The sequence below is a fragment of the Pristis pectinata genome, chromosome 4, assembly GCF_009764475.1.
Source record: "Pristis pectinata isolate sPriPec2 chromosome 4, sPriPec2.1.pri, whole genome shotgun sequence".
NCBI lineage: Eukaryota > Metazoa > Chordata > Chondrichthyes > Rhinopristiformes > Pristidae > Pristis > Pristis pectinata.
Genome location: NC_067408.1, coordinates 117,204,841 through 117,349,019, shown reverse-complemented (window position 1 = coordinate 117,349,019; position 144,179 = coordinate 117,204,841). Strand labels below are relative to the sequence as shown.

General features: G+C 47.8%; 3 protein-coding genes across 3 annotated transcripts; 1 reads left to right on the top strand and 2 right to left on the bottom strand.

Annotated features, from left to right (window-relative positions):
* Positions 1-11,697: 11,697 nt before the first annotated feature.
* Positions 11,698-61,573, bottom strand: LOC127570054 (lysozyme C-1-like). The gene is made up of 4 exons (XM_052015288.1): positions 61,444-61,573; positions 15,995-16,159; positions 15,204-15,282; positions 11,698-12,680 (listed from the first exon to the last, which is right to left on the bottom strand). Exons 1-4 carry the CDS (start codon positions 61,571-61,573, stop codon positions 12,617-12,619), a joined length of 438 nt encoding a protein of 145 aa, XP_051871248.1. The 3' UTR covers positions 11,698-12,616.
* A 14,308-nt stretch (positions 61,574-75,881) lies between these two features.
* Positions 75,882-99,620, bottom strand: LOC127570050 (splicing regulator RBM11-like). The gene is made up of 5 exons (XM_052015285.1): positions 99,427-99,620; positions 87,166-87,328; positions 85,748-85,829; positions 84,865-84,970; positions 75,882-76,911 (listed from the first exon to the last, which is right to left on the bottom strand). Exons 1-5 carry the CDS (start codon positions 99,517-99,519, stop codon positions 76,585-76,587), a joined length of 771 nt encoding a protein of 256 aa, XP_051871245.1. The 5' UTR covers positions 99,520-99,620; the 3' UTR covers positions 75,882-76,584.
* Positions 99,621-114,879: 15,259 nt separating this feature from the next.
* On the top strand, positions 114,880-137,229 carry zgc:112408 (uncharacterized protein LOC550260 homolog). Its single transcript, XM_052014497.1, has 7 exons — positions 114,880-114,952; positions 115,054-115,142; positions 119,612-119,684; positions 124,352-124,434; positions 127,385-127,588; positions 129,457-129,591; positions 135,458-137,229. Exons 1-7 carry the CDS (start codon positions 114,880-114,882, stop codon positions 135,644-135,646), a joined length of 846 nt encoding a protein of 281 aa, XP_051870457.1. The 3' UTR covers positions 135,647-137,229.
* The last annotated feature ends 6,950 nt before the right edge of the window (positions 137,230-144,179 follow it).

Genomic DNA, 144,179 nt, shown 5'->3' with positions numbered 1-144,179 from the left:
TATCGCCACACTCATGTCCGAGTATGTATCAAAAGCAGACAGTGTTCCCAGCACTGCCTCTTAATAAGAATCTGATAAATGGGGTATGAGGAACTTGGTGTAAGTGTAATGGTAAATATAATCCTGTTGACCTGCAAGGACTGACTCACAAACAGACATCCTGGTGAACAGTCACCCCCAGACCCAAAGCTTCAATGTCAGATTCCTCGAGAGTAGGTTATGAAGGTTTCACTGGAATTATAGAAGAAGCCCTCATTTCTAATGCAATCGCACTGCCTTCATTTCTGACATTTTATTAACAGTTTTCACAAATTTCAACAAACGTTTAAAATATACCAACCACTTCAGATCAATAATGTGCAAATACTTCAATGGAAAATTTTCAAAACATTGAGATATTAAGTTAAGCAGCGACAGTGGGCTAGCAAACAAACTGCAACAAATCCTGACCTGCAGATTTGAGCTCAGTTATAACAAGTGCAGAGGAACCATTGACAGCAGTGTGCCCAGCCAGGGTTATCAGCGGGATTCACCAGCCTGAGTGATCTCAGCTACACAAGCCATGCTGATGCTCTCTGCCAACACCAAGAAGGTGCCACATTACTTCAAAAGAAAAGTCACAAAACCAGAATATTGGTATAAAGAGAGCACAGATTTTGTTTCTGAAAAAAAGAAAATGTAGTTCTTCCAGTGCCCTGGTCAACATTCCTTCATCTATAAATGGATTCAATTTCCTGCCACGTCCTGCTTTGTGAAGGATGCTGGGTTCACTCAACAGAGGACAAGATCTTTGGGAGCAAGACAGGTTACAAGGCGCTGTGCAAATATAAGGTGCACGTTGTGCCTCCACACTTACTCAGTGTCTGTTCCTGCAGCTGTCCCGATAGTTCTGATCACCTGCCACAAGCTGAGCACAGTTTATCCACCCCTGTGACTGCCGGCATTGGGAACAGTAAGAAGGCAGATGCTTCCCAGTTTCAGCTGAGGCACAAGTTGGCATTGAGGCTTGCAGCTGCACTGAGAAACCTTTCATTCCTAAAATTCCAATCTGACCCCAAGCTTCCATGCGAACTGGCTTGTGTGATGCCTCATTGCCACCAAGAGGATCACCCCACACTCTCCTACCATCTTCACTTGAGGTTTACCTGCTCGCAAGTGCCTAACACTACAAGTAATTCACAGGCATGGAGAGTCACCAGCTGAACACTGACATTTCTGCATACCGTCAGGGTCAGTTCCCAGAGACTCTGGATGAGGCAGAAAGTCTTGGTCCCCACATTACAGTGCCATCCCTCATTCCCCCACATCACAGTGCCACCTCTCACTCCCCCACACAGTGCCAGCTCTCGCTTCTTTTCATGACAGCACCAGCTCTGGGCTCATTTCCACTTTGCTGTGTAGTTGCAGTGGCACTGTCAGCTCACGCAGCTATCTGGACCTGTGCTCGCTCCCACACCCAAACCCACCCATCCTGTCGTCTCTGACTCGTGACTTTTGACAGAATTGCACCTCTGCCATCACAGGCTTGGTCCTTGAGAAGGGTGAAAGGTTACCCGTGGTCGGCAGGAGTGCAGAGGTGAGGTTACAATCGGCCGGGACCTTACTGAATGACAGGGTCGACTCCCGGGACCAAGGGACCTACTCGTGCTCTTAGCCAATGTGCTCCTTTTTCATTCCGTCAGCCAAGGGCAGACACCTGCTGCAACAATCTTCAAAAAGGACAAGCACCACGCACATTGGCACGATGGATCGACGTGCTGGCTGGATGACTCAGTGACACAGGATCTAACCTACTCGTCAACTTCAGCTGCCAAGAATTCAAAGCTTGCAGTTTAACTCCAAACACTGAAGTTGGTTGAAGATGGTGGAGGCTGATACCTTGGGCAAGTTCAAGAGATTGTCAGATAGGCATATGGAGGAATTTTAGATAGAAGGGCAAGTGGGAGGAAGAGTTTAGATAGTCTTCAGAGTGGTTTGAAGGTCGGCACGACACGGTGGGCCGAAGGGCCTGTATTCTGCTGTATTGTTCTGTGGTTCTATCTGCAAAACAGCAGATCATTAACATTCATCGTGGTAGCAAGCCCTGCAGACAACCTTCACAACTTAGAAGCAAGAGAACAAACTGCTGGAGGAACTCAGCGGGTCGGGCAGCATCTGAGGAGGGAAATGGACAGTCGACATTTCAGATCAAGACCCTGAATGTGCAAATAGTTTTATTTTCCCAGTACACATAAAGAGTCTTCGCTTACCCACGTCACTGTGACATCCCCTCCAAGCCCATGACCTGAACCACCAAGGAGCATTTGAGCAGTAGGGTGCATGGGAACACCGTCCCCGTCAAATTCCCCTCCCTGTCACATCCTGACCTGGAAATGTGTCCCTTCATCGTTGCCACATTACGTCCTGGAACTCCCTCCCTGAAATACTGTGGGAGCCACTTCACCAGAAGGACTGCAGCAGTTCAGGAAAGCAGCTTAACCCCACACCCTCAGGGGCAATTAGAACATAGAACACTACAGCACAGTGCAGGCCTTTTGCTCCACAACGTTGTGCCGACATTTTATCCTGCTCTAAGATCTATCTAATCCTTCCCTCCCACATACTGCCCTCCCCCGCCATTTTTCTATCATTCATGAGTCTCTTAAACGTCCCTAATGTATGTGAACCCACAACCCCTGCCGGCTGTCGTCAGGGCAGGAATGGATATTGAATATTCCTAGTTTTCAGTGTTTGAAGAGGGATAGGGAAGTGGGGAGAAGAGGAGGAGGGGTGGCAATACTGCTCAGGGACACTGTTACACCTGCAGAAAGGATAGATGTTGTCGAAGGATCATCTCTGGAGTCCGTACGGGTGGAGTTAAGGAAGAAGAAAGGAGCAGTTACTCTACTAGGAGTATCTGTAGGCCCCCCGGTAGCAGTAGAGATATAGAGGAGCAGATTGGCAGGCACTGTTTGGAGAAAATCAAAAATAACAGACTTGTTATAATGGGAGACTTCAACTTCCCAAATATAGACTGGAACCTGCTTCGTGCCAAAGGTTGAGATGGGATGGAATTTGTTAAGTGTGCCCAGGAGGGATTCCTGACGCAGTATGTCGATGGGCCGACTGGAGGGAATGCCATGCTAGATCTAGTTTTAGGAAATGAACTGGGTCAGGTGAAGGATCGATTAGCGGGAGAGCCATTAGGGGACAGTGACCATTGCTCCATAACCTTTAAAATTGTCATGGACAGGGACAGGTGCAAAGAGGACAAGAAGATATTTAATTGGGGGAGGGCGAACTATGAGGCTACAAGGAGAGAACTTGGGAGTGTAAATTGGGATGTCCTATTTGAAGGGAAATATACTATGGAGATGTGGTCGATGTTCAGGGATCTTATGCCGGATGTTAGGGATAAATATGTCCCGGTGAGGCAGAGAAGGAATGGCAGGGTGAAGGAACGGTGGGTGACGAGAGAGGTGGAACGTCTAGTTAGGGAGAAGAAGGTAGCGTACATCAGGTATAAGCAGCAAGGTTCAGACAAGGCCGATGAGGAATATAGAGTAGTGAGGAAGGAACTTAAGAAAGGGCTGAGGAGAGCTAGAAGGGGACATGAAAAGGCGTTGGCTAGTAGGGTTAAGGAAAATCCCAAGGCCTTTTTCACGTAGGTGAAGGGTAGGAGGATGGCTGGGGTAAAGGTAGGTCCGATTAAAGGCAATGGTGGGAGAATGTGCCTGGAGGCGGCGGAATGGGAGAAGTTCTCAATGACTATTTCTCTTCGGTGTTCACGAAGGAGAGGGGTCTGGATGACGCAGAAGGGAGTGCTGGTAACGGTAATGTTCTCGAGGTTGTCGATCTCAAGACAGAGGATGTGTTGAAGTTGTTAAATAATATCAAGACGGAATACTCCCCAGGCTGCTTCGAGAGGCGAGGGAGGAGACTGTTGAACTGCTGGTAAGGATCTTTGAGTCCTCGTTATCCTTGTGGATGGTGCTGGAGGATTGGAGGGTGGCGAATGTTGTCCCCTTGTTCAAAAAAGATAGTAGGAATAGTCCAGGGAATTACAGACCAGTGAGTGTCATGTCTGTGGTGGGTAAGCTGTTAGAAAGGATTCTATGGGATAGGATCTATGAACACCTAGAGAATCATGGACTGATTAGGGACAGCCAGCGTGGCTTTGTGAAGGGAAGATCTTGCCTCACAAGCCTGATAGAGTTCTTTGAGGAGGTGACCAGGAAGATTGATGAGGGTAGTGTGGCGGATGTGTTCTTTATGGATTTTAGTAAGGCTTTTGATAAGGTTCCTCATGGTAGGCTTCTTCAGAAGTTCAGAAGCCAAGGGATCCAGGGAAGCTTGGCTGTGTGGATTAGGCTTTGGCTTGCCTGTAGAAAGCAGAAGGTTGTGTTGGAGGGAGTGCCCTCGGATTGGAGAGCAGTGATTTGTGGTGACCCGCAGGGATCGGTTCTGCAACCTCTAATTTTTGTGATATCTATAGATGACTTAGATGAGGTGGTGGAAAGCTGGGTTAGTAAGTTTGCGGACGACACTAAGATCGGCGGTGTTGTGGATAGTGTGGAGGGCTGTCGAAGCTTGCAGAGGGATATTGATAGGATTCAGAGCTGGGCTGACAAGTGGCAGATGGAGTTCAATCCGGAGAAGTGTGAGGTGGTACACTTAGAAGGACAAACTCCAGGGCAGAGTACAAGGTAAATGGCAAGGTACTTGACATTGTAGAGGAGCAGAGGGATTTGGGGGTTGATATTCACAGTTCACTGAAAGTAGCCTCACAGGTGGATAGAGCAGTTAAGAAGGCCTATGGGATGTTAGCATTCATAAATCGTGGGATCGAGTTTAAGAGCCGCGAAGTGATGATGCAGTTTTACAAATCTCTAGTTAGACCACACTTAGAGGACTGTGTTCAGTTCTGGTCGCCGCATTATAGGAAGGATGTGGAGGCATTGGAGAGAGTGCAGAAGGTAATTTACCAGGATGCTGCCTGGATTAGAGCGTATGGAATATGATGAGAGACTTAAGGTGCTAGGGCTTTATTCACTGGAAAGGAAGAGGATGAGAGAAGACATGATAGACCTATCTAAATATTGAGAGGAATAGATAGAGTAGACAGTCCAGCGCCTCCTTTACTAGGGCACAAGTGCTCAGGACAAGAGGACATGGCTTAAGGTTATGGGTGGGAGGTTCAGGGGAGATGTCAGGGGGAGGTTTTTCACCCAGAGAGTGGTTGGTGCTTCAGCCTTTTGTCATTTCCACCTTATCACCTCCCAGCTTCTTACAACATTCCCACTCACCCCACTTCTGCCTATGAACCCCCTCACCCGCACCCACCCATCACCTGCCAGCTCTTGCTCCACCCCTTCCCCCCACCTCTGTATACCGGCTATCTCCCCTCTTTCTTTCCAGTCCGAATAAGAGTCCCGACCCGAGACGTCGACTGTCCATTTCCCTCCACAGATGCTGCCTGACCCGCTGAGATCCTCCAGCTCCTCTGTGTGTTGCTCCAGTACCTACCCTGACTCCTCTACAGTTGCTGAACACCCACACTTTCTCTCTCCAACCTCCCTTAACATCTCAAATATGTCATCTCCCTGAATGTCATCGAACAATAAGAGTCTGTGAAACAGGCCCTTTGGCCCAACCTGTCCATGCCGAGCAAGATGCCCATCTAAGCTAATATCATTTGCCTGTGTTTGTCCCACATCTCTCTTAACCTTTCCTATCCATGTACCTATATGTAGTATGAAAGGCCAGGGGTCAGGTGATGGTGACAACACTACTGACCCCAATGCTCCGATGATAGCATTGCCTATTGGGTCGGAAGCTACACCACAGTCAATCAAGGTTTGGCTCCACCTTTGTCTTGCTGGACCACTCAGACTGGTCTCTGTGAGCATCTTTGTACCTGGCCACTTCTACTATTGGCCCGTTTAAAACACCTTTGTCCTTGCTGGGCTACCCAGCCCCCCAGCAGCATACAAGTGCTGCATGTTTGTTTTCTATCTCTTTTTCTGTCTCCGAGGATGTTGAGGTGAGCTGTGCACTACTTCAGGGCAGTTAGTTAAGGACTCCCGAGACCAAAGAGCCAATGTTTGTCCAGAATCAGGGTGTCCATACATTGTACTGTCTATTCCTTGATCATTTGTACCCAGTTATTGTGTGTGTGTGTATGTGTGTGTGTGTGCGTGCGTGCGTGCGTGCGTGCGTGTGTGTGTGTGTGTGTGTGTTTCCCTCCACATTCGTGATCTCCTGCTTGAGAGTGTGTGATGTGCATCTGTTCCCATTCATTCGGACCCGCGTTTGTCTTTGTTAATAAACCATTTTTAAACGACAAAGACGGTGTGTCCAGACCTTTATCTTTAAGATACCAAAAGAACCTTCCTCTCAACACTATCCAAGTATCTCCCTCTTACTGTCCCAGTACCACAAGGAGCAGGAACTGCAGACTTCACCGTGATGGTCCATTATCAGCTCAGGTGAAGAAATTAAAGTGGTAAATTCTTTTATTTTTGTCACTTGTACCGAGATACAGTGAAAACCTTGCCTTACATACCGATCGTACAGGTCAATTCATTACACAGTGCATTGAGGTAGTCCAAGGGAAAAGAATAACATTTGCAGAATAAGGTGTAACAGCTGCCATTAACCTTGTACTCTGCCTTGGAGTTTGTCCTTCCAAAGTGTACCACCTCATACTTCTCCGCATTGAACTCCATTTGCCGCTTCTCAGCCCAGCTCTGCATCCTATCAATATCTCTCTGCAATCTTCGACAGTCATCCACACTATCCACAACACCACCAACCTATGCGTCATCTGCAAACTTGCCAACCCACCTTTCTACCCACTAATCAAAGTCATTAATAAAAATCACGAAAAGGACAGGTCCCAGAACCGATCCTTGTGGGACACCGCTAGTCACAGCCCTCCAATCTGAATGCACTCCCTCCACCACAAACCTCAGCTTTCTACAGGCAAGCCAATTCTGAATCCACACGGCTAAGCTTTGCTGGATCCCATGCTCTCTGACCTCCTGAAGAAGCCTACCATGTGGAAACTTCTCAAACGCTTTACTAAAATCCATGTAGACCACACCTACTGAACTGCCCTCATCCATCTTGCTGGTCACCTCCTCAAAGAACCCTATCAGGCTTGTGAGACATGATCTTCCCTTCACAAAGCCACACTGGCTGGCTCTAATCAGTCCATCATTCTCTAAATGCTCATAGATCCTATCTCTAAGAATCCTCTCCAACAGCTGGCTCACCACAGACATAAGGCTCTCAGGTCTGTAATTCCCTGGACTGTGCCTACTACCTTTTTTGAATAAGGGGACAACATTTGCCACCCTCCAATCATCCAGTACCATTCCCGTGGACAACGAGAACTCAAAGGTTCTAGCCAACGGTTCAGCAATCTCCTCCCTCGCCTCACGTAGCCGCCCGGGGAAAATTCCGTCACATCCCGGGGGACTTTTCTGCCCTAATATTTTCTCACAGCTGCAACACATCCTCTCTCTTGATATCTACATGCTCCAGAACATGACCCTTAACAACACTGTCCTCAGCGTCATCTCGTCCCCTCTCCTTGGTGAATCCTGAAGAGAAGTATTCATTGAGAACCTCACCCACTTCCACAGCTTCTAGCGACATCTTCCCACCTTTGTCTCTAATCGGTCCGACCTTTACTCTTGTCATCCTTCTGCTCTTCACATAAGTGATAAAAGCCTGGGGATTCTCCTTAACCCTACTCGCCAAGGCCTTTTCATGTGCCCTTCTTGCTCTCTTCAGCCACTTCTTAAGTTCCATCCTTGCTACCCTACATTCCTCAAGAGACATACCTGATCCTTGCTTCCTAAAGCTTCTGTATGCTGCCTTCTTCCTCCTAACCAGATGTTCCACCTCTCTTGTCACCCATGGTTCCTTCACCCTGCCATTCTTTCTCTGCCTCACCGGGACAAATTTATCCCAAACATCCTGCAAGAGATCCCTGAAGAATGGCCACATCCCCATAGTACATGTCCCTTCAAAAATGTCATCCCAGTTTACTCTCGCAAGTTGTAGCCTTGTAACCTCATAATTTGCCCTTCCCCAATTAAATACCTTCCCGTCCTCTCTGCTCCTATCCCTGTCCATGACAATGCTAAAGGTTATGGAGCGGCGGGTCACTGTCCCCAAATGCTCACCCACTGAGAGATCTGTCACCTGACCCGGTTCATAGATCTAATATGGCATTCCCTCTCGTCGGCCTGTCAACATACTGTGACAGGAATCCGTCCTGGACACACTTAATAAACTCTGCCCCGTCTAAACAAGTACTAAACAGGTGCCAATCAATATTTGGGAAGTTGAAGTCTCCCATGATAACAACCTTGTTATTTTTGCACCTTTCCAAAATCTGCCTCCCGATCTGCTCCTCAGTATCCTTGCTGTTACCAGGGGGCTATAGAATTCTCCCAGTAGAGTAACTGCTCCTTTCTTGTTCCTAACTTCCACCCATACTGACTCGAGAGAGAATCCTGCCACATTATCCACCCTTTCTGCAGCTGTAATAGTATCCCTGACTAGTAATGTCTCTCTTCCTCCTCTTCTCCCCAGCACCCACCAATCTCTTTTAAAACTTTGAAATCCGGGATAATTCAGTATCCACTCCTGCCCTGGTGACAGCTAAGTCTCTGCAAGAGCCACAATATCGTAGTTCCATGTATTTCTCCACTTCTCAGTCCATCACCCTTATTCCTAATGCTGCTTGCATTTAAGTAAATGCACTTTAGGCCATCCACCTCACTACTTTTATACCCTTTACTCTGCTTCTCCCTCCTAAAAGCCTCTCTATATGTTAGATCTGACTTTACTCTGTGCACTTCTTACTCTGACATATCCCTCCGGTTCCATCCCCCTTGCAAACTAGTTTAAACCCTCCTGAACCATGTTAGCAAACCTGCCTGCAAGGATATTGCTTCCCCTCGAGTTCAGGTGTAACCCATCCAATCTGTACAGGTCCCACCTTCCCCACAAGAGATCCCAATGATCCAAAAATCTGAAACCTTGTCCCCTGCACCAACTGCCTCAGCCACGCATGAATCTGCCATCTCCTCCTATTCTTACCTTCACTGTCACGTGGCACTGGCAGCAATCCTGGGATTGCTACCCTTGAGGTCCTGTTCTTCAGCCTTCTGTCTAGCTCCCTAAACTCACTTTTCAGGACCACATCCCTCTTTCGACCTATGTTGTTGGTACCAACATGTACCACGACTTCTGGCTGCTTTCCCTCCCGCACAAGAATGTTGTGGACCTGATCAGAGACATCCCAGACCCTGGCACCAGGAAGGCAACATACCATCCGGGATTCTCCCTCATGTCCAGAGAACCTCCTGTCTGTTCCCCTGACTATCGAGTCCCCTATCACTATTGCCCTCCTCTTCTTCTCCCTTCCCTTCTGAGCAGCAGGACTAGTCCCAGTGCCAGAGACCTGGCAACTGCCACTTGATCCCTGTAGGTCAAACCCCTCAACAGCATCCAAAGCGGAATACATGTTTTTGAGGGGAACAGCCTCCGGGGTCCTCGGTTCTGTCCGACTGTTGCCTTTCCCTTTCTCTCCCCTGACACTCACCCATCTATCTGCCTCCTGGACCCTAAGGGTGTCTAAGGGGGGTGACTGCCTCCTGATGCACAGCATCTACATAACCCTCTCCCTCCCTGATGCTTCGCAGTGTTTGAAGCTGTGACTCCAGCTCACCAATTCTGAGTCGAAGTTCCTCCAACTTCAAGCAATTACTGCAGAAGTGGTCACTCTGCACCCCAGCAGGGTCCACGAGCTCCCACATCATGCAGCTGCAGCACATCGCCTTGCCCTCCATCTGAACTATTTTTTCTTACCTAGCTGTAGTTTACTTAAAAGTTATAACAATAACAGTAAACCTTACCCTTACTTACCAGCCACTCACCAGTGTTGTTGCAGATGGCCTCCGCCTCTAGATGCCGAAGCCTGTTGTGCCAAAGCCACTCACTCTGACTCTGTCCACTCCAAAATGATCGCTCCGACTGAACCCTAGAACCATAGAACCATAGAACCATACAGCACAAAACAGGCCCTTCGGCCCACCTAGTTGTGCCGTCCATCAGACCACCCTCACACTACCTAACCCCTTCCTCCCCCATATCCCTCTATCTCACATTCCTCCATATGCCTATCCAACAAGTTCTTGAACCTGTTCAATGTATCTGCCTCCACCACCACCCCAGGGAGTGCATTCCATGCACCAACCACTCTTTGGGTGAAAAACCTCCCTCTGACATCTCCCCTGAACCTCCCACCAATAACCTTAAAGCCATGACCTCTCGTCTTGAGCATCGGTGCCCTGGGAAGGAGGCGCTGACTGTCTGTTCTATCTGTTCCTCTCAATATTTTATATAACTCTATCGTGTCTCCTCTCATCCTCCTCCTTTCCAGTGAATAAAGCCTGAGCACCTTAAACCTCTCCTCATATTCAATACTCTCCAATCCAGGCAACATCCTGGTAAATCTCCTCTGCACCCTCGACAATGCCTCCACATCCTTCCTAAAATGAGGCGACCAGAACTGAACACAGTACTCTAAGTGTGGCCTAAGGAGAGTTTTGTAAAGCTGCATCATCACCTCGCAGCTCTTAAACTCAGTCCCGCAAACTTATGAAAGCCAACATCCCATTGGCCTTCTCCCACTTCGGCCGCCGCCAGGCAAATTCTCCCACCTTTGTCCTTAATCGGACCTACCTTCACCCGAGCCATCCTCCGACCCTTCACGTACTTGAAAAAGGCCTTGGGATTTTCCTTCACCCAACCAGCCAAAGCCTTTTCACGTCCCCTTCGAGCTCTCCTCAGCCCTTTCTTAAGTTCCTTCCTCGCTACCATATATTCCTGACACGACTTCCTTTTTATTGGCCTTCTAAATTAGCACGGACCTGTGAGAGACCCACTGCTCCTTGTTCTGTCAGATCCTGATTCACTCCTAATAGAGGGGAATCTGCAGGCGGTGGTGTTCCCCAGAACCTTCGATCCTTCTCCGTCCTGGATGTCGAGGTCGGAGATTTGGTGGGTGCTGGAGGAGCAGCCGGGGAAGTAACTGCAGTGCATTTTGTGGATGTCACCCTATGTCATTGAACAACAAGGATCGATGGTCGGTTTCTCTCTTGTTGGAAATGGCCATTGCCTGGCAGTTTTGTGGAGCAAATTTCAGCACAACACAAAGAACCGAGGAGCCCGTTCCAGTGCTGTTCTGTGCTAAATCTTACTTGCCACTCATCAGCCCATGGCTGGGGCTTGCTGCAAGCTGGCAAGGCCTGCTTCATTTGCTGAGAAGTTGCAAATAGGATCAAACACATCAGTGAAGGCCCCACATCTGACCTTCTGGTGCAAGGAAGTTCATCGACGAAGCAGCTGAAGACGGTTGGACCCAGGACACTGGCCCGAGGAACTCCCGTCTCCAACCAATCACAGGACCACCTTCACTCCAAGTGCTTTACGACAGTGGTTGACCACCTACGTTCCCAGGGACAATGAATGAATGACTCGATACAGAGAGAGGTTGGATTTGTGCCATCTGTTTATTTACTGCTCACAGCTGAAACTTAACAATCACAGATAGAACGGTCACAGAGCAGAAGTTACTGTTGGACATAATCATCTCCAAAGGGCAGTGAAGGGGTTAATCTAAGGGTGGGCAGGTTAATAGTCACTTATACAGTGTCTCTCCAGTCCAGAGCTCACCATCTGGAAGCGGGTGTGTACCAGAGAGAGTCACACTGTGACACTGATCTCTCACCGTTACTCAACCCTGGGCAACCAGCTGAGCAAGAACCGGTCAGCAGCATCGAGTCATTGTCGAATGGGAAAACATTGCAGGTGGTGGGAGTGATGACCTTGGCTCACTGGGGACCACAGCACTGATCACTGGCTGGTGATCAGGGTTGGGAAATGTGGCCAATTGGCTGGGTTCTCTAACCCAGTGAGCCTGGAACACTGGGATTCCCTAGTTGTCCTATACACCCACACTGCCTGACCAGAACAGTACACGGGACTGGACTGAGAGACTGGACCCCGGCATCACATCACCACACCGATGCTCACGTGCAGAAATTTCTTTTCACAGAGGGGTGCGGAGAAACTTCTTCCTGTTTTACAGCAGTTGGTGGATCTCTAGAACTTTCTGCCCCAGACGGTTGAGGAGGTTAGATCATTAGCTGTAGTTAAGGTGGAGGGGGATACACTTCTGAAAGACTGGGGGATGGAGAGCTATGGGGTTGCGGGACAGGGGAGGAGATGAGGCCAGGGGTAGCTCAGCCGTGATCATATTGAATGGACAGGGCAGGTTTGAGGGGCGGGTGGCCTCCTCCTGCTCCTATTTTGTTGCGTCGACATGGCTGTTGCTGGCATGACATCAGTATACAACAGTAAGTCCCAATCAGTGGACAACAGTAAGTTCCAATCATCTCCCCAATCAAATGCACAGAAAATTGTTACATAACACCCAAGGAACATTTGTGGAAAATCAAGAATCGTTTGGCCCCTTTGTACCAATGCAGGTTAATTAGCAGAAGCGATGACTTGATTGCAGGAAGCAGTTGCAGTGAGTGGGCTCCGTGCCCTGTTACAGACCGCACTCCCTCAGCAGGGAGCTCGATTCTCTCCGGCAATAATTCACCCAGGCATACCTGCAAAAGGGGGAATGTGTCAGAGCACAGAGGGTTACAGCAAACGGAGCCACCCACAGAGGGGTGTCAGGGACTGGTGACAACGCCCTGCCCACATTCCGATCCCCCCTCCTGGTTCGTCACAGGGTGGTGACTCCGGCAGAAACAGTTGTCCGTGAGTGGAACAAGACGTTGAAGAGTTAATCAGCATCAGATGGTTTCTGCTTCCGCCGGGGGCAGCGGTTTAGTGTTGACCACTGGGGTGGGAAGTCGGCAACATGCAGCTGACATTGAGCTCCAGAACCAACCGGGGAAAGTGAAGTGTGTCCTCTCACACCCCGGGACCCGAGCTCCCACACCCCCTCTCACACACCGAGACCCCAGTCCCCACACCCCCTCTCACACACCGAGACCCCAGTCCCCACACCCGCTCTCACACACCGAGACCCCAGTCCCCACACCCCCTCTCACACACCGAGACCCCAGTCCCCACACCCGCTCTCACACACCTAGACCCCAGTCCCCACACCCCCTCTCACACACCGAGACCCCAGTCCCCACACCCCCTCTCACACACCGGGACCCCAGTCCCCACACTCCCTCACACACACCAGGTCCCCAGTCGCAACAACCCCTTTCACAAGCCAAGACCCCAGTTCCCACGCCCCCTCCCACACAGCGGGACACCAGTTTCCACACCCCTTCTCACACAACGTGACCCCAGATCCCATACCCCCTCTCACACACCGGGACTCCAGTTCCCACACTCCCTCTCACACACCGGGACTCCAGTTCCCACACTCCCTTGAACTCACTTGAACAGTGCTGGACTCCATCTTGGTGCCTTATTATATTTTAACCTGAATTTGATGCTCACTCAAAACCCACCTGTGTGTGGCAAAGCATGATGTTTCGACAGAGAACCATAGAACACTGCAGCACAGAAAGCAAGTCATTCGGCCCTTCTAGTCTGTGCCGAAACGTTATTCCGCTAATCCCATTTAACTACACCCAATCCATAACCCTCCAGACCTCTCCCATCCATGTATCTATCCAATTTATTCTTAATTCTTAAGAGTGAGCCCGCATTAACTACATCAGATGGCAGCCCGTTCCATGCTCCCTCCACACTCTGAGTGAAGACATTCCCCCTAATGTTCCCCCTAAAGCTTTACCCTTTCACCCTAAAACCAAGTCCTCTAGTCATTATTTCTCCTAATCTAGGTGGAAAGAGCTTACTTGCATTTACTCTGTCTATGCCCATCATAATTTTGTAAACCTCTATCAACTCTCCCCTCATTCTTCTGCGCTCCAAGGAATAAAGTCCTAACCTGTTCAATCTTTCCCTGTAACTCAACTCCTGAAGACCCGGCAACATGCTAGTAAATCTCCTCTGCACTCGTGCAATCTTACTGATATCCTTCCAATAGTCAGGTGACCAGAACTGCACAAAACACTCCAAATTTGGCATCACCAATGTCTTATACAACCTCACCATAACATTCCAACTCCGATACTCAATACTTTGATTTATGAATGCCAGGATGCCAAAAGCCCTTTTTGCAACCCTGTCTACCTGTGATGCCACTTTCAGGGAATTCTGCTGCATTAAAATGTGCTGAGGACGGCTTTCTTCTCTCAGACCCTGTAATATTTGGACTTCCCACAGACAGCTGCGGAGATGTAGTCACATAGGACGTGACTTTAAGGTTGGAGGGAGGATGCTTAAGGTAGAAGTGAGTGGCAAGTATTTTCCCCACAGAGAGTGGTAGGTGTGTGGAGTGGGTTACCAGGGGTAGCAGTGGGAGCAGGCCGTTTGGTGGAGTTTGAGACTTTCGAGATAGACACATGAATATGAAGGGAATGGAGGGATGTGGATGAGAAGAGGAGAGGAGAGACTGAGGGAGCTCGGGCTTTACTCTTTGGAGAGAAGGAAGGTGAGAGGAGACATGATAGAGGTGTACAAAATATTAAGAGGAATAGATAGGAGTGGACAGCCAGCTCCTCTTTCCCAGGGCACCGATGCTCAATACAAGAGGGCGTGGCTTTAAAGTAATGGGTGGGAAGTTCAAGGGAGATATCAGAGGAAGGTTTTTTACCCAGAGAGTGGTTGGGGCATGGATGTGCTGCCTGGGGAGGTGATGGAGGCAGGTACATTGGTCAGATTCAAGAGATTCCTGGATAAGCATATGGACGAATTTAAAATAAAGGGATATGTGGGAGGGAGTGGATAGGTAGTCTTAGGTGAGGTTTTAAGGTCGGCACAACATTGAGGGACGAAGGGCCTGTATTATGCTGCACTGTTCTATGATTCTATGAATCTATGATACACAGGAGGAGGAAATTTAGTATAAACTGGCATCAAGATGGGCACAGCCTCACGGGCCGAATGGCCTGTCAGGTGCTGTATTGGTCTATGTTCTATGACTATGTTCAAGGATGGGATATGTAGAGTTTTAGAACACAGGGGATTATCAAAAGCTTCCATATTTCTTGCATTTAAACACAAAACCAGAGATTACACAGTAAGCACGTAAAACCTACCAGGCTCGCATTCCTTGGGGATCACTCACCACTCGTTTTGCACACTGAACATCATCTGAGATGTCATCATCGAGAAAATCTACAATGAGAAAGTACCAGGACTGAAATAATCATTCCAATGCTGACAGCTCCACCTTGCTGCATTCCGTTCTTACCTGAAGCCCTGAGCACCCGACTACCTGGCAGCCTTCCACACCTGGCCAAAGATGGGTCACTTCACTCTGGAGTCAGGCTGGTACCCGACCTCGCTGCTCGCGGTTCCACTCTGCCGACACCAATCTGTCCCTGACGGCATCAACATCGATTGCTCCAACTTCCAGAAACCACTCCCCACCCTCCCTTTTCCCCCTTATCCCACCGGCCCCCTCACCCCACCTCTTTCCCCTCCCCCACCCTCTCGATCTGCCCATCACCCACACACTCCTCCCACTGGTTCCCCTCCCCACCTCCCTCCCTTTATTCCATGGTCCACTGTCCTCTCCTATTAGATTCCAGCTTCTTCAGCCCTTTGTCATTTCCACCTATCACCTCCCAGCTTCTTACAACATCCCCACTCACCCCCCCATCTGCCTATGAACCCCCTCACCCGCACCCACCCTTCACCTGCCAGCTCTTGCTCCACCCCTTCCCCCCACCTCTGTATACCGGCTATCTCCCCTCTTTCTTTCCCGTCCGAATAAGAGTCCCGACCCGAGAGAATGTCCAGGGTGCAGCCTAAAACAAGTAATAACTGGCATCCTCGGAGTGAAGGCCAACAGACCCCTGATTAAATGACCCGTTAGATCACTTACCAGCACAGTTTTTCCGACAACCATTGCGTGAATTTGAAGTCATTCCATCGTCACACCACCACTTGCTGTTGATCTGGAAAAGTCCGTAGTCCGTGGAATGAGTTCTCCTGTCGTGATTAACTGCGTCGGTGCGATAACTGCTTTCACGTTGCACAAAGCACACCCCTAAAATAAAGGCAACGAAAGGTGACGTCACAGGCGTATTTCAAACACCCCCAAGTCTGAGAAATATCCTTTCATTAGTGCTTGTGAACAAAGTCAAAGTCAAGTTTCTTGTCAGATGCATAAGTCCATGTATTGGTATTGGTTTATTATTGTCACTTGTACCGAGGCACAGTGAAAAACTTCTCTTGCAAACCGATCATACAGGTCAATTCATTACACAGTGCAGTTACATTGAGTGAGTACAGAGTGCATTGATGTTGTCCAGGTAAAAGCAGTAACATTACAGTGTAAAGTGTCACAGCTACAGTGAAAGTGCAGTGCAATAAGGGGCAAGGTCACAACAAGGTAGATCGTGAGGTCAGAGTCCATCTCGTTGTATAGTGGAACCGTTCAATCGTCTTATCACAGTAGTGTAGAAACTGTCCTTCAGTCTGGTGCTACGTGCCCTCAGGCTCCTGTATCTTGCACCCAATGGAAAAGGAGAGAAGAGAGAATGACCAGGTGGGTGGGGTCTTTGATTATGCTGCTGCTGCAACAAGACAACAAGAGGTAAAGACCGAGTCCAAGGAGGAGAGGCTGGTGTCCGTGATGCACTGGGCTGTGTCCACAAACATATTTGCAGCAACATCACAGGCACATAGCATCAGATGAGAAGCATTCACAAGCAAAACATAAATTATACACAATTTTTACAAGAAAGAACACAATTAGAATTAAAAACACCAAGTCCATTATAGTGCAAAGTGGTCAAAGTGGTCATCGGGTTACAAGGGTTGTGATTGGGGTTGTGCCGGTTGGTTCAAGAACCAAATGGTTGAAGGGAAGTAGCTGTTCCTGAACCTGCTGGTGTGGGACTTCAGACTTCTGTTCCTCCTGCCCGATGGGAGCTGTGAGAAGATGGCATGGCCCGCATGGTGGGGATCTTTGGTGAATGATGGTGATAGATGTTTGAAGACAAGGAGTTGAATTTGCGAGTGTGGGACCTCCTGTCCACAGAGTAATTCTCCTTGTCCATGAATCTACTGGGGCTGAGCCAATGGAGCTTAAACAGACCACACAGAGAGAAACAAGAGATTCTGCAGATGCCGGAATCTAGAGCAACACACACGTAATGCTGGAGGAACTCAGCAGGTCAGGCAGCGTCCATGGAGGGAAATAAACAGTCGAGGTTTCAGGTCCAGACACTTCATCAGGACTGCAAAGGAAGAGGGCAGAAGCCGGAATGGGGACCATTCATGATTTCATTGTTAATTAAAACAGATAATGCTAAAAACACTCAGAAAATCAGACGGCATCACAGAACATAGAACAGTACAGCACGGGAGCAGGCCCTTCGGCCCAACATGTCTGTACTGACCATAATGCCAATCTCACTGCTCCCATCTGCCTGCACATGGTCTGCAAACCACCATTGTCTGCATATTCATGTGTCTTTCTAAAAGTCTCTTGAACACCACTGTTATATCTGCATCCACCACCTCCCCGGCAGCCCGTTCCAGGCACCTAAAGCTCTCTGTGTAAAAAATTTGCCCCTCACACCTCCTTTAAACTTTTCCCCCTCTCACCTTAAAGCCATGCCCTCTGGTGTTGGACATTTCCAACCTGGGAAAAAGACACTCACTATCTATCCCATCTATGCCTCTCATCATTTTACATACATCTATCAGGTCACCCATCAGCCTCCAACGTTCCAGAGAAAACAATCCAAGTTTGTCCAGCCTATCCGTGTAATTAAAACTGTCTAATCCAGGCAGTATCCTGCTGAAGCTCTTCTGCACTCTCTCCAATGCCTCCTCATCCTGCCTGTAATGGGGTGACCAGAACTGCACACAACACTCCAAATGAAGCCGCACAACTTTGCTCTTGCATTTGACCTCCCACAGTGCAACACCTCACACTTGTCCGGATTAAACTCCATCTGCCAATTCTCTGCCCACATTTCCAGCTGGTCCATATCCTGCTGAATCCTTTGACAACCTTCCTCATTATCCACAACTCCCCCAGTTTTTTGTATCGTCTGCAAACTTACTAATCAGACGCCTACATTTTCATCCAAATCATTTCTATACAACACAAACGTGAGAGGTCCCAGCACATATTCATATGGAACTCCACTGGTCACTGCCCTCCAGTCTGAGAGACATGCCCTCCACCACTAACCCTCTGTCTTCTATCACCAGGCTAATTTATACCTATAATTTCCTGGTTTGTCCCCTGTGCCCCTCTTAAACAAATGAACAACTGTAGCTATTCTTCTGTCCTCTGTGACCCCGCCTGGGGCTAAAGAGGATACAAAGATCTTGGTCAAAGCCCCAGTAATCTCCTCCCGTGCCTCCCTCAATATCCTGAGATAGATCCCATCAGTGTTTTGACCTGAAACATCGACAATTCATTTTCCCCCACAGATGCTGCTCGACCTGCTGAGTTCCTCCAGCAGATTGCTTGCTGCTCCAGGTTCCAGCATCTTCAGTCTCTTGTGTCTCTAGGATCATGAAATAATTGTAACATACAAGGAATCCATTCAGCCCTCTAAGTCTATACGAGCTGCCAGTAGACCAGTCTCATCAGTTCCATTCACCTGATCTTTTCCACAAGGACCCATCAATTCCCCCCTGATTGAACTCTGCTTCCACCACCCCTGGAGGCAGTGAATTTGCACACCTTCACCACTCTCTGCACAAGAAACTCTTTTCCCTGGAAAGCCCCTTGTATGTTTGCCAGACTTTATAAACCTGTGGCCCCTGGTCCATGATCTCATGGGAAAGGCTTCCACTTCTCTCCCCCTTCTGAAGCAGCCACGATCTTGTATACTTCCAGCAATTCTGCTCTGCTTTCCGACCCCACAGCTGGAATGACACCATTCCCAGAACCGTTCCACATGCTCTCTGCCCAACCTTCCTACGCTGTGGCAAACAGAACTTTATGCAATTCTACTGCTGTAGCCTCATCAAGGTTTTGTAGAGGAACAACACAGAACCTAACAGCACAGTTCAGGCTCTTCGGCCCAAAATGATGTGTCAACATTTTATCCTGCTCTAAGATCTATCCAGCTCTTCCCTCCCACACAGCCCCCCATTTTTCTCTCATTCATGTGTCTGTCTAAAAGTCTCTTAAATGTTCCCAATGTATCTGCCCCCACAGCCTCTGCCGGCAGTGTGTTCCACGCACCCACCACTCTCTGTGTTAAAAACTTACCCCTGACATCCCCTTTATATCTTCCTCCAATCACCTTAAAATTATGTCCCCTCGTGTTAGCCATTGTCACCTTGGGAAAAAGTCTCTGACTGTCCACTCAATCTATGCCTCTTATCATCTTGTACACTCTATCAAGTCACCTCTCATCCTCCTTGTCTCCAAAGAGAAAAGCACCAGCTCACTCAACCTATCCTCATGAGTCATGCTCTCCAATCCACGCAACATCCTGGTAAATGTCCTCTGCACCCTCTCTAAAGCATTCACACCCTGTCTCTAATGAGGCGACCAGAACTGAACACAATACTCCAAGTGTGGTCTAACCAGGGTTCTATAGAGCTGCAACATCACCTCGCAGCTCTTGAACTCAATAGCCCGACTGATGAACGCCAACACACCGTACGCCTTCTCAAGAACCCTATCCACCTGCATGGCAACCTTGAGGGATCTATGCACGTGGACCCCAAGATTCCTCTCTTTCTCCATGATTCCCTTTTGTACTCCAGACTTCTTTCTATGAACTGTAGGATTCCACTCCAAGTTTTTCCTCATTTAGAATGGACTCACTTGACCACAAACTCCCTACTTGCCAACTAATCTTACTGAGAAACACAGCGCTGCGGACTCACTGCAATGCAAAGGGATTGCTACAAACCAGTGGCAAGGTTAAAGACCACGTTACAAACACTCAGCTGCGACCCAGCAGTAAGGGAAGGCAATACTCAGAGGCTGCCAGAGAGTAGCCTCGATATCCATGCAAGCCATAATCTCTTAAGGTACGGGCCAGCTCACATTTTGTATTGGGAATATTTGCCCATGTTTTGCAATTTTGCTGTTGTGCAATGCAGTTGCAGTGATCCAAAAGCGCTGTGTTGGGCAGAATTTTAGCTCAGTGGAGGGGCTCCCTCGTAGTTGCTTCGGCCTGACGACCAGCAGTGATTGAACTTGAACAGGTCAGTGAGTGTGTGATCTTCCCGAATTTATTGTGATGGTTTATTTCTTGGAGCTGTTGAGTTATCGAGCACGCAGACAGGTACTTTGGCCCAACTTGTCACTGACGACTGAGCTGCCGATCTGAGCTTGACTCGGATTATGAGAGGCATAGATAAGGTGGACGGTAACAGTCTTTTCCCCAGGGTAGGGGAGGCTAAGACTAGGGAGCACAGGTTTAAGTTGGGAGGGGAAAGATTTAAAAGGGACCCAAGGGGCAATTTTTTCACGCAGAGGGTGGTGAGTATATGCAACGAGCTGCCAGAGAAAGTGGGCGAGGCAGGTACGACAGTGTCATTTAAGAAGCACTTGGATAGTTTGTCCCGTATCCCTCTAAACCTTTCCTATCCATGAACCTGTCCTAGTGTCTACTGAACATTATAAGTTGTAACCCCTCTTACCATCCGTTGACCTCTTTGCCCTTTGCACTGATCCCAGTTACCCACATTAGGACCGTGTCCTTCTCTGCCTTGCCTCATTAAGTGTCTCTCTCAGTGTCTTTTCAAGGAGGGGATTGTATCTGATTCCACCCCTTCCTCTGGCAACGAGTTCCAGATATCAACCATACCATGTGTGTTAAAAAAAAGAAATTTTTCCCTCAGATTCCCTTTAAAACTCCTTCCTCTCAATATAATCCTGTGCCCTCTTGTTTTTGAAACTCCTATCAAGGCAAAAAGATTCTGATTATCGACCCTATCTGTGCCTCTTGCTGGAAATACCTCTGTCAGGTCAGTGTACCTCAACCTCCTCCACTCCAGGGACAACAGTCCGAGCCCGTCCAGTCTCTCCGCATAACTGAAGTCCTCCAATCCAAGCCACACCCTGGTGAATCTCCTCTGCACTCTCTCCAGTGCAGCCACATCCTTCCTATAGTGTGCTAACCAGAATTGCACACAGTGCTTCAAGTGTTTTGTAAAATTGCAACTTAGAATCGTAGAACAGTGCAGCATAATACAGGATCTTTGGCCCTCAATGTTGTGCCTAACTTTAAACCTCGCTTAAGACTATCTAACCTCTACCTCCCCAACATACCCATATTTTAATTTCCTCCATATGCTTATCTAGCAATCCCTTGAATTTGACCGATGCACCTGCCTCCACCACCGTCCCAGGCAGCGCATTCCATGCCCCAACCACTCTCTGGGTGAAAAACCTTCCTCTGATATCTCCCTTGAACTTCCCACCCATTACTTTAAAGCCACGCCCTTTTGCATTGAGCACTGGTGCCCTGGGAAAGAGGCGCTAGCTGTCCACTCTATCTATTCCTCTTAATATTTTGTACACCTCTATCATGTCTCCTCTCATCATCCTCCTCTCCAAAGAGTAAAGCCCTAGCTCCCTTAGTCTCTCCTCATAATTCATGCTCTCCAAACCAGGCAGCATCCTGGTAAATCTCCTCTGCACCCTTTCCAATGCCTCCACATCCTTACTATAATGAGGCGACCAGAACTGGGCACAGTACTCCAAGTATGGTCGAACTAGAGTTTTGTAGAGCTGCATCATTACCTCGTGGCTCCTAAACTGGATCCCATGACTTATGAAAGCTAACATCCCATAAGCTTTGTTAACTCTCCTGTCTTTATATTCCATACCCAGACCAATGAATGCAGCATGACATACGCCTTCTTCAGCACCCTGTCTGTCTGTTGCCACTTTCAGGGAACTATGCACATACGTATATCAGTATATTCATAGTCCAACAAAGGTTGGGACAATGTTAGACACAATGCAAGGGAATGAAGACGAGCAAGTGGATGGAGTGACTGTAGGCAAGTGTTTTGGAGATGGTGACATAACTCGAAGGTCCTAAGTACTTATAGAAAGGGGCAAGGATGGTCTAGAAATGAAGGCTCTGAACCGGAGAAAGGCTGATTTCAACATCATTACACAGAAACTGACAGACATGGATTGGGAGCAGCTACTTGTGGCCTGGTGTACATCTGACAAGTGGGAGTCTTTTCAAAGTGAAACACAGAGAATCTGGGCCAACGTGTTCCCATAAGGGTGAAAGGCAAGAACGGCAAGTCCAGGGAACCCTGGATGTCAAGGGACATTGAGTGTTTGATGAAGAAACAGAGGGAAGTGTACGTTAGGTGGGGAGCACTGAACGCAAGGGAGGACTTGTCCCAGTGCAGCGGAGACGGAAGAACTGCGAGGAAGGGTTAGCATCCTTACAGGAGATGGTGGGAGCAGGTGTGGTTGAGGTAACTGTGGGAGTCCGTGTTTATGGTCGATATCAGTGGTTAGTTTGCCTTCTGACATGGAGACAGAAAGGCCTCATCTGTCCTCGAGGTGAGGCTTCCCGCTCCAGGACCACAGAATGTCCTCCTTCAGGAAACGTGGCTTCCCCACTGCTATGGTTGCTGGAGCCCACACAAGCACACCCTCCATTTCCCGTGCTTACACTCTCACCCACACCCCTCCCCCCAGACAGAACAGAGACCGAGTTCCCTTGGTCCTCACCTTTTACCCCACTCGACTCAACATCCTGAATATCGCCCTCCGCCACTTCCGCCAACTCCAACGGGATCTCACCACCAGTCATACCTTCCCCTCTCCCCAACTTTCTGCCTTCTGCAGGGACCACTCCCTCCGTGATTCCCTGGTCCACTCATCCCTTCCTACCCATTCGTCCCTGACTCCTGGCACTTTCCTGTGCAACTGTAGGTGGTACAACCCCTGACCCAACAACTCCTCCCTCACCATCATCCAGGGACCTAACAGCCCTTCCGAGTGAGTCAGACATTCACTTGCATCTCCAACCTCATCTACTGCATCCAGGTGCTTGCGATGTGACCGCCTCTGTGTTGGCAAGACCAAGCGTGGACTTGCCGACCATTTTGCAGAGAGCCTACCCACCGTCCACAGCAGCCATCTTGAGTTCCTGGTTGCACCTCATTTCAACTCCCCCTCCCCATTCCCACAGCGACCTGTCTGTCCTCAGCCTTCTGCACTGCCACGTTAACACCACTTCCTGTCCTACCTGGGTTGTCTACAGATCAATGGTATGGACGTCGAGTTCGATGGCAGGCACGGTAGTGTAGTGGTTAGTGTAACGCTATTACAGCGCCAGCGACCCAGGTTCAATTCCAGCCGCTGTCTATAGGGAGTTTGTACGTTCTCCCCGTGTCTGCGTGGGTTTCCTCCGGGTTCTCCGGTTTCCTCCCACATTCCAAAGATGTACGAGTTAGGAAGTTGTGAGCATGCTATGTTGGTGCCGGAAACATGGCGACACTTGCTGGCTGCGCCCAGAACACTCTGTGCAAAAGATGTATTTCACTGTGTGTTTCGATGTACATGTCACTAATAAAGAAATCTCATCTTTTCCAATTCCAGGGGAGCCACTCCCCTCGTGTTCCTTTACCTCTTCCAACCATCCACTGAGGCTGTGTCTCCCTTTGTTCCCCTTTGCTGTCTCTCTCCCCTTGTCTCTCAAACTCATCGCCCTCCCCCACCTGGCTCCATCTGTCCACCACACCCCCTCACCTGCTCCCAACTCGCACCCCTCTCCCTCCCCTCTTTATACTGGCTCCCTCCCCTCCACACTCTCAGTCCTGATGCAGGGTCTCGACCTGAAATGTCGACCACCCCTTTGCACCCAGAGAGGCTGCCTGACCCGCTGAGTTCCTCCAGTAGTTTCATCATGACCTTGTCACCTCTCAAGCCCTCCTTTGTTCCAGGGAGAATGACCCCAGTTCTCCAGATTCCTAGAGAAATCACTCTGAAGTGAGGTTTGCTAAACTTAGTTCAATCCTACTAAATTGCTTTCTATGTTTCTTTGTTCCAGAATTGATTTTGGATCGAAGGTAAAACAGGAGGTATTTCTACAATAGAGTCAACTACACTCTGGTGTATTTATCGACAAGATGAAGACTCTGATCCTTCTCTGTGCCTTGCTGACAGTCGCAAGTCTTCGAACCTATACAAAATGTGACATGGCCCGTACCTTAAGAGATTATGGCTTGCATGGATATCGAGGCAGATCTCTGGCAGACTGTGAGTATTGCCTTCCCTTACTGCTGGGTCGCAGCTGAGTGTTTGTAAGATGGTCTTTATCCTTGCCACTGGTTTGTAGCAATCCCTTTGCATTGCAGTGAGTCCGCAGCGCTGTGTTTCTCGATAAATTCAGTTGGCAAGTAGGGAGTTTGTGGTCAAGTGAGTCCATTCTAAATGAGGGAAAACTTGAAGGAGTGGAATCCTACAGTTCATAGAAAGAAGTCTGGAGTACAAAAGGGAATCATGGAGTAACAGAGGAATCTTGGGTCCACGTGCATAGATCCCTCAAGGTTGCCACGCAGGTCGATAGGGTTGTTAAGAAGGCGTACGGTGTGTTGGTGTTCATCAGTCAGGGTATTGAGTTCAAGAGCCGTGAGGTGATGTTGCAGGTCTATAGAACCCTTGAGTATTATGTTCAGTTCTGATCGCCTCATTATAGGAAGGATGTGGAAGCTTTAGAGAGGGTGCAGAGGAGGTTTACCAGGATGTTGCGTGGATTGGAGAGCATGTCTCATGAGGATAGGTTGAGTGAGCTAGAGCTTTTCTCTTTGGAGAGAAGGTGGATGAGAGGTGACTTGATAGAGGTGTACAAGATGATAAGAGGCATAGATTGAGTAGACAGTCAGAGACTTTTTCCCAGGGCGACAACGGCTAACATGAGGGGACATAATTTTAAGGTGATTGGAGGAAGGTATAAGGGGGATGTCAGGGGTAAGGTTTTTACACAGACAGTGGTGGGTGCGTGGAACACACTGCTGGCAGAGGTTGTGGGGGCAGATAAATTAGGGACATTTAAGAGACTCTTAGATAGGCACATGAATGATAGAGAAATGGGGAGCTTTGTGGGAGGGAAAGGTTAGAAAGATCTTCGAGCAGGATGAAATGTCGTCACAACATTGGGGGCCGAAGGGCCTGTACTATGCTGTTATGTTCTATGTTGATCGTCTACAAAACCCTGATGAGGCTACAGCAGTAGAATTGCATAAAGTTCTGTTTGCCACAGCGTGGGAGGGTTGGGCAGAGAGCATATGCAAAGACGGTTGACTGGAATGGTTCTGGGAATGGTGTCATTCCAGCTGTGGGGTCGGAAAGCAGAGCAGAATTGTTGGAAGTGTACAAGATCGTGGCTGCTTCAGAAGGGGGAGAGAAGTGGAAGCCTTTCCCATGAGATCATGGACCAGGGGCCACAGGTTTATAAGGTCTGGCAAAACATACAAGGGGCTTCCCAGGGAAAGAGTTTCTTGTGCAGAGAGTGGTGAAGGTGTGACATTCACTGCCTGTAGGGGTGGTGGAAGCAGAGTTCAATCAGGGGGGAATTGATGGGTCTTTGTGGAAAAGATCAGGTGAATGGAACTGATGAGACTGGTCTACTGGCAGCTCGTATAGACTTAGAGGGTTGAATGGATTCCTTGTATGTTACAACTATTTCATGATCCTAGAGACACAAGAGACTGCAGATGCGGGAATCTGGAGCAGCAAGCGATCTGCTGGAGGAACTCAGCAGGTCGAGCAGCATCTGTGAGGGGAAATGAATTGTCGATGTTTCAGGTGAAAACACTGATGGGATCTATCTCAGGATATTGAGGGAGGCACGGGAGGAGGTTACTGGGGCTTTGACCAAGATCTTTGTTTCCTCTTTAGCCACAGGCGGGGTCACAGAGGACAGGAGAGTAGCTACAGTTGTTCATTCGTTTAAGAAGGGCAAAGGGGACAAACCAGGAAATTATAGATTGATGAGTCTTACATCAGTGGTTGGGAAATTATTGGAGAAGAATCTTTGGGTGAGGAGTTACTCACATCTGGAAGAACATCACCAACAGCCTGTCCTGGTCAAATCACGTAGATGCCACGGCCAAGAAAGCTCACCAGTGCCTCTACTTCCTCAGGAAGCTAGAGAAATTTGGTTTGTCCCCTTTGACTCTCACCAACTTTTATCGATGCACCATAGAAAGCATCCTATCAGGATGTATCACGGCTTGGTACGGCAATGGTTCTGCCCAGGACCGCAAGAAACTGCAGAGAGTTGTGGACACAGCTCAGCACATCACAGACACCAGCCTCCCCTCCTTGAACTCTGTCTTTACCTCTCGCTGTCTTGGTGTAGCAGCAGCATAATTAAAGACCCCACCCACCTGGATCATTCTTTCTTCTCTCCTCTTCCATCGGGTAGAAGATACAGGAGCCTGAGGGCACGTACCACCAGACTTAATGACAGCTTCTACCCCACTGTGATAAGACTATTGAACGATTCCCTTATACAATGAGATGGACTATGACTTCAGGATCTACCTTGTTGTGACCTTGCACCTTATTGCACTGCACTTTCTCTGTAGCTGTGACACTTTACTCTGTACTGTTATTGTTTTTACCTGTACTACATCAATGCACTCTGTTGTAACTCAATGTCAGTGCACTGTATAATGAATTGACCTGTACGACTGGTTTGCAAGACAAGCTTTTCACTGTACCTTGGTACAAGTGACAATGATAATAAATCAACCAACCAACCAATTAGTCAGCATGGCTTTGTACAGGGATGTCCTGTCTAACAACTGGACTGAGTTTTTTGAGGAAGTGATGGAGTTGATTGATGAGGGTAGAGCAGTGGATATTGGATGTTGTCCACATGGACTTCAATAAAGCATCTGACAAGGCTCCTTGTGGTAGTCTGGTTGCATAGGGTCCACGGTGAGTTGGCAAGTTAGATATAAAATTAGCTTGGTGATAGAAGACAGAGGGTAGTGGTGGAGGGGCGTCTCTCTGACTGGAGGGCAGTGACCAGTGGAGGTCCATATGAATATGTGCTGGGACCACTCACGTTTGTGTTGTATAGAAATGATTTGGATGAAAACGTAGGCGTCTGATTAGTTTGTTTGCAGACGATACAAAAAACTGGCGGAGTTGTGGATAATGAGGAAGGTTGTCAACGGATTCAGCAGGATATGGACCAGCTGGAAATGTGGGCAGAGAATTGGCAGATGGAGTTTAATCCGGACAAGTGTGAGGTGTTGCACTGTGGGAGGTCAAATGCAAGAGGAAAGTAGTGCGGCTTCATTTGGAGTGTTGTGTGCAGTTCTGGTCGCCCCATTACAGGCAGGATGAGGATGCTTTGGAGAGAGTGCAGAAGAGCTTCAGCAGGATACTGCCTGGATTAGACAGTATTAATTATACGGATAGGCTGGACAAACTTGGATCGTTTTCTCTGGAACGTTGGAGGCTGATGGGTGACCTGATAGATGTATGTAAAATGATGAGAGGCATAGATGGGATAGATAGTCAGTGTCTTTTTCCCAGTGTGGAAATGTCCAACACCAGAGGGCATGGCTTTAAGATGAGAGGGGGAAAGTTTAAAGGAGATGGGCTTTTATTGTAAGGTTTAGTTTTATAAGGTTCTTTTTTGTAAGTTTTTATCTAAGTTTTAATCGGGAATAGTGGGGACTGGACTGCGCAGGCCCGTGACTTCAGCAGGTAAGGCGCGGGCAGTTTTAAAAGCAAACCGCCATACCCAGCGGGCACCGTTGGAGTGGGCAGTGGAGTGAGAGGGAGCAGAGTGTTCTGGGCTTTGGCTCAAGGGGTGAGGAAAGGTAGGTGACTTGAGTTAAGGAAGGGGTATGAGTGCGGTTTCCTGTACTCAGTGTCAGATGTGGGAGTTCCCGGAGTCTCCCTGCCTCCAAGAGGGCTACATCTACACCCGGTGTGTCGAGCTGCAGCTCCTGAGGGACCGTGTCAGGGAAATGGAGATGCAGCTTGATGACCTTCGTCTGGTCAGGGAGAATGAGAAGGTGATAGAAAGGAGCTATAGGCAGGTGGTCACACCAGGACCATGGGAGTCGGGCAAGTGGGTCACAGTCAGGAGGGGGAAGGGGAAGAATCAGGTACTAGAGAGTACCCCTCTGACTGTACCCCCTGACAATAAGTACACCTGCTTGAGTACTGTTGGAGGAGACAGCCTACCGGAGGAAGCAACAGTGGCAGTGTCTCTGGCACAGAGTCTGACCCTGCGGCTCAGAAGTGTAGGGAAGGAGAGAGGAGGACACTAGTGATCGAGGACTCTATAGTTAGGTGGGCAGACAAGCGATTCTGTGGACGCAGGAAAGAAACTCGGAAGGTAGTTTGCCTCCCTGGTGCCAGGGTCTGGGATGTTTCAGATCGCGTCCAAAATATCTTGAAAGGGGAGGAAGAACAGCCAGAGGTCATGGTACATATTGGTACCAACGACATAGGTAGGGAAAGGAATGAGGTCCTGAAAAAGGACTATAGAGAATTAGGAAGGAAGTTGAGAAGCAGGACTTCAAAGGTAGTAATTTCTGGATTACTGCCTGTACTAAGTGACAGTGGGTATAGGAACAGAATGAGGAGGAGGTTAAGTGCGTGGCTGAGGGATTGGAGTAAGGGGCAGGGATTCAGATTTCTGGATCACTGGGGCCTCTTTTAGGGCAGGTATGACCTGTTCAAAGAGGACGGGTTCCCAGGGGGACCAACATACTGGCCGGGAGGTTTGCTGAGGCTACTGGGGAGAGTTTAAACCAGAATTGTTGGGGGCTGGGATCCAAACTGGAGAAACTGGGGAAGAGGTGTTTGGCTCTCAAATAGAGAAAGCTAGTAGTAGGTACGATAGGCGGGTGATAGAGAAGGGACGTGCTCAGACAGGCTTGAGATGTGTCTATTTTAACGCAAGGAGTATTGTGAACAAGGCGGATGAGCTTAGAGCTTGGATCGATACTTGGAGTTACGATGTGGTGGCCATTACAGAGACTTGGATGGCTCATAGACTGGAATGGTTTCTTCAAGTGCCGGGTTTTAGGTGTTTCAGGAAGCACAGGGAGGGAGGCAAGAGAGGTGGGGGAGTGGCACTGTTGATCAGAGATAGTGTCACGGCTGAGGAAAAGGTGGTCGTCGTGGAGGGATTGTCTACGGAGTCTCTGTGGGTGGAGGTTAGGAACAGGAAGGGGTCAATAAATTTACTGGGTGTTTTTTATAGGCCACCCAATAGTAACAGGGATATCGAGGAGTAGATAGGGAAGCAGATCCTCGAAAGGTGTGAGAATAACAAAATTGTTGTGATGGGGGATTTTAATTTCCCAAACATCGATTGGCATCTCCAGACAATGAGGGGTTTAGATGGGGTGGAGTTTGTTAATTGTGTTCGGGAAGGATTCTTGACACAGTATGTAGATAGACCTACAAGAGGAGAGGCTGTGCTTGATTTGGTATTGGGAAGTGAAACTGGTCAGGTGTCAGATCTCTCAGTGGGTGAACATCTTGGTGATAGTGAACATAATTCTATCTCCTTTACGTTAGCACTGGAGAGAGATAGGAACAGACAGACTAGAAAGGCATTTACTTGGAGTAAAGGTAATTATGAGGCTCTCAGGCAGGAAATTGGAAGATTAAATTGGGAACAGATGTTCTCAGGGAAAAGTACGGAAGAAATGTGGCAAATATTCAGGGGATATTTGTGTGGAGTTCTGCATAGGCATGTTCCAATGAGACAGGGGAGTCACGAGAAGATACAGGAACCATGGTGTACAAAGGCTATAATAAATCTAGTGAAAAGGAAAAGCAAAGCTTACAAAAGGCACAGAGAGCTAGGTAATATTAGAGATCTGGAAGTGTATAAGGCTAATAGGAAGGAGCTTAAGAAGGAGATTAGGAGAGCCAAAAGGGGGCATGAGAGGCCTTGGCGGGCAAGATTAAGGAAAACCCCAAGGCATTTTACAAGTATGTGAAGAGTAAGAAGATGAGATGCGAAAGGATAGGGTCTATCAAGTGCAGCAGTGGGAAAGCGTGTATGGATCCGGAAGAAATAGCGGAGGTACTTAATGAATACTTTAAGTCAGTATTCACTACAGTAAAAGATCTGGGGGATTGTAGTGGGGAGTTGCAGCGGCCTGAAAAGCTTGAGCATGTAGATATTAGGAAAGAGGAGGTGCTGAAACTTTTGGAAAGCATCAAGTTGGATAAGTCACCGTGACCATTCCTCTAAGATCCACAAGGATGCTGCCTGGAATGCGGAGCATACCTAATGAAAGCAGGTTGAAGGAACTCGGCCTTTTCTCCTTGGAGCGACGGAGGATGAGGGGGGACCTGATAGAGGTGTATAAGATGATGAGAGGTATTGATCGGGTAGATATTCAGAGACTTTTCCCCAGGGCTGAAATGGTGGCCACAAGAGGACATAGGTTTAAGGTGCTGGGGAGCAGGTATAGAGGAGATGTCAGGGGTAAGTTTTTTAATCAGAGAGTGGTGACTGTGTGGAATGGGCTGCCGGCAACGGTGGTGGAGGCGGATACGATAGGGTCTTTTAGGAGACTGTCGGATAGGTACATGGAGCTTAGAAAAATAGAGAGCTATGGGTAAGCCTAGTAATTTCTAGGGTAGGGACATGTTCGGCACAGCTTTGTGCGCTGAGGGCCTGAATTGTGCTGTAGTTTTTCTATGTTTCTATGTGCAGGGCAAATGTTTTACACAGAGAGTGTTGGGTGCCTGGAACGAGCTGCCAGGGGAGGTGGTGGATGCAGATAAAACAGTGGTGTTCAAGAGGCTTTTAGAAAGACACATGAATATGCAGAGAATGGGGGTTTGCAGACCATGTGCAGGCAGATGGGAGCAGTGAGATTGGCATCATGGTCAGTACAGACATGTTGGGCCGAAGGGTCCTGTTCCTGTGCTGTACTGTTCTATGTTCTATGATGCTGTCTGATTTTCTGAGTGTTTTTAGCATTTTCTGTTTTTGTTAACAATGAAATCATGAATGGTCCCCATTCCGGCTTCTGCCCCCTTCCTTTCCAGTCCTGATGAAGAGTCTCGACCTGAAACCTCAACTGTTTATTTCCCTCCATGGATGCTGCCTGACCTGCTGAGTTCCTCCAGCATTGCATGTGTGTTGCTCTAGATTCTGGCATCTGCAAAATCTCTTCTGTCTCTCTGCGTGGTCTGTTTCAGCTCCATTGGCTCAGCCCCAGTAGATTCATGGACAAGGAGAATTACTCTGTGGACAGGAGGTCCCACACTCGCAAATTCAACTCCTTGTCATCAAAGATCTATCATCATCAATCCTCAAAGATCCCCACCATCCAGGCCATGCCATCTTCTCACAGCTCCCATCGGGCAGGAGGTACAGAAGCCTGAAGTCCCACACCAACAGGTTCAGGAACAGCTACTTCCCTTCAACCATTTGGTTCTTGAACCAACCGGCACAACCCCAATCACAACCCTTGTAACCCGATGACCACTTTGATCACTTTGCACTATAATGGACTTTGTGTTTTTAATTCTAATTGTGTTCTTTCTTGTAAAAAATAGTGTATAATTTGGGTTTTTCTTGTGAATTCTTCTTATCCGATGCTCTGTGCCTGTGATGCTGCTGCAAGTAAGTTTTTCATTGTACCTGTGCACACATGGACATATAGAGATGACAATAAACTTGACTTTGACTGTGCACGAGCCCTAATGAAAGGTAATTTCACAGACTTGGGGGTGTTTGAAATACGCCTGTGATGTCACCTTACATTGACTTTATTTTAGGGGTGTGCTTGGTCCAACATGAAAGCAGTTATCACACCGACATAGTATCTGACAACATCAGACATGGGGTGATTGTTTCCTCGGACTACGGACTTTTCCAGATCAACAGCAAATGGTGCTGTGACGATGGAAAGACACGAAATTCACAGAATGGCTGTGGGAAAAACTGTACTGGTAAGTGATCTAATGGGTCATTTAATCAATGGTCTGTTGGCCTTCACTCCTGGGATGCCAGTTATTATTTGTTTTCGGCTGTACCCCAGACATTCTCTCTTCTCCCCTCTCACCAGACAGAAGATAAAAAATCCTGAAAGCACGTACCACCAGGCTCAAGGACAGCTTCTATCCCCCTGTTATACTGAACAGTCCCCAGGTACGATAAGATGGATTCTTGACCTCCCAATCTACCTTGTTATGACCTTGCACCTTATTGCCTGCCTGCACTGCACTTTCTCTGTAGCTGTAACATGTTATTCTGCATTCTGTTATTGTTTTTCCTTGTACTACCTCAATACACTGTGTAATGAATTGACCTGTAAGATCGGTATGCAAGACAAGTTTTTCACCATACCTCAGTACAAGTGACAATAAAAAAACAATTTACCACTTTAATTTCTTGACCTGAGCTGATAATGGACCATCACAGTGAAGTCTGCAGTTCCTGCTCCTTGTGGTACTGGGACAGTAAGAGGGAGATACTTGGACAGGTCCATGGATAGGAAAGGTTTAAAGGGATACAGGCAAAACACAGGCAAATGAGACTAGCTTAGATGAACATCTTGTTCGGCATGGACGGGTTGGACTGAAGAGCCTGTTTCATGGATTCTTATGATTCTATGACATTCAGGGAGACGAAAAATTTGAGAGGTTTAGGGAGGTTGGAGAGAGAACGTGTGGGTGTTCAGCAAGTGTAGAGGAGTCAGGGTAGGTACTGGAGCAACACACAGAGGAGCTGGAGGATCTCAGCGGGTCAGGCAGCATCTGTGGAGGGAAATGGACAGTCAACGTCTCGGGTCGGGACTCTTATTCGGACTGGAAAGAAAGAGGGGAGATAGCCGGTATACAGAGGTGGGGGGAAGGGGTGGAGCAAGAGCTGGCAGGTGAAGGGTGGGTGCGGGTGAGGGGGTTCATAGGCAGATGGGGGGGTGAGTGGGAATGTTGTAAGAAGCTGGGAGGTGATAGGTGGAAATGACAAAAGCTTGATCAAGATGGAATCTAATAGGAGAGGACAGTGGACCATGGAATAAAGGGAGGGAGGTGGGGAGGGGAACCAGTGGGAGGAGTGTGTGGGTGACGGGCAGATCGAGAGGGTGGGGGAGGGGAAAGAGGTGGGGTGAGGGGGCCGGTGGGATAAGGGGGAAAAAGGAGGGTGGGGAGTAGTTTCTGGAAGTTGGAGCAATCGATGTTGATGCCGTCAGGGACAGATTGGTGTCGGCAGAGTGGAACCGCGAGCAGCGAGGTCGGGTACCAGCCTGACTCCAGAGTGAAGTGACCCATCTTTGGCCAGGTGTGGAAGGCTGCCAGGTAGTCGGGTGCTCAGGGCTTCAGGTAAGAACAGAATGCAGCAAGGTGGAGCTGTCAGCATTGGAATGATTATTTCAGTCCTGGTACTTTCTCATTGTAGATTTTCTCGATGATGACATCTCAGATGACATTGAGTGTGCAAAACAGGTGGTGAGGGATCCCCAAGGCACGCAAGCCTGGTAGGTTTAACGTGCTTACTGTGTAGTCTCTGGTTTTATGTTCAAATGCGAGAAGTATGGAAGCTTTTGATAATCCTCTGTGGTCTAAAACTCTACCTATCTCATCCTTGAACATATTCATAGAACATAGACCACTACAGCACCGGACAGGCCATTTGGCCCACGAGGCTGTGCCGCTCTTGATGCCAGTTTATGCTAAATATCCTCCTCCTGTGTATCATCCACATCCCTCCATTCCCTTCATATTCATGTGTCTATCTAAAAGCCTCAAACTCCACCAAACGGCCTGCTCCCACTGCTACCCCTGGTAACCCATTCCACACACCTACCGCTCTCTGTGGGAAAAAACTTGCCCCTCACGTCATCTTTAAGCATTCTCCCTCCAACCTTAAAGGCATGTCCTATGCGACTACATCTCCGCAGCTCTCTGTGGGAAGTCCAAATATTAACATGCTCTGAGAGGAGAAAGCCTTCCTCAGCACATGTTGAAGCAGCAGAGCCCCATCCTGTGGTGTCTACAAACACACTGCCCTGTCTTTAGGGCTGTCCACCAGAGCCACATCCACACTGCACGAGGACAGTCTCCAAATGGCCATTGCTCAACGCTGTGGGAAAGAAGCCGAGTTTAGTGGTTCATTGTTCAGTGAAGAAACATCATGCTTTGCCACACTTAGGTGGTTTTTCAGTGAGCATCAAATTCAGGTTAAAATAAAATAAGGCACCAAGATGGAGACCAGCACTGTTCAAGTGTGTTCGAGGGGGTGTGGGAACTGGGGTCCCGGTTTGTGAGAGGGGTTGTGGAAACTAGGTACCAGTGTGCGAGAGGGGGTGTGGGAACTGGGGTCCCAGTGTGTTCAAGGGAGTGTGAGAACTAGGTACCGGTGTGTGAGAGGGAGTGTGGGAACTGGGGTCCCGGTGAGTGAGAGGGGTGTGGGAAATGGGATCCCGGGGTATGGGAGGGGGGTTGTGGGAACTGGGGTCCCAGGGTGTTGGGGTGGTGGGTGATGTGGGAACTGGGGTCCCCGTGTGTGAGAGGAAGTGTGGGCATTGTGACTCCGGTGTGTGAGAGTGGGTGTGGGAACAGGTCCCCTGGAGAACCAGCTACTGCACCATCAGGATTTCCGAACAATCAGAATGCGGATGATTGGATTTTTCCGATCACTGCCGTAACCTCACTCCCCAACTTCACTTTCCCCGGTTGGTTCTGGAGCTCAATGTCAGCTGCCTGTTGATGACTTCCCACCCCAGTGGTCAACACTAAACCGCTGTCCCCGGCGGAAGCAGAAACCATCTGATGCTGATTAACTCTTCAACGTCTTGTTCCACTCACGGACAACTGTTTCTGCCGGAGTCACCACCCTGTGACGAACCAGGAGGGGGGATCGGAATGTGGGCAGGGTGTTGTCACCAGTCCCTGACACCCCTCTGTGGATGGCTCCGTTGGCTGCAACCCTCTGTGCTCTGACACATTCCCCCTTTTGCAGGTATGGCTGGCTGAATAAATGCCGGAGAGAATTCAGCTCTTTCCTGAGCGAGTGCGGTCTGTTACAAGACATGGAGCCCACTAACAGCAGCTTCTTTCTGTAATCAAGTCATCGCTTCTGCTAATTAACCTGCATTGGTACAAAGGGGCAAAACATTCTTGAATTTCCACAAATGTTCCTTGGGTGTTATGTAACAATTTTCTGTGCATTTGATTGGGGAGTGATTGGAACTTACTGTTGTCCACTGATTGGGACTTACTGCTGTATACTGATGTCATTCCCAGCAACAGCCATGTCGAGACAGCAAAATAGGAGCAGGAGGAGATATTCGCCCCCTCATCCCTGACCTGTCATTCAGTATCATCACGGCTGATCTACCACGGCCTCATCTCCTCCCCTGTACCACAACCCCATAGCTCTCCATCCCCCAGTCTTTCAGATGTGTATCCCCCTCCACCTTAACTACAGCTAATGATCTGACCTCCTCAACCCTCCGGGTCGGAACGTTCCAGAGAACCACCAACCACTGTAAAACAGGAAGAAATTTCTCCGCACCCCTCTGTGAAAAGAAATTTCTGCACATGAGGATCAGTGTGGTGACGTGATGCTGGGGTCCAGTCTCTCAGTCCAGTCCCGTGTACTGTTCTGGTCAGCCAGTGTGTGTGTGTAGGACAACTGGGAATCCCCGTGTTCCAGGCTCACTGGGTTAGAGAACCCAGCCATTGGTCACACTTCCCAACCCTGATCACCAGCCAGTGGTCAGTGCTGTGGTCCCCGGTGAGCCAAGGTCATCACTCCCGCCTCCTGCATGTTTTCCCATTCGACAATGACTCGATGCTGCTGACCAGTTCTTGCTCAGCTGGTTGCCCAGGGTTGAGTAACGGTGAGAGATCAGTATCACAGTGCGACTCTCTCTGGTACACACCCGCTTCCAGATGGTGAGCTCTAGACTGGAGAGACACTGTACTAGTGACTATGAACCTGCCCACCCTTAGATTAACCTCTTCACTGCCCTTCGGAAATGATTATGTCCAACAGTAACTTCTGCTCTGTGACCTTTCTATCTGTGATTGTTAATTTTCAGCTGTGTGCAGTAAATAAACAGATGCCACAAATCCAACCTCTCTCTGTATCGAGTTGTTCATTCATTGCCTCTGGGAAGGTAGGTGGGGAACTACTGTATTAAACCACCTGGAGGGAAGGTGGTCCTGTGATTGAGTGGAGACGCGAGTTCCTCGGGCCAGTGTCTTGGGTCCACCCATCTTCAGCTGCTTCGTCAATGACCTTCCTTGCACCAGAAGGTCAAACGTGGGGCCTGTACTGATGTGTTTGATCCTATTTGCAACTCCTCAGCAAATGAAGCAGGCCTTGCTGGCTTGCAGCAAGACCCAGCCATGGGCTGGTGAGTGGCAAGTAAGATTTAACACAGAACAGCACACGAACGGGCCCCTCAGCGTCTGATGTTGTTCTGAAATTTGCTCCACAAAACTGCCAGGCAATGGCCGTTTCCAACAAGAGAGAAACCGACCATCGATCCTTGTTGTTCAATGACATAGGGTGACATCTACAAAATGCACTGCAGTTACTTCCCCGGCTGCTCCTCCAGCACCCACCAAATCTCCAACCTCGACATCCAGGAGGGAGAAGGATCGAAGGTTCAGGGGAACACCAGCACCTGCAGATTCCCCTCCATGTCAAACACTGTCCTGACTTGGAGATGTATCACCAATCCTTGGAGACACAGGAGACTGCAGGTGCTGGAATCTGGAGCAACACACAAGATGCTAGAGGATCTCAGCGGGTCAGGCAGCATCTGTGGAAGGAAATGGACAGTCGACGTTTCAGGTTGAGACCTTTTATCTGGACTGAAAGATAGAGGGGAGATAGAAAGGTCGTCGGGGGGGAAGGGGTGGAGCAAGAGCGGGCAAGTGATGTGTGGATCCAGGTGAGGGGGGGTGAGAGGCGGGTGGAGGAGGGGAGAGTGGGAATGGCGACAGAGGCCGGGAGGTGATGGGTGGAGGTGACAAGGGACTGCAGGCAGTAGAATCTGATTGGAGAGGAAAGTGAAGCATGGAACCAAGGGAGGGAGGTGGTCACCCCTTCTCAAGGTGCATTTAGGCTTGAGCAAGAAATGCTGGCCTTGCCAACAATGCCCAAATCCTGGGAAACCACAATAAAAACCTCCATTTTCCAAATTTTTGCAAACTCTTTGTGTCCACCTCACATCTTGGTTCTCAGCTACCTTTGTATTACCTATGAATTTGGCTCCAGAGCATTGGGCCTTTCTGCTAAACGTCATGGGTTGCACACGTATGTCCCAAGTTATGTTGGTGAAGGGGGAAATGGGTGTTGTGTGAACGGTAAACAACATTTGATGTGTTTCTGACACTGCAAACTCACCAGCCACACCAGTGTGAACAGCTCAGGGAAGTTTACGGTCTAACTTTGTGATAGGCTCCACTCGGAGTCCCCAGTGGGTTAAATTGGTAAACTGGCACTAATCAATCCACCTTCTAAGCTTCTTCCTTTTCCTTTCCCTGGTGGTAGTTTTCCGCATCCCCTCTATAAATGATCCACAAACACCTTCCCTTTCCCAAGCCTTAGCCCGGACATGAAAGGTTCAAGGTTGCTCCTTCCACATGTATGTCTTTCTGGAGTTCACATCACATGACTTCACTTCACTCAATCAGGCGGGCTCTTCCCCTCATTGTCTCCAAAATGTTGATGTAACTCGAGCTGGCTGCCTTATGTCAGAAATATGAAGTCCAGAGAGCCGGTGACATGTAGAATAGTTAATGTCAGTGGGAGTAGGTCAGGTACTAATGGGCCAAATGGTCTGTTTCTGTACATCTTCGGTCCAGAGTAATTCCATGTCATGGTCCAGTGGGATTAAAATGTGGGCACTTATCCTGAGGGGTAGAATTTTTCCACTTAAACTCTGGTGAATCTGCTCATGTCTGTATAGATACAGAGGTCCACAGTCTCCTGACAGCTGTGTACTGCCACCTCTGCACTGGTTTCGGATTCCTCTTGGAGCCCACTGTAGAGGTAAATGTTAGGGTCATTCACCAGGACTCACAAGAGATGGCTGCTGCTGGAATCTGGAGCAACACACAATCTGCTGGAGGAACTCAGGGGGTCGAGCGGTACCTTTGGACACCGTATCTAAGGAAAGGTGTGCTGAACCCCAGGTTCACAAGAATGATCCCAGGAATGAAAGGCTTAACATACGTTTGATGTCTCTGGGCCTGTACTCAGTGGAGTTCACAAGGATGAGGGGTAGGGGGGGTGGGGGGGGGATCTCATTGAAACCTACCGGTACTGAGAAGCCTGGATAGAGTTGATGTGGAGAGTGTAGGGTCCGAGGGCACAGGGATGTCCCTTTAGAACTGAGATGAGGAGGAATTTCTTCAACCAGAGGTTGGTGAATCTATGGAATTCGTAGCCACAGACGGCTGTGGAGGCCAAGTCATCAGGTGTGTTTAAGGCAGAGATTGTTAGGTTCTTGATTGGTAAAGGGGGTTAAGGGTTACGGGGAGCAGGCAGAAGAATGGGGTTAAAAAATAAACAACTATGATTGAATGGTAGTGCAGACTCGATGGGCCGAATGTCCTAATTTTGCTCCTATATCTTATGGTCTTATGCCAAGGAATTGTCCACCATCACCTATTGTGGCCAATCCACTCACACAACTTGTGCTGGATCAGGACTTGCCCAGGGGTCTCCTCCAGTTGAGGAGGTCAACAGGAGGAGGAAGGTGTTGGTATCGGATGTTCTGTAACTGAGTGGGTTATCTTTGTGCTTTTAAGTCTTTCAGTTCTTGCTTTTCCCTTCAGTTTGAATAATATTTTAGGATGTTCAAAGTTTGATTGATTTTGAATGGTCTTGGCGTGCTTTTGAAAGTGAGAAACGTTCATGGTGTTTCGGACGGGGCTGTGACTTGCCCAGCGATCAGGGGAGGGAGAGAGTGGAATTGGGCCATGTCTTGGCCAGCTGTCAGAGCTTTCAGCATGTTTGTGGGTGGGGCTTGCTGTGGAAAAGGCCCAGCAGTGATCGAGGTCATCAACGCTGTCTCCAGCTCTCCGCAGATGCTGCCTGACCCTCTGAGTATTTCCAGCATCTTCTCTTTTTATCTCAGATTTGTGGCACCTGCAGCTTGCTTGATGGTCACTTACACTCAGAAGCACCTTTATGCAGCTGGCTCTCGAGGGACCTGGGGACTGGTGTGACTGGGTAGTGTGACTTGTTTCTGACTGCAAGATCTGGACATTGTCTTTACTGGGAGAATCACTGACTGTGAGAACAGTGGTTCGGAATAAAACCCTTCTCCTGGTATTTGGAACCTAGTTACCTCACTGTCCACAGCTGAATACTAACTGCCACAAGATAGAAATGCCACAGTTTAATTCACACGTAGAACGGTTAGAAAATAAAGTTTATTGTGTTTACCATGGAGAGCACAAAAGAAACAAAGAGAGGCACCCCCAGGCCTGGGCAGGTTACAATGGAAGCCTCTCACTGTGCTATAAATGGGTTAGTATAGATGTATCCTTGATGGTGGGTATAGACATGATGGGCCAAAAGGCCTGTTTCTATGCTGTATGAAGTAATGACTCCAATATAACAAGCTTCTAATTGCCACTAGCTTGAAGGAGGCCTCACTACTGAGGAAACAAACTCTACAAACTCTGGTCAAACCACACTTGGAGTATTGCATTCAGTTCTGGTCACCACATTATAGGAAGGATGTGGAAGCTTTAGAGAGGGTGCAGAAGAGATTTACCAGGATGCTGCCTGGATTGGAGAGCATGTCTTATGAAGATAGGTTGAGCGAGCTAGGGCTTTTCTCTTTGGAGAGAAGTAGGAGGAGAGGTGACTTGATAGAGGTGTACAAGATGATAAAAGGCATAGATCGAGTGGACAGTCAGAGACTTTTTCCAAGGCGACAATGGCTAACACGAGGGGACATAAATTTTAAGGTGATTGGAGGAAGGTATAAGGGGGATGTCAGGGGTAAGTTTTTTACATAGAGAGTGGTGGGTGCGTGGAACGCACTGTCGGCAGAAGTTGTGGGGGCCAATACATTAGGGACATTTAAGAGACTCTTAGATAGCCACATGAATGATAGAGAAATAGGGGGGTTTGTGGGATGGAAGGGTTAGATAGATCTTAGAGCCAGATCAAATACTGGCACAACATTGTGGGCCAAAGGGCCTGTACTGTGCTGTGGTGTTTTATGTTCTATGTACACTGAACTGATAAGGATGGGTTTACACTTCACGCACACCTGGTTCCTCCTCCAGCAGGACAGAACATGAAGAAATAGCAGCTTGAGTCGACCATTTGTCCCCTCACGTCCACTCCACCATTCTATATGATCATGGCTGATCTCTCAGGGCCACTTTCCTGAACTGACCCCACATCCCCTGACTCCTCTAATACCCAAAAATCTATCAATCTGTTAGAGATTTTTGCATCTCGGTTAGCCATGGGTAGGTACCAGAAGATTGGAGGACAGCTAATGTTGTCTCTTCGTTCAAAAAGGGCAGTAGGGTTGAGGTACAGAAACTACAGGCCAGTGAGCCTTATGTCAGTGGTAGGTGACTAGAGAATATTCTGAGGGACAGGGTTTATATTCACTTGGAAAGGCACGGACTGATTAGGGGGAATCAGCATGGTTCTGTGCAGGGCAATCGTGTCTCATAAATCTAATTGTGTTGTTTCAGGCGGTAACTAAGAAGATTGAAGAAGGCAGAGAGGTAGACGAGGTTCACATGGACTTTAGTTAGGCTTTTGACAAGGTTCTGCATGGTAGGCTGGTCCAGGTTAAGGCACATGGATCTAAGACAAGCTGGCTAATTGGATCCAAAATTGACTCAGTGATAGGAGAAGGGGGAAGCAGTATAAGGATGTCTTACTGGGAGACTGTAACAAGTGGTGTACTGCAGGGATTGGTGCTGGGACCTATGTTGTTTGCAATATACATATAAATGACTTAAATGAGTATTAGGTGGACTGATGTGTAAATTTGCAGATGACACAAAAATTGGTGGAGTTGTAGATAGTGAAGAAGGTTGTCTTAGGATACAGCGGGACACAGATCAGCTGGACAGTTGGGCCGAGCGGTGGCAGATGGAATTTAATCCAGACAGGTGTGAGGTGATGCACTTTGGGAGGTCAAATTCTGGTAGGACACACAGAGTAAATGGCAGGGACCTTAAGAGCGTTCTTGTACAGAGAGACCTTGAGGTGCAAGTCCAGAGCTCCCTGACAGTGATGACACAGGTGGATAGGGCAGTGAAGAAGGTATTTGCAATGCTTGCCTTCATAGGCTGAGACATTATAAAAGTTGGGATGTCATGTTGCAACTGTACAAAGCAGTGGTCCGGCCACACCAGGAGTATTGTGCATAGTTCTAGTCGCCCAGCTACAGGCAGCGTGTAGGGGCAATGGAGAGAGGGCAAAGGAGTTTGAGCAGGATGTTGCCTGGAATGGAAGGCTGTAGTTACAAGGAAAAATTGGACAGGCTGTGTTTGCTCTCACTGGGACGTAGAAGATTGAGGGTAACCTTAGAGAGGTTTGTAAAATTATGAGAGGCATAGATGGGATAGATTGAATCTTTTTCCCAGGGCAGGGGAGTCTAGAACTAGAGGTATAAGGGGAGAGGAGAGAAATTGAAAGGAGACCTGAGGAGCAGGGTTTCCACTCAGAGGGCGGTGGTGATCTGGAACCAGCTATCAGAGGAGGTTGTGGTGGCAGATACAATTACAACGTATAAAAGGCATTTGGACAGGAAAGGATATGGGCCTAATGCAGGCAAATGGGATCAGCGTAAATAGGCATCACGGTCAGCATGTACAAGGTGGGCCGAAGGGCCTGTTTCTGTGTAGCACCGTGGGCAGGCAAGGTAGTGTAGCGGTTATCGTAAGGTTATTACAGCACCAGCGACCCAGGTTCAATTCCCACCACTGTCTGTAAGGAGTTTGTACGTTCTCCCCGTGTCTGCATGGGTTTCCTCCGGGTCCTCCTGTTTCCTCCCACATTCCAAAGACGTACGGGTTAGGAAGTTGTGGGCGTGCTATGTTGGCGCTGGAAGTGTGGCGACACTTGCGGGCTGCCCCCCAGAACTCTCTACACAAAAGATGCATTTCACTGTGTGTTTCGATGTACATGTGACTAATAAAGAAATCTTATCTATGATTGTATGACTGTCTGATTCTATGATCTTCTCATTTGCTGAGCTTTTAGCGATGCAAGCTAATTAGTAGAAGTTACAGGCTGATTGCAGGAAGCAGCACCAGTGTGTGGGGTTCATCCACTGCTACAAGTCACAATCTTTTAGAAAGTTGGCGAGGTTCCTTTGCTTGCATTTCTTCTTCCAGCTGTACCTGCAGAAATAAAACCTGTGGCTCAGGAACAAAATATGGAATTGGGTTGTCCGGCAACTACTCCCTTCTCTCCTGCCATTGGGGCTGAGGGTATTTTCTGGTCTCTCCTGAGTGCATCTGTCCAGTACAGACTTCTGGCACCTACAATCGGTCTCACAGCACCTGATGGGTGTGCTGGCAGTTAAAACCCTGACACCAAGCCACATGAACAGACATTAGGTGTCCTGAACTAGACCATCAAAAACCTGCAGATACTGGAAATCTGAAACAAAAACAGAAAATGCTGGGACCACTCAGTGGGGTGAAATGATGAAAGGCAGTTACGTCAGGTTAATTTCTTAGTGCAATGTGTTGATATAGTCTGTGTAACGTTGTGTAGTCTGGTGTGTCAATGAAGACAGGAAAGCGAATAGGGATAGCTGGCAAAATTAGCCAGTCCTCGTACCAATTGGAAGAAGGAGTGAGTATCTGACGTTGGAGAAGTGAGCTGGGACTTTAGTTATTGGAGCATAGGAGAATGAGGGGTGATCTTATAGAGGTGTATAAAATCATGAGGAGCATTCATAGGGTGAATGCACACAGTCTTTGTCCCAGGGTTGGGGAATCAAGAACTAGAGGGCACAGGCTTAAGGTGAGAGGGGAGGGATTTAATGGGAACTCGAGGGGCAACTTTTTCACTCAGAGGGTGCTATGTATGTGGAACGAGCTGCCAGAGGAAGTGGGTGAGGCAGGTACAATAACAACATTTAGAAGGTACTTGGACAGGTACATGGATGGGAAAGGTTTAAAGGGATATGGGCCAAACGTGGGCATCTTGGTCAGCATGGAATGGATGGGCCGAAGGGCCTGTTTCCGTGCTGTATGACTCTAAGTGGATATTAAGTTCCTGCAGGCTGCAATGTGTGCAGATGGAAGACAAGGTCTTGTTTCTTGAGCTTACGTTGGGCCTCATTATTCCAGTGCAGGGGACCACTGCCAGAGACGTTGGAGTGGGAGTGGGATGGGGAATTAAAGTGACAGGAGACCAGAAGATGAAGATCACACAGAGCATGAATCTTGACTGCACCATTGTTTCACCCTATTACAGACATCCCCACTGCTTCACCCATCACCCTCCCCCTCATCTTCATCTGCTAGCCACACTAACCTTCCCTCTTTCCCAGTTCTGATGAAGACTCCAGACCTGAAACATTCACCCTGTTTCTCTCTCCACAGATGCTGCCTGACCTGCTGAGCATTTCTTGCATTTTCTGTTTTTATTTCCAGAGCTCAGTCCCTTTTAATGGGGTATCTTACGGGGGAAAGAGGTGAGCTTTAAGGAGCAAATTCCAGAATTTAGGATATTGAAGGGAAGTCCAGATGAGAGGTACAGTCTGGGGGGAGCTGGTGAGAAGTGGGGAGAACAAAAATAGGATTCGTGTAGGATTTATGTAAATATGTGGTTGTAGATCAGCGTGAACTGAATGGGCTGAAGGTCCTGACTGGTTGCATCACGATCTGGGATGGCAATTCGAATGCGCAGGAACGCGAGAAGCTGCAGAGAGTAGTGGACTCAGCCCAATACATCGCGGGCACATCCCTCCCCACCATCGGGAGTATCTACAGGAGGCGCTGCCTCGAGAAGGCAACACCCATCATCAAAGATGTCTCACTGACCAACCCGTGGTCTCACTTGCTAAGAAGTGCTTCCTTGTTCCAAAAGCCACCTTTTCCCTAAGCTCTGTAGGATACTTTTTAAATTAAAGACGTAACCATGATGGCATCACAGTTCCTAGTGCAAGGCTGCAGTGTTTACAGACGTTGCTCCCAAGAATCTACTGATTCCCAATTCACATGGTATTCAAACACAGCTCCAGGCAAAAGATCAAGGTCTGACTTACCAGGCATTCATTCCTTGTGGCATAACCACTTTCTTTACACATTCAATGTCATCGGCAATATTATCATTGATAAAATCTATATGAAAAAAACAAAGTAGTGTTGAAGTGAGTGAGATCAATGTTCCTGTGTGAAGTCGGTGCTGATTTCTGTAGCTGCTTAGTTTGTAGTTCGGCTCCATGATTCCTGAAGAACACAGAATAATTTTTGACGTCACTGGTTTGTCCCAACCTATTTCATATCTGTGTTCTCTTGAGACTGCTGATACATAATGCACATGGTAATCGTTATCAAGGATCCCCACCACCTGGACCATCTCCACCTTGCTGATACCGTCAGGCAGGAGGTACAGAAGCCTGAAGTCCCACACCACCAGGTTCAGGAACAGCTACTTCCCTTCAACCATTCAGTTCTTGAACTGACCTGCACAACCCTAACCCTACCTCAGCAACGGAACACTACAGCCCACCTCTTGCACTGCCTATTGTGTTTTTTTTACACTAATGTCTTGTTTTGCACAGTCTTTTTCTTCACTGTGTTGTATAATTTATGTATAATTGATGTTCTGTGTGTTGTCTGTACCTACATGCCTGTGATGCTGCTGCAAGCAAGTTTTTCTTTGTAGCTGTGCCTCGACTTGTCTTGACCTGGCTAATTGTACCCGCATCTTAAGCTTTCTCTGACAGCTTGTTCCATATACCCACCACCCTCTGTGTGAAAAACTTGTCCATCAGTTCCCCCTTAAGTCTTTCCACTCTCTCAAACCTCTAGACTCCCCTACCTCGAGATAAAGACTGTGCACATCCACCGTATCTATGTCCCTCATGATTTTATAAACCATGGTTTCATAAAGGGTAGGGCAGTGGATGTTGTATATTTGGACTTTAACAAGGCCTTCGACAAAGTCTCACGCAGCAGGCTGGTCTGGAAGGTTAGGTCCCATGGAGTCCAGGGAGAGCTGGTTCGGTGGATACAAAATTGGCTCGGAGGGAGGAAGCAGAGGGTGGTGGCCGAAGGCTGTTTCTCGGAATGGAGGCCGTTGACTGGTGGCGTGACGCAGGGGTCGGGGTTGGGACTCTTGTTATTCATTATTTATGTAAATGATTTGGATGCGAATGCACAAGGCTTGATCAGTAAGTTTGCAGCTGACATGAAATTAGGAGGTGTTGTTGATCGTGAAGAAGGTTATCGTAGATCACAGGGGGATCTTGATCAGTTTAGGGAAGTGGGCTGAGGAGTGGCAAATGGATTTCAATACAGATAAGTGTGAGGTGATGCACTTTGGAAAGTCAAACCAGAGTAGGGCTTATACCGTGAATAATGTGGTAATGTGAGTACAATGGAGTGCAATGGAACAGAGGGACTTAGGAGTACAAGTGTATAGTTCATTGAAAGTGACGTCACAGATAGACAGGGTGCTAGAAAAGGCATTTAGCACACTGGCCTTCATCAGTCAGGGCACTGAGTAAAGTTGGGACATTACATTGCAGTTATATAAGTCGGTGGTGAGGCCGCACTAGGAGCACTGTGTACAGTTTTGGTCGCCCTGTTATAGGAAAGATGTGGTTAAACTGGAAAGAGTGCAGAAAGGATTTACGAGGATGTTGCCAGGACTCGAGGGCCTGAGTTATAGGGAGAGGTTGGCCAGGCTGGGTCTTTATTCCTTGGAACATAGGAGAATGAGGGGTGACCTTATAGAAGTATTTAAAATTATGAGGCATAGATAAGGTGGACGGTAACAATCTTTCCCCAAGGTAGGGGAATCCAAAACTAGGGGGCATAGGATTAGGGTGAGAGGGGAAAGATTTAAAAGGGACCTGAGGGGCAACTTTTACACTCAGAGGGTGGTGAGTATATGGAACGAGCTGCCAGAGGAAGTGGGTGAGGAAGGTACAATGGTATCATTTAAGAAGCACTTGGATAGGTACATGGAGAGGCGGGACTTGGAGGGAGATGGGCCAGGAAATTGGGACTAGCTAGGTGGGCACCGTGGTCAGCATGGACTGGTTGGGCCGAAGGGCCTGTACCCATGCTGTATTGCTCTGTGACTCTATGACTCTATAAGGTCACCCTTCAGCCTTCTTCACTCCAGGGAAAACAGTCCCAACCTGTCCAGTCTCTCCTTATAACTCAAGCCCTCCAGTCCCGGCAACATCCCCGTGAACCTTTTCTGAACCTCTTCCACCTTAGTGATGTAGTGAATGCATGTTGTACTTTACCTACCAAATTTTGCTCCATTTAATTCAATCCCTCTGTACTGCACATCTCATGACTCACAATGGAGTTGGACCCATCTCCTGCTGAGCCTGTTCCCAGCTCCTGGCGTGTTCCTGATCACTCTGCACATCACAGTGAGTAACTAATACATAAGGGGGGTGGGCTGCCCCTGTTCTCTACTGGCTATCCCACAGCTGAGCCGAGTATTAACAATATGGGCACCTCCAGAGAGAAGACATTGAGGATCATACCTATCCTCCTCACCAACAACACCTCACCAGCAAGGAGGAGGGTGGGGGGGGGCACAATATATGGGCAGGGGACAGACTATAATGGACAGTGAAGAGGATTACCTAAGATTACAACAGAATCCACTGGGGAAGTGGGCCAAACAATGGCAGATGGAATTTAATTCTGACATGTGCAAGATACACTTTGGTAAATTAAACCAGGGCAGGACATACACATTAAATGGAGGAGTGTTGTCGAACATAAGAGACCTAGGGGTACAAGTCCATAGTTCCCTGAAAGTGGCGACACAGGTAGACAGGGTGGTGAAGAAGACATTTGGCACGGTGGCCTTCATCAGTCAGGGCAGCGAGTAACAGAGTTGGGATGGCATATTACAACTGTATGTCATTGGTGAGACCACACTTGGAGTATTATGCACAGTTCTGGTTGCCCAGCTATAGAAAAGAAGTCATTAAACTGGAAAGGATGCTGGAAAAATTCACAAGGACGTCACCAGTACTGGAGGGCTTGAGTGACAAGGAGAGACTGAATGGGCTGAGACTCTTTTCCCTGGAGTGTAGGAGGCTGAGGGGTGACGTTATAGAGCTTTATAAAATCATGAGGGTTGTAGATCAGGTAGAGGGCATAGGTTTAAGGTGAGACAGGAAAGATTCAAACGGGACCTGAGGGGGACCTTTCTCACCCAGAGGGCTGTGGGTATATGGAACAAGCTGCCAGAGTAAGTGGTTGAGGCAGGTACAATAACAACATTTAAAAGACACTTGGACAGGTGCATGGATAGGAAAGGTTTAGAGGGATATGGGCCAAATGCAGACTAGCTCAGGAAGGCACCTTGGTCAGCATGGGCGAGTCGGGCAGAAGTGCCTGCTTGCGTGCTGTGTGACTCTATAACTCTACACTTTGGGGAAATTCAGGCAATCACAACAGTGAAACGTTTCAACGAGGAGTTGAGCCTCTTACCCAGGCAGCTCTTTCCACATGTGTTCTTTGAGTGCCTCCTGTTCTGGGTCAGTGGATCATTGCACCAGCCCATGCTGCTGATCTGGAAAAGCCCATAGTCCGAGGAGACTGTCTTCCCACCTCTCCGGTTGTGTCCAATCACTCTCGTGTTATAGTTGCTTTCGTGTTCAACCAAGCAAACCCCTGAAAAAGAGGCAAAAGGCTTTGAATGTGTTCCATATTTCCCATGCCTCCCCACCACACAAGCTCCCTCCAGATGCACTCCCATGACCCGCTGTGTACAATCTGGGTCTCCCACACTCAACGATTCAGGAACAGCTTCTTTCCCTCCACCATCAGATTTCTGAACGGTCCATGAACACTACCTCGTTATTCCTTTTTTTTGCACCAACAAAATTATTTTTGTAATTTATAGTAATTTTATGTCTTGCACTGTACTGCTGCTGCAAAACACACATTTCCCATCATATGTCAGGGATAATAATCTGATTCTGAACTCATCACACAAATTTAATCAGCTGGTACCTTTCCTACTGTCACTTGCCCTGATCATGTACAAGCTGAGATCGTTTGAGCAGTGCCCTGAGCTGAAGTCAGGTCTTCCTGACCAGTTCACCACTGCAAGCAATGAACAACCCATCCAGGCAAACAGTGCATTTAACACTGATGCAACCTATCAACATCAGTGGTGCTGAGGTGGAGATAGTTGAGAGCTTCAAGTTCCAAGACGTAACTATCACCAACAATCTACATTGATGCTACGGCCAAGAAAGCTCACCAACATTCTACTTCCTCAGAAGGCTAAGGAAGTTCGGCATGTTCCTGATGACACTCACCAATTTTTACAGATGCACCATAGAAAGCATCCTATCTGGATGCATCAGGGCTTGGTATGGTAACTGCTCTGCCCGGGACCACAAGAAACTGCAGAGAGTTGTGAACGCAGCCCAGTCCATCACACAAACCAGCCTCCCCTCCACTACCTTGGTAAAGCAGCCGGCATAATCAAGAACCCCCACCCACCCGGGACATTCTCTCTTCTCCCCTTTCTCATTGGGCAGAAGAAACAAAAGCCTGAAAGCACAAACCATCAGGCTCAAATACAGCTCCTATCCCCCTGTAATCAGACTCTTGAATGGACCTCTCCTATGCTAAAGCTTTTCTCTTTGCTTTTCCCTTGTGTTACCTCGATGTACTTATGTTTTGAAATGGTCTGTCTGGATGGCTTGCAAAACAAAGTTGGTATTGGTATTGGTTTATTATTGTCACTTGTACCAAGGTACAGTGAAAAGCCTGTCTTGCATACCGATCGTATAGGTCAATTCATTACACAGTGCAGTTACATTGAGTTAGTACAGTGTGCATTGATGTAGTACAGGTAAAAACAATAACAGTACAGAGTACAGTGTTACAGCTACAGAGAAAGTGCAGTGCAATAAGGTGCAAGGTCACAACGAGATAGAACGTGAAGTCATAGTCCATCTCATCGTTTTTCACTGTACCTCAGACAATAATAAACCAATTACCAATTAAAGATGAATTCTTGATCTCCCAATTGTCTTTACACTTTATTTGTCTACCAGCACTGCACTTTCTCTGTAACTGTAAACATTATTCTACATTCTGTTTTCTTGACTACCTCAATGTACTAATGTATGGCATGATGTACAAACAAAAAATCTTCACTGTATCTAGGTAAAGATGACAATAATAAACCAATACCAATTACCAATGAAGTCATCACAAGTGTGATCGGAGGCTGCAGAGGTGAGGATGTTTAATGAATGAGACTCACAGTTTGCCAGGCTATAGCCACGATGACCATCCAGTCCATTTTTGTGTAAAAGGTGGGCCAGTTCACATTTCTCAAAGACGTACGGGGCTGCACCAGTGACCAGGGCACTGAGGAGAACAAAGGCTTTCAACATCTCGGTCACTGCACCAGATCCCTGCTTTAGACTGGAAAATGAGTTCATCCCCTCTGCTACGAGGTCAGGAGGCTGGGCCCCACCCATCGGTCCCCGTCCTTATCACACGCAGGGGACAAAACCTCTGTTAAACAGAGACTGAACTCTGAATGTTATCTGGATTTTTTTTCCTCTCACTTGTCGAGAACATGAGATTTCCAGGAATGTTTGGTGTTTTTTGCCTCCATGTCCTGCTTTTCCTGGAACCAGTGTTTCATTATCAGAAACTGAGGAAGACCTTGAGCAGATAGAAACTTAAATCTTAAACTCCTCCGATGGTCATGGCCAAGTTCAAGATCAAGCAAATTGGAAACCAGCTGCTTTTCCTTGGACTCTTTCATGTAGAAAAAACACCCTGCTTCACAATAACAGGCATGGAGCCCTTGGAACCCTTGGGTGTCCAGGTGAGAGACATGGTGGACTCTTGGCTTCTCACCAGGGTACAGGGTTTAAACCCTACCAAGGAGGACTCTCTCTCTCTCTCTCTCTCTCTCTCTCTCTCTCTCTCTCTCTCTCTCTCTCTCTCTCTCTCTCTCTCTCTCTCCCTCCCTCCCTCCCTCCCTCCCTCCCTCCCTCCCTCCCTCCCTCCCTCCCCCCCCCCCCCCCCCAGGGTAACTTTTGGGATTAACATGGGACCCATAAATTCCACCCAGGTAGAGTGGGGGTGGAGGGATGGAGGATCTTGATGGCCAGAAAGGGGTGGGGGGCAGTTTGGGATGGGCTGTGCTCCTTTTGCCGTTTTTTGTGAGTGGACTAGGACGTTCTGAGTTCCAATCCCATAACTTCGGAGTGCCATGTGCCAGGAGTCAGTGGGCAATGTTATACATTTTGGAGGAGACTTTGAGGACATCCTGGAATCTGTCCCATTATCCACCTGTGACCTCTTACCAGGGTGGAGTTCAGAATAGCCCCCTTCAAAGCCTCAGCCCACCCCAGACGACGTCCCACTTACTGCCAAACAGGTAAAATGAAGGAAATGCCTCAACCGCTTTTCACACAGAAAGCTCCCACCAACAGCAAGCCAACGCGTGTCAGATAAACTCCTTCGGTGAAGAGGCCACAACACGTCTGGTCGTCACACAACGCCGTGAGCTATCTGCCCATTGGTGTGTCAGCTCATGGACCTCGTCCAGATGGCAACGCCAACAACCCGTCACTCCCTCAGTACCGCCCCTCCCACAGTGCCTCATCCTGATGCAAGGGCTCGACCTGAAATGTGATCTGTCCCTTTGCCTCCACAGATGCTGCTTGACCTGCTGACTTCCTCCAGCACATTGTTTGTTGCTCCAGATTCCAGCATCTGCCTCTTCTCCTATAGAATTGGGAACGATGTACTGCTGTGGATTGGGAAAAAACCAAAGGGTGGGGATAAACAGATTCTTAGGCTGGGGGGCTGTGACTGCAGGACTTGGTGCTTGGGACACAGTTATTCACCACCTGCATCAATGATTTGACAGAGGGAAACAAATGCCACACTTCCAAGTTTGATGATTACATGAAACTAAGAGGGAACGTGGATAGTGGTGAGGGTGTGAAAGAGCTTCAAGGAGACATAGTCAGAGCTATACAGCACCGAAAACAGGCCCTTCAGTTCAACACATCCAGGCCGACCGAGTTACCCAACTGAGTGAGTCCCACTTACAAAGTCAGGCTGAGCGAGGGAACAACCACATGGCAGATGTGAAACGTGCTCCCCACCAGCAGGAAATAAAGCAGAGATTCTGAGGGGCTTTTAAATGGAGAGAGACTAGGAAATAATGATGTTCAAATGTTGTGTCCTTGGACACAAATGACTGAAAACCAACAGGCAGATGCAGTGGGCAACAGGGCAATAAGGGTCTTCAGAGTGGCTTCCTGGGGCAGCATGTTCTGGGACCAAGGAGAGAGCAGGTTGTACTGGACGTCTTTACAACGAGATAGGTTTAATTAATGACCTCATAATGAAGGTGAACCCAGGTAGCAGCGATCACAATGTAATTGCACTCAGTTTGAGGGAGAGACTTGCATTTTAAACTTAAGTAAGGGCAAGTATGAGGGTATAAAACAGAGCCAGTTCAAGTGAGGTGGCAAAGGAGGTTAAGGGATCAGTCAATGACGATATTTAAAGGGATCTTTCAGAATGGACAGAGTAGACACATTCCAATGAGATGGAAAAATTCCAAGGGGAGGACATACTGTCCCTGGTTAGCTCATTTCCACCACCTCTAATGAGGTTGCGTCCCCTTGCACGCCTGCCCCTCCCCTCTCAGCATCCTGAAAACACTGCCCACTCCCTGGTCCACTTTTCCATCTCCACCAGCCTCTCCCCTTCCCACGACACTTTCTCACGCAGCTGCCAGAGGTGCAACACCTGCCCGTCCACCGCCTCAAGGAACACGAGAAGTAGACACTGGAGGTGGCCATTGGAACCTGCTCCCCTGTTCAGTAACGTCATGGCTGGTCCTGGTTCTCGTCCCTCTCAGTGGCCAATTCCCACGCCCTCTGGGCTCCTTAGTTTCTGATATCAGCACCAGGCACAGCATCTGTCCAGAAAAGTGTGCCAAGTCATCTTCTAGAGTCATATGTCATGACTCATCCATGCCGACCAAGATTCCTATCTAACCTTCTCCCATTTGCCTGTGTTTGATCTATATCCCTCTAAATCTCTCCCATCCATGTACCTGTCCAAGTGTCTTTTAAATGTTGTTAATGTACCTGCCTCACCCACTTCCTCTGGCAGCACGTTCCACATACTGACCACCCTCTTGGTGAAAAAGTTGCCCCTCAGGTTCCTATTAAGTCTCTCCCCTCTCACCTTCAACATATGCCCTCTAGTTCTTGATTCCCCAACCCTGGTAAAAAGACTCTGCGCATTCACCCTATCTATGCCCCTCATGATTTTATAAGATCACCCCTCATTCTCCTGCTTAGAACCCTGGACTACCCAACACCCTGGAAGTCCCACCCAACATCAGTCAGGAGTCCACAGCTGCAGGATGAGCTACAGAAACCTGAGGAGCCTTCTTTGACAGGGCCTCGTAAACTGGAAAAGATAATGGCAGTCAGTGTGGAGCACCACCTATCATCACACACCACCTCGACTTGGAAATAAATCGCCCGTCCTTGACTGGGTCGAACTCTGGAACTGCCTGCCCTGCGGGAGCACCTTCACAATCTAGTGGTCAAAGAAGGCAGACTATCAGCATCTTCTCAAGGGCAACTGGAGATGGGTAATTAATGTTAGTGAAACCTGTGAAGGACAGCTTCTATCCCGCTGTTATCCGACTTGAACAGACCTTTCATATGCTAAAAGAGGAATTGTTGATCTCCCAACCTACCTCCTCACAGCCCTTGCACTTCATTTGTCTCCCTGCACTGCACTTTCTCTGTAACTGCAACACTACATTCTGCAGACACAAGAGACAGCAGATGCTGGAAATCTGAAGCAACACCCAAAGTGTTGGAGGAACTCAGCGGGTCAGGCAGCATCTGTGGAGGGAAATGGACAGTCAATGTTTTGGGTGGAGACCCTTCACCTGGACTGGAAAGAAAGAGGGGAGATAGCCGGTATAAGGAGGTGGGGGGAAGGGGTGGAGGAGGCCGTGGACATGTCGGTGTGGGAATGGGAAGTGGAATTAAAATGGCTGGCCACCAGGAGATCCCAGCTGGTATGGCAGACAGAGTGAAGGTGCTCAATGAAGGCAGACATGTCTGTCCACGGCCTCCCCCACTGCCAGGTTGAGGCTAGACGCAGATTAGAGGAACAACACCTCATATTCCACCTTGGTCGTCTCCAACCTGACGGCATCAACATCGATTTCTCTAACTTCTTGTAACCACTCCCCACCCTCCCTTTTTCCCCCCTTATCCCACCGGCCCCCTCACCCCACCTCTTTCCCCTCCCCCACCCTCTCAATCTGCCCATCACCCACACACTCCTCCCACTGGTTCCCCTCCCCACCTCCCTCCCTTTATTCCATGGTCCACTGTCCTCTCCTATTAGATTCCAGCTTCTTCAGCCCTTTGTCATTTCCACCTATCACCTGCCAGCTTCTTACAACATCCCCACTCACCCCCCATCTGCCTATGAACCCCCTCACCCGCACCCACCCTTCACCTGCCAGCTCTTGCTCCACCCCTTCCCCCCACCTCTGTATACCGGCTATCTCCCCTCTTTCTTTCCAGTCTCGATGAAAGGTCTCGACCCGAAACGTCGACTGTCCATTTCCCTCCACAGATGCTGCCTGACCCGCTGAGATCCTCCAGCTCCTCTGTGTGTTGCAACACTATATTCTGCATTCTGTTTTGCTTTTGCACTACCTCGATGTACTTATGTACGGAATGATCTGTCTGGATGGACACAAACAAAAGCTTTTCCTTGTACCTTGGTACACAAACAATAACAAACTAATACCAATACCAAGTAAAATCAGAATGAAACACCCAAGACCTGATATTTTCTGAATTTATTTATTAACTAACTCTCACGTAAACTGGTGTCAAACAACCAGAACAAGGTGACAGTACCAAAGTTTAAACAGTAACTGTAAAATAATTGCAGGGGGTTATTTTTTGAATTTGTTCTACAATACAATAGTTGAAGATTACAAGCAAAGAAAAGGCACTGACGCAGTTTAATGGCTCCCATGGTAACGTCTCTCTCTCTCTCTCTGACACGTCAGGATCTGAGGGGATAGTGTAGACGCAGAGAGGAAGTTTCCCTTGATCTCAAATTTGGGGCCATAGTTTCAGAAGAAGAGGTCACCCATTTAAGGCAGAGATGAGGAGGAATCCTTCTCAAGGGTTGGTGCCCTGTACAGTTCTACAGTGTCAGACAGACTCTGTGGCAGGATTGCCACGGTCTGGCCCTTCTGCTAACTGCACAGAATGGGTTCCTGAACCTGCCTGGAGATCCCTCACTCCAAGTACTGGAGAGGTAAGGCCACACATCTCACAGTCACTCTCCCTCCTGCCAAAGGTGCCCAAGATGATGCCAAGAGGCTGAAAGCCAGTGTCTCTGGTTAAGTGCAGGTTAATGCGGTCTGTCACAATATTATGAGGTAACATCAGTGCAAAGCTAATTAGTAAAAACCACCATGTGGTGCAGAGATGAGCTGCTCCGATCAACAGTGCCATCGTTATAAGTTGCACCCTTCCACAAACTTATCAATGTTTTGTCCATTGCATCTGGTACTCCAGGCCACCCTGCAAAAGACAGAGGTGGGGTCAATGCGCGGAGATGTGAAGTGGCAACCTCATCCACACCACCCACCCTAATCACTCTTCTACTGACGGTTAGCAGCAGTTGTCACCCCCAGAGTTCACCACCTCCTCTCCCAATCCCTTGCTGAATCCACACATGCCCTTCAATAGAAGGGTGTCCTTCGCAATCCTTGTGACATACTGTCTCAAATTACTTGGGTTATTTTTCAAATTCAAACACATGCCTGAGCACATTCACACACTTATGCATGTGCACATTCATGCATACATGCACACAAACATACAATGCATGCATGTACACATACACATACCTGCATACACATGCATGTACAGACTCACAGATAAATGATCACAAACACACACATATGTGCACATTCACACATGCATGGACGCACACCTATGTGCATACATGTACAAACCTCCATGTACACATTCACACACATGCATGTATACATTTAGACACATGCACGTGCACATATACACATGCATATACGTGCACATGCATGCACATATTCACACATACATACACACATGGACACATATGCACTGCAGAACCTCGACACCTCCTCAGGTTTACCATTTCCTTAAGTGCTTTACCGTCATTCACCATGTCAGGGGTGTACCCTTAGCCACAGGGGTCAGGACAACTTCCTTTAATCAAAGGCTTTGGATCATTGCCACAGACACCTGTGGCTGCTCACTTGTTGAGTTCAATAGAGTTTGAGACACCCAAAGGATATGGGGATCAAAAACAGAAAAAGCCGGAAACACTCCAGGCAGTATCTGCGGAAAGAAAAACATTTAACGTTTCTGGTCTGAGATCATTCATCGGATCTGGGGTGGGGAACAGCCAGGGAAGTGGACAAGGCAGAGGGTCAGCTATGATCATATTGAATGGTGGAGCAGGCTTGAGGGACTGAATGACTAACTCCTGCTTCTTGTTCATATTCTTAACCCTTGTACTGCCCTCTCTCTCCCTTCACCCCGTCTCCTACATCCACTCTACATTGAGTCAAGAATGCGCGTCTCACCTAACAGGATCAAACTTGGTATCATGAAAACACTCATTACTAATTCATTATTACAAATTTCACTCTCGGTAAGGTCCTGAGCTTTGGTTTACACCTGATTTTTCATCATGTCAACTAAATGTACACGTAGTGGTAAAAGGAGTGTTTGCTGTACCAAGCTTTCATTCCAGGATGCAGAGTAACGATGGACTTCACACACTTGATATCATTGGTTAGGTCATCATCCAAAAAATCTGAAAAAATAGTTAAATATTACGTTAGAAGAAATGAAAGACTTTCTCTGCAGTCATATAGTCATACAGCACGGAAACAGGCCCTTCGGTCCACTTTGTCCTTGCTGACTAGTTGCCGACCTGAGCTAGTCCCAATGGCCTGCGTTTGGCCCATATCCCTGAATTGAATCAGAATCAGGTTTATTATCACTGACATATGTCGTGAAATTTGTTTTGCTGCAGCAGTACAGTGCAAGACATAAAAATTACCATAAGTTACAAAAAAATAACAAGTGCAAAAGAGGTAGTGTTCAAGGGTTCATGGACTGTTCAGAAATCTGATCTCTCTAAACCTTTCCTGTCCATGTAACTATCCAAATGCATCTTAAATGTAATTGTACCCGCCTCTACCACTTCCTCTGGCAGCTCATTCCATACACCCACCACCCTCTGGGTGAAGAAGTTGCCCCTCAGGTCCCCTTTAAATCTTTCCCCTCTCACCTTAAACCCATGCCCTCTAGTTTTGGACTCCCCTATCCTGGGGGAAAAGAAAACTGTGACCATCCACCTTATCCATGCCCCTCATGATTTTATAAACCTCTATAAGGTCACTCCTCAGCCTCTGCTCCAGGGGAAACAGCCCCAGCCTGTCCAATAACGGCCTCCAGTCCATGTGGTGCTGTGGAACCAGCATTCACGGATCAACTGGGGGAAGCATCAGCTCCTGAACCTCCTTCCATCGCTCGATGAGATCAGGGCTAATTGAAGTGTTAACCTGGTCTATCTCTGTCAATTCTTTGACTTTTAGAAGCCATGTCAGCTCTCCCAGTTAGCTGTTAAGTATTCCAATTGAGGAAGAGCAGAGGAGTTTAGGGTCTTTATTCATGGGAAAATAAAGCAGGTGACCTGGCCAGCGTCACATTGCAGTTTGTGGGGACTTGCTGTACTTGAATTAGCCACTGCAAGTCTCCTACCTGAGCTAGTCCCATTTGTCCGCGTTTCGCCCATATCCCTCTAAACCTTTCCTATCAGCTGCTTTTTAGAGTGTAGCCATTCCTGCAAAGTAGAAAGTGTGGTTGTCAAAATGGTGATGTTGGTTGCCCGAAAAATAACAGTGATGATGTCGGGAAGAACTGCACAATTCTGTACGGTTGTAGCAATTCCTTATACACTCCCCCAGTCTCCTACTTTTCTCTTGTCTTATCCCGCAACGGTTTGGAAAACTATCAGTGGGGCCTACCTCCACAGCTCATGCCACAGTTTCTCTTGGTAACCGGCGTCACCTCATCCAAACACCACCAGAAGCTGTTGATCTGAAAGAGGCCGCAGTCCATCGACAAGGCTTTGTTTTGGTTCCAGTTGATGTTTACCGCCTCGGTGTTGTACGTGCTTTCGTAGAACGCCGTGCACACCCCTTGTTCAAAACATAAAAGGAACAGTCCCCAATTAAACTGAGACGTGCAAGGCCATTCAGCCCCTTGAAGTGTTTCCAACATCTGAACAAGAGAGAGGTGACACATTATGTCAGGGCAAAGTGAGGACATACACCATAAATGGTAGGGCCCAATACACCTGGAGTATTGAGTTCATTTCTGGTTATCACTCTATAGGAGGGATGAGGTTGCACTGGAGAGAGTGCAGGCTGCACTACGTTGGACCTTGCTGTAATTATACAAGAGTCCAGTGGAACAACACTTGGGAGGAAAGATTTACTTGGAAGTGATGCGGTATTGCTCGATTCCTGAGCTGAGCAGCCCGTCCAATGAGAAGAGACTGAGGAAGGTGTAGATAGCGAGGAAGGTTGTCTAAGGCTACAGGCAGAGATATAGGTCAGCTGGAATGTTGGCCGGAGCTATGGCACATGGAAATTAATCCGGACAAGCGTGACATGACGCAAGGAAGGGTAGGGCGAACACAGTAAATGATAGGGCCCTAGGGTGTGCTGATAAACAGAGGGACTTTGGGGTACAAGTCTACAGATCCCTGGAAAAGAGTCAGCACAGGAGGATAAAGTGGTGAAGAAGAGACATGGCATGCTTGCCTTCATCAGCGGTGGTGCTGAATATTAGAGCAGGGTGCCCTGTTACAACACTGGTTAGGCCACACGGAGCATAGTGTGCAGTTTTGGTCACACACTATAGGAAGGATGTGATGTCACAATCAGGTATTTTCGGTTAACAATAAAACCTACTGGTTTCTGTCATAAATTGAACTAAATTGGTAACAAGAACATGGAACATAGAACAGCACAGGAACAGGCCCTTCGGCCCACAATGTCTGTGACGAACACGATGCCAATTGAACCTGCACACCTCCCTGCATGAGGTTGATATCCCTCCATTCCCTGCATGTTCATGCACCTGTCTAAATGCCTCTTAAACCTTGCTGTCGTATCTGCCTCCACCACCACCCCTGGCAGCTCGTTTCAGGCACCCACCGCTCTCTGTGTAAAAAACTTGCCATGTAAATCTTATTTAAACTTCCCTCCTCTCATCTTAAACCTGTACCCTCTAGTATTTGACATTTCCACCCTGGGAAAAAGACTCTGTCTACCCTATCTATGCCTCTCATCATTTTATAAACCTCCATCAGTTTGCTCTTCAGCCTCCGACGCTCCAGAGAAAACAATCCAAGTTTGTCCAACCTCTCCTGATAGCTAATACTCTCTAATCCAGGCAACATTCTGGAGAACCTTTTCTGAACCCTCTCCAGAGTCTCCACATCCTTCCTGTAATGGGGCAACCAGAACTGCACACAATACTCCAAATGTGGCCTAACCAATGTCTTATACAGCTGCACATGACTTTTATACTCAATGCCCTGACTGATGAAGGTATTTATACCAATACACCACCTTTCCCAACCTATCCACTTGTGTTGCTACTTTCAGGGAGCTATGGACCTGCATCCCAAGATCTCTCTGCACATCAATGCACCTAAGGGCCCTGCCATTTACAGTATACATTTGACCTCCTAAATGCATCACTTCACACTTGTCTGGATTAAACAATAAATAGTAATTGCATAGTCAAAGTCATTCATTGCCATGTTTTCAATGACCAAAGTTTACGGCAGTGTTGCCCAGTCACCTTAACAACAGGCAGATTCTACCACAAGCTTGCAGACAAATGTGATTGGTCAGTAATCTGCGCACAAGACCTGCCTTTCTGAAAGTTACTTTCTTACATGAAAATGCATGAATAAAATGTATTATCTATGCAATTATGAATAGGATTTCTGCGTGTTTTATTTTGGTTATTATTGTAAATCTCAGAAATTTAAGGTCTCAGCAGCTCTGGTTGCCCAGGAGAAGGTCTTCTTAACTCATTGTAGTCCGTGTGTGAAATTCAGGAAAGATGAGGTCCGCAGTTCCAGGACTTTGTCCCAATAACAATTATGGAATGGTTGCTACTTTACTGAAACAGAATGTGTGTCACCTTCAGTGCTAGGTCCCCGTACGTTTGCTATTCTTGTAGGTAGAGCTTATAGATCTGGGAGCTACTGTTAACATCAGCTCGGCAAGGTGCAGGGGGCAGGCAACTGCAACAGAAGTGAGGGGACAAAGGACTCTACAAAGGAATCCAGCCAGTTACTTCCGTACAAAGGAGGCCCTTGGAGTTACATTACATTCACTCACAGACTAGTGAGTGAAACATTTTCCAGATTTGATGCTTTAGATGTGCAGGAACAGCAATACTAAACTGTGTTCTGTTGGCTGGCTACAGATTAATTACTGCTCATTCCTATTTTACTTCTAATCCTAACCCTAATCCATCGGCATGGTGCGTTGCTTCAGGAAGGCTAACGGCATTGTCAAGGATGCCTGAAACCCCAGCCATTCCTTTTTCTGTCTCCTACCCTCTGGGAGAAGATACAGGAGCTTGAAAACCCAGACGTCCAGACGGAAGAACAGCTTCTTCCCCACTGCTGTCAGACTTCTGAACCCATCCCCTCTCTCACATCCCCTTCCCGGTGGGGCTGCCACGTTCTCCGACTCTTAACTCTACCTCTTCCGTTATTGTCACATTAGCATTTCTTTCTGCACCACCTCAGACTGCACTACAATCCCCGCATCATTCTGCTGTTTCGCTGAATTTATAGTTGTATTTACTATGACCATGTACTCTGAGAGCTTCATGTGAGCAAGGAATTTCGTTCCTTGGTGTAAGTGGGTATCATCATAGAGGCACAGTGCACAGGAACAATGGCCCAAAGAGTCCGTGCCAACCATCAGCCACACACTTACACCAATCCATTCTATTCTCCCCACAGTCCCCTCAACCCCACCCACCTACACACTGGGTTACAGCAGCCAATGAACCTACCCCGTCATCTTGAAATTCATTCATTATATTGATTTTAGAATTGAGAAAAAAACACCCTTATTTTTAAAAATAGTTACATTTTTTTTCAACATATAGTGAGTTATAACTTATTAACCAGAAGGAGTGTCATGCAAAGAATGGGGAGAGATGGCAGGCCTGATTGGGATTAAATTACGTATACCATGAAAGGTAGGGCACTAGGGAGGGCAATGGAGCAGAGGAGTACAAGTGCTCAGTTCATTGAAAGCGGCGTCACAGGTAGGCAGGGTGGTGAAAAAGGTGTTTAGCACACTGGCCTTCATCAGTCAGGGCACTGAGTACAGGAGTTGGGACATTATGTTGCAGTTGTATAAGTCGTTGGTGAGGCTGCACTTGGGGTACTGGGTACAGTTTTGGTCACCCTTTTATACGAAAGAGGTGGACACACTGGAAAGAGTGCAGAAAGGATTTACGAGGATGTTGCCAGGACTAGAGGGCCTGGGTTATAGGGAGAGGTTAGCCAGGCGAGGTCTTTATTCCTTGGAGCGTAGGAGAATGAGGGGCCACCTTATAGAAATGTTTAAAATTATGAGTGGCATTGATAAGGTGGACGGTAACAGTCTTTTCCCCAGGGTAGGGGAGTCCAAAACTAGGGGGCATAGGTTCAGGGTGAGAGGTGAAAGATTTAAAAGGGACCTGAGGGGCAACTTTTTCACGCAGAGGGTGGTGAGTATATGGAACGAGCTGCCAGAGGAAGTGGGTGAGGCAGGTACGACAGTGTCATTTAAAAAGCACTTGGATAGGTACATGGAGGGGCGGGGCTTGGAGGGATATGGGCAGAACGGAGGAAGTTGGGACTAGCTGGGTGGGCACCATGGTCAGCATGGATTGGTTGGGCCGAAGGGCCTGTATCCGTGCTGTACTGCTCTATGACTGTAAGTGGGCACTGTCACTTGGGTTTGCCCCAAAATGGAGACTCACAATCTTTCAGAGGGTATCCCATAAAACCATCTAATCCTCCATTCTTCAAAATACCAGCAAGCTCGCACTTCTCAAACACTTTGGCACTTGCGGTCACAAGAAAGATGCTCAGAGTTAGAACCGTTTTCATCCTGCTGTTCACCACCTGGTCGATGGTTCTCAGCAACTCTGCTGCTCCTCGGCGATTAGTTGTTGGTTGTCGAGATCTCCAAGGAAAGATAAAACAGGAACATGTTCTGTTATTGAGCAAAGGTACAATCTCATAGAACACTACAGCGCAGAAAACAGGCCATTCGGCCCTTCTAGTCTGTGCCAAAACTTTATTCTGCTAGCCCCATAACCCTCTAGACTTCTCCCGTCCATGTATCTATCCAATTTATTCCTAAAACGTAAGAGTGAGCCCGCATTTACCATGTCAGATGGCAGCCCGTTCCACACTCCCACCACTCTCTGAGTGAAGAAGTTCCCCCTAATGTTCCCCCTAAACCTTTCCCTTTTCACCCTAAAGCCATGTCCTCTCGTACTTATCTCTCCTAATCTTGGTGGAAAGAGCCTACTCGCATTAACTCTGTCTACACCCCTCATAATTTTGTAAACCTCTATCAAATCTCCGCTCATTCTTCTACGCTCCAAGGAATAAAGTCCAATGACCCCACACTGAAGCAAAATACTGCATCTGAAATAAGAACTCCAAATGTTGGAAGCACTCAGCAGCTCAGCCAGCATCTACAGAGAAAGAAACAGACTTGATGTTTGACGATGAGAGGTCATCATGCATTCCTCTCTCTGCCTGATCTGCTGAATATTTCCGGCACGCTCTGTCTTTGCTACACAGTGTTAATGCCCATTGGTGCTTAAACTAGCTCGTATCAGCCAATCAGTGCATTGTGTTTTAGTGAACGAAATAAACTGGTTGAGTGAAAAATGATCTCATCTTAATGTTTTGTTCCCTCCCTTCTTAAAAATGGAGTATCATTTGTAATTTTCTAAGCTTTTGGTAAAAATCCTTAGTCGAGTAAATTAAGAAAATTTTAACTTAATATATTTAATCTTTGATGAAGGCAACATCCATCATCAAAGACCCCCACCATCCGGGCCATGCCATCTTCTCACAGCTCCCATCGGGCAGGAGGTACAGAAGCCTGAAGTCCCACACCACCAGGTTCAAGAACAGCTACTTCCTTTCAACCATTCGGTTCTTGAACCAACCAGCAAAACTGTATTCACTACCTCAGTATAGCGATACTGACCACTTTGATCACTTTGCACTAAAATGGACTTTGTTTTTATTTGTTCTAATTGTGTTCTGTCTTGTAAAAACTGTTTAATTTATATTTAAGATGTTTTTCCTGTGAATGCTGCTTATCTGATGCTCTGTGCCTGTGATGCTGCTGCAAGTAAGTTTTTCATTGCACCTGTGCACACATGTGACAATAAGCTCGACTTTGATTTGCAGTTCTGTCACAAATGAGCTTCTATCTTGTCCAGCAGCCTTTCTCGTGGCATCTTGCCAAGTGCTTTCCAAAGACCACAGTAAGGTTTAGCTTCCAAATCTTCGAAATGTTAATTCTCTAACTTTGATAAAGACAGACTTTATGTACAGGCCCCACATTGATAATATGCAGGCTATTAATGTGCTGACAGGGGTTTGTGACATAGTGATGAAATTACTGCACCAGTCTCCACAGTGGCATGTTCAAATCCTACCACATCTGGGGTGACTGGTTACATCACCACCTGGTATGGAGGCTCCGATGCACAGGATCGCAGAGGATTGTAGACTCAGCCAGCTCCATCATGGGCACAACCCTCTCCACCATCGAGGACATCTTCAAGAGGTGGTGCGTCAAGAAGGCGGCATCTATCATTAGGGACCCTCACCACCCGGGACATGACTTCTGCTCATTACTACCGTCAGGGAAGAGGCACAGGAGCCTGAAGACCCACACTCAACAATTCTGGAATAGCTTCTTCCCCTCCGCCATCAGATTTCTGAATGGTCCATGAACCCAACCTTGTTATTCCTCTTTTGCACTATTTATTTATTTCTGTAATTTATGGTAATTTTATGTCTTTGCACTGGACTGCTACCGCAAAACAACACATTTCATATCATATAAGTCAGTGATAATAAATCTAATTCTGATTCTGCTGGGAAGTTAAATTCAAGTGAGTGATAAGTCTGGAACAGAAAGTTAGTAACAGTATTTGTGGCCATGAAACTATGGAATTCTCATCAGAAAACGATCTCAAGGAAGGATATTGCAGACAACATGAAAATTGGAGGGGTTGTAGATAGTGAAGAAAGTTGTCTAAGGATACAGCGGGACACAGATCAGCTGGACAGTTGGGCCGAGCAGTGGCAGATGGAATTTAATCCAGACAGGTGTGAGGTGATGCACTTTGGGAGGTCAAATTCTGGTAGGACACACAGAGTAAATGGCAGGGACCTTGGGAGTGCTGATGTACAGAGGGAACTTGGGGTGTAAATGAAGACACGCAATGATCAGGTAGTGAAGAAGACATTTGGCGCGCTTTCCTTCATAGGCTGGGCTACTGAGTTGGGACGTCATGTTGCAGCTATAGAAACCACTGGTTAGACCACATTTGGAGCATTGTGTATGGTTCTGGTCACTGCACTACAGGAAGGATGTGGTAGCAATGGAGAGAGTGTAGAAGTGATTAGAGTCATAGAGTCTTACAGCATGCAAATAGGCCATTTGGCCCAACTGGTCCATGCTGACTGTGTTGCCCAGTGAGCTAGTCCCATCTACCTGCGTTTGGGCCATAGGCCTCTAAACCTCCCCTCTCCATGATTCACCAGGATGTTGCTGGATCGGTGGGAGATGACAGGTGGATGTTGGGATGTTTTTGCCAGTGGGAGTCTCAAAGTAGGGGTCATAGCTTACAAGACAAGAGCCAATCATTTAAAACTGGGTAAAATCAGAATCAGGTTTATTATCACTGACATATGTCGTGAAATTTGTTGTTTTGCGGCAGCAGTACAGTGCAAGACATAAATTACTGTAAGTTACAAAATAAATCAATAGTGCAAAAGAGGAATAACGAGGTAATGTTCATGGGTTCATGGACCGTTCAGAAATCTGATAGTGGAGGGGAAGAAGCTGTTCCTGAATCATTGATTGTGGGTCTTCAGGCTCCTGTACCTCCTCCCCGACGATAGTAAAGAGAAGAGGGCGTGTCCCGGGTGGTGAGGGTCCTCAGTGATGTATGCTGCCTTCTTGAGACACCGCCTCTTGAAGATGTCCTCGATGGTGGGGAGGGTTGTGCCTGTGATGGAGCTGGCTGAGTCTACAGCCCTCTGCAGCCCCTTGCGATCCTGCTGAGATAGAAATTTCTTCTCACAGAGGGTGGTGAATCTCTGGAATTCTCTGCCCCAGTGGACGGTGGAAGCTCCATCATCAGAAGTATTTACAGTGGGGGTGGATAAATATTTGACAGATCGAGGAACAGAGGGGCATGGAGAGACGGCACAGAAGAGGAGTACAGGCCAGTGTAGATCAGCCATGATTGCATTAAATGAAGGGACAGGCTTAAAGGCCTGGTGGCCTACTCCTGCTCTTATTTTTTTGTGTGTTGTTTTGTGGAATACAAAACACTGCAGCTGTAGGAAAGCTGAAATGAAAGAGTATGCTGGGAATACTCAGCAGGTGTGGCAGCAGCTTTAGAAACAGAAAAGTTGAGTTACTGGTGAGGCTAAACGCAAACTGGAGGAACTGCACTTCACATTCCCCCTGGGAGGTCTACAACCCGTCGGCATCAACATTGAATTCCCCAATTTCTGGTAACCTGCTCCCCCTCTGTCCCTTTTCTCTCCTCCTGATCCATCCAGTACCTCCTGCACCCCCCCAGCCCCCGAGCACCATATTTCTTTCCCCTCCTCCACCCCTCAATCTATCCATCACCCACACACTCCTCCCACTGGGTCCCCTCCCCCCACTGTTTCCCTCTGTCCTCCCCACCTCCTTTTACAGGCTGCAGAGGGTTGTAGACTCAGCCAGCTCCATCACGGGCATATCCCTCCCCACCATCGAGGACATCTTCAAGAGGCGGTGCCTCAAGAAGGCGGCATCCATCACTAAGGACCCTCACCACCTGGGACATGCCCCCTTTTCGTTAATACCATCGGGGAGGAGGTACAGGAGCCTGAAGACCCATACTCAACGATTCAGGAACAGCTTCTTCCCCTCCGCTATCAGATTTCTGAACGGTCCATGAACCTGTGAACACTGCCTCATTATTCCTCTTTTGCACTATTTATTTATTTTTGTAACTTATAGTAATTTTTAAGTCCTACACTGTACTGCTGCAGCAAAACAACAAATTTCATGACATATGTCAGTGATAATAAAAAAAGCTCCCTCTACACTGTCCCGTCACACACTCCCAGGGCAGGGACGGTTAGATACAGAGTGAAGCTCCCTCTACACTGTCCCGTCACACACTCCCAGGGCAGGGACAGTTAGATACAGAGTGAAGCTCCCTCTACACTGTCCCATCACACACTCCCAGGGCAGGGACAGTTAGATACAGAGTGAAGCTCCCTCTACACTGTCCCATCACACACTCCCAGGGCAGGGACGGTTAGATACAGGGTGAAGCTCCCTCTACACTGTCCCGTCACACACTCCCAGGGCAGGGACAGTTAGATACAGAGTGAAGCTCCCTCTACACTGTCCCGTCACACACTCCCAGGGCAGGGACGGTTAGATACAGAGTGAAGCTCCCTCTACACTGTCCCGTCACACACTCCCAGGGCAGGGACAGTTAGATACAGAGTGAAGCTCCCTCTACACTGTCCCATCACACACTCCCAGGGCAGGGACAGTTAGATACAGAGTGAAGCTCCCTCTACACTGTCCCATCACACACTCCCAGGGCAGGGACGGTTAGATACAGGGTGAAGCTCCCTCTACACTGTCCCGTCACACACTCCCAGGGCAGGGACAGTTAGATACAGAGTGAAGCTCCCTCTACACTGTCCCGTCACACACTCCCAGGGCAGGGTCAGTTAGATACAGAGTGAAGCTCCCTCCACACTGTCTTCACCATCTCAACTCTCTGCACCAAAACTGACTCAATAACCCAGAAAACCCTCTGAATTAGCAGCCCTGTGGGTTCAGGCCTGATTATCAACCGGTTTAGCAGAAACCTCTCTCTCCGCTGGGACTCCCCTGCTCTTACCTCCTCCCCGTAGCTGCCGGCTCCTTGCTCCTGTCTCTGCAGTCTCTGGTCATTGAAGACTCCTGTAACCTGATCCCATGGGAATCTCTGCTCACAATGGACTGCTACTGTTGTTAAGTAGGAGCTGGGGGACGAGGGGAGGAGCCAGGACAGACAGTCAGGGGAGGAGCAACACACTGGATACTGGAGGAACTCAGCGGGTCGGGCAGCATCTGTGGGGGGAAATAGACAGTCGACGTTTTTGGTCGAGACCCTTCATCTGGACTGAAAGATAGAGGGGAGATAGCCGGTATAATCAATTGGGGGGTGGGCGGGTGCGGGGAAGAGGTGGAGCAAGAGCTGGCAGGTGACAGGTGGATCCAGATGAGGGGCAGATGGAGGAGGGGAGGGTGGAAATAGTGCCAAAAACTGGGAGGTGAGAGGTGGAGGTGACAAAGGGATTTACGAGGATGATTCCCAGAATGAAAGGGCTTACGTACGATGAGCAATTGTCGGTTCTTGGACTGTACTCATTGGAGTACAGAAGAATGAGAGGGGACCTCATAGAAACATTTTGAATGTTGAAAGGACTGGACAGAGTAGATGTGGCCAAGCTGTTTCCCTTGGTGGGTGAGTCCAGGACTAGAGTCTTAGAATTAGAGGGTACGCATTTAGAACAGAAATGAGGGGAAATTTCTTTAATCAGAGGGTCGTAGATTTATGGAATTCGTTGCCACATACAGCTGTGGGGGCCCGATCATTGGAAATGTTTAAGGAGGAGATTGATAGGTATCTAATTAGTCAGGGTATCAAGGGATATGGGGAAAAGGCCGGGAACTGGGGCCAGATGGGAAAATAGTTTAGCACATGGTGAGGTAGCGGAGCAGACTCGATGGGCCAAATGGCCTACTTCTGCTCCTTTGTCTTGTGATCTTGTGAAGGGCTGAAGAAGATAGAATCTGATAGGAGAGGAAGGTGGACCATGGAATAATGGGAGGGAGGTGGGGAGGGGAACCGGTGGGAGGAGTGTGTGGGTGACGGGCAGACGGAGTGGGTGGGGATGGGGAAAGGAACCAGGTGACGGGGGTTGGGTTGGGTGTAGGAGGGACTGGGTTGAGCAGGAGGAGAGAGGAAAGGGACAGAGGGGGAGCAGGTTACCGGAGGCTGGAGAAGTCAATGTTGGGTTGTAGACTCTTTTTGGTGGAAGGGGTAGTGCGTAGGACACGGTGGGAGAAACATAGGGAGAAGCAATGAATGGAGCGTAGATACCTGAGATCTTGGCTGGGAGAGCTGGGACAGAAGACTGGGAATGGGGCCACAGGGGAGGAGTGAGGATCAGGACTGTAAGGAGATGAGGTGTGTATGGAGGGAGAGGGGTCAATGGGAGGAGCTCTTCCCCACAAAAGGGAAAGGTGTTCCTACTGTCAAAACCTGGATGGTTGACATTTCAGTAAACCAGCTTTGTCATTGAAAGGCCTGGACAGAGTGGACGAGGAGAGGATGTTTCCAGTAGTGGAAGAGTCTAGGACCAGAGGCCAGAGCCCCAGAATAGAAGGGTGACCCTTTAGAACAGAGATGAGGAGAAATTTCTTTAGCCAGAGAGTGGTGAATCTGTGGAATTCATTGCCACAGACCAAGTCATTGGGTATATTTAAAGCAGAGGTTTAGTGCAAAGTGATCAAAGTGGTCACGTGTTACTAAACTGTGGTGATTGGGGTTGTGCCGGTTGGTTCAAGAACTGAATGGCTGAAGGGAAGTAGCTGTTCCTGAACCTGGTGGTGTGGGACTTCAGGCTTCTGTACCTACTGCCTGATGGTAGCAGCAAGAAGATGACATGACCAGGATGGTGGGGATCCTTGATGATAAATACCACCTTCTTGAGGCAGCACCTCCTGTAGATGCTGTCAGTGGTGGGGAGGGCTGTGCCCATGAGAGACCGGGCTGTGTCCACTGCTCTCTGCAGCCTCTTGTGCTCCTGTGCGTTGGAATTGCCATACCAGGCCGTGATGCAACCAGTCAGGATACTTTCAACAAAGCATCTGTCGAAGTTAGTTGGAGTATTTGTCAGTTTTCCAATAACATTGGAAACTGAAACACCAGTGGCCTCACCCCCCTGACATATGGTTACGGTGCCTCAACAATACCACAACCACAATGTCCTTCGAACCTGCCGTGTAACCACTGAAGACCACCCTCTGCCAATCAAAGTCCAGGGTTTGCATTGAGCCTGCTTGAATTACCTGGCATGCACAGCTTGTACAATGTGTAATTTATGCACAATTCATATTGTGGTGTGCAGTAAGGATTGGTGCTGGTAAACCTGAGCATTGTCACCAACAAGTACGTCACACACATGAAGATGTTACAAATAAAGTGCCATGTTTTGTACCTTGCCACCTGCTACCCGTACCCTGAAAGTGAAGCTTTGGACAAGGGCTGCTTTCCAATCAGTCATGTTACTTTGGACTCTGGTTCCCCACAGAGTCCTTCTGAAGATCCCATCCATCACACCAGCTGGTCAATTAGTCCTACAATGTAGCAGATTTATTAACCTCGTCCTCATGTACTGACCCTATGTGCTTCTGGAGTGTGAGAAGATATTTACTAGGTGGAAGACAATGTCAAAAACCTCTTCCTCCTATTCAACTAATCCTGTAGTGAAGGTGATCCCTGTGTTACAGAGGTGGGTGGTGGGGTGGTGGGGGGGGATTGTGGGGGAGGGTTGTGTTCCTAGACAACAGGCCATATTGCGATTTTCTGTAATGTGAAGCTGCATCATCTGTGCATGCATCAAGAACTGTGAGTTGAAAAAACACTGTCAAAGAGCAAGACAGCACGGATACAGGCCCTTCAGCCCAGCCAGTCCATGCCGACCACGGTGCCCACCCAGCTAGTCCCAGTTTCCTGCGTTCGGCCCATATCCCTCCAAGCCCCGCCCCTCCATGTACCTATCCGAGTGCTTCTTAAATGACACTGTCGTACCTGCCTCACCCACTCCCTCTGGCAGCTCGTTCCATATACTCACCACCCTCTGCGTGAAGAAGTTGCCCCTCAGGTCCCTTTTAAGTCTTTCCCCTCTCACCCTAAATCCATGCCCCCTAGTTTTGGACTCCCCTACCCTGGGGAAAAGACTGTTACCGTCCACCTGATCTATGTCTCTCATAATTTTAAACATTTTGGTCCTCATTCTCCTACATTCCAAGGAATAAAGACCTGGCAAACCCCTCCCTATAACTCAGGCTCTCTGGTCCTGGCAACGTCCTCATACTTTTCTGTGTTGATTTATTTACTTTTTTCCCCACGTAAATTCTGTGAGGGCTAATTTTATTCTGTATCTCAAAATTTTGGGTTGCAATTTGTGGATTCTGTAAGGGTGAATTTCCCTAACGCAAATGGTGGATCACCCGTACAATGGATTCTCTATGTACCAGTACCAACTGAAGTTAGTAGCGTGGTCTAGTTTGCAAAACCCAGACCAGACCTACCTCTGGCTCATGGAAGCCAAGTGCCAGGTTCTCTGCAGGCTCAGTTCTAAATGTACCAAAGGAGTCCGTACTCTTTTTCAGTTATTTACCGCCACTCAGCTCAGGCCCAAGAGGTGAAATGCAAAAATGTAGTGCAAAGACACTTGACCTATTCAATGAATGTTTCTGGAAACCGTTGGCTAATTGCAAAATAAAACTATTACAGAGGCTCTATTTTTCAGAGAACTGACACTGCTTGAGGTCTTGGAGGGAAATATGTCGGCAGTCACCAGAAGCAAACAATCGCTAGACTGGTAGTTGCTGGTTGGGTTCATCCCACCCATGGAAGTCAATGGCAGTGAAAGTACAGGGCTGAGTGGACCAGTACTTGAAGCTCATGAATGTGTTTACTACCAGCGCCACGCTGAGTGAATGGGCAAGAACACGGCAGATGGAATATAACGTGGAAAAATGTGAAGATATCTTGGTCCAGCCATGTGGACGCGATGGCCAAGAAAGCACACCAGAGCTTCTATTTCCTCAGAAGGCTAAGGAAATTTGGCATGTCCCCAATGACTCTCACCAATTTTTACAGATGCAAAATAGAAAGCATCCTACCTGGATGCATCACAGCTTGGTACAGCAACTGTTCTGCCCAGGACCGCAAGAAATTGCAGAGAGTTGTGGACACAGCCCAGCACATCACGGAAACCAGCCTCCCCTCCATGGAGTCTGTCTACACCTCGCTGCCTTGGGGAATCAGCCAACATAATCAAAGACCCCACCCACCCCAGACATTCTCTCTTCTCCCCCCTTCCATCGGGCAGAAGATACAAAACCTTGAGAACATGTACCACTAGGCTCAAGGACAGCTCCTATCTCGCGTTATAAGACTCTTGGATGGATGTCACATGATAAAGATGAACTCTCAATCTACCTTGTCATGGCCCTTACACTTTGTCTACCTGAACTGCACCTTCTCTGTAATCTTCTCTGGAACATAGGAGATTGAGGGGTGACCTGAGAGAGGTATAACAGATCATGAGGGCCATAGACGGTGAAAGCACATAGTCTTTATCACAGGGAAGGGGTGCTAAAGACAAGACGGCAGAGGTTTAAGATCAGAGGCAAGAGATTTAAAAGGGACATCTGGGGCAGCTTCTTCACACAAACGGTGGTGAGTACTTGGAATGAGCTGCCAGAAATAGTGGCTGAGGTGGGCACATCAGCAATGTTTAAAAGCTATCTAGATAAGTACATGGATAGGAGAGGTTTAGAGGGCTATGGGCCAAACACGGGCAGATGGGAATAGCTTGCTGGGCAACACAGCTGGCATGGACGGGTTGGGCTGAAGGGCCTGTTTCCGTGCTATGTGACTCTATGACTCCATGACTGTAACTCTACATCCTGCATTGTTTTTGTTTTCCTTTTGTACTAAGATTAAGATCTTTCTTTATTAGTCACATGTACATCGAAACACACAGTGAAATGAATCTTTTGCGTAGAGTGTTCTGGGGGGGTAGCCCGCAAGTGTCGCCACGCTTATGGCGCCAACATAGCACGCCCGCAACTTCCTAACCCGTACGTCTTTGGAATGTGGGAGGAAACTGGAGCACCCGGAGGAAACCCACGCAGACACGGGGAGAATGTACAAACTCCTTACAGACAGCGGCGGGAATTGAACCCAGGTCATTGGTGCTGTAATAGCGTTACGCTAACCACTACACTACCGTGCCTAACTCAATATGCTAATGTACAGAATGATCTGTCTGGATGGCATGCAGAGCTTTTCACTGTATCTCAGTACAAGTGACAATAATAAGCCAATTACCAGATACTGGTAGTTCTGCTATAATGCATGCTTCCAAAACATGAATTAGTTATAATGCCATCAATGGACGAGGAACACTATTTGCATTATATGGGCTTATTGGTTATAGCACAATTGCAACAACCTGCTTAAACCTGCTCTTCTATAATGCAAGATTTCTTAGGAACATAACTATCACATTATAGGGACCAAGTTACAGGGAGAGGTTGGACAGGCTAGGACTTTATTCCTTGGAGTGTAGGAGACTGAGAGGTGATCTTATAGAGGTGTATAACAACATGAGGCGTGTAGATAGGGTGAATGCACACAGTCTTTTTCCCCAGAGTTGGGGAATCAAGAACTAGAGGGCATAGGTTTAAGGTGAGGAGGAGAGATTTAATAGGAACTTAAGAGGCAATTTTTTTTTTACACACAAAGGTGGTATCTATGTAGAATGAGCTGCCAGAGGAAATAGTTGAGGCAGGTACAATAACAACTTTTAAAGACACTTGGACAGGTACATGGTTAGGAAAGGTTTGGAAGGTTATGGGCCAAACGTGGGCAAATGGGACTAGCTTGGTCGGCATGGACCAGTTGGGCTGAAGGGGCATGTTGTATAACTCTATGACCGAATTACCTGCATCCACTTTGGTGCACAAAATGTTCAGAAGGTATTGATGTTCAAAGGGACAAAGGTGTCCATGCAGGTGCCGCAAGCGATTAGGAAGACAAATGGAACGTTGGCCTTTATTACGAGAGGGTTTGAGTACAGTTTGATGTCTTATTGCAATTATGTAGGACCTTGGTGAGACAGCATCTGGAAAACTGTGGACAGTTTTGGCCTCACTTTAAAAGCAGATGTGCATGCCGTAGAGGGAGTGCAATGGAGATTATCCAGACTGGTTGCAGGGATTTGCTGTATGAGCTTTCTATGCTGTGTAACTTTATGACTTCATGACTTTATTACTTAAAAGTGATCGAGTCAACTGGAACTATATTCTCTGGAGTTTAGAAGAATGAGAAGAATGCTCACAGAGATTCACAAAATTCTAACGAGCCTTGACAGGCTGAACTCTGGGAGGACGTTTCTCCTGTCTGAGGAGCCTAGAAGCAGGAATCACAGTCTCAGAATAAGGGGTAGGATGTTTAGTACTGAGACAAGGAGATATTTCTTCACTCAGAGGGTGGTGAATCTCTGCAATCCTCTGCCCAGGAGAGCTGTGGAGGCTCAGTCATCAAGTACATTCAAAACTGAGCTGGATAGATTTCAGGATATTAAGGGAATCAAAGGATATGGGGATAGTGCTGGAAAGTGGTCCTGCGGTAAAGGATCTTGGTGGGAACAGGCACAAGAAGCCGAATAGCCCGCTCCTGCTTCTATTTCTTTACATGTTTCTGAGACGTTCTTGGACCATAGAGGCTCTGTTCTTTTCATCTGGGGCTTGTGTGGCCTCACATTGATGTGATGACAGGACAGGTCCACGGGTGAAGGCAGAAGATAACAACCATTGCAAGCTGACCTTCACACACACAATGAAACAAAGTGCAGCTTTGAAGGAACCTTCCCAGTGCAGTTACAAAATCTCCAGTACACTGTAGTTCTTGGAACGTTGCCCACTGCATTACAGTCTCCTGTACACTGTGACCCAGAGAAACTCTCCCACTGTGATAGCTTTGCTGTTGAGACAGTGAATGCAGGGAAACCTTCACACCATGGTTACAATGGCTAATAAATACTGCAGATGATAAGTGGTATGTTGACCTTTATTGCTGGAAAATTTGAGCATGAGTAAAGATATATTACTGTAATTACACAGGGCCCTGGTGAGACCACACCTGAAGCACTGAGTCCAGTTTTAGCCTCCTTACCTAAAAAAAGGATAAATTTACTATAGAGAGAGAGAGCAGCAAAGATTCATTCAACTGTTCCCAGGATAATCTCATATGAGGGGAGATTGTGTAAACAAGGCCTCTATTCTTTAGTTTAGATGAATGAGGAAACCTTACAACAATGTTATTGAGGGCTCAATAGTGTAAGTCATGAGTAGGATGTTTCTCCTGGTTGAGGATTCCAGAACAAGGGGTCACAGTAAGGGGTGGGGCTGAGATGAGGAGAGATTTCTTCATTAAAAGGGAAGTGAATCTGTGGAATTCTCCTGCTCGGAAGGCTTTGGAGGCACAATCTTTTATTGCAGGGATTGATAGATTTCTGGACATTAGAAGAATCAAAGGGGTATGAGGGAAGTGGAGGAAAATGGTGCTGAGGTCAGTCAGCCCTGACGTTGATGGCTAGCAGAAGAGACACAAGGGTCAAATGGCCTCACCTGCTCCTATACCTGCTTTGTGCAGCTAATTGGTGTCATTCACATTGATACAACTGCAGTGTTCCATTGCATTCCAAGTGGTGCACCATTTTGCTTCACCAGCTGATGCACAGTTAGTGCTGTAACAAAAGCCTGAAAGCACATACCACCAGGCTCAAGGACAGCTTCTATCCCGCTGTTATAAGACTCCTGAATAGTCCCCTAGTAGGATAAGATGGACTCTTGACCTCGCAATCTACCTCATCATGGCCTTGCACCTTATTGTCTGCCTGCACTGCACTTTCTCTGTAACTGTTACACTTTATTCTGCATTCTGTATTGTTTTCCCTTGTACTACCTCATTGCAATGTTGTAATGAAATGATCTCTATGGATGGCATGCAAAACAAAGTTTTTCCACTGTACCTCAGTACATGTGACAATAATAAACCAATTTACCTATTTACAGAGAATTAAAGGGGCAGGCAATTCAAAACCCAGAGTCACGCCTGTGGACTAAACAAAGATGTTCTGCAAGGTGGTCATCCTTCTGCATTTGGTTTCTCCAGTATGGAAGAGATTACCTCGTGAACACTAAATACCGTGGCCAACTCGGAAGAAATCACTACTTCACCTGGAAAGTATGCTTGGGGCTTTGAAGCAAGGGTGGTTGCATGGGAAGGTGCTGTGAGAATGGGAGTGAGCACTGATGGAGACAGAAGAGTGGATCAGGGCATTCTGGAGCAATGGCCCCTGCTGAACACTGAAAGTGAGGGGGAAGACCAGTGGTGACTTCACACAGTGCTGGAGGGATTACCCATTGAATGCAGAGACTAGTGGGGTGGAAGGTGAGGACAAGAGGAACCTTATCCTTGCACTAGGTCGAGGGAGAGAGGGTCAGAGTGGGAAATGGAACAGATATGGTCATGGGCTCTTTCAACTATGCTGGAAGGAAAACCATGGTTGAGGAAGCGAGCTGTACTGGTGCGGAAGGTGGTGTTATTAGAGCAGATGCAGCAAAGAATCTGGGCAAAGGAGTTGTGAAATCACTCCAGGTGACTCCACTGCAGGGAGTTGCAATCTTTCACCATATTGGCCAGCTGCCCTTACAGGTTCTATCTTTGGACCTTTAATTTGTAATGATGTGGTTGTGGACCGGTCTCTCGGACAACCACCGAGGATGTGCAGTAGTCTGCAGTCTCCACTATCTCCGTTCCTTGCACTGGTGATCACTGTTGTGGCCACAGGTTGGGTACAGCACTGTCATTGTCCACACCTGTTTGATGTGGTTAAACTGATTCGCCACAACCTAGGATTAGCACGACGCCCTCACTCTTCACTGGTGCACCTTACAAGAGACATCAAGAGTCCCTCTGGACTCAGTGCTGCTCCACTAAAGCTCAGCAAGCAGCAAGGCAATACAAATGCTGGAGAAACAAACAATCTGCTGGAGGAAACTCAGCGGGTCAGGCAGCATCTGTGGAGGGAAATGGACAGTCGACGTTTCAGGTTGAGACCCTTCAACTGGACTGAATACAAATGCTAAGTCTGTCATGCTTGAAATCAGAAAGATAACATTTTCCTGCTTCTGGTACCATTACCCAGCCGCCAAAGGACCCTTCCCACTGTGGTTACAATACCTCTAATATACAATGAAACTATACAAGGAATGTTAACATTTTTTTTAACATTAGGACTAAACTGAGAGCAATAGCATTTAATTTCTGAAAGTGACAAACAAATAGCCAGTTCAGATTTAATGAGTAAACTTGGCAATTTCAAGCTTGCAGCATGGCCTCCCCTTGAAGGCAGCGAGAACCAGAGTCAGACCAGGAACACTGTGCACGCCCCCTATCTTCAAATGCACCTGCCCACCAGTCACATAGAGCTGGTGAATTTACCCCTCTGCTTCCCCAAGCGCAAGGGTTAGTTACACTTCATTCAGTCACCACGGGAAGGAAATAACACTCCAAACCAATATAACAGAAAGATGCACAATGCATAGCTTGTGCAATGCTCTTAAATTCATTAATTCCAATTGCTCCCGTTAGTGGTAGTAGTAGTAATAGCAGCAGTCTACATCTCCAATACACATCTCTGGATGTGTCCCAAGTTTGGAGGGACGTCATTTCACAGTATAGGTGGCCTAGTCTTTCAGATGATTCCCACACTTCCCCGAAGCCAATGACAACACTGTGGTCATTTCGTGAAGGCCTATCCTCCACCAAATTAACATTGCACTTGTGCATCCCATCCAACCCAGCCTGACAATGTCAGAACGTTCGGCTTATGTCAGTTTCTGTGGGTGAGGTCTGATCATGCACACACCTCCGAGGGCGACGTCCTCTGCTGCTCCCTCCAGACCAGCCCCTCTCCCACTGTCAATATTTCTTCTTTTTGGATTTGTGCTTCTTGTAGGTGTGTTTGCTGAAGCCCTGGAACTTGTGGCTTCTGCCGTCACTGTCACTGTCCGACTCCACGCTCCTGCCTCCTCCACTGTCGCGACCGTTCCCCTGGTCTGGGTCCCACGACGGCCAGCTGTCCTGTGCAGGAGGGCAGGGCCTGGCCATAAAGTTCTGCAGCTGACTGAAGTGGGGTACCTGAGGCACCGGGGCTCCAATCTGTTGTGAAACTGCCTGGTAGTACTGCTGCTGCTGTTGAAGCATCTGGGAGTTCAAGTGGTACTGCTGCAGTGCGTAAGAGCTCATCTGAAAAGAAAAATGGACTGCCTTCAGAGCAATAAACCTGTTGATATCTCCCCATCCCACTCCCCATCCCTGCCCTTCCCTTCCTCCCAGAGGAACCGGGTCACGCTCGAGTGCTCGCATCTGTCCTGATCAGCTAGCCCTCCTCCACAAGCACGGTTGGCAACCATCAACCCGTTCTAAAACCATAGGGGACATCACACAGTCAGAGTCATAGAGTCAGAGTTATACAGCAAGGAAACAGTCCCTTCAGCCCAACTCGTCCATGCCAACCAAGCTGCCTAACTGACCAAGTCCCATTTGCCTTTGTTTGGCCCACATCCCTCTTAACCTTTTCTCTTCCTGCAGGCACGGTAGCATAGCAGCTAGCGTAACTCTTTCACAGCGCCAGCGACCCGGGTTCAATTCCAGCCGCTGTCTGTAAGGAGTTTGTACGTTCTCCCCGTGTCTGCATGGGTTTCCTCCGGGTGCTCCGGTTTCCTCCCACATTCCAAAGACGTATGGGTTAGGAAGTTGTGGACGTGCTATGTTAGCGCCAGAAGTGTGGTGACACTTGCGGGCTGCCCCCAGAACACTCTACACAAAAGATGCATTTCACTCTGTGTTTCAATGTACATGTGACTAATAAAGATATCGTATCGTATCAACATCTGACTGATGAAGGCAAGAGTGCCAAAAACCTTCTTTACCACCCTGTCTACTTGTGCTGCCATTTTCAGGGAAGTATATACTTGCACCCCCAGGTCTCTCTGTCCCACAACACTCCCCAGGGCCCTACCAATTACCATCCAAGTCCTGCCCTGGTTTGTCTTACCAAAAGTTCAACATCTCAAATTAAACTCCATCTGCCATTCCTCGGCCCACTGGCCCAGTTGATCAAGATCCTGTTGTAATCTTAGGTAGCCTTCTTCACTGTTGTTTCGGCAATGATAGAGAGTGATTAATAGGAAGGTGAGGTGTCAGCCATAGAGCCAAGGGACTGGTGCTCAGTGACTGCGGAATCTCTGCAAATGCAATGCCATGGCCAATCCTTAAGCACATTGCACGTATTAGAGCGTACCGTGCAGCCTGCAAGGACATGGAGTCAGACAGCAGAGAATAGGCCCTCTGACCCACCATGTCCATGCTGACCATTGTACTTGTCTATACCAGAGGACAGTCAAGTAAGCTGAATTATTACGGAGCCCTGAAGAATGACAAAGAAAAGCAGTTGCATTTATACAGTGCCTACCAGACATGCCAAAGCCGATGGTGTACTCTGGGATGAGAAAACAAGATGCTGGAAAAACTCTTATTTAAATCTAGATTCCAGCATCTGCAGTCCTTTGTTTCTCTGGTGTACTTTGGGAAATACGGCAGACAATTTGTGCCCACCAAGCTCCCACACACAGGAATACGACAATGTCTACCTGTGAGTTTCTGCAACTGGCTAACCCTGAGACAAGGCACACACTGTCTGACATTGGGTGGGTACAGCTGGCTCGGAGGTGTGGTGGGAAAGGGAGGGGTGAGGGAGAGGAGGTCCTTCCTCTTGTAGAACTGCAGAGCTCACTCCAAAGCACCCAGGGCCTCAACAATTTTCATCAATGACCGGAGAGTTTCCCAGCACAGAAGCAGCCCCTGAGGGCCTACCTGTTTATATTGAACAAGTTGGCCCAGCTCTGATTTTAAAGTTTTACCTCTTGCTCAAACCCATTCACCAGGGGTGGTAGCTTCTCTCCAGTTGCCCTTTCAAAGGGTTTCATTAAGCTTCCCCTTAACTTCCACTCAAATGAGTACAGCCCAGCCCGTTAGATGTCTTTAACTCTCTCAGCCCTCAGATCATCCTGGTGAATCCGAGCTAGACCACCGACTCACCCCTCCGTCTGAGCCTCAGGCCCAGAACTGAACAATATTACTCTAGACAGGGTCTTAACAGTGTCCCGTACAGTGGAAGCATCACTTCCAGCTCTTGGCACACCAGCACTCCCTCTCCCCACCATCCCAAACCTCACCCCTGAGGTAGCCAATAATTCCATAGTAGTTATAGATAGAGAGATACAGCATGGAAACGGGCCCTTCGACCCAACATGCCTATGCCAACCATCAAGTACTCATCTATATTAATCCCATTCACCAGCCTACTGTGCTCTGGCAATTCAAGTGCTTGTCCAGATGCTTTTCGAGAAGTCTCTTAAATATCACACAGAACAGTACAGCACAGGAACAGGCCCTTCGGCCCACCACGTCTGTGCCAACCATGATGCCAGCGCGCATCCGCCTGCATGTGGTTTGTATCAATTCCCTGCCTGTTCGTGTGTCTATCCAAATGTCTCTTAAAGGTCTCTTAAACGTTGCTATTGTATCTGCTTCGCCCACCTCCCCTGGCAGCCTGTACCAGGCACCCACCACTCTCAAGGTAAAAAAAAACTTGCCTCGTAAATCTCCTTTAAACTTTCCCCTTCTCACCTTAAACCTATGCCCTCTAGTATTTGACATTTCCACCCTGGGAAAAAGGCCCTGTCGATGCCTCTCATAATTTTATAAACTTCTATCAAGTCACCCCTCAACCTCCGACATTCCAGAGAAAACAATCCAAGTTTGTCCAACCTCTCTATATAACTAATACTCTCTGATCCAGGCAACACCCTGGTGAACTTCTGCACTCTCTCCAAAGTCTCCACATCCTTCCTGTGATGCAGTGACCAGAACTGTACACAATATTCCAAATGTGGCCTGACCGAAGTTTTATACAGCTGCAACATGACTTCCTGACTTTTATACTCATTACCCCAAACTGATGAAAGGAAGCATGCCGTACGCTTTCTTTACCACCCTATCTACTTGTGTTGCCACTTTCAGGGAGCTATGGCCTTACACCCCAAGATCCCTCTGTACATCAATGCTTCTAAGAGTCCTGCCATTTACTGTATACTTTCCCCTTACATTTGACCTCCCACAGTGCAACACCTCATACTTGTCTGGATTAAACTCCATCTGCCATTTTTCTGCCCACATTTCCAACTGATCTGTATCCTGCTGAATCCTTTGACAAATTTCCTCACTATCCACAATGTCACCAAGTTTTGTGTTGTCTGCAAACTTACTAATCAGCTCACCTATATTTTTGTCCATATCATCGAAATACATCACAAACAAAAGAGGTCCCAGCACTGATCCTTGTGACCACTGGTCACAGACCTATAATCAGAATATTGTAGGAGTTCCAAGTAAAAGCATAGCAGATTCTTGGAAGGTGTAGCTGAGTTTAATGTAACATTTAAAGTTATGGTCAGCAGATTGACAGGACCTTGTAAATATGCTTTAAACAAGATCTAGTTAACTTACTGAAAGGGCTGGTAATGGAGGCAGATACGATAGAGGTGTATAAGAGGCTCTTAGATAGGCACATGAATGTGCAGAGAATGGAGGGATATGGACATTGTGTAGGCAGAAGTAGGCTTTTAATTACTAGTTTAATTAGTTTGGCACAACATCGTGGGCTGAAGGGCCCGTTCCTGTGCTGTACTGTGTTCTGTGTCCCCCATGACCACTTTGATCACTTTGCACTAAAATGGACTTTGTTTTTGTTTTGTTCTATTTGTGTTCTTTCTTGTAAAAATTGTGTATACTTTATGTTTTTCTTGTGAATGCTGCTTATCTGATGCTCTGTGCCTGTGATGCTGCTACCAGTAAGTTTTTCATTGCACCGGTGCACACATGGACTTGTGCAGATGACAATAAACCCGACTGTGACACTATTCATTTCCACTCTTACTGCTTCTGTATTATTCCATTCTGATTGAAACCACCAGTCATGGTTTAATTTACTAACCTGCACCTCTACAGTCCTTTCCATCTAACTCAAACATTCACCACAACGAGACATATATGACCATCAGTTCTGCTCTCTGACTGTCCAACCCCAGAGCCTACCACACTGGATTTGGCATTTTGCCCTCCATGGATTTACACATCCTATCAGTTGTGTAAGCAGTCTACAATCCATGTCCGCCTCTGCCTCCTAAATCATCTTTAGATGTCGTGGTCTAATGCAAATCTGCTTCAATAAAAACAGATTCATTTATTGGGGGGGGGGGGGGGGCAGCGCGGGGCGGTGGTGGGAGTTTAAAGGCGATGTGAGGGGAAGGTCTTTGTTACACAGACAGTAGAAGGTACCTGGAATGGGTTACCAGGGGTAGCAGTGAAAGCAGGCAGTTTGCAGGAGTTTAACAGGCTTTTAGATAGACACCTGAATATGAAGGGAATGGAGGGATGTGGATGATACACAGGAGGAGGACATTTAGTATAAACTGGCATCAAGATCGGCACAACATCGTGGGCCAAATGGCCTGTCCAGTGCTGTACTGTCCTATGTTATATTTTTAAAAATAAAAGCAGTATTTAAATCTCATAAGCAACAAAATACTGCTGAACAGTACCTGCCACAGTCTAAACTACTGTGAGTCACCATTTTTCCTAAAGATTATTCGGCTTTATTGCTGTAAAAAGGAATGCACTTGAGTAACATATTGCATATACATGGTTTAATTTACTTTCAAAATAATGCCATCTCTGAGAAGAACTGTAGCCTAACTAAAATAGTGTATCCTCTGACTTACCAATAGGAGCATCACTTAGGTTCTTCTAGTATACACTATGTAAAAATGGTACAAGTCCATACATTTTGTCCATCACACTCCAGTCGTAACACTTTGTTATAGAGGCAAAACAAGCTTCAAAAGATAAAAGGTAAGTTAGCCAACTAACAATGATTGCTTCTGACCCAGAAGCTGAAACAGACCAGTATTTTCCAATCCTCACTTCCCTCACACGATGGAACTCACGTTTACCTTCCGGTGTATAGAACATAGACCAGTACAGCATGGGATTGTTGCCATTCAGCCCACGATGTTGTGCCGATCTTGATGCCAATTTATACCAAATGTCCTCCCTCCTGTGCATCATCCACATCCCTCCATTCCCTTCAGATTCATGTGTCTACCTGAAAGCCTCTGAAAGTCCACCAAGCTGCCTGCTTCCACTGCTACCCCTGGTAACCCACTCCAGGCACCTACCACTCTCTGCATAAAAAACTTGCCCCTCACGTCGCCTTTAAACTTCCCCCTCTAATCTTAAAAAGCTTGTCCTCAGATGTTTGACATTCCTACCCTGGGGAAAAGACTCTGTCTACCCTATCTATGCCTCTCATAATTTAAAAAACCTCTATCCGGTCCCCCCTCGGCCTCCGACACTCTAAGGAGAACAACCCAAGTTCGTCCAAACTCTCCTTACAGATCATACTCTCCAATCCAGGCAGCATCCTGGTGAAGTTCTTCTGCACCCTCTCCACAGTCTCCGCATCCTTCCTATAATGGGCTGACCAGAACTCCAAGTGTGGTCTGACTGAAGTTTTATACAGCTGCAGCATGACTTCCTTACTCTTGTACTCAACACCCCCTACCAATGAAGGCAAGCATGCCTTACGCCTTCCTTACCACCTTATCCACTTGCATAGCTACTTTCAGTGAACTGTGGACCTGGACCCCAAGATCCTTCTGTACTTCAATGCTATTAAGGGGCCTACCATTTACTGTACACTTTCTCCTTTTATTTGACCTCCCAAAGTGCAACACCTCACACTTGCCTCGATTAAACTCCATCTGCCACTTCTCTGCCCATATCTGTAACTGATCTATATCCCGCTGTATTCTTTGATTTATGTTTACTCAATGACTGGTAAATGTTGTGGTCTTGTCTGGTCCTCTCTACTACACAGAACAGTACAGCACAGGAACAGGCCCTTCGTTACACTATGTCTGTGCTGACCACGACGCCAATTTTAAACTACACGTCTGCCTGCATGTGGTCCATATCCCTCCATTCCCTGCCTTGTTCATGTGTCTGTCTAAATGCTTCTTAAGCATTGCTATCATAACTGCGTCCACCACCTCCCCGGGAGCATGTTCAGGGTTCGCTCTTGGTAAACTTCAGCTCATCCAAAAATCTCTGACTTTTGGTCTAACGTGCACTGCCCATTACCCCCACAGTCACTGACCAAACCAGCTCCCAAGCACACGTATGTTCCTTGTTCACCGAATGGAAATGTTGAAAGAACTGAGTTTATTGTTCAAAGTAAATTGACATTGGTTTTAAAATTCCCACCCTTGTTTGCAAGTTCCTTCGTGATTTCACCTCTTGAAAGAGAGTTGGGCAGGTACATGGATCAGAAAGGTTCAGAGGGATGTGGGCCAAACATAGATAAGTGGGACCAGTTTAGATGGGCATCTTCGTTGGCATGGACAAGTTGGGCTGAAGGGTCTGCTTCCATGCTGTATGACCCTTCTCATCTCCCTTCTTCCCACTAAGGCAGTCCTTAAAATAGAGCTGTATAGTACAGATCAGTACAACATCTACAGCTTTGACCAAGCCTCAAGTCATTAACTGCCACTTTTGATAAATAACTATTCCGAGATGTATCAGCATGTTTTACTATGCTGAAGTTATTAATGTCAGCTGCTGGAGATCGATAATTCCAAGCTCCTGCACAAGTTTGAGTCTCAGGAGTCCCTTCGCTATGATGTAAGTTATTGATGTCTGCTGCTATTGACAATGCTGGTCCACCTCGACATCAGAGTGAGGTAGTGTGCATCTCACTGGAAACACTCTGCATGTTGAATTGACAAATTCCCCCTTCCCAATTTGCAATTTCTTTTGATCTTAGCTTTGTGTTTCTTTCCTCCAGCACCCCCATCCCACCCTCAGACTCTGGCTGGGCCTTCTCTGCACTTTATTTTAAACCCAGGGGCTGAAGGCAAGTTAAATGAAGAAACAACAAACAAACTGCTGGAAGAACTCAGCAGGTCGAGCAGCACCTGTGGGGGGAAAAGGAACGGTCGACGTTTTGGGCATCAGGACCGCAACGAAGAAACCCGGTGCAAAGTGAAAGGAAGCCTGAGGGAGCAAAGGAAATGCTTAGGGAGGAATTGTAAAGAGAGGAGACTCTGTGCTGGGTCTTGGTTTCAAAACAGATGAATGGAGAAGGTATGTTCTGACATCTGGCAGTGCAGAAGGTCTCAGGTTCAAAACCCACTTCAGAGACTTGAGCAGAAAATTCTCAGCTAATACTCCAGAGTATGAGTGTCTCTCTGGTGAGGTTTTAAACAAAGGTCCCACTCATTCAAAGAGAAGAAAGTTCTTCCCAGTGTTTTGAATTCAAAGTTGTTCCCTCACTCATCATCACAGAATACCTAGCCACTATTCATAGCTGGTTGTGGGAGCATGTGTACACAAATGGTTGTCTACATTACAACAGCAAATAGATCAGTGATACTTTGCCAGCTGTAAAGCTTTGAAATGTCTGAAAGGCAGTATATAAATTCAACATCTTTCTTACAAGCCCAGATTACATGCTTGTTTCTCTTAGGTGGGACTGACAAAGAACGAACCCTATCACCAAGGAAACAAGGTTCTATGAATGAAAAATTAACCATTCACCATTTTTGCCCTTCTCTGAGGCTGAACAACCAGCTGTGCATGTTCTTGTGCCTGGCTTCTAACTCTCCCCAGTTCCTAATATAAAATTTTCATCCTTCACTCTCTCTCATCCCACTCTTTGCAGCCTTAGTCATCTCCAGAAACCTCCAATCCACTGGATCTGGGCTTATGCTTTTCCTTTGGTCTGGCAATGAGGGCGATTCAGCTTCAGACTGTGAAATCCTCTGAATCCTCTCCATCACATCCTCCATGTTTAAAGACTTTCTGTCCAACCTACTTCTCTGATCATCCCTCTCTGAAGGGCCTTGGCAAGTTTCTCCATTAAAGTTTGGATTATAAATGGAACATCGTGTAAGAAATATAGCCAGTGGAGCCGAAACTGGATGGCTGCCCACAAACTAAGGCTTCAGACCAGATAGCCTTCCGGTGTCCAAAGCAGAGAGCTTACTAACTTCGTGCCCACTTTGAAGGCGTACTCACTATAGCTTGCCAATAGTAGGGGTCAGGACTGCTGAAGCTGTTGTTCATAGAGTATGGTGGAGTTAGAAACAGCGAAGAACTTGGTCCATCTTGGAATTGAGGGCTCCTAAAGCAATACAGAGAACACATTATCAGGAGACATAACTAGGCCTGCATTCTTCCAAGATTTTAAAACTGTCATTTTACTTTTCAAATTCCTCCCTGATCTTCATGCCATCCACTCCCTTTCTCTGTAAACTCCGCAAGAAATTGCAGCGAGTTGTGAACGCAGCCCAGTCCATCACGCAGACCAACTTCCCCTCCATTGACTCCATCTACACTTTCCACTGCTTCGGGAAAGTAGCCAACATGATCAAGGACCCCTCCCACCCAGGTCATTCTCTCTTCTCCTCTTTACTGTCTGGCAGAAGATACAAAGCTTGAGAACACGCACCACCAGGCTCAAGGACAGCATCTATCCTGCTGTTATCAGACTCTTGAACGGACCTCTCATACACTAAAAGATGAACTCATGATCTCCCAACCTATCCTGTTGTAGCCCTTGCACCTTATTACCTCCCTGCACTTTCTCTGTAACCGTAACACTTCATTCTGCATTCTGTTTTCTTTTTACTACCACGATGTACTTATGTATGGAATGATCTGTCTGGATGGCATGCAAACAAAAGCTTTTCACTGTATCTTGGTACATGTGACAATAATAAACCAATACCCCCCAATATACTCCTCCTGCCCTTCGATCCCCCAAATCTGAATTTGCCGGTTCCTGTGTTTTCTCAGCCCAGACATTCAACCGTGTGAGACATCACACCGAAAATTGACAGCACGTGTGCACAGACCTGACTAACCTTCCATTCAATCAATCATGAAGGTTTCCACATACCTGGAGTTGTCTTGTGGTGCCCGACACAGAGTGCTGTCTGCTCCCAGGTATGGCACACTTGGGTCTGCTGTATGGGAGCTTCCTGAAATACATACACACACATACCTGTTCTGTTACCTTCTCATAACAGTACATTTTTCCTGAACCGATTAATGACGATGCTTCAAAATAGCTTTGGCCTTGAGGTTTTAATTCTGTACAATGCATTTCATGCTCCACATTCTTAATCCATCTCAAACTGCCCCACCTACCAATGCAGCCCCGTTGGGGTGTCTTTTCTCTAATGTGCAGATCAGCCTGTAATTTTATACTAAAGATAAGATTTCTTTGTTCCCTTTATGTAATAGCTTTTGAAGGAATTCAGAGACTTCAAAGACCTTCAGAATTGCAGTCAGCCTATGGGTGGACTCCTCAGATACATGCGGGAGGTGGATGCACAACACAGCACAGGAACAGAGTCTTTGGCCCACAATGTCTGCACCGAACATGATGCCAAATTAAACTTCTGCCTGCACATGATCCACATCCCTCCATTCCTTGCATGTTCACGTGCCTGTCTAAAAGCCTCTTAAACACCACTATCGTATCTGCCTCCACCACCGCCCCTGGCAGCCCGTCCCAGACACCCACCATTCTGTGTAAAAAAAAAACTTGCCTCACACACCTCCTTGAGACTTTCCCCCTCTCACCTTAAAGCTATGCCATCTAGAATTGGACATTTCTACCATTGGAAAAAGATTCTGACTGTCTACCATATATATGCCTCTCATCATTTTTATTAGTTCTATCAGGTCTCCCCTCAGCCTCGGCCGTTCCAGAGAAAACAACCCAAGTTTTTCCAACCTCTCCTTACAGCACATGCCCTCTAATCCAAGCAGTGTTGTGGTAAACCTCTTCTGCACCCTCTCCAAAGCCTCCACACCATTCCTGTAATGGGGCAACCAGAACCACACACAATACTCCAAGTACAGCCTGACCAAAGTTTTATACAGCTGCAAAATGACTTCCTGACTCTTATACTTAATGCCCTGACCAATGAAGGCAAGCATGCCGTATGCCTTCTTTATGACTCTATCAACTTGTGATGCCAGCAACTGTTCTTGAATGAAAACTGTTCCTCTGAAAAGGGAAACACCATGTTTTCTCTAAATACCACAATGGAGATTTTAGGGGTGGAGGTGGAGTCAAAAATCATTCTCTGTCTATGCATCAAACACAAAATGTCAAAGCGCACACACACCATCCTCCCTTCCAAAATTCAGACCCTCTACCTTCAAGAGAAAAAAAAATTGGAAGCAGATATCGTCACGTATTTAACATGACACAGAGGATAAATTTTTATCCAAAAACTCATTAAAAAGTCAGCAGCACAAACTCACTCCATGAACTGACAACAAGTTGTTCGTTAAGTGACGTACCAGAACGATACTGCAGATTCAATGGTCTACCGTATAATCGGATCCCATTTAGCAAGGTGATGGCATATGGCACCGACTCTGTGTGCTTGAAGCAAACGAACCCATAGGTCTTCTGTCTGCCATCCTTATCTTTGGCTATGTGCACCTTGGTTAACGGACCAGCCTGCAATCACACAAAAGCACCAGTCGTAAGCTTTACTCAACTTAATGCTGCTCCATACCAGAATTAGAATCATAGAAACCTGCAGCACAGAGAGCATCCAGTCCACTGAGCTCTCCACCTAGTCCCACACTTTCCCCCACATCCTGCAAGTATTTCCCTTCTGACTTTATTATGAGTTTGCTTCTGAAAGTTACTGTTGTTATTCAGTTTCAATACCCGCTTCCACTCAAGTAGTGGGAGGTAGAAACATGAATGGGTTTTACACAGCAAGTGCTCCTTAGAATGGCAGCTTTGTGATCAATAGTCACAGACTTGGCTAAAGAACTAGAAGCAATAGAAGGAAACAACTTTTTGTTTTCATTCCATAATCTGCAGCCCTTAGTTGTCTCCAGTTATTTCAGAAGGAAAGTATCCCACATTCTGCCTGGATACTCTATAACCCAACAGCATGAACAATGAATTCTCCAATTTCAGGTAGACTACTCCTCCTCCTCTGTTCCCTTTCCTTCTGATCTATCTTGGTACACACGCACACACCCTCTTTCCAAACCACAGCCTACCTCCCCTCCAGCTCCCTATTACCTGCTTTTTTTTCCTGTCCCTCCCACCTAACCCATCTGCCTATCATCAGTCTTACCACTGGGTCCCATACCCTGGCCCCCACTGTTCCTATCTTCCCACTTTTCCTCATTTGGTTCCATTCTTCATCTTACTTTCTTATCAGATTCCATCATTTGTTGTCTCCACCTATCACCTCCCAGTCTCTGTCACTATCTCCACCCTTACCCCTCCACCTGACTCCATCTGCCAATCAATGCCTCTTTACCTGGATCCACCTATCGCTTGCCAGCTCTTTCTCCACCTCTTCCCCCTCACCTCTCTATACCGGTTATCTCCTCTCTATCTATTAGTCCAGCTGAAGGGTCTGGACCCGAAATGTCGACTGTCCATCTCCCTCCACAGATGCTGCCTGACCCGCTGAGTTCATCCAGCTCCAGGCTCTAGCATCTGTAGTCTCGTGTCTCCTTTGTTTTACACAGTGAGTTATTGTGACCGGGAATGGTCGTGGAAGCAGGTTCAACATTTATTTGTTCGCAAATGTGGATATTTCTGACAATATCAGAGTATGCTGCCCATCCCGAACTGCCCCTGACCTGAGGAGACAATTAAGAGTCAACCACGAGCGGTAACTTTAAAAAAAGGGAATTTACAGGGCTAAGGTGAGCTGGAATATTTGAATAGTTCTGCCAAGAGAAGGTGGTAAGGCGCCCTTCTGTACTAAGAACACAAGAAACAGATTTAGAAGGTGACCCTCAAGCCTACACTTCCAACTGACCCTACAGGGTGTTTCTTTAGGCTGTGTAGATAATTCTTGCTCTTGAATCTTATATTCCTATATTTCAACAACAACCTCCATTTATAAAGTTCCTTTAACACTTCAAATCAATCCAAAGTGCTTCACCACAGCTTTACCAACATTTGAAGCTGAGCACATTAGGTCAGGTGAGAAAAAGCTTGGATAAAGGGGCAGTTTTAAGGATCATCTTAAGAAGAGATCAGCAAGAGCAGTCAGCTGGGAATTTCACAAGTCGGGGCTCTGGCAGCTAGAGGCTGCCAGTGGTGGAAGTGATAGAAATTGGGTCTGATCAAGAGGCCAGAATTGGAAGAGCACAGAGGGCTTGGAGGGTCATAGGGCTGGGGATATTACAGAGACAGAGCGGGGCTTTAAACAGGGGTGAATTTTCAAATCCAGGTGTTCTTAACTGAGATCCAACATAAGAAGTTGGAATTGGTTTATTATTGTCACTTGTACCAAGGTACAGTGAAAACCTTATCTTGCATACCATTCGTACAGATCAATTCATTACACAGTGCAACGAGGTAGTACAAGGGAAAACAATAACAGAATGCAGAATAAAGTGTTACAGTTACAGAGAAAGTGCAGTGCAGGCAGACAATAAGGTGCAAGGTCATAACGAGGTAGATTGTGAGGTCAGAGTCCATCTTATCGTACCAGGGAACTGTTCAATAGTCTTATAACAGCGGGATAGAAGCTGTCCTTGAGCCTGGTGGTAGGTGCTTTCAGACTTCTATATCTTCTGCCTGATGGGAGAGGGGAGAAGAGAGAATGTCCAGGGTGGGTGGGGTATTTGATTATGCTGGCTGCTTTACCGAGGCAGCAAGAAGTAGAGGTCAGTGGGACGGCAGTGTTTAATTGTTATCAAATAACGTTCAAGCTGCCTCACAGCACCAAAGACCCAGGTTCAATCCAGAGCTCCAGTGTTGACTGTGTGGAGTTTGCATTTACTCCCTGTGACTTTGTGGGTTTCCCCCCAGTGTTTGGGTTTCCACCCACATCACAAAGGTCTGTGGCTTGGTCGGTTAATTAGCCATTGAGCTGCCTCCACTGTGCAGGGGAGTGGTAGAATCCAAGCAGAGTTGACAAGGACATGGGGAGAATTTAATCCAGACAAGTGTGAGGTAATGCATTTTGGGATGTATACAGTAAACGGCAGGGAACTCAGGAGTGTTGATGTACAGAGGGACCTTGGGGTGCAAGTTCATAGTTTCCTGAAAATGGTGACACAGGAGGATAGGGTAGTGAAGACGGCATTCAGCATGCTTGACTTTGTAGGCTGAATCATTGAGTATAAGAGTTGGGACATCATGTTGCAACTTTACAAAACACTGGTCAGACTGCACTTGGAGTACTGTGTACAGTTCTGGTCACCACACTACAGGAAGGATGTGGTAGCTATAGAGTGCAGAAGAGATTCATCAGGATGTTGCCTGGAATGGAGGGCTTTACATACAAAGAGAGATTGGATAGGTTAGGTTTATTCTCACTGGAACATAGGAGGTTGAGAGATGACCTTATAGAGGTTTACAAAATTATGAGGGGCATAGACAGGGTAGATAGTTAGAGGCCTTTTCCCAGTGTGGGGGGGGGGGGTCTAAAACTAGAGGGCACAAATTTAAGGTGATAAGGAAGGAATTTAAAGGAGATCTGAGAGGCAGGTTTTTCCACAGAGGGTGGTGGGTACATGCAACAAGCTGCCAGAGGAAGTGGTACAGGAAGATACTTTTACAATGTTTAAAAGGCACATGGAGAGATACTTGGATGGGAGAGGAGAAGAGGGATATGGGTCTACTGTAGGCAAAGAGAATTAACGTCAATAGGCATCATGATGGCATGGACAAGATGGGCCGAAAGGCCCATTTCTGTCCTGTATGACTCTTTACCACTTTAATAAAAGATGGGATTAATGTAGGAATAGTATAAATGGGTGGTTGATGGTCCTCAAGGACACAGTGGGCTGAAGGGCCTGTTTCTGTGTTGTATCTCTCTGTAACTTATTCTGAGGGAATACCGTGGATAGGTCCGCACGGACTACAGATCCAATTTCCTGCGTTTGGCCCACATCCCTCCAAGCCTTGCCACTCTGTGTACCTATCCAAGTGCTTCTTAAATGCTACCATTGTACCTGCCTCACCCACTTCCTCTGGCAGCTCATTCCATGTACTCACCACCCGCTGCATGAGAAAGTTGCCCCTCAGATCCCTTTTAAATCTTTCCCCTCTTACCTTAAACCTATGACCCCTAGTTTTGGACTCCCCTACCCTGGGGAAAAGACTGTTACCATCCACTTTATCTATGCCTCTCATAATTTTAAACCTTCTATAAGGTCGTCTCTCATTCACTTACAGCACAGAAACAGGCCACTTGCCCTTCTAGTCCTGGCCCAATAAAAGGATTCCCTGCCTTCTTCACCTACTTAAACATCAGCATATTCTTCTATCCCTCTCACCCACATAGGTTTATTCCCCTTCAATCTCTGTTATTTGCTTTGTCTACACAGTGGGACAGAGCTTCACATTCATCTCACTCTCTGGGTAAAGATGCATCAATCAGTGACCATTTTGTGTTCCCCAAATTCTAGTTAAATCTTTGGCTAGCCCTTCTTATGAGCTGCTGTCCACAACAATGTCAACCATCTGGATTTCAGCTGGGCACTCTGGAATTAAAAAGTGAACTATGATGAAATTCCTAAAAAAGTTAACGGGACTCTGATGAAGATTGAACTTCATAACCTCAGAACATCCTAAGGCACTTTCCAGCCAGTGAAGTTACGTTTGAAGTAAAGCCACCTCTGTAACACAGAATAAACAATGGCCAATTTGGGGATAGCAAGCTCCTGCAAACAGCAATGGGAAAACGGACAAAATCTGTTCCTCGGTGATGTAGACTGCAGATAACTTTTGGATCCAGGAAATGGAAGAGAATTCCCCGGGACTTCTACAAAATAGTACCACATCCAACTAAGAATGCCGGAGAATGCATCAATTTGTCCTTACTTGCAGGACAAGTACAGGAGGCTATTTGGCCCTTTTGGACCCATGCAGGCTCCTAGCAGAGCAATCCCATTACCTGTAGTCTGGTAATTTATTCTCTCTTGCATTTCCAGCAACTCCCCTTTGATTCTTTAACCACTTACATTAAGGGATAATTTAACCTGCCAGTACACCTTTGGGAAGTTGAGAGGAAACCAGAGCACCCGGGACAAACCCAAACAATCACAGGAAGAACAATGCAAACTCCACACAGACAGCACCCGAGGTCAGCCTCAAACCCAGACTGCTGGAGCTGTGGGGAAGCAAGGAGGAGCACTGCTCCACTGAATGAGCACCGTCACATCTGAAGGATACCCATCTCTGACAATGCAGCACTCAACTCTCTGGAGTGGTACTCCAACCCAGAACCTTTGGATTCAGAAACAAGAGCATCTCATTTTGAGTCATAGCTGACTGCTACGTGGGCTCGCCAAACACCAGAACTGAAGTAGTAACCCCAAAATCAACTTTTGATTCCAGCCTAAATGTGATATTCAGCAGTCATTTGATAATCATTGTACTTTACTTGCTGATAGGATGCCACAGAGAGCAGGCAATAACTTATCATGGATGAAAACACAAAAGGAATTAATGGGTTGCCAGGATGCAAGCAATGGGAAGTATGACAGTTACTTCTGAGTGATCTGAGGGGTAAGTTTTTCACACAGAGAGAGGTTGATATCTGGAACTCGCTGCCAGAGAAGGGGGTGGAGTCAGATACAGTCACTGCGTGTAAGAGACTTTCAGACAGACACTTAAACAGGATATGGTCCTAATGTGGGCAAATGGGATCAGTGTTGATGGGTAAAAAGGTCAGCATGGGCATTGTGGGCCGAAGGGCCTGTTGTACCCTTCCGTGGCTCTAGGGTTGCTGATGATACAAAGCTAGGTGGGAAAGTGAGGATGCAGAGTCTACAAAGCAATATAAACAGGTTGAGTGAATAAGCAAGGTAACAGATGGAGTGCTTGAGGGAAAACATGACATGGTTTAATTTGGTGAGTATAGAAGAGTATTTTTAAAAGGAATGAGTGGGTGTCTAATGGGCAGAGGTTTAGTGTGAGGGACAAGAGGTTTTGAACGAGCACAGAGCTCATTCAGACTACGCCCCAGGGTTCTGAAGGAAATCACTGAAGAGATTGTGGAGGCATTGGTAGTGATCTTTCAAGAATCACTAGATTCAGGAATGGTTCCAGAGGACTGGAAAATTGCAAATGTCACTCCACTCTTTAAGAAGGGAGGGAGGCAAAAGACAGGAAATTATCGGCCAGTTAGCCTGACTTCAGTGGTTGGTAAGATGTTAGAGTCCATTATTAAGGATGAGGTTTCGGGGTACTCGGAAGCTCATGATAAAATAGGCTGAAGTCAGCATGGTTTCCTTAAGGGGAGATCTTGCCTGACAAATCTGCTGGAATTCTTTGAGGAAGTAACTGGCAGGATAGACAAAGGAGAGTCTGTGGATGCTGTCTACTTGGTTTTTCAGAAGGCCTTTGACAAGGTGCCGCACATGAGGCTGCTAAACAAGTTAGGAGCCCATGGTATTACAGCAAAGGTACCAGCATGGATAGAACTTTGGCTGACTGGCAGAAGGCAAAGAGTGGGAATAAAGGGGGCCTTTTCTGGTTGGCTGCCGGCGATTGGTAACGTTCCGCAGGAGTCGGTGTTGGGTCCGCTACTTTTCACGTTATATGTTAACGATCTGGATGACGGAATTGATGGCTTTGTGGCCAAGTTTGCAGATGATACAAAGACAGGTGGAGGGGCAGGTGGTGTTGAGGAAGCAGGGAGTCTGCAGAAGGACTTGGACAGGTTGGGAGAATGGGCAAAGAAGTGGCAGATGGAATACAGCGTAGGGAAGTGTACGGTCATGCACTTTGGCAGAAAGAATAAAGGCGTAGATTTATTTTCCAAATGGGGAGCGAATTCAGAAATCGGAGGTGCAAAGGGACCTGGGAGTCCTAGTGCAGGATTCCCTAAAGGTTCACTTGCAGGTTGAGTCAGTAGTAAGGAAGGCAAATGCAATGTTAGCATTCATTTCAAGAGGACTAGAATATAAAGGCAAGGATGTACTGCTGAGGCTTTATAAGGTGTTGGTCAGACCACATTTGGAATATTGTGAGCAGTTTTGGGCCCCATATCTAAGGAAGGATGTGCTGGCATTGGAGAGAATCCAGAGGAGGTTTACAAGAATGATCCCAGGAACGAAAGGGTTAATGTATGAGGAGCGTTTGATGTCTCTGGGCCTGTTCTTGCTGGAGTTTAGAAGGATGAGGGGGGTTCTCAGTGAAACCTACCAAATATTGAAAGGCCTGGATAGGGTGGACGTGGAGAGGATGTTTCCAGTAGTGGGAGAGTCTAGGACCAGAGGGCACTTTAGAATTCCGTTTAGAACAGATGAGGAGTTTCTTCAGCCTGGGGGTGGTGAATCTGTGGAATTCATGGCCACAGATGGCTGTGGAGGCCAAGTCATTGGGTGTATTTAAAGCGGAGGTTGATATGTTCTTGATTAGTAAGGGCGTCAAAGGTTACGGGGAGAAGGCAGGAGAATGGGGTTGAGAGGGAAGAATAAATCAGCCATGATCAAATGGCGGAGCAGACTCGATGGGCCGAATGGCCTAATTCTGCTCCTATGCCTTATGGTCCTTAGAGGGGATCCAAGGAAGAATTTCTTTGCACCCAGAGGGTGTTTGGAATCTGGAACGCACTGCTTGAGGGGGTGGTGGATGCAGAGACTCTCACACCATTTAAGTATTTGGACATGGACTTCAATAACCAAGTCATGGTGGACTAAGAACAAAGTGCTGGTAAATGGGACTGCAGGCTGAAGCTCCCTGGTCTGGCAGCTCCTGAAGTCCGGCGTGGTTTGAATCTGGCACCATTAGTTTACAGAGCGGCCACCAGGGTGGCTGCATTAGTGTTTTATATTAGCAACATTTTTCTGTATTAGCAAAATGCAAAACACAGAATAAAAATTTGCTCTTAAAGAATTTATGTGAAAAAAATAAAAACAAAATGTACACTGGCCGTCCCTAGTTAACAAACGGGTTCCACTTTTACAGACGTCCATAAGTCGATTTTGTCCAGAGGTCAGAAAATACACAAAGAGCTCCCCAGTACTGTGGTTCAATTGCAGGCAGGAGCAGCAGTAGGAATGTTTGAATGTGCTGTAGAGGAGAGCTGACCTTGCAGCTTTTAAGGCAGGAGGTGGAGTAAAGTGGTCTGACTGGCTAATTTCTGAAGACGACAGCCAATAAAAAGAAGGCAAGGTAAGGTGGAGCGGCCATTGTCAGGAGTGGCAGTGTTACTGTTGTAACAGGCATGGAAGGGGATGTTTCCACACTGTATGACTTTGACAGTATTGTAATAAATGGCATCAAACACAGACAAGTTCTCAGTTCTGGTCGCCTCACTACAGGAAGGATGTGGAAGCCATAGAAAGGGTGCAGAGGAGATTTACAAGGATGCTGCCTGGAATGCGGAGCATGCCTTATGAAAGCAGGTTAAGGGAACTCGGCCTTTTCTCCTTGGAGCGACGGAGGATTGGGGGGGGGGGGGGGACCTGATAGAGGTGTATAAGATGATGAGAGGTATTGATCGAGTAGATATTCAGAGGCTTTTCCCCAGGGCTGAAATGGTGGCCACAAGAGGACACAGGTTTAAGGTGCTGGGGAGTAGGTATAGAGGAGATGTCAGGGGTAAGTTTTTTACTCAGAGAGTGGTGAGTGTGTGGAATGGGCTGCCGGCAATGGTGGTGGAGGCTGATACGATAGGGTCTTTTAAGAGACCGTTAGATAGGTACATGGAGCTGAGAAAAATAGAGGGCTATGGGTAAGCCTAGTAATTTCTAGCATAGGGATATGTTCGGCACAGCTTTGTAGGCCGAAGGGCCTGAATTGTGCTGTAATTGTTCTATGTTTTCTAAGACGGATAAGGAAGAACAACTACTAAAAGCAGAGAGAGGGAACGAGTAATGCTGTTCATAGTAACAAACGTGCGTACATATGTCCGACTTTTGAATTTAATCATATTATGGGAGCTGGTTCATATGTAGGGGTGTCTACAAGTCAGGTGTTCTTAACCAGGGGGACAGCCTGTACAGAGAACTGAACTGGTTTACTGAGGTTTAGAGCGGGAGATCGCTTAAGGAATTTGCTTTGGAAGCTGACAAGGCAATCTCTTCTATTGATTCCTGCAGTTGCAGCAGTGGGAAGCCACTTAAGGGTTGTGCAGTGTGATCTGGCAAGGCTAGGAGTAAGACATATTTTGATGTAGGGGGTTCTCAGGGCAATTTTTGTGCTCTGGCACCGGTCAGGTCCCAAGGATGCTGGACGAGAGAGTTTCAACCTGTGGTACAGATGTGTACTCAATGGTCGACACGAACACGGTGAACTGAAGCGTCTGTTTCTGTCCTGCGCGATTCTATGACAAAAGTTAACATGTGGGTACAAGAAGAAATTAGGAAGACAAATGGATGTTATTCTTAATCACAAAGTGCTAGAATATAAAAATATCACTCCAATTGTACAGGGATTTGGCAAGTCCACACCTGGAACACTGTGACATAAGAGATTCTGCAGATGCTGGATTCTGGAGCAACACACACAAAATACTGGAGGAACTCAGCAGGTCAGGCAGCATCTGTGGAGGGAAATAAACAGCCGACGTTTCGAGTCGAGTACAGTTCTGGGCCTCCTTACTTAAGGCAGGTTCCTGGGACGTCCTGTAAAGAGATATCGATTACAATAGGCTTAGGAGCATAGACGAATGTGAGGTGATCTCATTGGGACATGTAACAATCTGATAAGCTGTATCCTCTTGCTGAACAATCGGCAACTGTCCTCAAGATAAATTATAGAATCACTCCAGCATGGGAGGAGGGCATTTGGTCCGTCCATTCTATGCTGACCGACAGTCAAGCAACCTCACCAGACCTGTGTCCTTGCTCCTTCTCCACAACCCTGCAAACTACTCACTTCCAAGTGGCCACCCAATTCCTCTTTGGAAGTCCCAATTGACCATTTCTATCACTTCAAAAGAACTACAGATGTCTGGACACAAGAGAATCCAATCACATAGATGCCATGGCCAGGAAAGCACCTCCTCTACTTCCTCAGGAGGCTATAGAAATTCGGCACATAAAAACCCATTTTCAATCAAAGCATCCTATCCGGATGCATCACAGCTTGGTATGGCAACTGCAGAGAGTTGTGGACACAGCTCAGCACATCACGGAAACCAGCCTCCCCTCCGTGGACTCTGTCTACACTTCTCGCTGCCTCGGTAAAGCAGCCGACATAATCAAAAACCCCTCCCACCCTGAATATTCTGCCTTTTCTCTCCTACCCCCCAAAAGCAAATACCACCAGGCTCAAGGACAGCTTTATACTCACCACACTCCATGTCAAAAAGTTGCCCCCCAACATCCCTTTTAAACCTTTCCCCTCTCACCCTAAATCTATGCCCCTTAATTTTGGACTCCCCTACCCTGGGGAAAAGACTATTACCTTATCCACCTTATCTCTGCCTCTCATTCTCCTGTGTCCCAAGGAATAAAGACCTCGCCTGGCCGACCTCTCCCTATAACTCAGCCCCTCGAGTCCTGACAACATCACCATAAATCCTCTCTTCACTCGTTCCAGTTTAACCACGTCTTTCGTATAACAGGGTGACCAAAACTGAACCCAGTACTCCAAGTGCGGCCTCACCGATAACATACAACTGCAACATAATGTCCCTACTCCAATACTAAATGCCCTGACTGATGAAGGCCAGCGTACTAAACACCTTTTTCAGCACCCTGTCGATCTGTGACGTCACTTTCAATGAACTATACACTTGTACTCTTAGGTTCCTCTGTTCCATTACACTCCCTAGTGCCCTGCCATTCACAGTACAAGTCCTACGCTGGTTTGACTTTCCAAAATGCATCACCTCACACTTATCTGTATTGGAATCCATTCAGCACTCCTGGGAACACCAGCACGTGCAGGTTCCTCGGAGGTGCACAGTGCTGAGGCTCATCACCACCTTCCCGGACAGTTAGGGATGGGAATACATGACGACCTTGTCTGGGATGCACAGACATTGTTAATACAAGGCCCCAAGCCCTGGGACTGATGGATAGAACTTTAACAACTTTGTCCGATGTGCCACCCTGCACCCAACAGCACTCACCAACAGCTTCACACAACTGAACACCTCCATGCAAAGGATTCTCCAAAGTAGAGACTTGCAGTGATTACAACTGCATCAGGAATCGCTTCCTCCACCTCGGCCACAGAAACTGGCCCTTCAACCCATCAGATCCGTGCCAACCATTTGCCCATCTACACTCCGCCTCTTTCCTTCTGTACCTGGCCTATCTGAGCATCCGTCAGTGTGCTCCAGATATCATAACTGTAGCACTTTATTCCACATTCTGTTATGCAAGGTGAGTGGCAGGGGGTGGGGGGTTGGGGGTGAGGGGGGGGGGTTGGGGGTGAGGGGGGGGGGTGGGGGGTGAGGGGGGGGTAGGGGGTGAGTGGGGTGGAGGGTAGAGGGTGAGTGGGGGGTAGGGGGTAAGCGGGGTGGGTGAGAGGGGTGTTGGGGGTGTTAGAGGGTGGGATGGAGGATTAGAGGGGGAGGGAAGAGAAGAGGTTAGAGAGGTGGAGGGGGTGAGGGAGCTGAGGTGGATGGGGAGGTTAGAGAGGTGGAGGGGGAGGGAGGGGATATGGGGAGAGGGGGAGAGGTAGGGGCGAGAGGTGGGGGAGGGGGGATAGGGGGAGGGGGGGAGGGGGGATAGGGGGAGGGGGGGAGAGGGGGGGAGGGGGGGAGAGGGGGGGAGGGGGGGAGAGGGGGAGGGGGGGAGAGGGGGAGAGGGGGGAGAGGGGGGGAGGGGGGGAGGGGGGAGAGGGGGGGAGGGGGGGAGGGGGGGAGGGGGGGGGGGGGGGGAGGGGGGGGAGGGGGGGAGAGGGGGGGGAGGGGGGGAGGGGGGGAGAGGGGGGGAGGGGGGGGGAGGGGGGGAGGGGGGGGGAGGGGGGGGAGGGGGGGGGAGGGGGGGAGGGGGGGGGAGGGGAGGAGGGGAGAGGAGGGGGGAGAGGAAGGGGAGGAGGGGGAGGGGGAGGGGGGGGAGGGGAGGGGGAGGGGGGGAGGGGGAGGGGAGGGGGAGGGGGGTAGGGGGAGGGGAGAGTCGGGGGGAGGGGGAGGGGAGGGGGAGGGGAGGGGGGGAGGGGGAGGGGGAGGGGAGGGGGGGAGGGGGAGGGGGAGGGGAGGGGGAGGGGGGGAGGGGGAGGGGGAGGGGAGGGGGAGGGGGGGAGGGGAGGGGGAGGGGAGAAGGGGGGTGGATGAGCGGAGGGAGGGATGAGGGGGGAGGAGCTGGGATGGGGAGGGGCTGTCCGTACCCCGGGGGAGGGGGAGCCCCCGCTGTCCGTACCCCGGGGGAGGGGGAGCCCCCGCTGTCCGTACCCCGGGGGAGGGGGAGCCCCCGCTGTCCGTACCCCGGGGGAGGGGGGGCCCCCGCTGTCCGTACCCCGGGGGAGGGGGGGCCCCCGCTGTCCGTACCCCGGGGGAGGGGGGGCCCCCGCTGTCCGTACCCCGGGGGAGGGGGGGCCCCCGCTGTCCGTACCCCGGGGGAGGGGGGGCCCCCGCTGTCCGTACCCCGGGGGAGGGGGAGCCCCCGCTGTCCGTACCCCGGGGGAGGGGGGGCCCCCGCCGTGTCCGACCCGCCCACCTGCAGAAAGAGCTCGAACAGGATCTCCTCCCGGGCGCCGCTGTCCAGGTTGCCCACAAATATCGTCCGGTCCGCCTCGTCCTGTTTACTCATCCCCGCGGCTGCGGCCCAGCCCGAGCCCGAGCCCGCCACTCCTCTTCAGGCCCAGTCGCGCCGCCTCACGCCGGGGGACTCCGCAGTCCGTCGGCGCTGGGCCCGGGGCCGCCGTCGGTGCGAGCGGACGACTGACGCTGACACCCTCCCGGCCCACAGGGGGCGGTGGGGATCCCTGCGGCGGTGACGCCCTCCCGGCCCACAGGGGGCGGTGGGGGTCCCTCTGGCACTGACGCCCTCCCGGCCCACAGGGGGCGGTGGGGATCCCTGCGGCGGTGACGCCCTCCCGGCCCACAGGGGGCGGTGGGGGTCCCTCTGGCACTGACGCCCTCCCGGCCCACAGGGGGCGGTGGGGGTCCCTCTGGCACTGACGCCCTCCCGGCCCACAGGGGGCGGTGGGGGTCCCTGCGGCGGTGACGCCCTCCCGGCCCACAGGGGGCGGTGGGGGTCCCTCTGGCACTGACGCCCTCCCGGCCCACAGGGGGCGGTGGGGGTCCCTCTGGCACTGACGCCCTCCCGGCCCACAGGGGGCGGTGGGGGTCCCTGCGGCGGTGACGCCCTCCCGGCCCACAGGGGGCGGTGGGGGTCCCTCTGGCACTGACGCCCTCCCGGCCCACAGGGGGCGGTGGGGGTCCCTCTGGCACTGACGCCCTCCCGGCCCACAGGGGGCGGTGGGGGTCCCTGCGGCGGTGACGCCCTCCGGGCCCACAGGGGGCGGTGGGGGTCCCTCTGGCACTGACGCCCTCCCGGCCCACAGGGGGCGGTGGGGGTCCCTGCGGCACTGACGCCCTCCCGGCCCACAGGGGGCGGTGGGGGTCCCTCTGGCACTGACGCCCTCCCGGCCCACAGGGGGCGGTGGGGGTCCCTCTGGCACTGACGCCCTCCGGGCCCACAGGGGGCGGTGGGGATCCCTGCGGCACTGACGCCCTCCCGGCCCACAGGGGGCGGTGGGGGTCCCTCTGGCACTGACGCCCTCCGGGCCCACAGGGAGCGGTGGGGGTCCCTGCGGCACTGACGCCCTCCCGGCCCACAGGGGGCGGTGGGGGTCCCTGCGGCGGTGACGCCCTCCCGGCCCACAGGGGCGCTGTGGACACACCCCGGTACAGAACCGCTCTTCGTTCTGCCCTCGGCCCCCTGCAGACACACAGCAGGGGATTAATGTTACGTGACGTGAGCCGTGTTGCTGCCCCAAGAGGAGGGGCGCCGTTGAGGTAAGCAGCGGTGATGGGCCGAAGGGCTCCTGTGCTGCAGCAGATGGGTGTGGGGGCAGGGAAGGGGAGGGGGTGGGGGTTCTTCCCTGACGCTGGACGACTGGGTTATTCACACTGACCTACGTTTGATGGTTTCTATGTACGGTACGTGTGTGTCTGTCTGTCTGTCTGTCCACCCATCCGTCTCCCCATCCATCTGTCTCTCCATTTATCCATCTCTCCACCCATCCATCCATCCATCCATCTCTCCACCCATCCATCCATCCATCCATCCACCCAACCATCTCTCCACCCATCCATCCAGCCATCCACCCATCCATCTCTCCACCCATCCATCCAGCCATCCACCCAACCATCTCTCCACCCATCCATCCATCCATCCACCCATCCATCTCTCCACCCATCCATCCATCCATCCACCCATCCATCTCTCCACCCATCCATCCACCCAACCATCTCTCCACCCATCCATCCATCCATCCATCCATCCACCCAACCATCTCTCCACCCATCCATCCATCCAGCCATCCACCCAACCATCTCTCCACCCATCCATCCAGCCATCCACCCATCCATCTCTCCACCCATCCATCCACCCATCCATCTCTCCACCCATCCATCCACCCATCCATCTCTCCACCCATCCATCCATCCATCCACCCAACCATCTCTCCACCCATCCATCCAGCCATCCACCCATCCATCTCTCCACCCATCCATCCATCCATCCACCCATCCATCTCTCCACCCATCCATCCACCCAACCATCTCTCCACCCATCCATCCATCCATCCATCCACCCATCCATCTCTCCACCCATCCATCCATCCATCCACCCAACCATCTCTCCACCCATCCATCCATCCATCCACCCATCCATCTCTCCACCCATCCATCCACCCATCCATCTCTCCACTCATCCATCCATCCATCTCTCCATCCATCCATCCATCCATCCATCTATCTCTCCACCCATCCATCCACCCATCCATCTCTCCACCCATCCATCCATCCATCCACCCATCCATCTCTCCACCCATCCATCCATCCATCCACCCATCCATCCATCCATCCATCCATCTCTCCATCCATCCATCCATCCATCCATCCATCCATCCATCTCTCCACCCATTCATCCATCCATCCATCCATCCATCCAGCCATCCATCTCTCCACCCATTCATCCATCCATTCATCCATCCATCTCTCCATCCATCCATCCATCCATCTCTCCATCCATCCATCCATCCATCTCTCCACCCATCCATCCACCCATCCATCCATCCATCCATCCATCCATCTCTCCACCCACCCATCCATCCATCTCTCCACCGATCCATCCATCCACCCATCTCTCCACCCATCCATCTCTCCATCTCTCCTTCCATCTCTCCACCCCTCCACACATCTATTCATTCTTCTGTCACGATCCAGCAGTTACTGGCAAGGCCAGCATTTAAATGGCCAAGATGAGGATGAGCCGCCCTCTGGAACTGCTGCAGTTCTTCTGGCGAAGGTGTCCCCACAGTACTGTTGGCGAGGGAGTTCCAGGATTTAGACCTAGTGCCAATGAAGGACCAGTGATAGATTTCCAACTCAGGATCGTGGATGCCTCGGGGAATCTGGAAGGCAGTGGTGTTCCCATGCTCCTGCTGCCCTTGTCCTTGGTAGAGGTTGCAGGTTTGGGAGGAACTGTCGGAGTAGCCTGGGTGAGTAACTGCAGTGCATTTTCTGAGCAAAAAACAGGGCACACACTATTTGGGAGTGTAACTTGGAAACAGATGCTCTCAGGGAAATGCACAGCAGAAATGTGGAGGCTGTTTAGGGAACATGGGGTTCTGGATAGGTTTGTCCCACTGAAACAGGGAGAGGATGGCAGGGTAACAGAACCATGGTTGACAAGAGAGGTGAAACATTTAGTCAAGAGGAAGAGGGAAGCATACTTAAGGTTTAGGAAGCAAAAATCAGGCAGGGCTCTTGAGAATTATAAGGTAGCCAGGAAGGAGCTTAAGAAGGGACTTAGGAGAGCTAGAAGGGAGCATGAGAAGGCCTTGATGACTGGAATTGAGGAAAGCCCCAAGGCGTTCTACACGTACGTGAGGAACAGGAGGATGACTAGAGCGAGGGTAGGACCGCTCAGGGGTAAAGGGGGAAACATGTGCCTGGAGGCAGATGAGGTAGGGGAGGTCCTTAACAAATGCTTTGCCTCGGTGTTCACTAGGAAGAGGGACCTTGACGAATGTGAGGTCAGTGTAGAACAGGCTAATGTGCTGGAGCATGCTGAGGTTAAGAAAGAGACAGTGTTGGAGCTTCTGAAAAACACTAGGATAGATAAGTCCCCGGGACCAGATGGGATATATCCCAGGTTCTATGGGAAGCATTGGAAGACATTACTGGGACTTTGACGATGATCTTTGTGTCCTGCCTGGCCACAGGAGTGGTACCAGAGGATTGGAGGATGGCTAATGTTGTTCCCTTGTTCAAGAAAGTGAATAGGGATAACACTGGGAATTATAGACCAGTGAGTCTTGTGCTGGGCAAACTATTGCGGAGGATTCTTACAAACAGGATTTACGATCATTTGAAGGAGCATAGTCTTATTAGGGACCATAGAACCATAGAACCATACAGCACAAAACAGGCCCTTCGGCCCACCATGTTGTGCCGTCCATAAAACCAGTTTCACACTATCTAAACCTTTCCTCCCGCATGTCCCTCTATCTCACATTCCTCCATGTGGCTATCCAACAAACTCTTGAACCTGTCCAATGTATCTGCCTCCACCACCACCTCAGGTAGTGCATTCCATGCACCAACCACTCTCTGGGTGAAAAACCTCCCCCTGACATCTCCCCTGAACCTCCCACCCATAACCTTAAGCCATGTCCTCTTGTCTTGAGCACTGGTGCCCTGGGAAGGAGGCGCTGGCTGTCTACTTTATCTATTCCTCTCAATATTTTATATACCTCTATCATGTCTCCTCTCATCCTCCTCCTTTCCAGTCAATAAAGCCCGAGCACCTTAAGTCTCTCCTCATATTCCATACGCTCTAATCCAGGCAGCATCCTGGTAAATCTCCTCTGCACCCTCTCCAACGCCTCCACATCCTTCCTATAATGCGGCCACCAGAACTGAACACAGTCCTCTAAGTGTGGTCTAACTCGAGTTTTGTAAAGCTGCTTCATCACTTTGTGGCTCTTTAACTACATCCCACGACTTATGAAAGCCAACATCCCATTGGCCTTCTTAACTGCTCTTTCCACCTCTCAGGCAACTTTCAATGAACTGTGAATATGAACCCCCAGATCCCTCTGCTCCTCCACACTGTCAAGTACCTTGCCATTTACCCTGTACTCTGCCCTGGAGTTTGTCCTTCCAAAGTGGACCACCTCACACTTCTCCGGATTGAACTCCATCTGCCACTTGTCAGCCCAGCTCTGCATCCTATCAATATCCATCTGTAAGCTCCGACAGCCCTCCACACTATCCACAACACCGCCGATCTTAGTGTCGTCCGCAAACTTACTGACCCAGCCTTCCACCCCCTCACCTAAGTCATCTATAGATATCAAAAAAGTAGAGTTCCCAGAACCGATGCCTGCGGGACACCACTAGTCACTGCCCTCCAATCCGAGGGCACTCCCTCCACCACAACCCTCTGCTTTCTTCAGTCAAGCCAATTCCTAATCCACACAGCCAAGCTTCCCTGGATCCCTTGGCCTCTGACCTTCTGAAGAAGACTATCATGAGGAACTTTATCAAACGCCTTACTAAAATCCATATAGACCACATCCACCGCACTACCCTCATCAATCTTCCTTGTCACCTCCTCAAGTAATGCTATCAGGCTTATGAGGCAAGATCTTCACTTCACAAAGCCATGCTGGCTGTCCCTAATCAGTCCATGATTCTGTAGGTGTTCAGAGATCCTATCTCTTAGAATCCTTTCGATCAGCTTACCCACCACCGACTTGACACTCACTGCTCTGTAAATCCTTGGACTATCCCTACTACCTTTTTTGAACAAGGGGACAACATTCGCCACCCTCCAATCCTCCAGCACCGTCCACATGGATAACGAGGACTCAAAGATCCTTAGCAGCGGTTCTCCTCCCTCGCCTCTCGAAGCAGCCTGGGGAATATTCCGTCAGGCCCTGGGGACTTATCTGTCTTGATATTATTTAACAACTTCAACACATTCTCTCTTTTGATATCTACAACCTGGAGAACATTACCCTTACCAGCACTCCCTTCCGCGTCATCAAGTCCCCTCTCCTCGGTGAATACCGAAGAGAAGTATTCATTCAGAACTTCTCCCACTTCCGCCGCCTCCAGGCACATTCTCCCACCATTGTCTTTAATCGAACCTACTCTTACCCTAGCCATCCTCCTACCCTTCACCTACGTGAGAAAGGCCTTGGGATTTTCCTTAACCCTACTAGCCAACGCCTTTTCATGTCCCCTTCTTGCTCTCCTCAGCCCTTTCTTAAGTTCCTTCCTCGATACTCTATATTCCTCACGGGCCCTGTCTGAACCTTGCCGCTTATACCTTATGTACGCTACCTTCTTCTACCTAACTAGACGTTCCACCTCTCTCGTCACCCACGGTTCCTTCACCCTGCCATTCCTTCTCTGCCTCACCGGGACATATTTATCCCTAACATCCTGCATAAATTCCCTGAATATTGACCACATCTTCATCGTACATTTCCCTTCAAAAAAGACATCCCAATTTACACTCCCAAGTTCTCTCCCTGTAGCCTCATAGTTCACCCTCCCCCAATTAAATATCTTCTTGTCCTCTTTGCACCCGTCCGTGTCCATGACAATTTTTAAGTATATGGAGCAATTGTCACTGTCACCCAATGGCTCACCCACCAATAAATCCTTCACCTGTCCCAGTTCATTTCCTAAAGCTATATCTAGCATGGCATTCCCTCTCGTTGGCCTGTCGACATACTGCGTCAGGAATCCCTCCTGGACACACTTAACAAATTCCGTCCAATCTAATCCTTTGGCACTAAGCAGGTTCCAGTCTATATCTGGGAAGTTGAAGTCTGCCATTTTAACAAGCCTGTTATTTTTGCTTCTCTCCAAACACTGCCTGCCAATCTGCTCCTCTATATCTCTACTGCTACCGGGGGGCCTATAGATACTCCTAGTAGAGTAACTGCTCCTTTCTTCTTCCTTACTTCCACCCGTACGGACTCCAGAGATGATCCTTCTACAACATCTATCCTTTCTGCAGGTGTAACAGTGTCCCTGACCAGTATCGCCACCCCTCCTCCTCTTCTCCCCACTTCCCTATCCCTCTTCAAACACCGAAAACCAGGAATATCCAATATCCATTCCTGCCCTGACGTCAGCCACGTCTCAGTAATAGCCACAATATCATAATCCCCCATACTCATCCAAGCGCTCAGTTCATCTCCCTTATTCCTGACGCTACTTGCATTTAAGTAAACACACTTCAGTCCATCTTCTTTACGACTTTTATAGCCTGTATTCTGCTTCTCCTTCCCCGAAACCTCTCTACCTGTTTGATCTAACTTTTCCCCATCCCCTTCTTCCTCTGACCTACTCCTCCGGTTCCCTTCCCCCTCACAAACTAGTTTAAACCCTCCCGAACCACCCTAGCAAACCTAGCTGCAAGGATATTGGCCCCCTTCTGGTTCGGGTGTAACCCGTCCTCTCTGTACAGGTCCTACCTTCCCGAGAAGAGATCCCAATGATCCAGAAATCTAAAACCCTCCCTCTTGCACCAACTTCTCAGCCACGCATTTATCTGCCACCTCCTCCTATTCCTACCTTCACTATCGCGTGGCACCGGCAGCAATCCCGAGATTGCTACCCTTGAGGTCCTGTTCCCCAGTCTTCTGCCTAGCTCCCTGAACTCGCTCTTCAGGACCTCATCCCCCTTCCTACCTATGTTGTTGGTGCCAACATGGACCACAACTTCTGGCTGCTCTCCCTCCCGCTCAAGAATCCTGTGGACCCGATCAGTGACATCCCAGACCCTGGCACCTGGGAGGCAACATACCATCCGGGATTCATGCTCACTGCCACATAACCTCCTGTCTGTTTCCCTGACTATTGAGTCCCCTATCACTACCGCATGTCTCTTTCCCACCCTTCCTTTCTGAGCAGCAGTACCAGTCCCAGTGCCAGAGACCTGGTAACTGCAGCTAAGCCCCTGCAGGTCATCCCCCTCAACAGCCTCCAAAGCGGAAAACCTGTTTCTGAGGGGAACAGCCTCCGGGGTTCTCTGCTCTGTCTGCCTACCTGACTTCTTCCTCTTCCCTCCCCTGACAGTCACCATTCTATCTGCATCCTGAACCTCAGATGTACCTGCTCTAAGGGGGGGTGACTGCCTCCTGATGGACTGCGTCTACATAACTCTCTCCCTCCCTTATGCTGTGCAGTGTTTGTAGCTGTGACTCCAGCTCATCAACTCTGAGCTGAAGTTCGTCCAGCCTCAAGCACTTACTGCAGTCAGCATGGTTTTGTGAGGGGCAGGTCATGCCTCACAAGCCTAATTGAGTTTTTCGAGGAGGTGACAAAACAAATTGTCGAAGGTAGAGCGGTGGATGTGGTGTATTTCAGTAAGGCGTTTGACAAGGTTCCCCATGATAGGCTCATCCAGAAAGTCATAAGGCATGGGATCCATGGAGACTTGGCTGCGTGGATTCAGAATTGGCTTGCTCACAGATGGCAGAGGGTGGTAGTAGATGGAGAATATTCTGCCTGGAGGTCGGTGACCAGTGGTGTTTCGCAGGGATCTGTTCTGGGACCCCTGCCCTTTGTGATTTTTATAAATGACTTGGATGAGGAAGCAGAGGGATAGGTTGGTAAGTCTGCAGATGACACGAAGGTTGGAGGTGTTGTGGATAGTATAGAAGGTTGTCGTAGGTTACAACAGGATATAGACAGGATACAGAGTTGGGCGGGGAAGTGGCAGATGAAGTTCAATCCAGACAGGCATGAAGTGATACACTTTGGAAGGACGAACTTGAAGGCAGAGTACAAGGTTACTGGTAGGATTCTGAGCAGTGTGGAGGAACAGAGGGATCTTGGGGTCCAAGTCCATAGATCCCTCAAGGTTGCTGTGCAAGTTGATAGGGTGGTTAAGAAGGCGTATGGTGTGCTGGCCTTCATTAATTGGGGATTTGAGTTCACGAGCCGCGAGGTAATGTTGCAGCTCTATAAAACTCTGGTTAGACCACACTTGGAGTATTGTGTTCAGTTCTCATTGTAGAAAGGATGTGGAAGCTTTAGAGATGGTGCAGAGGAGACTTACCAAGACACTGCCTGGATTAGAGAACATGTCTTTTGAAGAAAGGTTGAGCAAGCTAGGGCTTTACTCTTTCAAGCGATGCAGGGTGAGAGGCAACTTGATAGAGGTGTATAAGAATATGAGGGGCATAGATAGAGTGGACAGCTGGCACCTTTTACCAAGGGTGGCAATGGCCAATTCCAGAGGACACCAGTTTAAGGTCAGAGGAGGAAAGTTTAGGGGAGATGTTTTTTACACAGGGAGTGGTGGTTGCCTGGCACACACTGCCGGGGGTGGTTGTAAAGGCGGATACAATAGGACCTTTAAAAGACTCTTAGACACATGGATGTAAGAAAAATGGAGGGTTATGGGCTGTGTAGGAGGGAAGGGTTAGATTGATCATGGGGTAGGTTTATATAGGTCAGCACAACATCTTGGGCCAAAGGACCTGTACTGTGCTGTACTGTTCTATGTTCTAAAAACTTAGTGGGAAGCTAGAGAATTGGGAAGCTTTTAAAAAACAACTAAACAAACAATAAGGGGAGAAAAGGTGAAATAAGGTAAGCTAGCCAATAACATAAAAGAGGATTCCAAAAGTTTTTTCAGATATATAAAGAGTAAAAGGGAGACAAGAGTGGACATCGGACCACTGGAAAATGACGCTGGAGAGGAAAGAATGGGAAACAAAGAAAAGGCGGACAAATTGGTTAAGTACCTTGCGTCAGTCTTCATTGTGGAAGACACCAGCAACATTTGAGAGAGTCAGGGGGCAGAAGTGAGAGTAGTCGCTATTACTATAGAGAAGGTGAAAAAACAACAAGATGCTGGAGGAACTCAGAAGGCCAGGCAGCATCCGTGGAGAAAAGCAGGCGGTCAACCTCTAGGGTCAGGACCCTTCTTCAGGACTGAAGATAGGCAAAGGGGAAGCCCAGTATAAGGAGGGAAAAGCAGAGCAGTGATCGGTGGACAAAAGAGAGGAGACGGGGTGGGCACAGGGCGGTGATAGGTAGATGCAGGTAAGAGATAGTGATAGGCAGGTGTGGGGGAGGAGGGGAGAGCAGATCCACCGGGGGGTGGGTCACAGGTAAGGAGGCAGGTGCCCCATGGGGGAGGGGAGGAAAGGAAAAGGAGAGACAAAAAATTGACAGCATGAAAAAGAGAGATAGGCTGGGAAAGGGGAGAAAAGAAGAGGCACGGTGGGTGGGTGGGGGGGTTGGTTTACTTAAAGTGGGAGACTTCAATGTTCATGCCGTTAGGCTGCAAGGTCCCAAGACGGAAAATGAGGTGCTGTTCCTCCACTCTGCTCTTGGAATTCTCCCGGCAGTGGAGGAGGCCGAGGACTGACGTATCAGTGATAGTGTGGGAGAGGGAGTTGGTGACTGGCAGCGGGGAGATGCAGATCGCGGTTACAGATGGGGCGTAGATTTACCTGCACCTCTCCTAATATCATCTACTGCATTCAGTGCTCCAAGTGTGGCCTCCTCTACATCAGCGAGACCAAACACAGACTAGGTGACCGTTTCGTAGATCACCTGTGCTCCATCAGTAACCGCGATTTCTTTAGCCAGAGGGAGGAATTCATTGCCACAGATGGCTGTGGAGGCCAAGTTATTGGGTATATTTAAAGAGGAGGCTGATAGGTCCTTGAGTAATATGGGCGTCAAAGGTTACAGAGAGGAGGCAGGAGAATAGGGTTGAGAGGGGAAAAATAAATCAGCCATGATCGAATGGTGGAGCAGACTCGATGGGCCAAATGGCCTAATTCTGCTGCTATGTCTTAACATCTAAACATTGCAGCCCCTGTGCACCTGTGGTGGAGGGAGTGAATGTTAAGATGGAAGATGGGTTGTCAGTCAAGTGGGCTGCTTTGTCCTGGATGGTGCCAAGCTTCTTGACAGTTGTTGGAGATGCTCACATCAGGAAAGTAGAGAGTACTCCATCATACTTGCATGCTTTGTGGATAGAGGAAAGGCCTTTGGGTCAGGAGGTGAGTCACTCACTGCAGGATACCCAGCCGATGACCTGCTTTTGTAGCCAAGGTATTAATATGGCAGGTCCAGTCAGATTTCAGGTCAATGGTGATCCCCTCAGTAGGTGGCTCGGTGATGGTAACACCATTGAACATCAAGGTAGGTGTTTGACTCTCTTGTTGGGCAAGGTCATAGCCAGGCACTTTCGTCGGGTGAATATTACTTGCCACTATCAGCCTGTGTCTCAATGTTGTCCGGGTCTTGCTGTCTGCAGGCATGGGCTGCTTCATTTACTGAGGAGCTGTGAATGAAACAGACCATTGTAGCAATCAGGGAACATCTCCGCTTCTGACCTTGTGGTGGAAGGAAGGTCATTGATGAAGCAGTTGAGGATGGTTCGGTCCAGGACATTGCCCTGAGAACTCCTGCAGCGATATCTAGGGGCTGTGGGCACTCACACCCAGGACAACCACAACCATCGTACTTTGTGCGAGATATGCCTTTAACCATGGCAGTGTTTGATACCAGCTGGCTTCAGCTTTATCAAGGTGTCCTTATGTCACACATGGTCAATGGGGTCGGAAGCCACGGCCAAGAAAGCTCACCAGCGCCTCTACTTCCTCAGGAGACTAAAGAAATTTGGTTTGTCCCCTTTGACACTCACCAACTTTTACTGATGCACCATAGAAAGCATCCTATCAGGATGTATCACGGCTTGGTACGGCAACTGCTCTGCCCAAGATCGCAAGAAACTGCAGAGAGTTGTGGACACAGCCCGACACATCACGGACACCAGCCTCCCCTCCTTGGACTCTGTCTTTACCTCTCGTTGTCTTGGTGAAGCAGCCAGCATAATCAAAGACCCCACCCACCCGGGACATTCTCTCTTCTCTCCTCTTCAATTGGGTAGAAGATACAGGAGCCTGAGGGCACGGACCACCAGACATAAGGACAGCTTCTACCCCATTGTGATAAGACTATTGAACGGTTCCCTTATACAATAAGATGGACTCTGACCTCACGATCTACCTTGTTGTGACCTTGCACCTTATTGCACTGTACTTTCTCTGTAGCTGTGACACTTTACTCTGTACTGTTATTGTTTTTACCTGTACTACATCAATGCACTCTGTACTAACCCAATGTAATTGCACTGTGCGATGAATTGACCTGTACGATCAGTATGCAAGACAAGTTTTTTCACTGTACCTCAGTACAAGTCACAATAATAAACCAATACCAATTCCACGTGGCCCTGGCAACACCCAAACTGGGCATCAGTTAGTAGGCCTTTGGTGAGTAAGTGCCACTTGATAACACTATCGATGACACCTTCCATAACTCAGGTGAAGATGGAAGAATTAATTGACTGGATAATTAACTGGATTGGACTCGCCAAACTTTTTGTCAACAGAACTTACCTGGACAACTTTCTGCATTGTCAGGGAGATCCAGATGTGGGAATTGGAATTGGTTTATTTTGATTATTATTTACATGTTGTAACTACTGGTAAATTTGTTTATTATTGTCACGTGTACCGAGGTACAGTGAAAAACTTTGTTTTGCTTGTCATCCATACAGAACATTTCATCACATCAATACATCGAGGTAGTACAAGGGAAAACAATAACAGAATGCAGAATGAAGTGTTACAGTTACAGAGAAAGTGCAGTGCAGGCAGACAATAAGGTGCAAGGTCATAACGAGGTAGATTGTGAGGTCAAGAGTCGATCTTATCGTACTAGAGGACTGTTCAATAGTCTTATAACAGCGGGATAGAAGCTGTCCTTGAGCCTGGTGGTACGTACTGATGTACATGTATGATGTTCAATGGTGTTCAACTATTTAAAATTGAAGTTAGAAAAATATTTAAGATTTAATAAAAAAAACAAAGTTAACCAAAAACACTTAATGGTAATTGAAATAAATAAATAAATTGGAATATTTAAAATAAATCTGCTCGTTTAAAATCGCCACAGAAATGAATGGTGTTTTGGTCTGAGCTGCTGAGAATTTTGGGTACTGATTCCCCCAGCGTGGTGCTGTGATCGTTGGAGAGCTGGGTTCAACCACTTGGCTCTGGGGAGTCCAGAGGTGGGGGGAACTGGCTCATTCAGCCACACCATCCCCAAACATGCCTGCAGCTCCTGGATTTGATCCACTTGCAGAAACTCCAGTGCAAGAGCTCCCCAGGTGACTGAAGACATGCCTTGGAAATTGTCCATTTTATGCAAATTCTCCCATTAATTTTTAAAGCATTTTTCAAGACAGGAATGTAAGTCACAGAAATACAAAGGTCATCAGGAGTTATGATGTAGGGTAGCAGCTAGTTAATTCAAGAGGCAACCAGTCTTCAAGAAAAACTGTTTACGTGTAACCTCCCCACAGTAATCAGACACCATTGTCTTTAAGAATGGAGGTGCCAGTTTAGACCAGGAGGCCACTTAAGAGATTTGCTTTGGGAACTGACAAGGAAATCTCTTAGAATCATAGAGTAATACAGCATGGAAACAGGCCCTTCAGCCCAACTCATCATGCCGACCAAGGTGCCCACCTAAGCTGGACCCTTTTGCCCACGTTTGGCCCGTATCCCTCAAAACCTTTCCTCTCCATGTACTTACTCAACTGCCTTTTAAATGTCGTTACTGTACCTGCCTCAACCACTTTCTCTGGCAGCTCGTTTCATATATGCATCACCCTCTGCGTGAAGAAGTTTCCCCTCAGGCCACTTTTAAATCTTTCACCTTAAACCCATTAAACCTTAAACATAACATCCATTGATATAGTAAGGCCATCAAAACTGGCCTTTGGATGTGGGACATTCTGATTTAGTACCAGTGTAATACACAAGGGAAGACAATAAATAAAAGTTCATGTTAATCGATCCTCATTGAGGTTGTTCATTTCTGACTTTTGGAAAAATCGGTTTACGGACAGTTCTCAAGAACAGAACTCTTGCGGAACCCAGGGACTGCCTTCATTTTGAACGGTTGAACTGCCCAAAACTGAGTAGATTTATTCAGAGCATCAGTTAAGTGACATTTATGTGAAATTTTCTCTTTGTGCCTCAACAGCTGGGAGATATACCAATTAAAAATGTTTATACCTCGGTTGACTTGTTCTGTGATGGTACTTTCCTGAAGCTACAGATGCCAAGAGAAGGTTTCTCCTCAAGAACCAGGGTGCATGGTTTTCAGAATAAGGACCCCCATTTAAGACAATGATGAGGATCAATTTCTTCTCTGAGAATAATTGATCTTTGTTTTTTTTCCACCTCAGAGAAGTTGAGTCAGTGAATATGTACAAGGCAGAGAGATTTTGCACTAATAGGGGAATCAAGGGTGAGGGGAACAGGTAGAAGTCAAAATCACATCAGCCACAATCTAATTGAATGGCAGACCAGGCTCAAGAAGCCAAGCAGCCAACTCTCGCTCCCACATTTTATGTCAGGCAAGCACACTTCAGGAAGGATGTGGTGGCACTGGAGAGAGTGCAGAGGAGGTTCACCAGGATGTTGCCCGGCCTGGAGGGATGTAGTTATGGGGAGAGATTGGATAGGTTGAGCTTGTTTTCCTTGGACCGAAGGAGGTTGAGTGGTACCTGAGAGAGGTTTATAAAATCATGAAAGGCATAGACTGGTGAGAGAGTCAGAGCCTTTTTCCCAGGGTAGGGGTATCAGAAACAAGTGGGCATAGGTTTAAGGTGAGAGGAAGGAGGTTTAGAGGGGATCTGAGGGGTACCTTTCTTGATTGATATCTGGAACTTGCTGCCAGAGGAGGGGGTGGAATCAGATACAGTCACTGTGTTTAAGAGGCATTTAGACAGACACTTAAATAGGCAAGGCATGGAAGGATGCCGTCCTAATGTGGGCAAATGGGATTAGTGTAGCAGGGGAAAAAGGTCAGCATGGATGAGTTGGACTGAAGGGCCTGTTTCTGTGCTGTACAACTCTGTGATTCTATAATATTGTTCCCACCAACAGCATTTTCATGACTTCAGCATATTTAACAAAAATGCCCCGACAATCTTTTTCCCAGGTACATTGTCCAAGAGATTAATTCCTTAATCTAAAGGCTCAGCCATGATCTTGCTAAGCAGCAGATGAGACTGGTGGGGGCTGGGAGGCCTACTCCTGCTTCTATTTATGGTGATCTCCTGCTCTCATTCCTGGAAAATGAAGGAAAATCCCAGAGTGGCAACCCTGCACACCATTTGCCGATCCCCGCCACTCACAGTCTAGATCATGCCCGTCAGTCAACTCCAAACAGTAACTCAATAGCAGGAAAGCACAGAAGGCAACCACATGTGATGCATCAGCTTCCCGAAATAGCACTGGTGCTCTCTGTCTGAAATATCTGTCCTTAAATTGTCCATGCTATCTCCCCTGTGAATTCACACTCACCCCGCTCCGGGTAAGGTGATGTTAAAATGAATCCGCAATCTGCACCAGTTTCATCTATTACTGGGGCCCAATCTTTGCCTGGTTGACTTAAATAAAACAGCACAAAAAACTGACCATTTGGCTCAACCGATTTGTTTATCCCATTTCAATCCACCTCACCTTGTTTCATGGATAGTGTTTGCTCAGGAATGAATCAGAAGTCGAAAGCGAGGTGCTTTTAGGCTTGCACGATTCCTTCTGACACATCTGTTGGTACAGAGGACAAGTGGCCCCTTTTAAGAAACCTGGCAGCCCACGGTCCCGTGATACTTGAACACTCTGCAGTGCCTCAGTCCCTTAGCAACCTTGGCAGACCCATTGGAGGTGGAGACATGCAAAGCCCAACCTTGACTTAGCCCAGCCCAGTGTCAGCATGTGGTCGCGTGGCTCCCCGTTACTGATTGTCGCTGATGTCTTTCAGGGATCAACAGGGGATCCAGTCTGGGGCAGGAGAGAGTTTGACTATGAGTCAGTTCAAAAGACAACTGAATGCACTGAGCTCGGAGGAGATCGCAAAAGAAGAACAGAAGTCAGAAGGTATTGGTCAGTTAGACGATAGAAGCAATGACATAGATGTCTGAAGCCCTCACCCTTGCTGATCATGTTAAGTCTTCTCAACATTATGACTTTCTTGGCAGGATTTGGATGGTGTGAATGGCTGCTCATCATCTGCTCAATAATCCTCATTCTTGCAACCTTCCCCCTCTCAGTGTGGCTCTGCATTAAGGTAATTGTTTCTTGGTGCAGCTTTGAAGGATTGTTCAGTAACTATCCCCAGTACTCAGTTATTAATCCCCGGCCCAGATCACTAGGATCTGGGAAGTTTGCAGATGATACTAAAATGGTGGTGTTGTAGATAATGGAGAAGGGTTATGAAAAATTACAGGGGGATCTCGATCATTTGGGTATGGGGGCTGAAGATTGGCAAATGGCTTTCAATCCAGATAAGTGTGAGGTATTGCATTTTTGGAGATCAAGCAGGGTAGGACATACAGTGAATGGTAGGGCTCTGGGGATTGTTACGAAACAGAGGGACCAAGAAGTGCAAATGCATAGTTCACTTAAAGCAGCATCACAGGTAGACAGGGCGGTGAAGAAGGTGTTTGGCACGCTGGCCTTCATCAGTCAGGGCATTGAGCACAGGAGTGGGGAAGTTGTGTTGCAGTTATATAAGACGTTGGTGAGGCTGCACTTGGAGTTCTGTGTACAGTTTTGGTCGCTCTGTTATTGGAAAGATGTTATTAAACTAGAAAGAGTGCAGAAAAGATTTACCAGGATGTTGCCCGGACTTGGGGGCCTGAGTTACAATGGGAGGTTGTGTAGACAAGGACCTCATTTCCTGGAACGTAGGAGATTGAGGGGTGGCCTGACAGAGGTATATAAGATCATGAGGGGCATAGACAGGGTGAAAGCACACTGTCTTTTTCCCAGGGAGGGGGTGCTAAAAACAAGAGGGCAGAGGTTTGAGATCAGAGGTGAGAGATTTAAAAGGGACATCAGGGGCAGCTTCTTAATGCAAACAGTGGTGCGTATTTGGAATGAGCTGCCAGAAATAGTGGTTGAGGCGGGCACATCAGCAACATTTAAAAGCCATCTAAATAAGTACATGGATAGGAGAGGTTCAGAGGGCTACGGGCCAAACCCGGGCAGATGTGATGAGCTCACTGGGCAACGCAGTCGGCATGGATGAGTTGGGCTGAAGGGTCTGTTTCCGTGCTGTATGACTCTATGACTCTGTAAGCAAGGATACGTTGAGTTTATTGTCACGTGCACAAGCACGGTGAGGTACAGTGCAATGAGAAACTTGCTTGCAGCAGCATCACAGTGTCATATTGTTTCATTATTTTTCGACTTTGAACACCAGGTCTGGTGAAGTTTTCACATTGAAGTAAATGAATGATATGTCTCAGAGGTTTGGATTAACAGATAACTAATCCCACTGCCCATTGATCCCAGTAAGCATTCTGAATGAGGAGCATTTACCAGGAAATTGGATGTCACCCCTTTTTGGGTACATTAAATGGTTATGGTTGCTATGGTTGGTCCTATTGAGGCACAACAAAAGTGTCTGTGAAATTTACCTTTAAAACATGTTAAAGTATTTCCCTTTGCAGCTTTATTAGTGGACTGCTTGAGGGACTTCTGATGACAGGGTGTAACTGTCATGTCATTCCCACGGTGACCTCTGGGAAGTGAACCAGTGCCAAGGGTATATTCTCCATGGCACCCATTGTCCAGAAGGTTGCCGTAGATGTGAGGGAAAATGGAAGGGGTGATGGGGGGGAGGGTAGAGGGAGGGTGTCCCCAGTGTTATCCTATGCCCCTCCTCCAAACCCCACAAACACTGGCACCAATGGGATCTTGTGCCTTGAATGGCCCACAGTTCAGTGAGGCACAGGGTCGTACACTGATCTCTGCCGGTTTGTGTCCTGTGATTATCTCCATTAGGCACAGTGAGAGCCAACAACATACAGAGCAGTAACAGCTCTGTAGAGAATAAAATATTCCCATTCATTAACGTTTGCTTGCAACCTGCTGTGGGGTTTACTTCTAGTTAGTATTGGTACAGGTTTACTATTGCCACAAGTACCGAGCTACAGTGAAAAGCTTTGTTTGTGTGCCATCCAGGCAGATCATGCTTGACTGTGAGTTAAAAACCCAGGTTGTAGGTTGCATATCATTGGTCCAATTTCCACTGTTAAGGCAAAGATGAGCATCACGCACATTGATTACATCAACTTGTGTGTAAATGACACCGGAGAAATGATGGGTGCTCTGGAACGAGTCATGGCATGTAATGCTCGGTCCAGTTTCCCAGTTTTGGGTGAGACCTCAACAGGAATTGGGAGCAAATGCATCTAAACATACCTCAACAGGAATTGGGAGCAAATGCGTCTAAACATGCCCAAACAAGATTTCATGCAAGATTCGTATGTAAAAAATGAGGGCCATGCACTCCAATTTCCAGGTAATTATGAGGGGATGGACAAGTATGAGGGTTGCCATGATTGGTGATGAGGGGTAGGGGCTATGGATGGGAGGTAGGCAGGGATGCTCGGTTCAGAATCAGCTGTCAGCAGTGGTATAATTTTCGAGGAAAGTCTGGGAGAATTCATCCATAAATCCTTGATGGTGACTGACAATAGTTAAAAAACTGTTAACAAACATAAGTTCTTGTCCTCATAGAGATAAAGAACCTCTCACTTTTTATGGCTTCCCCACCAGAGGAAATCATTGCACAGGGCGGTCAAGGGTTTGTGGAGCTTTGGTGAAGGGAATCAAAGAGCATGAGGAAGTTTATGGCACAGAAAGAGGCCATTTGGCCCATCATAAAGGAGCAACCAAACCTTTTGCCAGCCGAAAGGACCAACTTAGACTAGTTCTTTTTCCCCATTTCCAATCTTTAGCCAAGAAGTTTATGGTACTTGGGGTACTCCACCATATCCTTTTAAATAACGATGAGAGATTCTGCCTCTAGCTTACGCAGTGAATTCTAGACCGCCACCATTCTTTGAACAATAAATGCTATCCTCAACTCACTACTGAGCCAAGTCACACCTTCTGCGCCTGAGTTATTGACTTCAGTAAGGAAAAGAGGCCTTTCCAGGACACCATACACCAGCCCTTGCTCATTTCATGCACTGATTAGGTCACTCCTGTTACAAAAGGTGAGATAGTAGGGAAGGCACATGAAGAACATGAATAGCAGCAGAAACTCGTTGAGCTGAATAGTCTGCTCTTGCGCTGTGACAGAACGATGAAAGAAAGGAAATTACGGAGCCTGTTTGGTGTTTCCACAGTCCAACTAACTAATCTGTTCACACCAGGGAAAGAAGTCTGCCGCCCTTACCAGAAGGTATTACACCCTCTCCATCATTACCATCCTCTGCAACACTCTTAGTTCGGGGGTGGGGTGGAATTAGTAAAGGACTCTCCCAGTATTGCACCTCCTACCATGAAGCCAGCCCTTAGTTCCATTGACAATGCAGCACTGTCTCAGTACTGCCCCTCCCACAGTGCGACACTCTCTCACTACTGCCCCCCCCACAGTGCGACACTCTCTCACTACTGCCCCCCCACAGTGCGACACTCTCTCACTACTGCCCCTCCCACAGTGCGACACTCTCTCACTACTGCCCCCCCACAGTGCGACACTCTCTCACTACTGCCCCTCCCACAGTGCGACACTCTCTCACTACTGCCCCCCCACAGTGCGACACTCTCTCACTACTGCCCCTCCCACAGTGCGACACTCTCTCACTACTGCCCCCCCCACAGTGCGACACTCTCTCACTACTGCCCCTCCCACAGTGCGACACTCTCTCACTACTGCCCCCCCACAGTGCGACACTCTCTCACTACTGCCCCTCCCACAGTGCGACACTCTCTCACTACTGCCCCTCCCACAGTGTGACCCTCCCTCAGTACCGCCCCTTTTTTTTGTATAAAACATTTATCAGTTAAAAGCACTACAAAAGACTACAAATATCGAATGTATACATCTAATACAGAAAAGATCATCTAATCAACTACATAACTTCAGAGATTATTGTAAACTGACACCCGCGAGAGCACACACACGTCGCTACGTCCTGTACCGCAACACTCAATATTTCATATCAAAATCGTATTGGTATCGTCCACGACGCATGCTATCTCTTGAGGAGCCCACCGAGCACGGAACTCAGCCAAGGTGCCCGCGGAGACCGTGCGCACGTAAGCACGGAAGACGGGTAGGCAGGCAGACCGGCCAGGACCCTTGGCCGCCCGCTGCCGCGTCCCGTGGATGGCCAGCTTGGCCAGGCCCAGCAGAAGACCCACCAGGAGATCTCCCTCGGTACCCGCCCCTCCCACAGTGTGACAAATTTATATACCAAATGTACCATTATGGGATTTAAACATGTCCTGACCACTGGATCACTACTCCAACAGTTTACCGCTGTCTGCTGTTCCCTCACAACTCCACAACTTCCACACATCTTACTGTCAGATCATTCAGTCAGGTGCTGCACCGGAATACCTTGGACCTGGATCCTGAGGTGTGTCAGAGTGTTACATGGTGGTATTTCCCGAAAACATTTAGAGCGAGGTTAAAAAAAATCAATGAGTTTCCTTGTGGAAATTACAACTTGGAGGGTTGGTGGACACAGGAAAGGTTATCAGTGAATGTTAATGTTCATTGGAGATTCCTTACAGACTGTTCAGGAATATGAAAGAGCCGTGGTGTTTCGGCTTGGCCGTATTCTTCGTGGCGGAGCGAAAGGTCCAGGTAGGTACAGAAACAGGTGATTTAACCCAACGAGTCCACGCCGGTGTTTCACCACACACACCAAATCTTTATCTCATCCTGGCCACACACATGCTTCTGTTCTGTCCTGTCTCACATCCCTTGAACTCCCCCCTGTTTGCCGCAAGCACTCCCTGTTGAAAGAAACTCCACATTCCAACTAGTCTCTGGATCAATGTTTCTTCTGAGTGCTATATTTATCGAGATTAGCGTTATTATAGGTCCTGGTTTTAATATCAACAATCAGAAATGGAAACGTCTTTCCTACATCTTGTCTCTTAATAGTTTTAAAACCCTCAATCAGGTGACCCCTCAGACTTCTGATTTTTTTTTGGAGAAAAGAGTATTTTTGCTGATAGCACTAACCTCTCTGTTCCGGTACACTCCAGTTCTGTAGCCATGGTTTCAGGTTCCTGCTTGGGAAGATTAAAGTCCAGGGGAAGTGTACACAGATTCTTCAAGGTGCAGTCCTGCATTCCCAGTCTCAAGACTTCCAGCACCAGTGCATTGCAAGCTGCAAGATACACTGCACCTGTTGCACAGGCATCGTTGCCAGTGCTCCCCAAACCAACACCTCAACCTCCAAGGTGCAAAAAGGCAGACAGCACATGGAGAGTGCAGCCTGCCCCTACATCTCAAGCTCAATGTCATCAGGCTATATGTGTCAGTTAGGTTTGGGTTGGATACATATTGGGTCCAGGTTGGGCAGTGATCTGCCAGCCCAGCAACTGTACAGCACATCAAGTCTTTCTTGCCCCTTTTCTGCAAATGCCTCCAGGTCAGGTTGTTTGGACTGTTTGGGTTTGGACAGGTCCAGGTTTTATTAGAGTCGTAGAGTCATACAGCATGGAAACAGGCCCATTGGCCCAACTGGTCCATGCCAACCAAGATGCCCATCCAAGTTAGTCCCATTTTCCAGCATTTGGCCCATAACCTTCTAAATCTTTCCTATCCATGTACATGTACAGAGGGGTTTTGGGGTCTAAGTCCACAGCTCCCTGAAAGTGGCAACACAAGTAGACAGAGTGGTAAAGAAGACATATGGCATGCTTGCCTTCTTTGGTTGGGGCATTGAATTATAAAAATCAGGAAGTCATGTTGCAGTTGTATAAAACTTTGGTTAGGCCACATTTGGAGTATTGTGTGCAGTTCTGGTTGCCCCATTACAGAAAGGATGTAGAGGCCTTGGAGGGGATGCAGGAGAGGTTCACCAGGATGTTGCCTGGATTGGAGAGTATCAGCTATAAAGAGAGGTTAGACAAACTTGGGTTGTTTTCTCTTGATCGTCAGAGGCTGAGGGGAGACCTGATAGAAGTTTATAAAAGGGTAGATAGTCAGAGTCTATTCCCCAGGATGGAAATGTCTAATACTAGAGGGCACGGCTTTAAGGTGAGAGGGAGAAAGTCTAAAGGAGATGTGCGGGGCAGGTTGGAATTAGTTTTAGAGTTGGTTTATTATTGTCACTTGTACCGAGGTACAGTGAAAAACTTGTCTTGCATACCGATCGTACAGGTCAATTCATTACACAGTGCATTGAGGTAGTACAGGGTAAAACAACACAGAATACAGAGTAAAGTGTCACAGCTACAGAGAAAATGCAGAGCAGGTAGACAATAAGGTGCAAGGTCATAACGAGGTAGATTGTGAGGTCAAGAGTCCATTTTCTCGTACTAGGGAACTGTTCAATAGTCTTATCACAGCGGGATAGAAGTTTATTACACAGAGAGTGGTGGGTGCCTGGAACACACTGCCAAGGGTGGTGGTGGAGGCAGATATGATAGTGACATTTAAGAGGTATTTAGACAGGCAAATGAACATGAAGGGAATGGAGGGATATGGATTGTGCAGGCAGATGGGATTAGTTTAAATTGGCATCATGGTCAGCATGGACATCGTGGGCTGGAGGGTTTGTTCTTGTGCTGTTCTCTTCCATGATTTATGATCACATTGCAACATGTTTCATTCCCTTTCACCACAGGTCAACCTCTCTGGAAATCAATTGGTTGCCTGTTTATTGCAGAACATATTAGTTTTGAGCGTGAAAATGAGGGACGACCTTACAGAAGTGTTTAACATTATGAAAGGCAGAGATAAGGTGGACGGTAACAGTCTTTTCCCCAGGGTAGGGGGTCCAAAACTAGGGGGCATCGATTTAGGGTGAGAGGAGAAAGATTTAAAAGGGACCTGGGTGAAGCTTTTTCACGCAGAGGGTGGTGAGTATATGGAACGAGCTGCCAGAGGAAGTGGGTGACGCAGGTACAACAGTTTCATTTAAGAAGCACTTGGATAGGTACATGGAGGGGTGGGGCCTGAAGTTTTATGGGCTGAATATAGGAAATTGGGACTAGATGGGTGGACAATGTGATCAGCATGGAATGGTTGGGCCGAAGGGCCTGTATCTGTGCTCTATGACTCTAAAAGAGATGGTCGATGGACGGGTGGTAGTTCTGGTCAGGTTAGCTTCCCTTTTACCTCTGGGTCCCTGATTTGAAATTGCCCATACCGATGGTGACAAGGTCTTTTCACTTTGGAAAGCAGGGATATCGACTGAGATAGATTTTACTCAAAAACCCACATCCACCTTTGCTGATGGTGGGGGAATGGGTCTGAGTGTGAGTTAGGATGACCAGTGACCTATTTTTTCCCTTATCTCTCTTCCCAATCTTGGCCGTATCTTCCTTCGGGATCTCTGCTCCCACCAGCCCTCTCCTTGTCTGCATTGAACTGGGAGATGAGTCATTATTGTAAGGCAGTGGAACACTTTTCTGTAGAATGCTTTCTAACATCAGTCTTTAGCCTTAGTATTCACCTGATAACACCCAAAAAACTGGCATTGCACAGGGGAACGCATTAATAATAAATTCTGCATGTGATTCTGTGTGAGCTAGTACTAATTATTAATATGGTCTGGTCCTTTTGCAGCAAATAATGTTTTCCTGCATAACCAAATGATGTAATCAGCTGTGTAACACCCAATATTCATTTCTGGTGAGAGTTTCAACAACTTTGTTGGTCCTGTTCACTCACAGAAGAACCAGCTTTTGATAAAACTGAAGGTTTAAACTGAAGGGTCAGGCACACCTCTTCTGCAGCAGACAGCAGACCACTGGCATCCCAGCTACCTCTCCGCCGAACCCCACCCTCCCACCAACACCCCAGGTGTTTTCAGGAGGTTTTCCCCTCAAAGTGGCCTAAAGTGGCAAAAAAAAAGCTGCAAACCATAGAACCATAGAACCATACAGCCCTTCGGCCCACCATGTTGTGCCGTCCATCAAACCACCCTCACACTACCTAACCCTTTCCTCCCACATATCACTCTATCTCACATTCCTCCATATGCCTATCCAACAAGCTCTTAAACCTGTTCAACGTATCTGCCTCCACCACCACCTCAGGTAGTGCATTCCATGCACCAACCACTCTCTGGGTGAAAAATCTCCCCCTGACGTCTCCCCTGAACCTCCCACCCATAACCTTAAAGCCATGACCTCTCGTCTTGAGCATTGGTGCCCTGGGAAGGAGGCGCTGACTGTCTGTCTATTCCTCTCAATATTTTATATACCTCTATCATGTCTCCCCTCATCCTTCTCCTTTCCAGTGAATAAAGCCCTAGCACCTTAAGCATCTCCTCATATTCCATACGCTCTAATCCAGGCAGCATCCTGGTAAATCTCCTCTGCACCCTCTCCAAAGCCTCCACATCCTTCCTATAATGAGGCGACCAGAACTGAACACAGTCCTCCAAGTGTGGCCTAACTAGAGTTTTGTAAAGCTGCATCATCACTTTGTGGCTCTTAAACTCAATCCCGCGACTTATGAAAGCTAACATCCCATTGGCCTTCTTAACTGCTCTTTCCACCTGTGAGGCAACTTTCAGTGAACTGTGAATATGAACCCCCAGATCCCTCTGCTCCTCTACACTGCCAAGTACCTTGCCGTTTACCAAAGATAAGTGGCTCCACGTTAATCAGATCAGAAAAGAGTAAAGAGTAACAGCTGGAGGGAGGTGAGGTGTCTGCCAGGGAGAGCGCAGTTACAGACCTGAACGAAGATCTGCTGTGCCTTCAGTTCCCTGGCCTTGAACTCTTGAACTCCCTCCTTAAAACTTTCTTCTCCTTAAAGATACTCCTCAAAACCCACTGCTTTGCCTAAATGACCTGGTGTCAAATATTATTTGATTACTGTCCTTGAGATTTTTACCCTGTCAAAGATGAGTTATTGAAATAGAGTAATTGAGAGATGCAGCACGGAAACAGGCTCCTCGGCCCACCAATTCTGTGCCGACTACCAAACACCCCATTTATGCCAATCCTGTATGAATCTCATTATTTTTTATCCTGCCCACAATCCTAAGAGCTGTCCCCAGATTCTACCCCTCATCTACAAACCAGAAGCAATTTACAATAACCAATTAGGCTACCAACCCGCACGTCTTTGGGATGTGGGAGGAAACTGGAGGACTCGGGGGAGATCCACACAGTCACAGAGAGAATGTGCAATCTCCACACAGGCAGCACCCGAGGTCGGGATTGAACCCAGGTCGCTGAAGTTGCGAGGCAGTGGCACTACCTGCTGCGCCACTGTGTCAACTATAAATCTTAAGTTGCTGCTTGTTTAAAAGGCTAATGGTACCTTTTGCCTACCTTTAGGTATTTTCTGGTTTCTACCCTGCACTGATACCTTTCACCTTGTCGATTTGAGGACCGTGTCATTCTCGGTTCCTCCTCAGGAGGTAGGTTCAGTGGTTGTTTGCTGCTTGTGTTGGTGGGGAGCAGTTAATCCATTAATAGTCATGGGCTTTCCATCAGTCGTTTGAGGAAATATATCAATGGTATAAAAAAAAGGTTGTCAAATCTCCACAATAAATATCCATGAATTGGAGGTTAACAGGATGCAAGCAAACCCTGGAAAACGGTAGTGGGAACATGAAGTAAATACACATCTTCTTTGAATACTTCTGTTTACTAGTTAAAAATATTTCAGTTGTTGCGGACGAGGGGTTGGAAAAATATTTAATTGACAGTCAGGCATCATCCAATCAGCCAACAAAGGGTCTCTTCGCTTTCTGATTGGCTGTGGGAAGGAGGACTCTGAGGACAGATGTGTTGAGCATCCAGTGGTGGCTTTTGCAAATCATGTGATGCAATCTCCCAGAATGCAAACAACCAATTTAGTATATATTAAACACATAATCTGCCGGGGATTTCCTCACTCAAGAACTGGAAGATTATCAGAGATGGATCTGCCTACTTAGAGGGGATCTCATTGGTTTGAATTGAGAGTCATTGACTTTGAAGTTGGAATTTGTGTTGGGCTATTGATACAATAGGAACGATATTACATAGAGCGAATCCACCATCGCCTAATGGGCCATGGTTTTAATGGGTATGGGGAGGGCACCTCAGAGGTGTGAAGTGTTGTTAGGAAGAGCAACAGTCTTGTCTGTTGAAACTCAGGAGAGATTTCAGCTTCCCAGGTTTCCCGAACATTGAACTTAGACTCCTGCTCAGTTCTTGCCTGCCAGTGCCTTTATCCCCCAAAAGTATGCAGCCTGTAGGATTCGGTCATGGGCACCTCCCTACACTGGTAGACCAGCAAGTTTCAGCCAGACCAAAGTGTATCTTTCACCAAGTTGTTAATCTTCCTGCAGCTGGTGACATTTGTCTTAGTGTGTGTCCCCAGAGCAGCCCATACAGCAGAGATCTGTGTCACGCAGCTGTTTGGGGCCTTAAAAAAGATCATTTCTCAAACTGTTTTGGCAAACACACATCCCAGAGGGAGATGGTGAAGGTCTCATTCCTACCACAGCCACCACTGGGGCTACATTTGATGACATTGAGACTCCAGCTGCATCTGAAGCTGGTTGGCCATCTCTATAGGTTGGGGGGGATTGGCTCATTGGAGGACATCCTGGAGCAGACACACATAAAGGGGGAGGTGGATGGGTGGGAGAAGTCCCTGACCACCCGACCCAGGATCCTCTGGTGGGACCTGGAGATGGAAAATGGCAAACCTCCACCTTGCCCTGGCTTCTGCTCTTCACAGGAAGCTGCAAAGGATTTCCTCACTCAAGAATCAGAAGATTATCGGAGATGGATGTGCCTGCTGAGAGGGGACCTCACTGGCTTGAGTTGAGAGTCATTGACTCCTGCAGTTTAAAGTTGGACCTATGCACATTGGTGCAGTAAAGGCATGGGTTACCCACCCCCCCCCATTCTATTCTGTATCACCTGACCTCCACCATCCCCAGCCTAGATTCCTTGATGAATTCGTAGTTCCTCTTGGGGTGTGGACCTCCTGTTGTTCTGCAGAGTTGAGCCACTGCACTGCTCTAGTTCCAGGTATGTGTCCTGAATTCCTCACCAGAACTGACCTTGCCCACAATCTCCATCTGCTCATGGGAAGTGGGTGCTGTCAGCAAGGACCTTCCTTGTAACTCTGAGACAGTGATTGGTTTGGTCAGTATCTTATCAAACCAATGGTTATTTGAATTTCTAAAACAATTTGGGCCTAAGACACCAACGGGGACTGACATCAGTTGAAAACTGATATGGATTAGAGCAGTTTATTGGCTTCTATTTGCCATCATAAACAAAAGCATTGCTCATAACTATGGAACACACTTTAGAACAGGTTAATCAAACAGTTCTTCAAGGGAAATACAAGAGACTGAAGATGCTGGAATCTGGAGCAAAAAGTAAGTTGCTGGAGGAACTCAGTGGGTCAGGCAGCATCTGTGGAGGGAAATGGACAGTCGACATATTGGGTTGAGACCCTTCATCTGGACTGAAAGATAGAGGGGAGGTAGTCGGTGTGAAGAGGTGAGGGGGACAGGGTGGAGCAAGGGCTGGCAGGTGACAGGGGGATCCAGGTGAGGAGGGGTGAGAGGCATATAGGGGAGGGTAGAGTGGGAAGAGCAACAGAAGCTGGCAGGTGATAGGTGGAGGTGACAGAGGGCTGAAGGTGTTGGAATCTGATAGGGAGGGAAGGTGGAGCATGGAACCGGGGGAGGGAGGTGGGGAGGGCAGATGGGAAAGGTGGGGGGGAAGGCACCCAGTGGGAGGGGTGTGTGGGTGGTGGGTAGACGGAGTGGGTGGAGGAGGGGGAATAAACAGGGTGATGGGGGCTGGGGCGGGTGTAGGAGGGGCTGGGTAGATCAGGAGGAGAGAGAAAAGGGACGGGGGGGTGGGGAAGCAGGTTATATGACATTGGAGAATTCAATGTTCATACCATCGGGGTGCGGACTACCCTGGGTGAATATGAGGTGGTGTACCTCTAGTTTGTCTTTGGCCTCACCCTGGCAGTGGAGGAGGCCGAGGACAGACATGTTGGTGGGGGAAAGGGGAGGGTCCCTTGAACTCTCAGTACAGATGAAGGGTTTCGACCAGAAACATGGACTGTCCATATCCCTCTACAGTTGCTGCCTGACCCAATGAGTTCCTCCAATTCTTCAGGGAAAACCAGCATGGCCATCACAGCCTTTTTCTTTCATGTTGCTTGTCCATTACACTCAGCACTTGGTTCTCCAGACATTGTCCTTCACTTAGAGTCTTTTCCTGATAATTTCCATCCATTGTTGGGCATCTTCTTAAGTGTGGCTTCTCATCCTTGGCACTAGGCAGAGTTATCAGCCATCAATTGACCTATTGACCAGTTGACCTATTTAATGAGCCTTATTGCAGGTCTTGTCGAAAGACTCTGTGGCAGTTATGGTGGATGCTATTGTCTACTACCGCATCTTCGATCCAGTGAGGTCAGTCGTCAGAGTGAATAATGTGGCCAATGTTACTCACCTGCTAGCTCAGACAACACTGCGCAACATACTGGGCACCAAGAACCTGTCGGACATCGTATCTGAACGGGAGCACATGGCGCAGCAGATGGAGGTATGGTCCGAGCAGATTAGCACTGAACATAGATTGCTACCTACCAGGGCAAAGAAAATTGGCCTCACCCTTAACCCTCCGTATACCGCTCAAAAACATAACACACTCTCAGTGTTTGGCTCCCAGGTGTAACACGCTCTCTGTTACACTCTCTCAGTATCTCTCTCTCTCTCTGTTATATGGTCTCAGTATAAGGCTCTCAGTTATAATTCTCCACGTTGTAATTCCCTCTGTTACTTCCTGTCCTCAGTAGAGCTGTAACTATCTTTAATCATTCCACCTTCAGTGTAAGGGGTACAGTTACAACTGAGGGATGGAGAATTGAAGTGACATTTAAGGCTGGAGTCTGAGTAGTGAGGATTTCCTGAGGGTATGTGGTCAGTGACTGTCTGGGAGACATGCCCTTTAACTCTCCATCTCTGACCAATCTGTCTGTGACCTCCTACACCATTCCAACGAAGCCCAGCATAACAGAGGCACGAGGGATGCAGATGCTGCAATCTGGAGCAACACACAATCTGCTGGAGGAACTCAGCAGGTCGAGCAGCATCTGTGGGAGGAAAGGAATTGTTGATGTTTTGGGTCAAACCCCTGCATCAGGATCCTGCTCAACCTGCTGAGGTAATTGGTAAGTCGTTTATTATTGTCACGTGTACCGAAATACAGTTTTGCATGCCATCCATACAGAGCACTCCAAAACATAAGTACGTCGAGGTAGTGCAAAGGGAAAAGCAATAACAGAATGCAGAATGTAGTGTTACAGAGAAAGTGCAGTGCAGTTTTGCTGTCTGAGTTCCTCCAGTAGATCGTTGCTCCAAAGCCCAGCTCCTCATCTTCACATTGCAATTTCGGGAATGCCAGAGGCTTTCTGTTCCTGGGTGGATTTTCCAATCCTCTCACTGGCTAAGTTTGCCTGGAGTTTCATCACCAAACATTCTGCTGGGATTCAATGTTACATTTAACAATTTCAGATAACTTGCTTTTCCTGTTTGTATTCGGATCAGTTAGTTCTGTAGTAAAGTTATTCTTAGTTTTTCTCTCCCCACGGACACAGTCTGATCCGCCGGGCATTTCCAGCATTCTCCTTTCGGTTTCAGTCTCGGCAACAGCTCTGACCTGTGGTTCACAGCTTTAGCATGTCCCTCTGTTTGCTTTCCCTCTCTTTAAATGCCCTCATTGATCTATTATAACCAGACATCTCCATAAACTGGACAACCCCAGCCTCACCCTTTGTCCGACCACCCTTTTTGCAAACTGAAACTGATGTGCTTTCTCGAGACACCAGAGATGGCAGACACTGGAATCCGGAGCAACACACAATCTGCTGGAGGGAGTCAGCGGGTCGAGCAGCGTCTGTGGGGAGGGGAAGGAATTGTCGACAAAAGGAATCATAACTTGTTCCGTCTCTTTTACAATTCTGATGAAAGGTCTTCAACCTGAAATGTTAACTGTTTTTCTTGTCCCACAGACGCTGCCTGACCTGCTGAGTTTTTCCAGCATTTTCTGTTTTTAACACGGTTGTAATACTCTGTTACACACCATCAGTGTAAGGTTTTTAATTACAATTCTCTATTTGTTACATCCCATTGCTAGAATCAGACTATTGGTTATATTTCCTTTTATTCCACCTATCTATATCATGCTTACAATTTTAGTTCTTGCTCCAAAGTATAAAGCTCTGATCATTATCTTTGTTGTAAACCATCTGCATAAGCTTCACATTAGTAATTTCTGCTTCACCCTCTGTGTAAGGCATTCTGTTATAATTCTCACTGTAACACCTCACCATTGCTGTGTCTCTTGGGCCACTGACTGGGGAGAACACGTGGTCCCCCCCCCCAAATCTGAATGCCTTGCCCTTACATCAGGACCTCCTGTTCGAAGCATCGAAGGAATGGGGCATCAAGGTCGAGCGTGTGGAATTCAAGGATGTGAAGCTGCCGGTGGGACTGCAGAGGATGATGGCTGCCGAAGCGGAGGCTGTGAGAGATGCCAATGCCAAGGTGAGGCAGCCGAGCAGTGATCGGACATTAGCTCAGAATGCACAGAGGCTTTCCGATCCTGGGTGGACTCTCCAATCCTCTCACTGGCTAAGTTTGCCTGGAATTTCATCAGCAAACGCTCTGCTGGCAGGCTCTCCCACTCCCCCTTCATTGTTCCTCTGATTGCAAACTGTTCGGAAAGTCATGGAAACAGAACAAGTCCCTTTGGCCCCTGTCCCACGCTGGCCAAAGAAAGCTTATCCTGCCCCCAGTTTTCAGTCTGTAGCCTCATGTGTTTCAATGGCAGAGGCTGAGGGGAGACCTGATAGAAGTTTATTAAGATTATGAGAGGTGTAGAGAGAGTAGACAGCCAGTATCTTTTTCCCAGCGCAGAAATATCAAACACTAAAGGGCATGCGTATAAGGTGAGGGAGGAAAGTTCAAAAGAGATGTGCGAATTTTTTACACAGAGGGCGGTGGGTGCCTGGAATACACTGCCAGGGGTGGTGGTGGAGACAAATGATAATGGTTTTTAAGAGGGTCTGAGATAGGCACATGAATGTGCAATGGATGGAGGGATATGGACATTGTGTAGGCAGAAGGGATTAGTTTAGTTACATAGAACATAGAACAGTACAGCACAGCACAGGCCCTTCGGCCCACAATGTTGTGCCGACATAGCTAATCCCTCCCACCTACAGAATGTCCATATCCCTCCATTTTCCTCTCATTCATGTGCCCGTCCAAGCCCCTCTTAAAAGCCCCCAATGAATTTGCCTCCACCACCCTATCAGGCCACGCATTCCAGGCATCCACCACTCTCTGAGTAAAAAACGTACCCCTCACGTCTGTTCTGAACCTACCCCCCTCACCTTAAATGCATGCCCCCCGGTATTGGATCGCTCAATAATGGGGAAAAGATATTGCTTGTCCACCCTATCTATGCTGCTCATAGTTTTATACACTTCCAACAGATCACCCCTCAGCCTCGGCCAAAAGAGCCGAAATTTGTCCGGCCTCTCCTGATAGCACATGCCCTCTAATCCAGGCAGCACCCTAGTAAACCTCCTCTGCACCCGCTCTAAAGCCTTGACATCCTTCCTATAATGAGGTGACCAGAATTGCACGCAATACTCTAAATGCGGCCTAACCAGAGTTCTATAGAGATGCATCATAACTTCTTGACTCCTGTACTCAATCCCTCGATTAACGAAAGCAATCATTCCATAAGCCTTCTGAAACCACCCTATCTTAACAACCCTTCTTAACCACCCTTACCCAATTAGGTGTTTAATGTCTAGTTTAATTAGTTTGACACAACATCGTGAGCCGAAGGGCCTGTTCCTGTGCTGTACTGTTCTATGTTCAATTTTTTATATATGCAGTATTAGTTGCAAAAGGGTAATTGCTGCTTTAAAGTGATCGACTGCTCTCTGAGTACTGTGAGTACTCTGAGTACTGTGAGTACTCTGAGTACTGCTCTCTGAGTACTGCTCTGTTCTATGTTCTATGTATACCATCCCACGTTTACCCACACACTCTGTGGCAAGCATTTCTACTTCCAACCTTGCAGGTAGTGAGTTCCATAAGCTGCTCCACTTTAGGTGAAAAAAAGGTCCTCTGCCCTGCTGACCCTTTTAATTATCAACATAAATGTATGTCCCTGAGTTATTGGCCTTCCAACTATTGATTACAGGGTCCTTCTGTGTTCTCTCCTGTCCAAGCCTCTACAGTTTTATACACCCAAACAAATCGAATCCTCCTTTTAAGAAAACACCCCAACTTAGACAGTGTATCCTCATAACTGTAACCCCACATCACCAGCAACATCCTTATAAACAAAGGGCTGACGGTGATGGAATCTAATAGGGAAGAAAGGTGGTTACACCACCTTCAGCCCTCTGTCATTCTTCCCTCCTCCATCTGCCTCTCACCCCCCTCGCCTGGATCCACCTATCGCTTCCCAGCTCTTGCTCAGCCCCTTCCCTCCACCTCTTTATACCGGCTATCTCCCCTCTAGCTTTCAGTCCGGGTGAAGGGTCTTGACCCAAAACATTGACTGTCCATTTCTTGCCACAGATGCTGCCTGACCCGCTGAGTTCTATGAGCAGTTTGTTTGAACTATTGCATATATATCACCTGGAATTAAAAATTTCATTTTGTATGAAAAGGCATGCAAGGTTCTGAGAGGGACTGACAGATAGCAGCTAAGGGACTGATTTCTCTTGCTGGATAACTCGGGATTCACCAAACAAGGGCTGTGGAAACTCAGTCACTGAGAACGTTCAAGGCAAGAATCTGATAGATTTTAAGATGTTTCAGGGAAAATAGGACCCCACTGAGGCACAGCTGGCGGAGCTGCTCTTTTACAGCTCCAGTGACCCAGGTTCAGCCCTGACCTCCGGTGCTGTCTGCATGGAGTTTGCACGTTCTCACTGTGACCGCGTGGGTTTCCCCTGGGTGCTCCAGCTTCCTCCCTCAACCCAAATACGCGTTGGCAGATTATTTGACTGCTGTAAATTACCCCTAGTGCGGGTGGGTGGCAGGAGGATGAGGGCAGGGCTGTTGGTATGTGAGGGAGAATGGGTCACAGGGAAATCAGTGGGGGAAGTGGGACTGATGAGAATGCTCTGAGAGCCAGCATGTACTCGATGGGCCGAATAGCCTCCTATGTCATGAAACTATGAGGATAGTGCAAGAAGGTGGCACTGAGGTGAGATAATTAGATGAGATCTTAATCAGAATCAGAATCAGGTTTATTATCACTGACATATGTTGTGAAAGTTGTTGTTTTGTGGCAACAGTACAGTGCAAGACATGAAATTACTATAAGTTACAAAAATAAGTAAATAGTGCAAAAGAGGAATAACAAGATAGTGTTCATGGGGTCAAGGACCATTCAGAAACCTGATGGCAGAGGGGAAGAAACTGTTCCTAAAGTGTTGAGCGTTGGTATTGGAATTGGTTTATTATTGTCACTTGTACCGAGGTACAGTGAAAAACCTGTCTTGCAACAACCATTACAAGCTGACCTTCTTCACACACACAATGAAACAAAGACAACTGCGGCTTTGAAGGAACCTCCCCAGTGCAGTTACAAAGTCTCCAGTACACTGTGGTTCTTGGAACATTGCCCACTGCATTACTGTGACCCCAGAGAAACTTTCCCACCGTGATAGGATTAGTGTCAAGATGGGTGCTTAATGATAGATGGACAGAATGTTTTTCCCATGGCAGGGTTATCAAAAACAAGAGGGCAGAGGTTTAAGGTGAGAGGAAGGAGATTTAAAGGGGATCAGAGGGGAAAGTTTGTTCCACAGAGAGTGGTTGATATCTGGAACTCGCTGCCAGAGGAGGTGGTGGAGTCAGATGCAGTCACTGCGTGTAAGAGACTTTCAGACAGATATCTAAATAAACAAGGTATAGAACTATACAGTCTTAATGCAGGCAAATGGGATCAGTGTAGATGGGCAAAAAAGGTCAGCATGGATGTGTTGGGCCAAAGGACCTGTTTCTGTGCTGTATGACTCTATGACCGTGACAGCTGCTATCAATGATGGTGCTTCATTCCTTCTCCAAGGGAGGAGACCTGCTGCCTTACATTGTCTGAACCAGACCCACAGCAATGAATGGGCTTTTAACTTGACACTGAAGTGGCACAGAAAGTTTCAGGGCAGTTAGTGATGGACAATAAATACCAGGCATGTCAGTAATGCCCACATTTCGGAGAGCAGTTAAGTCAATCAACAGTAAATACCCATCCCCAAAATACACTGGTGACTGAGAGGGTTTATGACCATCAAGCAGTTTACTAAAAGCAGTTTATTTAATTCATTGTATTGCATTTTCCGGCTGTCATGCTGGAATTTCAATCTGATTGTGTGGGCCATTTATCCAGTAATGTTACCAGTACTGCAATGATTGCAATCTTCTTCCAAACTGAAATAAAATTACTGGAAGATACAATGCTACAGTAAAGGCAAGATAACAAAGCAACTGTCTATCCCTGAAAAAAGTTAATGGTGAGATATCGGTGCAAATAATCTGGGAAATTTGTATTTATTTTTGTACTTTCTTGTGATATAGAAGGCCATTCAGCCCATTGAACCTACTCCAGATTACAGAGCAATCCCATCACTCCTTCACTTCAAGTCATAGAGTCACAGAGCAATACAGCACGGATACAGATCCTTTGGCCCAACGAGTTCCTGTCGACCACGGTGTCCACCCAGCTAGTTCCAGTTTCCTGTGTTTGGCCCATATCCCTCTAAGCTCTGTCCCCGCATGTACCTATCCAAGTTCTTCTTAAATGATACTATTGTACCTGCCTCACCCACTTCCCCTGGCAGCTCGTTCCATCTACTCACCACCCTCTGCGTGAAAAAGTTGCCCCTCAGGTCCCTTTTAAATCATTCCCTTCCCACCCTAGATCTATGCCCTCTAGTTTTGGACTCCCCTACCCTGGAGAAAAGTCTGTTACCGTCCACCTTATAAATGCCTCTCATAATTTTAAACATCTCTATAAGGTCACCCCTCATCCTTCTACGTTCTAAGGAATAAATTCCTAGCCTGGCCAACCTCTCCCTATAATTCAGGCCCTCGAGTCCTGGCAGCATCCTGGTAAATCTTTTCTGCACACTTTCCACTTTAACCATGTCTTCCCTATAAAAGGGTGACCAAAACTGTGGTCTCACCCACAACTTATACAACTGCAACATAATGTCTCAACTCCTATACTCAGTGCCCTGACTGATGAAGGCCAGCGTGCTAAACGCCCTTTTCACCACCCTGTCTACCTGTGACACCACTGATGATTCCCCAAGCAGAGGTCTCTCTGTATATTGACACAGGAAACTTTCCTGGACACATTTCACAAATTCGACCCCATCCAGGCCCTTAACACTCTGGGTGGCCCACAGGAGGCCAAGGCCAGAGTATCCACATACTGATTTTCCTATAACTTATCCCTAGGCACATGACCATCGACTCTTCTCTCCCTCCCCACCGCCATACCACCCCCTATCCTACGGGTAATTTACAGCAGCCAATGAACATATCAGCACGTTTTTGGGACATTGGGGGTCCTGGTGTGCAGAGAGACTGTTTTCCTTTCTGGAACAAGTCCAGAACTATGAGGTAAAACCTTATTAGAGTCAGAGATATCGAACAAGGAAACAAGCCCTTTGGCTCAACTGGTCCATGCCAGCCAAGATGGTAAATTTGGTAAATTGGTTTATTATTGTCACATGTAATGAGGTACGGTGAAAAACTTGTCTTGCATACCGTTCATACAGATCAATTCATTACAACAGTGCATTGAGGTAGTACAGGGTAAAATAACAGAGTGCAGAATAAAGTGTTACAGTTACAGAGAAAGTGCAGTGCAGGCAGACAATAAGGTGCAAGGTCACAACAAGGTAAATTGTGAGGTCAAGAGTCCACAATTTGCCCACGTTTGGTCCATATCCCTCTAAACCTTTCCCATCCATGTACTTGTCCAAGTGTCTTTGAAATGTTGTTAATGTACCTGCCTCACCCACTTCCTCTGGCAGCTCGTTCCATATACTCACCACTCTCTGGGTGAAAATTTGCCCCTCAGGTTCCTATTAAATCTCTCCCCTCTCACCTTAAGCTTACACATTAGATCGAGTTCACTTCAGAGGGAAACAGAGTAGCAAGATCTCATACAAAGGATTGTGGCAATGAGGAATGACCTTCCTCCTGATTGGCTGTGGATATTGGTGCCTCATGATTGAGATTGTCTGAGTTTTGAGACTTGTGAATCAAAGGCATGGGGTGAAGGGGGTGGAGGTGCGATCAGGTCGATGGGACCACGTGGCCCACTCTGTTGTTAATTCCCCCGTGTATTTCCTCCCTGTTGCCTCAGGTGATTGCAGCAGAAGGTGAGATGAGGGCCTCCCATGCCCTCAGAGATGCAGCCACCGTGATGGCGAGGAACCCTGTCGCCTTGCAGCTCCGCTACCTACAGACACTGACCGAGGTCGCGTCAGAGCACAACTCCACTATCTTCTACCCAATGCCCATCAACCTCATGACTGGCTTCCTGGAGAAATGAGTAGGGTTGCGCAGAGCAGAGGGGTGGCCGCAGACGTGAGGCGAAGATGTGCAGACTTGTCTGCAGTGTTGAATCCTGTGTTTGCAGACTTTGTGTTGGGAAAATGTGAGACATTTGGTTTGAAGATTCTAACCCCCCCCCCCCCCCCCTTAGCAAAAGCTGGATAAGGCATTCCGCCCACTTGCATCCATTCACTGTCCCAGAAAATGTTCCGTTTATTCGTTGCCCTCTGCTGCCTATCCTGGGCATCTGTTGCAGTCACGTTCCCTCTTGTGTTCACACTGTACGCATTGCCATTTTCAGACCTTTCTCATCATACCTTTCAGTTCTGTTTCCCGTCTTTGGGGCACAAGTTTCGACCTCATATATATAAATGATCTTCTTCCCAAATGCATTGCAAGTGGGTTATAGTGCACATAAAACTGGAGTAAAAACAGACACCACTGGAAGTACTCAGCAGGTCAGGCAGTGGCTGGGGAGAGAAAAACAGTTAACGCCTCAGGTCCATGATCTGCTGAGAATTTCCAGCATACACAGTTTGCTTTGCTTTTCGATCAATGTAACAAGTTGACTTGTAATCAATGCCTTCTGCTCAGTGGAGTCTCCAAACCATCTGTACCCTAAGATGGTGGGATGGTGGTCATTTAATATGGGCATACCTTCACTTTGCCCAGAAAGGTCAGGCCTTTATGATCTATTTCCTCTTATACAACACACTCGAGGAATACTTTCTCTTCTCTCTCTCTCTCTCCTTTTTCTCCTCTCTTCCTCCTCTCTATCTCCCCTTCTCTCTCTCACTCCCCCTTCTTTCTCTCCAACTCTCTCTCGTTCCCCCTTCTCTCTCTCTCCTCTCTCTCTCTCTCTCTCTCCCTCTCTCTCTCTCTCTCTCTCTCTCTCTCTCTCTCTCTCTCTCTCACTCACCTGTGCTATCTTTCTGCGGCTCCCTCTCTATCAGCTATAGCTCTCTGTTCTTGGACAGCTTGGGCCTTGAGTGTTTATTCAGCTGGGAACCCAAGTGATTCTCTCGGCTTGAATTTTTCTGGGAGTGCCCAGTTTACCCTATGGTTAGTGAGGGGTGTGTATTGAGTGGAGCTCCAGCGTCCTGGAGACTTATTCCTCTCTTCACCTGGCCTCTACTTCCCAACCACAGTGGGGTGGACCATTCTCCTCCATACAGTGACTGTGGTTTGCACTGATCCTGCATTAGGACTGTCAACCAGCAGCATTAGGTGGAAGTAGAGGGTAGCAGAATACTCCAGCCCCTCCCACACCACCATAGGTTATACTCCTCCTGGACCACCATTCCATCCAAAGTGGAATTGGCAGCTATCCATGGAGGATTGACATTACAGCAGTTGTTAAGGAGGAAGATACAGATGGTTGGTGAAACCGTTCTCAGCTTTTGCCAAGTGTCTCTGTAACTACCACTTCCCCTCTTTGAGCCCCGACCCAGCAATCCACAATCAGTTTTGAGAAATTACTGTTTAGAGTCATAACTTGCGCTGTGTTCTCAAATGTTAAACTTTCAGCTTTCTTCAAAGGTTGTTTATTACTGTTTTTTTTAACATTGGCAATTAAAAAGTTCTAAACATTTTTCTTTGACACGTTCTTTATCCTTCCACATGCTACTCTTGCAATGTTCAATTCCCCTTTCCATAACACCATTAGATATAGGAGCACAATTAGGCCATTCAGCCCATCGAGTCTGTGCCATTCAATCATGACTGATTTTTTTTCAACCCCATTCTCCCCCCTTCTCCCTGTAACCCTTAACCCCCTTACCAATCAAGAACCCATCAATCTCTGCCTTAAATACACCCATTGACTTGGCCTCAGCAGCCCTCTGTGGCAATGAATTACACAGATTCACTGTCCTCTGAAGAAATTCGTCCTCATCTCAGTTCTAAAGGGATGTCTCTTTGTTATGAGAGGCTATACCCTCAGATCCCAGACTCTCCTACTGATGGAAACATCCTGTCCACGTCCACTCTATCCAGGCCTTTCAGTATCTGATAAGTTTCAATGAGATCCCCCCTCATCCTTCTTAACATCCAGTACAGGGCCTGAGACATCAAATGTTCCTCATACAGTATGTTAACCTTTCCTGGGATCATTCCTGTGAACCTCCTCTGGACCCTCTCCAGGACCAGCACATCCTTCCTTAGATATGGGGCCCTAAATTGCTCACAACATTCCAAATGCGGTCATATAAAGCCTCAATAGTACATCTTTGCTTTTATATTCTGGTCCTCTTGAAATGAATGCTAGCATTGCATTTGCCACCTTTACCACCGACTCAACCTTTCTGTCTGTGAGACTTCTGTTTGAATGGACAGGAACAAGTCCCTGGTCTCTGTCACTGGCGGTCTGCCCAGAGTTCAGAGCTGAACGAGTTCCAGTGGATCATCTGAACATTAGGGTGGGGGAGAATGAGGGAGGAAGGTTGAAGAGGGGAGGGGAAGATATGTAAAGTGGGGAAGGGGGCAAGAGTAGGGGAGGGAGAAAGGGGGGGAAAGGGGTGGAGAGGATGGAGGCTGAAAGGGAAGTGGGTGGGAGGAAGGGGTGTGATGGAGGGAACTCTCTAAAAAGGACATCAGAGCCCTGAGAGGAACCTCTTTTTAGGCTGAGATAGGATTGGTCAGGATCTGAGACCCAGTCAGAGTGCAGTGTTCTGATCAATATTTAATCTGCATCATAATTAAGACAGGAGGAGGGAATTGTTCAAGTGCACTCGAAAGGTGCACCAGACTGGGGCTTTGGTCATTAACCCCTTACTTGGTGGGTAGGAGGAGGAGAGAGAAGGTGGCGTGGTACTTGGGCAGGGGATGGCTTTGGAGCCTTGTTCCTTGAAGATGGGGGGTGGGGGGATATCGGAATTGGAATTGGAATTGGTTTATTATTGTCACATGCACCAAGGTACCATGAAAAACGTGTCTTGCATACCAATCATACAGGTCAATTCATTACACAGTGCATTGAGGTTGTACATAGAACACAGAACATTACAGCACAGTACAGGCCCTTTGGCCAACAATGTTGTGCCGACATTTTATCCTGCTCTAAGATCTATCTAACCCTTCCCTCCCACATAGCCCTCCATTTCTCTATCATTTATGTGTCTATCTAAGAGTCTCTTAAATGTCCCTAATGTATCTGCCCCCACAACCTCTGCCGGCAGTGCATTCCACGCACCCACCAGTCTCTGTGTAAAAAACTTACCTCTGACATCACCGCTATACCTTCCTCCAATCACCTTAAAATTACGCCCCTTCGTGTTAGCCATTGTCGCCTGGGAAAAAGTCTCTGACTGTCCACTCGATCTATGCCTCATCATCTTGTACACCTCTATCAAGTCACCTCTCATCCTCCTTCTCCCCAAAGTGAAAAGCCCCAGCTCACTCAACCTATCCTCATGAGTCATGCTCTCCAATCCAGGCAACATCCTGGTAAATCTCCTCTGCACCCTCTCTAAAGCTTCCACATCCTTCCTATAATGAGGCGACCAGAATTGAACACAATACTCCAAGTGTGGTCTAACCAGAGTTTTATAGAGCTGCAACATTACCTCGTGGCTCTTGAACTCAATACCCTGACTTATGGAGGCCAACACACCATATGCCTTCTTAACAACCCTATCAACCTGCATGGCTACCTTGAGGGATCTATAGATGTGTACCCCAAGATCCCTCTGTTCCACACTGCTAAGAGTCCTGCCGTTAACCTTGTATCCTGCCTTCAAAGTTGATCTTCCAAAGTGTATTACTTTACACTTTTCCCAGTTGAACTCCATCTGCCACTTATCAGCCCAGCTCTGCATCCTATCAATGTCCTGTTGTAACCTACAGCAACATTCTACAATATCCACACCACCACCAACCTTCATGTCATCTGAAAACTTACTAACCCACCCTACCACATCCTCATCCAAGTCATTTATAAAAATCACAAAGAGCAGGGGTCCCAGGACAGATCCATGCGGAACACCACTGGTCACCGACCTCCAGTACAAGGCAAAACAATAACAGAATGCAGAATAAAGTGTTACAGTTACAGAGAAAGTGCAGAGCAGGCAGACAATAAGGTGCAAGGTCATAATGAGGTAGATTGTGAGGTCAAGAGTCCATCTTATCGTACTAGGGGACCATTCAATAGTCTTATAACAGTGGGGTAGAAGCTGTCCTTGAGCCTGGTGGTACGTGCTTTCAGGCTTTTGTATCTTCTGTCTGATGGGAGGGGGGAGAAGAGAGAATGTCCAGGGTGGGGTCTTTGATTATGCTGGCTGCTTTTCTGAGGCAGTGAGAAGTGTAAGTGGACGGTGGAGGTGAGGTTTTGTAGATAGAACAATCCATTCTGTACCTCAACCCATTTCTTAAAAAAAAACCCAGGCCTATATAGGTCTTTCCTTGGAGATACAATCGTTCTGATGTGGTATTACTCTTGTAATATATTTTCTTTTACTGCATCTCTAGTCCCATTATAATATTATAACACGATCCCCAAATGTTCTCAGTATTCCAACTTTAGTTTAATGTTCAACAAAAGCTGTCTGCTTTTCAGAGCCATCCTAGACTGAGCCAGTGTTTAGTTATTTTCATGGGCTGTTTAACCTGTGTCTGTAGTAACCACAATTGTGCACAGAAACATCTACTGGCACCATCCCCAATCCCCCATTTTATTAACCTTCACACCAAATCCCCTGGTTTATTGGTACTTCCCCTAATTGTTTAATGGGGCTCTGATTCATGCATTTCCCCCATTTGGGAAGATATGGGGGAATTAGGAGAAGGAACATGGGGATTAGACAGGGTGGCAGGAATTGGGGAGGAATGCCACTGTAACAATTGTCCCTAAACAAGCTTTCCTGGGGTCTGTACTTGTGGGTTCTGCTAGCTTATCATTTCTATACAAAGGACCATAAACAGCTTCCACCAATGCACTATTCCAGTACTGACTTGCTGCCATGGTTTCTGCAGCTTGCTCCCCTTCAGTCTCTTTCTTCTTCAATCTTTTTGTTAGTTTTCAAATTAATACAGATTGATATATAGCATCAATATTTATACATGTAATACAAAGAGATCAGGATAACAATCATAGCATATATAATCATGAAGAACAATAAAATATTAAAAAAATCTGTAGATCCAACTATCTCTTAGCAAATGAATATAATATAAAAGAAAGGAAAGAAAAAGATGTATTATATAAATTTTTAAAAAAACCAAATCAATAAAAAAAATTATAAACAATATAAACTAAACAAAAAAAACTTTTTAAAATGAAAAAGAAACAACAGTAAAAAAAGAAAAAAAAACTGGGCTAAAATTTCTCAGTAGAAACAGAGCAATATTATGTTGTCAAGTCCGTTCCTCCAAGTTGGAAAATTATTGAAAGGGGATCTACATCATGTGAAAATATTGAATAAATGGACTCCAAATTTCTTCAAATTTAAGCGAAGGATCAACAGTACCACTCCTAATTTTTTCCAAGTTTAAACATGATATAGTTTGAGAAAACCATTGAAAAGTAGTAGGGGGGACTGGATCCTTCCATTTAAGCAAAATGGATCGTTTGGCCATCCCTTCAGTCTCCTTTGTCTCCAACACCGACACAATCTGCCCCGTCAGTGCTCCTGCTCCTGCCTTAACCAATTGTCCCCCATTCTTTCTGAGGAGCTTATAAACTAGAATACTTCATCAGTTATCGGCATTGCTGAGCTCAGAGCCAGCTCTCATTGACAGCCATTCCGTCACACACTTTAAAATGAACTTGTGCATCCAATTTACTCAAACTATACGATTTAAGGTCAAGAGCTGTTAATGAGGCAACAGATCTGATATTGTTAAAAAGACACAACTTAATTGATCACAACCCCCGTATTTTTATCATTTCTGGTGTATTTTTATGCAAAGTTTTGCTCTAATTTATGTTGAACCTGAAGTGTTTCTCATTGAATCACAGGAACTTGAGTTCTGGGAGGAGGCCATTTGGCCTGTCGAATCCATGCTGGTATTTCTATTTGTGTCACACCTAACACTATTGCAGATATATAGTTAGTCAATGAATCCCAGCACAGAAAGTGGCCATTTGGCCCATTATATCCTTGCTATCCTTTTGTAAAAGCTCTGGGATAGTCCACATCTGGGTGTCTTAAGAAATAAAACAACCTCAAAGCAACCAAATTTAAGTTCAAATAGGTCACGGGCATCCATACCCAGGGAATAAATACCATGAAAATTAGCTTTTTACAGCTCAGTACATTAAACACATGGCAAACAAACGTATCATAAACTTAACATAAATTATACAAAACTCACATGACAAAATAAACAAAACAAAGATAACGACACTAGTGCAAGTTGAGAAGGAAAAAACTATAGTCTGAGGCAGTGTTAGGATTTTTCAGGTGGGTTCAAGAACCTGACGGCAGTGGGGAAAAGCTGTTGAACCTTGAGGTGTGGGTCTTCAGGCTCCTGTACCTCCTGCCAAAGGTCAAGGAATCTGGGTGTCAGTCACTGGGTTTGAGAAGACTTACGAATGTCTGTAAAGTTAATCCTGTGACTATCGAAACTGCTTTCACTGCGATTTCAAGTGTAGCAGGGCAGATCTGAATAGCTGGCTGCCTAAAAAAAAATTCCCCATGTAGCTTCTGAATCACCAGGACATGTGCCATTCAAAACAGAATGGGTGATGTTTGCACAGTTTTTTATGAGTGGGGCTTGTTTGGAACCTATAGACACAAGAGACGGCAGACGCTGGAACCTGGAGCAACACACAGTCTGCTGAAGGAACTCAGCGGGTCGAGCAGCATCTGTGGGGGGGATCTTCAACAATTGCTTCCCCCCCACAGATGCTGCTCGACCCGCTGAGTTCCTCCAGCAGTGTGTTTTTCCTTGTTTTCACCCTGACCATGTGTCACAAGGAACCGAGCTAATTCTGGACTACAAACTTCATTGAGAACCAATTTATCTTTAGGACTTGTTTCTCAGATTCTACTGACAGTGACATTTAGAGCTGACGTAGAATTGTAGAGTCATGGCACAGGGAGTTGACATTCAGCCCATCGTGACCACGCCAGCCCAACATGGACAATGCCGCCGCCAGGGCAGACAGGGTGGATGCAGATCCTCATCTTGCATCGTGATCAGCCTCTGCTTGGGGGGGGGAGAGGGGGAGCGAGTGATTGTGCCCCTGTAGGGTAAGGAGTAGGCAAGGTCAAGTCAGGTCAAGTTTATTGTCATATGCACAAGTACAAGTATAATGAAAAACTTCCTTACAGCAGCATCACAGGCATGGGGGTACAGACAACACACAGAGCATCAATCACACATAAATTGTGTGCAGTTCTGGTCGCCCCATTACAGGAAGGATGCGGAGGCTTTGGAAAGGGTACAGAGTGGTGTACCAGGATGCTGCCTGGATTAGAGGGTCTGACCTATAAGGAGAGGTTGGACAAACTTGGGTTGTTTTCTCTGGAGCATTAGAGCCTGAGGGGGAGACCTGGTAGAAGTTTATAAAATTATGAGAGGCATAGATAGGGTAGAGTGGAATCTTTTGCCTGGGGTAAAAATGTCAAATACCAGAAGGCATTTAAGGTGAGAGGAGGAAAGCTTAAGGGAGATGTGGTGGGCGCCTGGAACAGGCTGCCAGGGGTGGTGGTGGAAGTACATACAACAATGGCATTTAAGAAGCTGTTAGGTAGACACATGAATATGCAGGGAGTGGAGGGATGTGGATCACGTGCAGGCAGGAGGGATTGGTTTGATTTGGCATCATGGTCAGCACAGACATGGTGGGCCGAAGGGCCTGTTCTTGTGTTGTACTGTCCTATGTTCTATATTATACAAGACAATGAAGAAAAAGACTTGTGCTAAACAAGACAATAGTACAACAAAACACAATCAAAGACAAGTCCACGGCAGTGCGAGAGGTGGTCCGTGGTGTCCCGTTGCTGAGGTGGGGTTAGGGTTCTGCAGGTTGGTTCAAGAACCTAATGGTTGTAGCTGTTCCTGAACCTGGTGGTGTGGGACTTCAGGCTTCTGTACCTCCTGCCCGATGGGAGCTGCGAGAAGATGGCATGGCCCGGATGGTGGGGATCCTTGATGATAGATGGTGCCTTCTTGAGGCAGCGCCTCCTGTAGGTGCTGTCAGAGGTGGGGAGGGCTGTGTCCACTACACTCAGCAGCCTCAGCAGTTCTCTCTAAAGTTCTTGCCAGTGTTAGTTACATTAGGTGACCCACTGTCATTGCAGTGCATCATCATAGCACTCATTCAAAGAGGGAACTGAGCTCAGGCTGAGGCGGAGAAGATGTTGGATCTTGTGAGTCTGATTGTACTTTGACTCTTTAAGCCCACCCCATGTCCTGAAGGTCTCAAAGCAGATAACAAGTATCCTGTTCACTACTGTCTATAAGCTATTTGTTCTTTAGCTTCTTCAACAGAGGCTGCCTCAGTTTATTAATGTCTTTGCCAGGAACCAACCCACATATTTAGTGAGCTCTAGTCCTGAACAACCCTGGTCTAGCACCTCCGTTAA

Bases quoted from the DNA above. Each gene is read 5' to 3' on its own strand.
- LOC127570050 (XM_052015285.1), bottom strand. From the start codon at position 99,519: ATGAGTAAACAGGACGAGGCGGACCGGACGATATTTGTGGGCAACCTG. The intron at 87,329-99,426 runs GTGGGCGGGTCG...GTGTGATTGCAG, and splicing joins TGTTCGAGCTCTTTCTGCAG to GCTGGTCCGTTAACCAAGGT. The intron at 84,971-85,747 runs GTATGTGGAAAC...GTATTGCTTTAG, and splicing joins GCACCACAAGACAACTCCAG to GAGCCCTCAATTCCAAGATG.
- LOC127570054 (XM_052015288.1), bottom strand. From the start codon at position 61,573: ATGAAAACGGTTCTAACTCTGAGCATCTTTCTTGTGACCGCAAGTGCC. The intron at 15,283-15,994 runs GTAAGTGATCTA...TTCTCATTGTAG, and splicing joins TTGTCGGAAAAACTGTGCTG to ATTTTCTCGATGATGACATC. The intron at 12,681-15,203 runs GTAGGTTTTACG...CCCCTTTTGCAG, and splicing joins CCCCAAGGAATGCGAGCCTG to GTATGCCTGGGTGAATTATT.
- zgc:112408 (XM_052014497.1), top strand. From the start codon at position 114,880: ATGAGTCAGTTCAAAAGACAACTGAATGCACTGAGCTCGGAGGAGATC. The intron at 124,435-127,384 runs GTAGGTTCAGTG...GCCTTATTGCAG, and splicing joins TCTCGGTTCCTCCTCAGGAG to GTCTTGTCGAAAGACTCTGT. The intron at 129,592-135,457 runs GTGAGGCAGCCG...CTGTTGCCTCAG, and splicing joins TGAGAGATGCCAATGCCAAG to GTGATTGCAGCAGAAGGTGA.